This window comes from Xyrauchen texanus, chromosome 34, assembly GCF_025860055.1.
Source record: "Xyrauchen texanus isolate HMW12.3.18 chromosome 34, RBS_HiC_50CHRs, whole genome shotgun sequence".
NCBI lineage: Eukaryota > Metazoa > Chordata > Actinopteri > Cypriniformes > Catostomidae > Xyrauchen > Xyrauchen texanus.
This window is the reverse complement of record NC_068309.1, coordinates 22,358,490-22,502,337: the sequence shown is the minus strand read 5'-3', so window position 1 is coordinate 22,502,337 and position 143,848 is coordinate 22,358,490. Positions and strand designations below refer to the sequence as shown.

The window sequence follows — 143,848 nt, the reverse complement described above, 5'->3', positions numbered from 1 at the left end:
TAGGAGATTCAGCTATAACTCATGAGAGGGTGTTGCTAGATTCAGCACTGGGAGGCTTCGTGGTGTTGTTGTCTTTGAATGGCGAGGTCATCTTCACCAAAAAGTGAAAGTATAGTATAGCGGGGTAAATGTCCATTGGGATTGGAGAATTGGAGAAAGAAAGAAATAAACACTATTACATTTCTATGTCTTTCCAAAAGAGGGGGAAAAATGTAATGATGGATTACGGCAGTCAGATGAGAGAAAGATGCTAAATTTACTGTCACTCCCTCAGCAGCTGTAGTTAAAACTTAATCGCAGCAGTGGAGATTAGTTAATGCTATACATTACTGCTATATTATAAATTGACTCAATAATTAAAAAGTTGAAATTATAAAAAAAGTTTACTATATTTGCGATACTAAATTAGGAGGAAATGTGTCAACAAAGTCTGTAAAAAGGGTCCATTGCATAAAATGTGGCATCACTTTACTGACCTTTAAATTTTTTTTAAATATTTCTCTTATAGATGGATTTGATTTTAAGGACTTTGTTAGAGTTTATTCATCCATGGGATCAGGGAAAGACATCCTCACAAGACTGATAAGTAAACATGACGTTTTATCCATGAAGACAAGTTCACATTGTCCAAATAAACAAATTAATTTCCATTTTCAAGTTTACATTTGATTTGTCACTGATCATTCAGGAAATCAAGGACAGCAGAATTGTGAAGTCTTCCTCAGAATAAAATGTGGAGTAAACCATAAATTGGCTCCTTGGAAAGTAAGAATCTCTTCACTGCAAAAAATAAAATAAATAAAAAATAAAAAATAACAATTTATTTGTCTTGCTTTCCAGTAAAAAATATCTAAACATCCTCAAAATAAGATACATTTACTCATTAATATAAGATGTTAAAGGTGCTGTAAGTGATTTAGTTTTTTCATGAAAAGGTATGTGAAAAATGTTCTTACTCCCATAAAGATATTAATGATATCTCACCGGTCTCTTTGACTGACAGCACTAGACTGTAAACAGTGTAAGATATGCAGAAGAATTCCACCAACATTATTTGAAACGAGGAAAAAAACAGCCTTTCAGTTTGGAATGTTTCAACATCATAAATCAACAGCCTTGACAAAAAACCCCACCCAGTTAAAGAAGACTTTTCTTCTGTGCAAGGTTACCAGATTTGCACAACTCTAAGACATTTCATCTTAACCTTGCTAGATAATGCTGAAAATCACTTTGAACTGTGGTAATGTTTGTACCTGACAAATTAATGATTATAGACTGACAGAACTCTTTAAAATATGTGTAGCTATGTGCAATCACCTATAATTGATAAATATAATCTTTAATTCTGTATGATTTACCTCATTCTACTAAGAATGGTAACTATAAGGTTTAACTTGATAAAATGCAATGTGTAAAACCAATATGATTTTGTAACCAGATATATTCATGTTTTATTACCTACACGTATAACATCCATGAAAAAAATTATTGTTTAGTATGTAAGTGTTTGTTTGTATATGAAGAAAAATCTGAAAATGAATTTCATGTCTCTTGTACCATTTGCAAGATATAAAGTTCATGATTAAATATGCACTATTTTTAAGCAGGAAATGTTTAAGAGTCTGAAACAAAGGACCATAACTCAACTGTCGGAAAAGACAGCCCAGTTGACCATATGACTCGAAAAGTCCTGAGAAGGAGTGAGAAGGCCTCGCTTCACAATTAACCTAATTCATACAGCCAATAAACTTCAATCATACAGTAGTCAAAACATTGACGGAACGAACTTTCGACCAAGAACCAAGGAAACACCACAAAGAATGCATGAACATCTCAAATATTGTACTCAAAGTGCTGGTGTATTAATCAAATAATTTGGGTAATCTGATTGCAAATCAATGTAGACTCAAAGAAGGATAAATGGTTCTTAAGGCATTGTCGATAGACTCCATAGAGTTCATCTTCACTGTACTGATCAGTTATTTCACATTCTGTCACTACTCACCAACCTGTCTCATGTATATATGTGTTAGATTAGATTTGTGTTTAGAATAGTAATAAAGTTTGTCTGTATTCAAAGACGACTTGATTGTGGGATATTTTGATAAATAATCTCATCACTGTTTCTGAAAGATTTCGCTGCAAAGCTGTACCTAAATATGTGTGATATTATTTTCAATAATTTCTAACAGTAGAATTTGTGAGCAGATACAACTAGATGTTGTATTACGATTTCAATGGTGGAGAACCTATTAAAGACAAATAATCTAGATATTTGTCATTTATCTCATTTATAATGGTTGTCAAATGCTACTATTTCCCTTATACATTTCATTACTTAATAAGGTACAACAAGGACAGTTTAATCTAGTCCATAGCTCACATATTTCCAGACAATAAATACCCTCCTAAATTTAGGATGTGTGATGCCCACTAGAGTGTGATCACATTTGTGTTTGATTTTATGTTTTAAGATCATCTAAAAGTGGTATCTGTTTCATTTTCTTTATTTGAAGAGGATTTTATGTACTGTAAAATGGATTGTGTTTGAATGGTTGGCCTGCTGTTGCAGCCTTCCGGCAGTAGGTGGCGGTTTGAGACTGTGGTTTACCCTCAGGGACCATGATCATTAGCGCATGCTCCGCTGTTTTCCCTCAATAACTGCGGAGATTTCAGCGGGAAAATACCACGGCTCTCCGTCTCACCATTTTTCCTGTATTTTATGACACATATAGCTGCCTATGGGTGCCGCTGTCCGATACCCGTAACAGTTCATCTAAAGTGATATCTGTATTTCTGGATGAATTGCTGAAAATTCAGCAGAGTATAGCTGATTTTTCAGACATTTTATTATACATCTTAGTTGGAGGCGTTGCGGTGCTATACAAGCGATCCAAAATATGCACGCGAAGGAAGAGAGCCTGCGCACTTGTGAAGCGTCGTCGATGCGGCTTTATGACTCCACTGCCGAGTATTCATCTGGCCAATGTCATCTCCCTCGCTAAAAAACGGACATACTGCTTCTGCTCACTTAAACAAGGACTTTTCTAACACCGCTGCTCTGTTTCACGGAAACCTGGCTGAATGATTTCATCCAGGACAGCCTGTTTCAAGTAGACTTATGAGTATGACTTAAAGAGATTTTAACCAGTTCCAATGATTCCTTCAAGTCTTCAGCCGTCACTCTCGGGTCCTTTTTTTTTTTTTTTACCTCATTGAGCATTCTGCGTGTGCCCTTACGTTATCTTGGCTGGACAGTCTAGTGAGAGTAGGCACAGTAGTAAATCATCTCCATTTAGACAATTTGTCTGTGGACAGATAAATATCCAAGCTCTTCAAGATAACCTTGTAATCCTTTCCAGCTTTATGCAAAGCAACAAATCTTGATTGTAGGTCTAATGAGATATTTTTTGCAAGGCATTTTCCACATCTTCTTGTGAATAGCAAACTTAAAATGGTTGAATACTTTAGTCAAAGTAGCTCTAACCCACACCTCCAATATAGTTTCATTAATTGGATGTCATTGACAACTCCTGCCTCTAATTAGCATTTGTTGACATCATTAGCCTATGGGGTTCACATACTTTTCCCAACCTACACTGTGAATGTTTGAATGATGTATTCAATATGTACAAAAACAATACAATAATGTTATAAGTTAAAACAGAGTGTTTATTCACAATTGTAACTTACTTGAACCTCAACCAGATTAAGACACATTTTTTGCATAAATGCAGGCAATTGTAAAGGGTTCACATAATTTTTCTTGCCATTGTAGCTCTTGGTTTCAGTAAGCCAAGCTTATTCATAAAATGTGTTACCCATTAGCATTGTATGTATTAAATAATTTAAATATAAAACAAGTTAAAACCAGAGTGAACATGTTTCTGTGTACAGAACATGTCTGGGAACATGTCCAACAGAGATGTCGGCTGAAGAATTGCAGGTGCAAGAAGATGGTTGCAGTCTCTTGGCACAGGGCCAAACTACACAGAGTTGATCTTGAGGTCATTTAAAAAAAAAAAATAAATAAAAACAAAGCTGATGCAGAGACAAGAACATTCAGATGCTGTTAAGTCCAGCACAGTATCTCGGACTTGACGAACTTCCAGCTATGATGCCTTTGAAAAAGACTGATACATTTTTTGTTTTATATATTTTCTTGCCTATACATTTTGATTGCCAAGAAAATCGTAACCAATAAAACGATTTTATAGATTACAAAAAGACTTGCCTAACAAGGCTTTTGTGTTTTAGTGTTTTAAGTGAGCCAGAACAAACTGCAAAGGAGTCTTTCGTTAAGGTTGTAAGAATAATTTACACTTATAATTTAAGCCAGATTTGATTTATTTTACCTAACCTGAGAATAAAAAATAAGGTAAAAGTATGTTAATTTGCTACAATGTTAAACAACTCCAAAGAAAAATCAAAAATTCATTTATTAACCCAGTGTTGTCACAACAGCTTTTAATGAAGGGGGGAAAAGACAAAGATCAAAATGTTCTACAGAAAATTGTCAGAATCAAGAAATTAGGAATATACACTCACACACAAGTCAACGTCTGTAAATACTTGACTAGTCACAACTTAATTTTATTCATTTAAGAGACAGCTAAAATTTTTGCAGTAGAGTAATTTTGTGTAAGATCTTCTGTGAAAGACCAGCTTTAGGTCCTGAGTCCAGATTTATTTTGTAATGGTATTCCTGTGAAGGAGGACGACACCAATTAAAGGAGATAATATATAGAAATCTTATACTCTGTAAGTGTAAAAAAAAATATCCATATTTAATAGATACACTGCTTCGCCAAAAAAAACAAGAGTGGCCGTTTGGATTTAAATAAGAAGATGCTTTAGAGCCTATGATTGGATCATTATTGCTGTGATTTTACGGAGTGGTTCGACTCTCCTGTCGTCAATACAAGATCTCGGCCAAAAATTAATGCAACTCTGGATGGAAATAAATGTTGTGATGTTGCATAAGTTTGTCTAAACTATGCCATGACGAATGTGTGTTGTAAACAAAGCTAAAAGGTGGTTCAATAAAATATTAGAGGTTTCTCCTTTTTTTTTTGGCCAGGCAGTGCAAGCAGCAGTAGCAATTGGGATGCCCTGATAATACTGCTTAATACAATATTCACACTCTTCTTCAAAATGTATAAAATACATTTTTCTTTCTTCTATGTGAAGACTATGATAAATACTATAAAAATACATACGCATTCATGCTCTTCCCGCTGCCGCTCAGCACTATATAAGGAGTTTTCTGAGATTTCTGTTTTTCCTGCAGAAGAGCCACGGTGCCCAGAGGAGTGTCACTGCTGCTCATCTTCTTCAGCAACTGCAGGAATAATGACCACAAGCTTTAACTCAACTGCTTGGCTGACATACCACCAAGCCATTTCCTGTGACATGTAGTATATCTCTGCACACTGGACATAAATATTCACCAACAAGGTCACTTAGATTTTCCACCACAGACGTAAAACATGATTTTATTAAATCATAAATAATGTCTGTAAAGAAAGACATTTAATTGTGCCGCATGTTTATTATAATTGAAGGATGTGAAGAAAACATACCGCTTCTTCATCTTGTTTTTTCATCCGTCGTTCAGTCTTCATCTTGCCCGAGCCCTTGCCATGGAAACGATGGGACAGCTGTCTGAAAGCCTGGAGGATGAAAGACATGACGTTGAACACTTGTATGGACATTTCTGAAGCAGGTGAAATAGTGATGCATTTACATAACAGAGATGATTGGTTGAGAACCACCACACATGCACAGACCTCTTTAGGGCAGAGCTTGCGACCAGATTCATCAACATATTCAATCTTGATGTCTGGCCTGTAGTTATCCTTTTCTTTGAAATCCTGAGTGAAGCCTCTATATTCCTCTCTCCTGCTGTACTTATCATCAATATTCCTGCAGTGGAAAGAAAGGACTTAATATCCACCAACATGTTACTCCAACTTACTCCACTCACGCAAAATAAGAACAACAATGAAGCTTGTGCGGGATTACTTCATGATGATCTTAACTGATTAAATATTGAAGCATCTACTTACATCTTGTCTTCAATACAATAGTTGTCATTTGGTAGAACTGCTTTTGGAGCTTTAACACGAGCCACTTTCTGCATTTGTGTGTCAAGCAGTCCTGTAAGGGTAACATTTCAAAAGCATATACTACTATTTAAAAGTTTGGAAAAACCTATTCATTCTTTAATAGGACTATTTTGGTAACACTTTATAAGGTTACATTTGATAACATTAGTTAGTTATTAACAAAGATTAATAAGTTCTGTAAACAATATTTTGTCAATAGTTTTTCATGATATCCAATGCACTAACTAATGTTCATGAATGGAACCTTATTGTAAAGTGTTACCACTATCCGAGAAACATAAATTCAGACAAGTATTTCCAAAGTTTTGACTGGTAGTTTGTATATTATCCACAACATTACAGATGCCACAACATAAGATATCCACATCCAGATTAATCAAGTTCAAAAGCAATTGATGCGATAACTCACCTTTGTTCTTGCACAAAAGCAAAGCTGCAGCGAGACCAGAGTTCACAATGGGCTCTTCATCCAGAATAGTTGTGGAGGCTGTTGCAAACTATAACAGAATACAACAGGAGAGAATACAGTAAAGACAATTTTTTTAATCTTGAAGAAAATGTTTCCCAGCTCAATCAAACTGAAGTCAAGTTCTAAACTGTTCATGCTGAAAGCAGAAGACTCACGTCGGCTGGTTTCGGCTCTTCATCCAGGTTGACTGTGCTCCAGCCCACATTATCATCCATATCAGAGTCTGATTGTCCGGCTCCCTCTTTTTCATTGTCTTTTTCAAAGTCCTGTGTGACACATAACAGGAAAATTCAAGATAATCAGGTAAAAGAATAGAATACATACAGAGGAGAACGTTGAGACGGTGTGTACCATGATGTCTTCTTGGTCCTCTCGGTTGCCTGACAACCCGTAGGTGGGGATGTCACCAAGAGTGCGGCAAAACTCAGAGGTGGCGTTGAAGACGATGTTGTTCTTTTTGTCCGGGTCGTTGTCATCACCTGCTGGCCCCACTCTATTCATCTGCTCAGCAACCTGGAAGGAGCAAGCAGAAACACAATAGGGTATGAAACATTTGAAATCCTTACGAAATACCTATATCAATAAAACCCACACTTTCAAACGGTCAACAAATGCACTTTAAAAGGAATATTCTGCGTTCAATATAAGTTAAGCTTATTCAACAGCATGTATGGCATAATATTGATTACCTAAAAAATTCATCCCTTTTCTTAAAAAAAAAAAAAAATACAAAAAAGAAACTTACAATGGAAGTGAATGGGGCCAATTCGTAAATGTTAAAATACTCAATATTTAAAACTTATAGCCACAAGACAAACAATATGCATATTAACATATTTTTAGTGTGATAAAATCACTTACTAACCTTTTCAGTGTAAAGTTATAGCCAGTTTTACAACTTTGTTGCCATGATCGTAAAACCCTAAAATGATGATTTAAACAACTTTTCAGCTCAAATACTACATGAGTTTAAACAGAAAATGTATGTTAATGCATTTAGAAAATTATAAGCTTCAGATTTCTACCTTTTAAACACTAAAAATAAATGTGTATGTTGTATGTGCCTCAGTGTAACCAGGATTTTTGCATTTTTTTAAAAAGAAAAATGAGATGAAAATGCCACAAATGCTGTTGATTGAGCTTAACATGTATTGAACCTGGAATATTCCATTAAGGGCATTTTTTGACCTGCAGCTCCTTTGATTTGTTCCAAAAAGGGGTAACAATTTTACAATGTTGAATTATTTCCTTGGTTGCTTTCACAAGGCAACAATTCAAAATGAACCAAAACTGTTAAACTTTCTTTCAGGGAAATGTTTGTGCATTATACCGGGATTTAGAGCATATATCAACATGCTGGTTAAAATGATTTATCATGAGCATTGAATATGCAAAACGTCTCTGCATGGTACAGCATGCACATTCCAGCCAGTGGTTGCGACGCAAATAAACATTATACGACACTTGGATGGATATGAGTTGCAAAATCTGTGGCTTTAGTTGCTTTTGTTTCTGCATTCAAAAGTGCCTGTTCTCTCAATCACACAGCTTTCGGTCTCCCTCCCTCCCTAACACACACACACACACACACACACACAATCATACATACAACAAAGACTTAAGCCACGTAAAGATGGTTTTTATCTGTCAAAAAAATTCCTCGTGTCTCCTACTTGTGTCTGTTTGGAGCTATCCAAAAAGAGAGAAGCAATCGTGTTAATGTTACCTAAGGAATTATTAAACAACTCCTATTTCAAATGTGCAATTATATTAATTATGCAGTCCTGTGAAAAAGTATTTTCAGAAATGAGGAGGAAAAAGGTGATTGAAATACATCAGTCTGGTAAGGGCTACAAAGCTATTTCAAAGGCTCTGGGACTCCAAAGGACCACAGTGAGAGCCATTATCTCCAAATTGAGAAAACTTGGCACAGAAGTGAACCTTCCAGAAGTGGCTGTCCTTCCAAAATTCCTCCAAGACACAGCGACGACTCATCTAGTAAGTCACAAAAAAGCCAATGACAACATCCAAAGAAACTGGAGGCCATCCTCACATCAACAAAAGTCACTGTTCATGACTCCACTATCAGAAAGACACTGGCCAAAAATGGCATCAATGGAAGAGTGGCGAGGCGAAAACCACTGCTAACCCAGAAGAACATTAAGGCTCATCTGAATTGTCAAAACACACCTTGATGATCCTCAAACCTTTTTGGGAGAATATTTAGTGAACTGAGTTGAGTTGAAAGTGGAACTGTTTGGATGACATCTGGTGTAAATCAAACACAAATTTCCACAAAAAGATCATACCTATGGTCAAGCATGGTGATGGTAGCAAGATGGTGTGGGGATGCTTAGCTGCTTCAGGGACAAGACAACTTTCAATAATTGAGGGAAACATGAATTCTGCTTTCTACCAGAAAATCCGGTCATCAGTCCGTGATTTGAAGCTCAAGTGCAACTGGCTTAAGCAGCAATACAATGATCCAAAGCATTGGAGTAAATCCACCTCTGAATGGCTCAAAAGAAGCAAAATTAAAGTGGGTCAAAATTCCACAACAGCATTGTGAAAGACTGATCTCCAGTTATTGGAAGCATTTGGTTGCAGTTGTTGATGCTAAAGGTGGCACAACCAGCTATGAAGTTTAAGGGGGCAGTTAGTTTTTCACATGGGTGATATAGGTGTTGGATTACTTTTTACTGCAATAAAAAAAAAAAATATATATATATATATATATATATATATATATATATATGTATGTAAAACTATATTTTGCGTTTAGTATGAAAAACACACCAAAATAGAAGAAATCAGGAAGGGGCAAATATGTTTTATCACTAGTTGCCAAAAGGATACATCAAAGTTTTGATTATGAATTACAGTGATGTGATGACCTACAGATTTCTTCTCCATAGATCCATCAGGCATGCTCACAGTTTTTATAGGGATATTGTTTGGTTCTTTGTTCTGATGGGACGGACTGCATTATCACTACAAATAGGGCTGTCATGATTATAAAATTTGGCTGACGATTAATTGTCAAACAAATAACTGTGATTATGATGATTAATTGTCTCTCTTAGGGCTTTCACGATTATGACAATTCATTGTCATACAAAATTGTCTTTTGTCATAGTTGTATGTGTGCTTCATAATCCTTAAGTTATTAATTAATAAATCAAAACTTATGAAATTACATTAAAAATACATATTTTTTATATAAAAAAAAGTAAATCAACGTCAACATTAGTCTTGGTCCAATTTGCATTTACGCTGTTGTTGTTGTTGGAACCCAGCCAAACTGAATAGCTATTATATCTTATATTGAAATATGCAATAGTAAAATATTACTATCCAAAATTCATCAGTTTCAAACTTTACTTTAAGGCTCTCTGATTAAACCCACAAGCCCTTATTTCACATTCTGCGTTTATTTATTCTAACATCTCGGACGTTAAACAGGCATCCTCTGTGTCACTGTGTGTCATTAACACTGCATGTATGAACCCACAATGGCAAATAACATTCGCTATTGCACTATATTTATATTAAAGTTAAACTGGACCGCTTTGCATTCACTAAAATCCTCATTTATATTTTCACGGGAGTTAGAAGAAACCCTCCGCTCTTCTTGCGCTGAACGGCTCAGTGAAACTGTTGGGTGATCAGAACATAATTTTGTAATTGTGACAGTCCTAAAACAAGCGAACTTCTCCAATGTTCATTTGAAATAGGATCTTGTCCAGGTGTTTTGAAGAAAACACAAAAACAAAGGTTTCAAAACAAATGCTCAAAACGAGCCAGGTGTGAAACTGCCCTTAATATGAGCTCATTTTACTTACATTGGAGCTTTATGCTTTTAGTCTTCATGTCTATTAGCTTTGATATACACATTTAACATTTTCAGACTCTTCCTTCTGGGAAACATGGACTCTGCCTACATAGATTTTTGTCCAATCAAATGCTTTGTAGCTTCTCTACCAACAAGTGGCAAAATAGCAAAGCATGGTTCATGGAAGTGACATAACTAATGCCTCCTGACTAATATACACACACATATATATATATATATATATATATATATATGAAAAGGGATGACCCCCTTCAATATGTCCCATCAAAAATACCCTTTTCAATAGCAAAATGGAAAGAAAACTGTGCTTGTCAAGTGATTTCACGACATCTTTGTGCTTTGCTCCATTATTAAAGAATTACAGTAGACAGAGTAACTGCTGACCCTCTGTCCTGAGTCCTTGAGCATCTGTTTCTGTCTGAGTTTCCTCTGTTTCTCCAGCTGTTTCTGGAGCTCCTGCTCGGCTTCATCCTCTTCCATCACAGCAGGCTCTGGAGGGGCAAAGTCCTCTGAGAGAGACAGAGAAAAGAATTAAGAAAGAAGAGTGTGGGTATAGAAATAGTGATTCCAAGGTGAATTTTTGCAGAATTCTTTTCAATATAATGAAAGTGAAAATGAGCTGGGACTGTCACCGCTTCATGTATGGGTTTAAAGGATTCAGAATATAGGCCATTTGGATTCTCCCTCACCATCTTCACTAATGTCCATGTCAGCCATTCTCACGTCATCTGACTGTTTAAGCACATCGCTTGCCTTGCTGCTGGTTCCCATGTCAAAATCCTCAGCATCCTCCCCCTCTTCATCTGCTTGCTTTTTGCCTCGACCTCTAGACCTGAGTACCAATACCAGCCGAAAACATACCAGATTAACCAGACACCAGAAAGAGATGTTTAAGTAAAGTTTTACTAGACCTTTATATGTCAAAAGGGTTTACCTGGAGCCGAAATCTGAGATCCGTGTGTCATCTACCAAGAGATCATCTGACTTCAGAGGTTTCTCTTTCTTTCTGATTTTTTTCACTCGCCGCTTGGTCTTCTTGAAACCCACCTGATCACACAAACAAAAAAATAAAACAACTGTCAAAAATGAAATCAAACTCCAAAAGGAGTACACTTGTACAAGTGTTGTGCTCACCATGTCCTGTGGTGAGTAGTATTCAGAGGCGAGGGTAAGTGCAGGCATGTCCAGAGACTGGGCTTGACTTTGCAGGCTCTCTCTGATGGCCTGTAGCTCACGCTCTCTCTCACCCCCCACAAAACCACCGGTATTCAGTCTGAAACTCTTCTTCTTCTCCCCCTCGATCTCTTCATCGTACTTGGACAGCACAGACTTTGGCTTAAACTGGAAAGAATTTGAAGAAACACGGGTTACCAAAGTGGATATTGAAGCTAAAGTGTGCAATTATTTAGATGTTAAAATACCTTTTCCAAACCAAGCTTAAATTCATACTTCACCCAAAAATTTATATAAAACTCCATTTTAACTTCCACATTCTTCTTTTGTTTTTTGGCGATTCGTATTCTTTGTGCATTTTGCCACCTTTTGGGCAAGGAGGAGAATTTAAAGTAAAAAGAACTTAAATATTTATCTGTTTTTCCACCCACACCTATCAAATTGCTTCTGAAGATATAGATTTAACACTGGTGTGTTATGGATTATGCTTCCTCTACCTGCTTTTTGGAGCTTCAAAGTTCTGCCCACCATTGTATGGACCTACAGAGCTGAAATGTTCTTCTTAAAATCTTTGTGTTCTAGAGAATAAAGTCATACACATCTGGAATGGCATATTTCCACAAACAGTTTAAACATTGTGGCACTATAAAAACATTGCTCTATTTTTTTAAAAGCTCAATCAATGACGCAAATTTGAGGTGGGTATCAGTATGAAATCAGACATCATTATTTTTGGAATACCGTTTGGTGTAGCTCGAGACCTAGAAATGACAAACTTTGCCTTTAAACAAATGTAAAAAAAAGAATAATAGGTGAGCTTACAATGATCATGTCATCCACACTCTCCTCTTCGTTGTAAGGTTTATAATCAGGCTTCTTCTTCTTAAGCTCCACATTTTTGTCTGCTTTTTCTTTGTCCACAAGACCCACATTCACAAGCACATCCTCTTCCTCTTCCAAGACACCTGTTAAAATCACCCACACAGTGAATCTTTAAGTATGTCTGTGTGAGAGTTCTTGTGTAGGTGGTGTTTCTTCTCTTACTTTAACAGATGTTTGCTTATATAAGCCAACAGAACATTTGCTAAAGCGACAGCTACCGAGGAACAAACTCGTTGCCACTCGCTTTAGAGCACTATGATTTTGCTAATAAATCATTCAGGACGATTGGTGAACCATTATAAGCAATTAAATGAAAAGAACCTTTTCAAAAGAAGCGGCTCACAAATTTGACTTAATTACAAGCAAGTTCTACTCTATACAAGCTATAATCAAGAGGTTTTCCATGAATGTGAGAACCCCTGTATGGTAATAGGGGATTCCAGAAACCGTGACCATCACCCATTAACCTTCAGATAACTAGACCAGACCTTTAACCACAGAGTCATTCCAGCATCATCCTTTTAGCTCACCTTTGTCTTGAAGAGTTAGGACAATGGTATCTCCCTCTCTGAAAGACTCCACCTTGTGTTGAACCTTGAGACCTTTAAGATCACGTGAGCTATATGATTCCTGGTTAAAAAAAAATAAACCGTTACACATGAAGGCCTACAATAAAATATAGATCATAGTTTAAGTGATTCTACTTTTTATATTCACAAACCACAGGATTTAAAAGGAATGGAGAAACCAGACAACCAACAATTGTTACATGATCAAAGTCAGTTTGTCACAATATGTCTTCCAGTATTGTTGCTGATTAAAGCCTGATTGTGATTGAGAAAGTGATAAGGTTACACACCCTCTTTTCCTGTGCAAACTGCTGCTCCACCAGATTGCTCACACCAAATTCTTCATCCATCTCTTGCAAGAGCTTAGCCTGTTGGAAGACAGAATGCACAAAGGGAAAAATCAAAAGTCTCAAAACCTTATGTGAGTCACAAAGCAAGGCATATAATAATTTGTTACCCTCCATCCTTACCCTCTTCTCTGCCAGTTCCTTCTCCTTGGCTAGTTTGCGACTCTTCTCCACCCAGGCGGCTGTGTCATCCAGCCATGGTTCGTCCTCTCCAAGTGTCTTCACCTTTCTGAGTACATACAAACGACACATAGACAGCTGAAATTAGCCTTGCGGGGAGGCTTTAACCTTCAAGCAGAATTCCAATAGAGTTTAAAGGGATTGTTACTCATGCCATATCAGATCAATTATTTTCTTCTGCGGAACACAAAGATTTTCAGAAGAATAGCTCCGCTCTGTAGGTCAATCCAATACAAGTGAATGGTGACCAGAACTTTGAAGTTCCAAAAGGCACATAAAGAAAGCAAAAAAGTACATTTATAAAACTCCAGTGGTTTAATCCATGTCTTCTGAAACGATCCAATCGGTTTTGGTTCATTAAGAGACCAACATGTAACTTTTTCACACTATATTTTGCAATTGCAGTCTTCAGGCACAAAAAAAGTGCATAAATGGAAGAGCATCAGTAATTTGAGAAAACACGCTTCAACAGACAGCGTAATGTATTATGTTAACACAAATGGCAAACTGTTCTGAAACTACCCACTTACTCATACATCTACATATTGTGTCAAAAACACCAGACGGTCAACTTGATCTGCAGCAAGGGCTGAGCATTTTTGTTGACTATGTTTCCAGCTGATGAAAACACACACTCAGCTCTGACCAATGTGCCAGTAATACCGTGGACTGTTTTAATAATGGCCCCTCGTCATGACATTTTCGAGAAAACTCTTTGGGATGACAAGACTGCATGTGTGTTCTCAAGACAGATGCTGTGAAGTGATAGAGCGGTTTCTTACACAACTTACAAATTACGTTGGTTTTGTCAACAATCTCGCCTTCGATACTCCAGAAACCGAAGCGCCGCCACACAGCACTTTTAATATGTTTTGGTGTAAGGTCCACTCCGACTCCTCAATATCTTTTTCAGACATTTTAAAAAATTTTAACGCAGCCGTGCTGCATCTAATAGGTTAAACTGGATATGCTAACAAAACAAACCACATCAGCTACGTCATCATCATGTATCGCGGGCCTCCTGACACACCTTTAATTTGAATGCACGGTTTTTGCATAAATTCGACGAATATTCGAAATTTTAATTTGACAGCCCTAGAACAATCCAAATTTGGAAGCCATTTTTCTCAGTTTAAGTGTTAGCGTTACTGCTGTGTTTTGGCTTTTGTGATGAGAAGGGTGGCGTGGCTGGGCTAGGAGGATGCACGCCCAGCACTGAATTGTCCTAATCAGCCAGGAGGGGTATAAAGACGAGCCAGAGACACCAGTTCGAGAGAGATGCACATGGCCGCTGTGTGTTTCTGTGTGTTTATGTTTCTTTAAGTCATTCAAGTTATGTTGACTGTTCTGCTGCTTCCTGCCTCCTTGCCCTTCGTGTAAACCCTGTTACAGCACAGAATTATTATCGGTTGCTGATGACAAAGAAGTCCTACCCCAGTTTCTTATTGAGCAGTCGCTTCTCTTTAAGAGCAGCCAGCTTCTCTCTCATTTCAGCCTGCTGTCGGATATGGACAGGATTGATGGTCTCAGCCAGGAGGGGCTCCTCCTTCGTTCCAGTCTCTGATTAAATAATTTAAATAATTGATCAAATAATTAGAAATTTAGAATACATACATCAAATAAGATGCTGTAATAAATAACAAGTTTCAACAAAAAAAAAAACTCTCAAACAATGGATGTTTTATTATGTACAAAACAGCACTTTAATGTGATGTGACCAGCAATATCTCACCTTTCTTGGTTTCATTTAGATCAAGGGGTTTCAAGCCTAGTTTGGCCCTCAGTTTACTGCAAGAAAAAGAGTAAAGGCATTTACCAGGGTGTTTCAGAACTACAGAGACTGTAAAACCAAATTTTCAAATGTGCATACATGCACAAAAAACATACTTGGTCTCTTCAATGCTGAGTGAAGCATCACCACCCGCAGATTTTGGACCAGGTACTGCAACAGAAAACAACGGGAGAGTTAATACCATCCATGGTTACCATACGTTTTTACAATGATGACTTTCCCTTTACTGGATAAACATAAAAAATCAAAAAACACTTAATACAGATTGCACTCACAAAGTACAATTTTTAACCAACAATTAAATAGTTTAGAGCTAACTAGCATAACAATGAACAACGTAGTAAACACAGAACTTGACATGACAATAAGTAATTTCCATTACTTTTCAAGGACTGGAAACTACAATTTAAAATTTCCCTCTTTACCCCATCTGTCAAAGCCTAAGAGGCTACAGTAAAGCATAAATGATGCCCAAAGAATTGTCTATGCTCACTAGGTTTTCATCTTCACTCATGCACACGGACTCACCGCTGCTCTCGTCTGAAGGATCAAGCTTCTCTTTCTTGACTCGTGGTTCTCCACTGCTCTTCTCTGCTTTACTGCGGCTATCTTTCTCTGTTGCCCGGCCGCTCCTGTCTCTGGAGCGGGATCTCTTTCGCTTCTCGCGGTCCTTATCCTTATCCCGGTCCTTGTGACGGTGTTTCTTATGCTCACGGTGTCGTTCCTCTGGATCCCGTTCCTTCTCCTTCTCTTTGTGTTTCTTTGATGAGCCCATGTCGAGTTTGAGGACTTAAGTGTTTTCTTGCTCTCTCTTAAGCACGTATGTTGATTACAACACGGCGAACAAGTGCTTTTCTTTCTAAATACAAACAAGGCTTAAACTACATAGTATTAGGAGTACAGTATATAATCCGCGATATAATCAGTGCAGTTACTTCGTATTAAATTGTACAACAAAATGTATACAGCACACAGCTAAAGCTACCAGCAACAACGCAATCGTATGATAAACGCAATGTTCGGCTGCTCCTGTTGGGGCATACAACTTCCGGTTTAAATGGACAAAAAGAGACTTACAGCGCCACATACTAGTACGGAGGGGAGTTGCTCTTTATCAGACATATCGTTTGGTACGAAAAGTGCCATACTACAAAGTTTCACCATCATCAGAATAGTATACAAAATAGATTTAAGTGCAACAAGAATTGTACATTTATTTATTTATTTATTTATTGTAGTACTTCTCACTCAAAGGAGGACAGAAAACAGGTCTTCACCACAAGGTAAGCTTTTAATTTCCGTTGTTTTCTTACAACACCACTATCACACACACAATACAATACAATACACTATCAGCGCACTGAGCTCGTTTGTCATCTCTCTCTCTCTGGAGGCCCTCTCGCTGCCTTTTTATGCCGCTCTCCCCGTGCCCACTGAAATTAGAGACTGGTGTTAGACATAATTTAGCTCAGGTGTAAGTGCCCTTACCGCTTTCTCTCCGGGACGGCGCTTGACCATGCCCCCGCTGCCACATACCCCCACCGCCTGACTCAGGCCGGGGCGTCATCCGGCCTGCCTACCACTCCCCCCCATTTCTGGAGAGGAAGTCGGCGACAGCCATCTGCACCCCCGGTCTGTGGACCACCTTGAATTTAAAGGGCTGGAGAGCTAGATACCAACGGGTGATCCAGGCGTTAGTATCTTTCATGCGATGGAGCCACTGCAGTGGGGCGTGATCTGAGCAGAGGGTGAAGGCCCACCCCAGCAGGTAGTAATGGAGGGTGAGGACCGCCCACTTGATGGCCAAACACTCCTTCTCCACGGTGCTGTACTTAATCTCCCTTAAGGAGAGCTTACGGCTAATGTATAGCACCGGACGCTCCTCCCCCTCCACCACCTGCGAGAGTACGGCCCCCAGCCCTCTGTCTGAAGCGTCCGTCTGTAATACAAAAGGGAGAGAGAAGTAAGGTGCATGAAGAAGCGGCCCCCCACAAAGTGCGGCTTTAATCTTCATAAACGCCTGTTGGCACTGCTCCGACCACTGGACCGGATATGGAGCCCCCTTTTTAGTGAGGTCAGTCAGCGGGCTGGTGACATCCGAATAATTAGGCACAAACCTCCTATAATAGCTAGCCAGCCCCAGGAACTGCCTCACCCCCTTTTTGGTCTTGGGTCTAGGGCAAGACGCAATCGCCGCGGTTTTGTCAATTTGGGGACGCACCTGGCCATGACCCAAGTGGAACCCCAGATACCGTACCTCCACACGCCCAATCGCGCACTTCTTAGGATTTTCTGTGAGCCCCGCCCGCCGCAGCGATCTCAGGACGGCCCTCAGATGTTGCATGTGCCGCTGCCAGTCATTGCTATAAATGATGATATCATCTAGATAGGCAGCGCCGTACGTGGTGTGAGGTCTGAGGATCCTATCCATAAGACGCTGAAACGTGGCTGGTGCCCCAAACAAACCGGGATCAATGTCCGCTGATGGAGGTGGGGATGGTGGTGCGGGTCTCTGCACCTCCAACAGGCCGGCCCAGGCGTTGCGGCTGCACTTGTGATGGCGGGCGCCCCCACCTGAGGAGGAGAGCGGCTGAATGACGGGGAATGGGAGGGTACATTCTCCCAAGGCCGGGAAGCTGGTCTCTGGAACCCTCCACGCCTGCGCGGGGCAGGAACGGGCCCTGGGGAGAGAACAGAAGGAGAGAACATAGGGGAGGGGGCGAGGGCAGGGGCAGACACAAGGGAAGGGGAGAGAGAGAGAAGAAGAGGGCTCGTCCGCCCTCGGGATCGCCGCCAAGTGGTCCTCCACCAGCCGAACAGCTTCCTCCAACGACACCGGGCGATGGCACTGGACCCACCCCGCCATCTTCCGAGGCAGCCGTTGAACGAACTGTTCCAGTACAACCTGGTCGATTACTCCCGCGACGTTGCGATCCCCCACGAGCAGCCACCTCCGACAGGCGTCCCGGAGTCGTTGAGCAAACGCGAACGGGCGATCGGACATTTCTAGTTTCATGCCCCGGAAGAGCTGGCGATTCTCTTCCGGGCTCCGACCGACCCGCTGCAGAATGGACCTCTTCAGATCGGTGTAGGCCAGGAGGTTCGTCGCCGGCAGCTGCTGTGCCGCAAGTTGAGCTTCCCCGGACAGGAGGGGAATCAGGCGGGCTGCCCACTGTTCGTGGGGCCAGCCCCAAATTTCTGCTGAGCGCTCAAACAAATCGAGGAAGGCCTCAGGATCATCTGCTGCCCCCATCTTCTGTAGCATGGGGGGGGCAGCGTAGCGCGGGTGTCCGGGGTCGCGGTTGTGGCCGACGCGGCCTCCTGGCTGAGGAGGCTCCAGATGGCGAGCCGGTCCTCTGCCTGAGCCCGCATGATTTCGAAAAACCGGCGATCTTGGTCCTGCCAGAGCTCAAGCAGGGATTGCTGGTGGCCTTGATGCAGCGTCGCGAGGGACTGGAGGACTTCTGCCAGCTGGGAGGACTCTATGGGGCGACCACTTTCCATGCTTCCTTTAAAGTCCCGGGTTTCGGCACCAGTGTAGTACTTCTCACTCGAAGGAGGACAGAAAACAGGTCTTCACCACAAGGTAAGCTTTTAATTTCCGTTGTTTTCTTACAACACCACTATCACACACACAATACAATACAATACACTATCAGCGCACTGAGCTCGTTTGTCATCTCTCTCTCTCTCTGGAGGCCCTCTCGCTGCCTTTTTATGCCGCTCTCCGCATGCTCACTGAAATTAGAGACAGGTGTTAGACATAATTTAGCTCAGGTGTAAGCGCCCTTACCACTTTTCTCTCCCGGATGGGCGCTTGACCACACCCCCACTGCCACATTTATATAATATTTTTTAGTGACAGGTTAAGTGCTCTTGGAAAAGATGTATTTTTAGCAATTTGTTTTAGCAAAGATAGAGAGTGAGTCAGCTTCACGGATTGAGTTGTGAAGGTCATTCCATCAATGTGGTATGATGAAACTGAAAGTCCGGGAAAGTGTTTTGGTGCCTCTTTGTTTTGGTACAACATGGCGACGTTCCTTAGCCGACCGCAGGCTTCTGGTGGGAACGTAGCTCTGCATAAATGTTTTTAGGTATGCTGGAGCAGACCCAGTGACTGTTTTGTATGTCAATATGGGTATCCCACCCAGTTCCTGTGAGATGGTAGTGCCCAGGTACCTGAATGACTCCACTGCTGCCACAGTGCTGTATAGAATGGTGAGCGGGGTCAATGTTGGGGTGTTCCTCCCAAAGTCCACAAAGTCTCCACGGTTTTGAGCGTGTTGAGCTGCCAGGTTGTGCAAGCCATTCAACCTCCCTTCTGTTTGCAGACTCTGATGACAGTAGTGTCATCTGCAAACTTCAGGAGCTTGACAGAGGGGTTCTTGGTGGTACAGTCATTGATATACAGGGAGAAGAGTAGTGGGGAGAGCACACATCCCTGGTGGGCACCAGTGATGATCGTACATGTGCTGGAAGTGAATTTCACCAGTCTCACTAGCTGTTGCCCAAATGTCAGAAAGCTGGTGTTCCAGATAGAGGTGGGGACAGAGAGCTGGTGTAGTGGACCCCGTCCAAATGATGGCCAAAATTTACTGATACATTTTTTGAAGTTTATTGTACATAACACAAAAGATGAAGCATCCGTTTTAACTCCAGTAAATCACCGTAAGAGCTGAATAAACAAAGTACAGAAAAAATGTGCATTAATGTCGTATCCATAAACTCTCTTTCTCCATTGCATTATTATCAACATACACAGCGAATTACACAAAATACGCGTTACAACTAACAGTAGACAGATAAATTAAATAAACAGACCTTATGCTTTTTTTAGAGGGGTTGCTTAACGAATTAGTACATTTTATATCTGTGAAACTCACATGAACCGCACTAATGTGCTTGTTCTTCCACACATTACTGCCTTAACCAGTATAGTTCCAGAGACTGTAAGACCCGTCAAAATAAGAGTCCCTCCTTAGCAACAAAGGTAGTGCAAACTTAATACATATTTAAACTTACAAAAATATTAAAATTGTGTACAAAAACAAATGATAAGATTAATTAAAATGATGTCTGTTACAGCTGGGTTTATTTATTCCATAGGAGAGCTTGGATGATGGTTTTGAAAGCTGAACTGAAGTCCACAAAAAGGATCAATACATATGTCAGTGGTCTGTCCAGATGTTGCAGGATATGATGCAATCCCATGTTGTCTGCATCAGGAGTTGTTGGTGTTTGTGTGACGTGAAGGTCAAAGCGGGTGTGGGGTGTGAGATTGGGCTTTTAAAATATACAGTAAAACACATTCAAGTCGTCAGTCAGTTGTTGGTTCCCTATAGTGTTGGTGAATGGTGTCTTGATGTTAGTAATGTCTTTCATGCCTCTCCACACTGAATCAGGGTCATTAGCTGAAAACATGTTTTTCAGCTCTTCAGAGTAGCTTCTTTTGCAACATTAATTTACTTAGTCAGTGTGTTTTTGACCTGATTATACAAGATTTTATCCCTGCTTCTGTAAGCATCCTCTTTGACATGATGAAGCTGTATGAGTTTTCCTGCAAACCATGGTTTGTCATTGTTGAAGGTTAAATTAGTCCTAGTAGGAATGCACATATCCTCACAGACACTGATATATGACAGTATCTGTGAGCTCATCCAGATTGGTGTCTGCAGCTTCAAAAACACTCCTGAAAGTGCAGTCAAAGCATGTTTGTAGTTCCAGTTCTGCTTCATTGGTCCATCTATTTACAGTCTTTACTAAAGGTTTAGCTGATTGAAGTTTCTTTCTTTCTGTAGGAAGAAGATTAACCAGACAGTGATCAGAGTCCCAAAGCTGCTCTAGGGACAGAGCGATATGCATCCTTTAATGTTGTGTTGCAGTGGTCCAGAATATTTCTGTCCCTGGTGGGGCATGTAATGTGCTGTCTGTATTTTGGCAGTTCACGGGTGAGTTTGGCTTTGTTGAAATCACCGAGAATAATAAGTAAGTAAGTCCAGGTGTTGTTGCTGTATGTCTTCGATGTGATCAGCCAGTTGTTGCAACACTGCGTTCACGCATGCTTTTGTTGGGATATAATACTCACCAGAATAAACGAGGGAAAATCCTGCTGCAAGTAGAAAGGCTCACAGTTGATAAAGAGTGCTTCCAAATTAGGAAAGCACATGTTCTTTAACGTTGTTACATCTGTACACCACCAGCGTTCATTGATGTAAAACATGTTCCACCGCCTCTCGTTTTCCCTGTTAATTCCACAATGCGTTCCGCTCTGAACAGCTGAAATGCACTGTCCAGAATAGCTTCACTCAGCCAGGTTTCTGTGAAGCACAAGGCAGCAGAGTTTGAAAAGTCCTTGTTTGTATGGGTGAGAGATGTAGTTCATCTGTTTTGTTTGGGAGAGAGCAAAGATTCGCTTGATGAATACTCGGCATCGCTGTTCAAATACTGGACTGACAGAGCTCAAGCATGCTGGCTCGCTTCCCTCGCCTTCGTCACATAGTGTGCTTAAACAACACAGCTGCACCTCTGACTAAAATGTCCAGCAAAACGTACGAATAGTCAAAAACCGGGAAAAGATTGTTTGGTATGTGCTGCCGAATATTCAACAGTTCGTAGTGGAGCCCCAGACTTGAAACTCATACGTGTTGCCAGAATGTTGACACGCAAAATAGCCAACCCAGCATCCGTTTTAAAGGATTTCTTGGCTTTAAGCTGTCTCCATCTTCCAAAGGCATCTCCAGTATGTATCCTTGTTTTACTATGCCTCTGGTCATGGTGGTTTTTAGATGGATGGCGAGCCTTTTTAGGCTGGGTGGAATCTGTAATCTCTGAACCTGTTTTTTGCCTTGCAAACTTGTTCAAATCTGGCAACCTGGCGGTGTCGAAATACTATTGGTGAGTGGGCAGTGGGCGGGATCACAGGCGAAATCATAAACAGAAATTCCGGCCCGGAATAGAAACTTCAAAGTAGAATATACTGGCTGTAGCATTATTATCGGAGAAGCCAGTATTTCAATGTAGCATGTTTCCTAATATTTTTTCCTAACATATTTTTGGTCATTTTATGATTTAGTACAGTAAAAATATTACATAAAGCACCTTTAAGTCTAGATTAAAGACTCAATTTTTCAGCCCGGATTACAGCTCATTTATCCATCAACTCATAGTTATGCTGCATTAGTCAGGTCTGCCGAAATCGGAAACACTTCTCATATTCTATAATCCAGTTTTAAAGTGAATGGCATCATCGCTAATATTATTCTATTTGTTTCCCTGTCTTAACCTTCGGGATACATATCCTGAGGTTACCAGAGCCTGCAAGATCCAGCCCCAGTCCTGCCTAATGTCTGACTTCCACTAGTATGTGTTGCGTGAGGACGACTAACTGCAGCCGGTGCCAGCCAGATATCACCTCAGTCTACTATGATGGACTTCACAGAGGATGAACTGACAATTTAAAATAATGTCTTTTATCAAACCACACAATTATGACTCTAAGACTATACAGATATTATGACTTTTTTTTGTTAAAACATAATATTCTGTAAAGCTGCTTTGAAAAAGCGCTATGCAAACTAAAATGACTTTATTTTTTTTAATTTTAATTCAGATTAACAAGTGTTTATTCACGTTGATTACTCATGCTATTTTATGAACAGTAAAATGTTTTCATATTTAATATGATACTTGTTGTCAAGAAGGGCAGGGGGATGTTTCATGTTTGAATGTTCATAATTTTATTTGCAGACCACAGCAAAGAGATAACCAAACTACCAATTTAGGTTAGCAGTAATTTGTACAGTACAAGTAAATAAATCATCAAATTAAGGATTACAAAATTCAGACCAAAAAAGTTACAACAAAAAAAGGACACTGAAAAACATTCACAAAATTTCGTCTGTCTGGTCAAGAGAAAATAATCATTACAATTAAATAATAATAAAAAAACAACATACAACAACTATAACGCACAATTAGAAGAGGCAATGTTATGCCTCAGAGGAAAAGCTCTCTTTAGCCTAAAGATGCCGAGCTTTGTTTAGTAATGTTTAAACCAACAAAGTTTCTTAAGAGCTGTCCCACATCACAGAAGAACTATAAAACCATTATCTGGTAAGTAGCCTTAAATCAACATTGTTGACAATGGATGGATTAAATGACTTCAGCATGATAATTTGCATAATTTCCCCATAAAAAATGGTGATGTCCTTAAGATGATGTGACATTTATAGTCATAGACTTGAATGTTGTTGCTCTATAAACCCACCAACAAATACAGCTATGACACCTTAGTTATACTGTTAAGAGATTGGCTATTTGTTAAAAAAAACAACAACAAAAAAAAAACATATTTGATAAGAGGTTACTTGAACAGGTGTTTAAGTGTTGTGATGGAAATCATTAAATGAGAATTCAAACAGTTGGGCAGTTGAAATAGCACAAAAGAACTGGAGTTGGATCAACAACATGCAGTTTAAGAAAGGTGTTTCATTTGTTAATCATTGCTGTTTTGAGCTTGAGCCAGAGTGGGGAGATCCAGATGAGCTTCTGCGACTTTCAGACGAATGTGATTGAGCGTCTTTTTTTTCTTCTTCTGGCCTTTCTCAGGTGATGACAATGGGGAATGAGACTTCTTCTTCGAGGAAGTAGATCCCTTGCCAGATCTGGCGCTGGATCTGGAGTTGGGCCTGGTGCAAGAGCACGATCTGGAACTGGTTGAGCTCCTGGACCAGGATCTGGACCTACAACACAGCTGCTAACTGCTACAGCTCATTCTCCTTGCAAAGTTGACATTTCCATTCTTTATATCGTGATGAATCCACTCTCCGTCACTGATGTGAAAACTCTTTCTAGACATATTCGTCCTCCCTGTTGCCCGCCACAATCCACCGCCAGAGCAAAGAACAAGACCTTGTGAATATTAATATGTTTCTGGCATCAAAACTACTAAGTTTGAATCTAACAATTACTACAAAAATAAAACAATTCAAACTGTGAAACCGTGTAACACATTGGCTAAAAATGACTTGAATTAATACAAATAAATGAAATTTATACTGTATGTCTTAATATAAATTATTTTCAAAATAAATTTATTCCATTACTTGCTTGCTTGGGTAAAAAAAGATCACACAGTTGGACTAAGGGAGGTAAACAAACTTTATGTACAAGCATTATTTGGCATGGTTACAAAGACGAATTTGGAGGTTGAAAATGGATTTTCGTTAAAATATAAAAGTGAAGAGGGCCATATTAACTATTAATATTATACAAAGTTGACAGAGTCATTCAAGGCAGGATTCTTGTAATAACTGAATAACAATATCATAAATATATGCTGTTAATCATTAAATATCATCACACAGATTAATACACAAACACAACACAAACATTTACTGTAAATAAGAGGTTAGTAGACTGAAATAAATTTGATGACCTATCAAATAAATCATATATTGTTAATTATCAATATTCATTATCATCCAGTATTGTGCTTTGTTGTAGTTGTAATTCTGAATATGCAACCAACAACACTAGGCTATAATTAGGCCCACAAACAAACAGTTATCAAATCATAAGTCTATAATGTTTTCACCCATCCACATCATCATAATATGTCAGGATACATTTTCTCCAGGAGCATCTGGACTTCAAAAAATGCTCTCTTGAATTTAACATCTTACCATAATTATAATTTTCATTAACTTACAGTCACCTTTTTACATGTTTTCCCCTAAAAGTCTTGCATGAGAACACACAGGTGAGAATGACATTTCAAATTGAGCATTAAATGACTAAATAATTCCATAAAGTGCCAAAAAAAAAACATGTCGAATCGAATGAGAACATATATCAAACATTCTATATATTCTCATAGAACAATACACCGTTCCATTTAAAAAATAACAGCATTATTATAATTTTAAATAGAAATATGAAGTATGTTCAAATAAAAATTGTCATTCACTCCATCATCAGATAAATCCTCAACCCCAAGTCATTTCTAATTGTATTTTAATCCACAAACCCCACAAAACTTATTTAAATTCGATCAAAACAATATTCTTATGATTAGGATAAAAATTTCCTGAGAGAGTTATCACAATTAAAGACAACTTACAAAGATTTAAAGCACAGATCCTCCACAATTATCTGTAAGCACATAAGTAATGTGCTTATCGTCTTGGTACAAGAATTTTCTCAACACTCTTTCATGAAGTCCCCTATGTTGTTTACATTTTGACAGTTGAAGACAATTAATGCATTTTCATTATTCCCCCTAGTTTAATGACCTTTTGATTACCTTTTTCTTCATATGTTCTCCTGAGTACATAACTGCATAATTGAGGGCCTTTAATGCAAATAAACATGCCCCATTGCCATGGTACGAAAATACATTGCGGTAAATATGAAAATAACTTTGAACTCCAGGCACCTTCATTTGAATCCATGAACAAACTAGTCTCCCTGTATCAGCCATGCTTGATCTATATTAGCACTCTTGAGGTGGAACCTGTAGCTCTTTCCACAGTGTTAGCATTTCTTTCGGGGTGCGTTTATGCACCAGGAGAACATTATGATAGGCGCATGGCTTCTCCCGCAGATCCACTGGAAGATCAAAAGTGAGGAAACCAGAATGATGAGTGGGAGACACTCCGAGCCGGTGAAGGCACATTCCCAAGTAAACATCATCAATGGGAAACAAGCTCACCCAGTGAGAGACTTCCATTAGATGCATGGCCAGAGCACCAGTGTAAACCACCCCTCCACCCCCTGCATATGCTGGGTACGTTCCCTTATAGAAGCTTTCAGGGATGTAATACTTTGTTCCAGGCTGTCGATTCGGCCAGGCATTGGCAATAACATCCCCCACGAGAAAATGGTCCTGTCTCTTCGTTTTATTTTCATAAGTCTTTTGTACTGTAGTTTGATGTTGGTTTAAGTAGTCCAATAGAGCCCTTGTCCTAACAAACACATCATCATCTCCTTTGAAGATGAAGTGGACGTGGGGACAGTGCTTTGAAAACCACTCCCAGAAGAGGAGATCCTTAAGGGTAAGGTTGAAGAAAGTGTCTCTGAAGTCCCATTGTAGAATGTCCTTATGAGTACTGCTCTCCAACTCCAGTAGGGCACCCAGGTCTGGATGAGGACCTGTCTCTTTGTCCTGCCTTGCAAGCAAGAAGACAGTTCGAATTAACCACGCTTTTCCTCCAGTGTCCCCTTGGACCCAACCAATCCTCCCCCATGTTTCCCTGATGGCCTGCCTATTCTCAAAGTTTCCAATTTGAGACTTAATCGCCATCAGAAGAAAGGGGGTCTCTGTTTCAGAGTCCTGGCTAGCACACAAGTTAGGTTGGTTCACAAGGATTGGGTAGTGCCTGCAGTGCATAGATAAGACAAAGTCCTTCATTTGATCAGGAAGGGTATTAAAGTCATGCAGGTGAGATACCCAGGTCTGGTCTCGTCCACAGTCAGCAGTTTTACTAGTCTCGTGGGAAGGTATTGAGTCAAGACTTTGACCTTTATACCCTGTGCCATTGCCTGTCAGTATAGGGTTGTGCTCTCTGTCCCAAATGTGCTGGAGGCTGTTCCACAATGCCCCTTCCTCTAGACGGAGATTCCAGAAGGGGCGAACTGGATGGGATGCAAGTACTCCTGAGTTTTCGGAGGCTCCAGTGGCGATGAAATGAAGGGGCAGCTGTGGTGGAGGGGGGGAGTAGGATACGGCAACAAATATGGACACCATGATGTATACCAACAGTTGACTTACCATCACACATGGTAAGAGACACAGGCACAGGAGCTTTCCTTTGAATCTGGAGCGAGCCATGGGCTAGGAGAGAATGGCAGAGATTGAGGGGTGAATTACATTATTGGGCACTTTAAAACAATATCACGTAAAGTGCACATTTATGAGGACAGTTCACCCCAAAATAAAGTTGTTCCAAAACCCTATACAGTATATAAACCCCATTTTCCTCCATGAATGTTAGGGACTGACAGACCAGTCACCATTCTCTTTTATTGCTTCTTTTTACATATAATGAAAGTGACTGATTGGTCACTGAGTCTCCTTTTGTGTTCCACGACAGGAAGAAAGTAATATGGGGTTGGAAACAACATGAAGATGTGCAAAAGCAACATCATTTTAATCTTTGGGTGAACCATCCCTTTTATATATACTCTCAATTTTCAGTGATTTACGAATAGGGTGTAATAGTAAAAAATCTCAGAAAGGCCAAGCTGTTATAAGTGACACATTTTAGGGCTTCTTTCACTAGGAGAAAGTCTCAGAGGTTTTGTCTCCATGGTTTTGCCTCTTGAGACTCATTATCTATGCCTGACTGGGCACTGTTCACAGCATCATACCACCCATGATATTTACTTCATGTACTTTATGACCACAACATTTATTCTGCATATGGTTTCACTTATTTTCCCTGGGGCTACCAAGTACACTAATCTGAGGGATGGAAAAGAATATTTGCTGAAATTAAGAATTCATTTTTCATAATGATAATTCATTTTTTACAGAAATACCAATTCCCACAACGTCTAAAGATTTAATTAACTTTCAAATATACTCAGTATTTTGCTGTACTCAGAAAGTAATGTGTGGTTAATTTACTAAGAACCGTAGTTACTTAACTATTAAAAAAGTAAAATAGATAACAATACTTCGTTTTTTTAGCCATTCAGGTAAAAGCAATATATGAAAACACAGCATGTTAACTAACATTTATCAATTATCAATAACAATTATCTAATACATCCTATTATGTAAAATGTACAGAAAATATTAGCAATACCTTTAACTTGTGAGGTTTAGTCTCTCTTGTGGTCTCGGAAAACACTCGTCACTTATCTGGAATTTTCTCCCCACGCAGTTCCCGTGACATCCTTGTTTTACAAGTCTTTGGAGGTTCCCGATGTTTTTCCATGCTGACTGTGGTATTCTCCAGCAATGAGTAAATATCAAATAGGTCTTTTTTCTGAGAGCATCATGGTTTTGTTCATGTAGTATGTTCAATTTAAAACTGAAAAGAGTTGCCTCTCAACCTTCTCACAGGTGCAGGTACTAAATAAGAATATTTGCATGCCACAGGTGATTTGAGGAGGCAAATATGCCACTCCTATCTATATTCCATGTAAAGCATTTTGGAATAATCTCTGATACGTGTCCACAAGTTTTTTCTTCATATTTGTAAAATGTTGAGATATTTTGTCCATGTATATATATTACATAATTTGTGTGTGTGTGTGTGTGTGTGTGTGTGTGGGTAGTTGCCAGGCAACATGTTGGATGATTCCAGAGAGGTTTAGGGAAAGTGACTTGAAAGACAAAGCTAGAAATATTCCTTATTCGAAGTACATTGTGAATCAGATACGAATCAAATGGTACAGATATTATCTCTCATATCTCTCATAATTTCTCATTGTGTGTGTGTGTGTGTGTGTGTGTGTGTTTGTATGTGTGTGTGTGTGTGTTCCACTCTAATAGTTCTAAAGGCTTCAGTCTATTTTAACATATGTGTTACAAATAAAAGCAAGACATTTAATTGTCTCTGGCAGTGTTCGAAATAGAACACTAGCTTACTAATTTCCGAATGCTATGCAGTATACACTGTATATTGACTTCTATTCTTTAAAAATAGTAAATTAACTATACATAAAGCAAGCATTATTTCACAAAAAAACATTTCAAACAGTAGTGTGTTATTGTAACGCAGTCAATGGAAAGGAGGAGGGGAGAACCGGGTTGACAATATAAATAATAGTTTTAATGATAAACATAAAAGACAAACACACACATGACAGACATGTCCGTAAACTCTCATCGCACCACCGTCTGTCATCGGCCTTTACTCGTGGGGACACTCCTCCGCCCCTGGCAGCGGCCCTACCACTCCAGGCGGTCGGGGAACACTTCCCTCCTCCCCTCGCAGACGGTGATCTTCCTCTGACCCCTCCGCGTTTCTGGGGGATGGCAGGGCTCTCCTCCACCCCTGGCAGCGGCTCCATCGCTCCAGGCAGTCGGGGGGGTCCAGTTCCCACTCGCCTCGCGTTCACCGCGTCCGGGCGGTCGGTCTACTCCCTTCCCAGGTGGATGGCAGCGGCGCTCCCCTGGGTGGACGGCAGTGTCGAGGACTCCGCGACAGACATCCCTCCTCCTTCCCGGGCTTTGGCACCAGTGTAACGCAGTCAATGGAAAGGAGGAGGCGAGAACCGGCTTGACAATATAAATAATAGTTTTAATGATAAACTTAAAAGACAAACACACACACGTAAAATATCTCTCTCTCGTCGCACCACCGTCTGTCATCGGCCTTTATCCCTCTCGGAGGCTTAATTTGCCTGATAAAGGACCGGGTGTGTATGATCACGACCCGGCCCCGCCACAGTTACACTGTTATCACAATAGTAATAGTAGTATGGTAGTATTTTGAACTCATGAGACTCACATCTCCATTTGTGTTCCATCAAAGAAAAAAATGTGCTATGGGTTTGGAACAGCATTAGGGCGAGTAAATTATGACATCATTTTCATTCTTGGGTGAGCTATTCCTTTGAAATTTGACAGTCCAATCAAATAATGAGTCAAAAAAAGGCATTACAACAGCTGATCTTACTTCCGGGATCATTCATCCTACTGGAAATGAAGGGTCAAATTGAATGCATTGCATTATTGTGGCAGACAATATCTTATGGTGTTTGCTCACCTGGGCATTCTATGCATACAGAAAATTAATATACAACTCACAATACACAGTACGGTTCATAGTGCTGCAGCAATAGTAAGAGTAAGGTAGTATGCTATTCCAAACATAGTCTATTTCTGATGAGAAAAAAGGACCCATTGCTAAATGAGCTGCACTTATCTCATTACAGTCATGCCTTAAGACCAGACTGCAGAATTGACTCATCATGTTTCACCAACATCATGGGAGATGTTTGGGCTATAGATCAGCAATTCTTTGCCTTGAGCATTCTTATGCTGGCACACACAAGCACAATTCCAAGCAAACACACACAATCTCTGATTCTTCCTCTCTTTCACACACACATTCTAAAAGCCTTTGCCCCAGTTTCTCTCTCATCCCTCTCAGGCACACTACCCTTTTAGCTTTGTTCTTTCATTGTGACTTTAATGCTAAAGTGGCCTGTGAGTATGCAGTCACACAGTCAAAGGAGGCATCCATGGGTGGACTGGGAAAAGAAATAAGCCCGGGTCGCTGTCCTTTTCTGCATATCGCTGCCTCCTTCGGCATATCGAGGCACCGTTTTGTGTCCCCCTCCGCATAATGCAGCGGCCCATTTCAGCTTATGTGTTCCATTCGGCCCCGTTTCGTGGCCGGCTCACCGGGAAAAGTTCCGGTTCTCCCAATGGCCAGTCCGCCCCTGGAGGCATCCCTCCCCCAGCTCTCTCTCTCAATTTTGACACTGAGTAGATTAGACTGCAATGAGGGCACTGGTGAAAGCCAATAGAAACACGAGTCCTTGTCACTCCCAGTGACTCTCCCAGCACCTAGGATTCACTTTGATATGATAGGTTTCCTGTATTTAGACATGCTGCCTATTGATCCAAGCCCTCTGGGCACCAAATCACACCACAATCGCCACAGCAACCAGTACTTATGTAACTGCAGGCACTTGCTGTGGTGGGCTACACTGCTGATTTATCAATAGTAATCTGACAAAGATCATTGACTTTAATGCAACGCACCAGTAATATTTCCAAACTGACCTGCGTCTGAATGAGCACAGGGTGGTCTTATGCTAGAAGTAGACTAATGCAGTGTTCTATGTTAAAACCACCCCATATGCTTCTGTTATAATTCAATTTAGGCCCTATTTGTGTATGATTTTCACAATATATGTTGCTATACAGCAGCTTTTAAAAGAATGGTCCCTTACAAATCCCACAGCGAGCAAACTAAATGTGACAGTGGCAAGAAAATACTCTCCAAGATAGATGAGGAAGTACCTCCTGATTGGACTGACATACAGTGTTAAAATGCAAAAAATGCTTTTATGTTTGATTAAATATGATTAGCAAAATTCCGTTCCGGTCCTCGAATTTAATTGGCCAAGCTTCACTCCACTTCTCTGTGCTTTTGAATCCTTTCATTAAAGAGATTTATTCACCAATTCATTCAATGCATCTTTTCACCAGCAGGTAGTATGGCAATCCGAATTGACTTTTAAAAATGTGCAAGAAAGGATTTATAGATATAATTAATTACATTTTCACTAGTTAAAATGCTACTTATTGGTATTGGCTATGAAATTACTACTAGTAATAATTCTAATTTTTTATATCAGTAATTAAAGGTACTGTAAGTGATTTCAGCCATTCTACTTATACAAGACTTAGCCATTGGATTAGCCATGCCCACTCTTTCTAAAACCCTGCACTCCAAAGATACCAAATTAGCTTTATTGAGACCGGCATCATGCAGAAACGGTTGTTTAAAATAACAGCAGTAAAATAGCACCCTCAACAGACAACATATTATGAACAACATGGCTTAAAAATGTCAGTAAGCCTCAATAATTCACTGCAACTACAATACTATGAGAATGAGCAAAATGATTGTCAGGTGAAAAGCGTCAATCTCCTTCAATGACGCACACTCTTAATTTAAAAAATGACATCATTACTTGAAGGAATACCCATTCTTGTTATAAGAAATGGAGTTTCAACAAGTATAAAACATAATTTTGTATGGATGTAACTGCATTTTCAGTAGTAAAATTACACAATTATCTGTCATTCACTAATATTCCAAATTCAATTACAGATTTCTTAGTTGAAATTCCAAATACACATAGGCTATCTTTGGCAAGACCTTTTGACTTTTAATAGTTTGCAAGATATGATTGTTTTATTTTGTATAATTTTATTTGTATTTTCTCCCCTTTTTCTCCCCAATTTGGCATGCCCAATTTCCAATGCGCTCTAAGACCTTGTGGTGGCATAGTGACTCGCCTCAATCAGGGTGGCGGAGGACGAATCTCAGTTTCCTCCTGGTCTGAGACAGTCAATCAGCGCATTTTATCACGTGGCTTATTGAACGTGCTACATGGAGACCTAGTGCCTGTTGAGGTTTCACGATTTTCAATGCGGTATCCGCGCACAAGTCACCACGCACCCCACCAAGAGTGAGAACCACATCATAGAGACCACAAGGAGGTTAAGCCAATGTGACACATCCGCCGTCAGACAAGCATGAGAGCTGCATTTTCTGTCTGGGCCATGCTCACGCAGTGTTAGGTCTCATGGAGACAGAGTGTCCTCACTGTGAGGACATGAGTCTGTTTAGATGCTGAAGCAGTAAGTCTCTGTGTTGGCATAACAGAGCCTCTGATTGTGCTAGTAACAGCCAATCATCGAAGTAGTTCAAGATGTGTACGCCGCTCAGTCTCAGAGGGGCGAGAACCGCATCGATGCATTTAGTAAATTTGCGAGGAGCCAGAGACAGTACGAAGGGCAGGACTCTGAATTGATACACTGTTCCCTTGAACGCAAATCTCAAAAATATCCTGTGGTGTTGTAAAATTGGGATATGTGCTGTATTCTTTATTGCATTTTTTTATTGCATATGACACAGAAACAACATCTTTTAAAACATTGTGAACAACAATATTCCTCTCCCGACGAACAGCAGTGGGGAGGTGGGGAACAGTGTTCTGTGTCTCCAATCGAGCCTTCTTCGGAGCACCGGAGGGTACCACGGGCTCTGTTTTCCGATTCAAAGTGTTGGATCCATCACGAGCTCTTCCAATGCACGGGGGAGTTCCTCCCGTCGGCGTAAGGTGGATGCTTATGCGGCTGCTTCCATCTGGGCCAAGGCTTGCGTGGCCTCACTGGTGGCTGGGTGGGGGCCGGTGCAGGCCCTGAGTTAGCAGGCATGGGGGCATGGGTCTTTTAGGCGGGTACTGGCTTGATACAGAGCGGGGGCGAGCATCTGCGCTATTCTCCATTTGGGCATAAAGTGCCTTATGGCTTGTGACTGCTGCTGAGTCGTGACGTATCGCTCAGCAAACGTAATAACTGCGCCGCCAAAGAGGCCGGCTGGAGACACTGGAACAGCCAATAGAGATAGAGAGTCTTCGCTCTGTCACTCATCTCCATGAGGGTCAGCCATATATGCCTTTCTCGAATGACCAGGTTACCCATGGTCTTTCTGATGGCCTGTGCCGTGACTTTCATAAAGCGCAGCGCCAAGTCTATAGCAGTCCGAAGCTCTTTAAAAGTCTCCGGATCAAAGCCTTGCTCGTCCATTTGTCTGAGGAGCTTCGCTTGGAACACCTGGAGCAGTGCCATTGTATGGAGTGCTGATCCAGCTTGTCCTGCCGCCGAGTAGGCTTTTCCCACTAGTGTGGACATCTGCCTACATGGCTTAGAAGGATGAATGGGGCTTGATTTCCATGCCCTGCTACTCACTGGGCAGAGATGTGCCGCTACCACCTCCTCCACCAGGGGTAGTTGGGCATAGCCATTGTTTTCCCCTGTTTGTGCGTTCTGAGAGGGGCGCGTGCCAGGACTTAGATATTTCGCTGTGCACCTCAGGGAAGAACGAGGTAGATCTAAGGGGCATGGCCACTTGACGGCATCCAGACTGCAAGAACCACTCATCAAGGCGAGACTGTCCAGATACCTCTGGGGGAGACCACTCGAGATTGAGTTCTTCGACCGCACTTGCAAGGACGCGAAGCATCTCCCTGTCAGTGGTGCGACGAGAGAGAGCTCGTCTTGTGCATAGCATATGGGGAAATATGCGCTTCGTGGAGATTGAGGGCTTGTGTGGCGTGTGCCGGCACGAAATCCACCTCAAGTTCGTCCTGCTCTAACTCACAGCCCTGCCAGGCTTCCTAGTGTGAACCCTCGGGTATCACAGAAGAGGCGGGTGGGAGGGCGTGAGAGGCTGAATCGTCCCTCCGAATGAGGGCGATTCATGAGTGAAGCGACTTGAGACTCATGTCCTCACAGTGAGGACAGTCTGTCTCCATGAGAGCTGACTCTGCGTGAGACAGACAGAAAATGCCACTCTCATGCTGATGGCAGATGTGTCTCTCGCACAAGGAACACTTACGGAATGACATCTTGAAAAGGATGCGAACACGTAAGTGGCTTTTCTAGATATATAAATGTAGATTTATATTTATATAAATTATATTTATAACACACAAGTACAATTTAGCTTTAAAAGGATACTCTATACCTGCCAACGCACTGCGGAAAATCAGGATGCTGAGGTCAGTTCACCAGCGAAGCATCAAGCGGCGAGGCGGAGTGATGTTCGCCAGAGTACCGCAGGGGAGCGGAGAGTCTTCTCGCTGCCATGAAGATTCCGTCCGCTGACTTGTGTGTATCGATGCTGAAGGTAGTCGCTGTCTTTAAGGAAGAAATTCTGAGAAAATGGTGTCTGTGCACCTGTTCTATAGCGGTCCGTTCACGCCGAAACGAACGGTCAGTTTCGCGCCAAAACAGGCAGGGCTCAAACACCATAGCCAATATTAGAATATTGGCGTTATTGAAGAGAGGTTTCAAATAGGTCGTGTATGGAGGCACTCCCCATATGCGTTAGTAAATGCAATGTCATAAGGGAACGCAATTTTTTATATCAGTAATTACATTTGAACTAGTAAAATCTTTAATCCTTGATATGAAAAATGTCATCATCACTCGCAGGAGTACACATTCTTGATATCAAAAATTAAATTTTAAGGAGTAAAACATCCCCGATTACACATGTAACCTCGGCTCCCTGAGATGAAGGGAACAAGACATTGCCATAAGCACTATGGGGAGTGTCCTTGTACACAACCTTGCTGAAACCCTTATACAATCATGACAATCCTCTGATTGACAATGGTGTCTGAGCCCCGCCCCTTCAGAGGCGTAGTTGGCTTATATAAGCGGGCGCTCAGTCACCATTTCTTCAGAATTTTCTGACTGAGGGACATGAATGAGTCACTCGTATTATAAAACTCTGAAGTAATATTGCGGACAGCTTTCGCAATGTCTCTGTGAAAAGGTTTATTGTTAGACAAATAAAGGAGGAAGCGGAAGCTGGTTTCCATGTTCTACATGATTCCGATTTTATTCACGCCAGCAGAAAATCTCTTTCCAGCGTAAATCAAACAAAGACTGCGGTTCAAGCATATATTAAATCAGAGTCCAGCTTTTCAGCATGTAAACTAAAATAGTTTTGGTCACAGACATGCAGTCTCAGATGTGTCAATATCTCCTCTCTTTGTACTCGGCCTGTTTTTATCTCCCCTTTATCTGACTGTCAATTCATCTCAGCTGGGTTTCCTTACCGCTTTCTCTCTCTCAAGACGGGCACTCGACTATGCCCTCAACATCCAGCCGCTCTTGATGGAATGTGAAAATATCAGCTATGGGGCAATTCACTGGTTCTTTTCCACATGAAGTGCAACAATTTGCAAATGCGCCATTTAAGTGTATAGAGGCGTCTCGTGGATGGTGCTGTAGCCTGTAAAATAGTGTTCTTTACCGACTGAGCCAATTCTGGCTCGTCTGATGTGCTCCGTTTAAGGGCCACACATGTAGGTTCCACAGCTCTGGCTGGGATGTCAAATTGTGCCTTGTGCTTGAGAGAGATCTCTCCTCAGCGGTATTTCCCATGGAGGGCCATCTAGTATTTCTATCTTTTCCAGAAACCAGTACTGACTGGGCCATTTCGGTGTTGCACGCAATGAGAGGAGATGACGCCCGCTCCATTGGAGGAGGTGTTGTGTCATGCTCATTAATTGTGGCGATTGGAGTCCACCCTTGCAATTCATGTACGCCACTACTGTTGTGTTGTCAGAACTAATCAGAACATGGTGATTCACAATGTCGGTATGAAAAGCTCTCAAAGTAAGAAAGACAGCCAGTAGTTCTAGGTTGATGTGCCATGCCTGTTTCACACCTGTCCAGGTGCCATAAGTCAGGCGTTCATCGCACACCAGGCCCCTACCCGTGTTGGATGCATCTGTGGTCATCACTTTTCTTCTGAAAATTTGACCCAGCATAACACCCTGTTGGTAGAAGTTCGACACTGTCCATGATGCTAGAGCAGCCATGCAGTGGCTACTCACCATGATGCAGATGCGCCTGTGACTCCAGGCATGATGTGGAAAGTGTCACATTTGCCAATACTGGAGAGGTCTCATGTGTAACAGACCTAATAATATGATGGTGGATATTGCCACCATAAAACTCAGCATTATCTGAAAGGTCTTCAGTGGCAATCTTTCCCCAGTTTGAACTGAGACAGACACAGAAGAATTATCTGTATGCACTTGTTTGTGAGGTGTGTGAGTAGAGACAAACTCCTCAAAAGGAGATGTGCTGGCTGGGGAAAAGTGTGCTTTTCGCCCAGTTGATATTTAGACCTAGATTTTTCAGATGGCAAAGCAGCAAGTCTCTGTGTTTGCTCAGTAGTGCCTCTAATTGGGTTAGTAATAACCAATCATCGAGGCAATTTAAATCAAGCACAACATTAATTTTCAATGGGACGAGCTCCACATCGATACATTTCGTGAACGTGCGGGGAGCCAGAGACACACCGAAAGGAAGGACTTTGAATTGAAACACAGTTCCCTCGAAAGCAAATCTCAAAAACCATCTGTGATGCGGTACAATTGGTACATGAAAGTACGTGTCCTTCAGATCTATTGACACAAACCAGTCCTGAGGACGGATGTGTGATAAGATCTGTTTCGGGGATAATATTTGAATGGGCACTTTGCGAGCACGTGATTCAAGAATCTCAGATCTAGAATGGGCCGGAGCCAGCTGTCTTGCTTCGGAATGAGAAAATAACAGCTGTAAACCCTGCTGTTTGTGTCGTAGTCTAGGACAGTTTCTATCACGCTTTTTGCGAGGAGACTGTGAATCTCTGTGTGCAACAATGGGACATTTCTGCTGCCCGGCCAGGGTTTTTCCATATGCACTCTACATTGAAACAGCAGGGGCTTAAACTTGGGCCATGGTTTGCGTGGCTTCATAGACGGCTCAGTAGTAGATTTCGGCTGCGCTTGGGCAGCGAGAAACTGATTCTTTGCTGGGCATTGACCATAATTAGTTCGGGAGTGGTCAGGGAAAGGGGAACTGCTACTTCTCTTTGGCAGAAAGTGTTTAGACTGCTTGAGACTGCTTTTGTGCCGCGATGAAGCCCTCTAAAAAGCCTTTCACGGCATTGTCAAAAAGGGTGTCTGGGTGTCGAGGAGGGTGGCTTGCTCTGCCTCACGCATCTCCTTGAGAGTTAGCCAAATATTCTGGTACAGAACTACCAGGTTGCTCATCGCTTTGCTGATGGACTGAGCAGTAGCTTTCTTGGCTCGCAGCACCAAATCTGTAGCGGTGCAGAGCTCTTTGAAAAGCTATGGCTCGGGGCATTGCTCATCCATTTGTTTGAGGAGCTTAGCTTGAAACACCTGGAGCATCGACATGCTGTGGAGTGCTGAACCAGTTTGGCCCAGTATGGACGTCAGTCGACATGCCTTGGAGGGGTGGGTTGGTGGGGCAGGATTTCCATCCCATGGCAGTATTGTGGCAGAGGTGAACTGCAACCACCTGTTCCATTGGGGGAAGCTTTGAGTAGCCTTTTTCCTCGGTGTGGTCCACTTTAGTGAGGATGGCAGCACCTCAGACCTGAGTGCGTGAAGAATAAGACACACAGCAGGTCTTTGTGAGCTCCATGTGGACTTCTCCGGACCGCAGTCCGTTGATGATGGCCGGTTTGCAAAAACCATTCATCCAGGAGAGATTTTTCCAGCTCTTCAGGAGGGGACAAATCAAGACCAAGCTCTTAAACTGCCCTCGCAAGGACACAAAGAAGTTTCATTTCTGTGACGTGTGCATGTTCTTCACCCTTGCTGGGGGAAGGGGTAGTAACATCCTCTGTGGACCTCTTGACTGAAACTGCAAGTGACACAGCATCACCCCCATCGTCAGAGACGACCAATTGTAATGAGGCTGTGTGCTCCAATAGAGGGCTGGAGCTTATCACTCACATATTGCAGGCGACGACGTTAGATCAGAAGTCTGGGGGACTCAAGGGGATTACGCTGGCACGAGATCCTCCTCTAATTCTTCCAGCTCAACCTCACTGACCTGCCATGCCTCCTCAAGTGGTCCCTTGGGACTTTAAACAGAAGAGGCGGGTGGGAGGGCATGGGAGGCTGGATCTTCCATTAGAACGGGTTCAATCGTAAAGTGCAACGTACGGAGATTCATGCTCTTACTGTGAAGGCAATCTGTCTCCATGAGAGCTGTTTGTGCGAGGCACGACCCAGGCAGTGAACACAGCTCTTGTGCTCAGCAGGATATGCCAATTGCATAGGGAACACTTGCGGAACGACATCTTTAAAAAGACGCATATCAAGCAAGCGGCTCTTTAGTTAATATATACAATAGGAATACAATAAAGGGGGCCTGAGTAGCTTAGCAAATATTGATGCTGACTACCACCCCTGGAGTCATGAGTTTAAATCCAGGGTGTGCTGAGTGAATCCAGCCAGGTCTCCTAAGCAACCAAATTGGCCCAGTTGCTTGGGAGGGTAGAGTCACACGGGGTAACCTCCTTTTGGTTGAGATTAGTGGTTCTCAATGGGGCGCATGGTAAGTTTTGCGTGGATAGCGGAGAGTAGCATGAGCCTCCACATGGTGGGAGTCTCTACAGTATCGTGCACAGCGAGCCACATGATAGAATGCGTGGATTCTCAGAAGCGGAGGCATTTGAGATTTGTCTTCCACCACCCGGATTGAGGTGAGTTACCGCGCCACCACGAGGACCTACTAAGTAGTGGGAATTGGGCATTCCAAATAGGGAGAGTAAGGGGGATTCTTGTTAGTTCATGATACCTAATACTTGAACGAATTTTAACAAATTTTAAATTTTAACAAATTAAACCTTATTGTAAAGTCTTACCCAAAAAATTGGATTATTAAAGAATTACTAGCTACAATTAGATTACCGATATCAGAATTTTTTTCTATTTCCACTATTGAAAAGAAAATTATTGACATAAAAAATGTACATTAACAATACCATTCCTGATATCAAGAGTTAGCATTTTAACTAGTGAAAATTGTATTGTTGATATCAACAGTTCTTATCCTGCAAATTATTAAAAGTCAAGTCCGCATAGAAGGTAACCATGAAACACGAAACGTTAACGCACGACAACGGTAAGGGAAAACAGCGGGGTTTAAATAAAGAGACACGGTAATGACAAAATGACAGACAGGTGCGGACAATAACACGCAGACAGGGCCGGAAACAACAGGAAGAAGCAAGTGTAGTTTTCACAGAGACAGTGAAACATGGGTGGACAACAAGGAAGACATGACAGGGAGCGTGAACGGTAAAACAGAAAACACGGGCAGACAACAAGGGAGCGTGACACGGAACGTGATAAGTGAAAACTGAAAACACGGGACGGACAACACGGGATCGTAACAGACCCGGCGCCAGACACAAATTCACGGACGGGCATTACATTTTTTTCAGGGGGGCACAACTGAGATAAACCTAATTCCCTAATTGCATAATAACATTAAATGATATGACCGATTATGAATTTAATATGTATGATAAAATGACAATGATCGATAATAGCCTGTTACATAATGTACTGACGCTATTCAAATTCATAACTGACGCTAAAGATTTGTGCTGTTTAGGCTCGCGCAGCCTCTCGATGAAACAAATAGGCTTAACTGCAGCTCACACAAAGAAACTCAGTTAGCATACTGCAGTAAAAAATTCAAAATGTGTAAGTTAGTTTTTATATTTATAACATGAAGCAACACGTACCATACAACCAAGTGCTGAATACCATCACGATTGAAAATGTAACACTGAATTCGACAGTTCAATAAACAAGTAATTCATATTAAGTCACTTACATTTTAGATGCAATATTGACTTTTTGTTCTATTTTAAAACAAAGATCCCAGCAGAAACGGAACGCATCTCACAGTCAACCGTGTTTTCATTACTAAATGATTCAGTGTTTTAAACGAATCGGTTGAGTCAAAGATTCAATGACCCATTCATGAACGACTACTTTATTCTTGATGAATCAGCTGTTTGAACGAATCGTTTGAACAAATGACTCGTTTAACACCGCAGCTGCTTATCCCTTACCCACCTGTGGCCGTGACGTCCCTTGCTTGAGGCTATGGCTTTGGCAAGTAACGTTAGACCAGTATCGCTGGAATGGCTAGCCTCTGCAGTGTTGGGAGTTGGATCGACCTCTTGTGAACTGCTACACCCTGGGTCTTCTCCCCTTACCTCGCTGCTCTCTTCTGCCAACTTTGGTGGTCTTTGATTAAAGAAACGCCGTATATCCATGGTAACTGTCACACGAAATAGCTCAGCATAGTTGTTTAAAAAATAAAAAACAGCTATCGTTATTAAGCGCTACTATGCTTAGGACACAAACAAACATTCCCGCGCTCACTATCGACAAACCAATCAAATCCATTTAAAAATATATTTTTTTAAATCAGACCAAACACATTTTTATTTTTATTCAGGAGTTTATTCATCATGTATATACAAAACGACAACTTACCAACTTGTAACGAAAGTTACAGTAGCCTATTGATAAAAAAAATATAAATAAAAGTGCAAACAAGCAAGGACTGGTGTTTGGTCGACTCCCTCGGGACTACTAACATTCACGACAAGATTTGATGGTCGAGTGCGGGCGCGGGCGGTAATGGGTTGCGGGAGAATAAAACGATTCGTGGGACTCCCTATCTAAATAAAACATCCAAAAACAAATACATTGTTATTCATCTATTGCACAAAAGCAATAAGAACATCTAAACAAAATAACGATTTACAGTCGCAAGCATAAGTAGATGTTCTCGTTATAACGTGTTTTTGCAGCATTGTGCAATGTAGCCAATCACAGACATATGTGTGATTTCTAAAACGCAATGGCCAATCAGATGGATTTCAGATAAAATCCACTCAGCGCTCAAAATGGTGGAGTTTTTGTTCAGTGCTGAATTCCTCATGCTGCATAATAAAAGAGCTTTGTGAGATCGTGATGAAATGAGATGTGAGACGTGACGTAGAGTCGATGAAGGGAGACAGGATCGTCCAGGGCGGGCACTAGTGACTCACAGGGTGGGCCAGGCCCCCCAATGCCCGCCCATGGCGCCGGGACTGGATCGTAACACTAGTTTAAATTCTATTTTTGATATCAGGATTGGATATTCCTGTGAGAACTGACATCATTTTTTATATCAAGATTAATATTTTTACTAGTGCTAATGTAACTACTGATATCAAAAATGAGCACTTTCACTAGTAGTAATTCCTTACCTGATAGTCCTCACAAATAAATTACATGGTATTGTCAATTTTTTGTAAAGAAAACAAGCAAACAAATTAACAAAAATTCAACAAACCATTTTGTCTTTGCAGATCTGCCATAACAATGTACTGATGCACAATTTTATTATAAGCCAACTGTTCCATTTCTTTGCAAATCTTTTTTTAAAGAGGTAAGATCCATTATTATCATAGTCATTAACGGCAAGAATGAGCCTCACAATTTTAATTGTTTTTGTCAAACACTAAAGGATATGTTGAGCAGAATGACAGCCTCAGTCACTATTTGCTTTCAAATATGCAATGAAAGTGAATTTTGACTGTGACTAATATACTGTACTACCTACCTTTGTGTTCCATGAAAGAAAAAAATAACATATGGGTTTGAGTAAACAATGTCAGATTTTTTATTTTTGGGTGAACTACTGTATCCCTTTAAATCAGAAGGACTAACATTATGTCGTCCAAAGAGCCGGAAGAAGACAAGACACTGATAATCAAGCAATTCTCATCGTATTTTCTTTTTCTTTTTCTAGAGGGCACTTCTTTTCCATTGCATTACAATGCAGTTTATACAAATATAATCAGATCTTTAAACCAACCTTCATGTCTATATTTGGCACAAAAATGAGATAATAATAATAATAATAATTACAAAAATAACAGAAATTGCATACATGAATAAAGTCACAAAGTATTGATTCCAAATTTACAACATGTTCAAACATATTTTACACATAACTTCACATTTAGTTAATTTCTATGTGCAAACTATTTACTGTATTTGAGAGATTTTTCAACACATGAAATATCTATTTTGTCCATATACAGTATAATATCCAGATTTAACATTTGTACACATTATAAACAAATTGTGCACATATTATTCATCAACATGTCTTGAGCTTACTGAAATTCTCAAGCTGTGGACACCCAACAAAATTTCACCCAGTCTATGAGGTTGTACGTTCATTTTTGCCATTCTGGTAGGCCTAAACAGTTTGTAGTTTTCTAAAGTGAAAGGTATGATTGAATGTACAGAGAGGTAAACTTTTCCCCAATATCTGGAAGAGCAAAATCCTGGAAAAAGAAGGCATACAGTAGTGGCTTATGGCATTGACAGATGCAAGCTCACAGCAAAGCTCGGGTTGTGCCAATGGAAATTTAACAGGCCTGAGGTTAGGATTCTTGATAGAAATGGAAGGAAAGTATATCCCACATCATCCCTCTTTTCTCCACATGTCTAGCACATAGCAAACACATGCATGCATGTGCCTCTCACACACAGATTGATGCATACGCACACCCTCAACTGTGTCCACACACAAACACACACATTTTGCCCAAACAGATATTACACAGAGTGAAACACATCCAAACAATTACAGGACTTCCAAGTGCTAAAGTTTATTTTCGTTGATAGGTGCTACATTGACTCGGAAGACGGTAATTGTATATTCAGCATTACAAAAAGGCATCCCTGGCGTTTCTTTTCCCTTAAAAAATACTGGCAGTTTCAATGGTAAATGATGAACAGAAGAAGACATAAAGAAATCATACTGCAAAAACACAATTTGGAAATAAATAATTGTGTCTGGTTTTCTAGTACATACCTAAAAAACATACTTAAAACAAGAAACTTTTACTTGTAGAGCAAAATTGCACAAGATAAGAAGAATTTAGAGAATATATCTTGAATTAAAATTACATTTCTTACTTGACAGGCAAGTAGTTTTTTTAAGCATAAATGTACTGTAACAAAATGCCATGCTTAAAATAATATACAATTTACCAATGGAGAAAAAAAACTAAATTCAAGATATATTAGATTAAAATTAGTCTTATTATCTTACACAATCTAGCTTCTCAAGTAAACCAAATAAAATAGCTTTTTAAGGTTTTTTTTTTACTGGAAAACCAAAATACTGATTCTAAAAATATTTTTTTTGAGTAGAATTTGTAAAAGAGGACAACACTGACACAGCTATAAGATGCCAGATACCAAAGACAATATGTCACATGATCTGTGTAGCAATACTCTAAAGCACAAATAATACAAGTTTTAATAAACACTTATTGATAGGCCAATTCAGCAGCATTCATATATAGACAAACGTTTGTCTGGTTTCTCAGAGCACTGTCTCCTCACTGAGACCTATTTAGTTACTATAGTTTGTGTATTTAGTGTGTTGCTTTTTTAATCTTTTCCTCTGGGCATAATCAAACAACAATGTCAGCAAAGTGGGAGAGAAAGAAACATGTTACTACATGATAAATACAAGCAGGACTTTACCCTAAAGGAACACAAGAGCAGTAACACTGGAGTGATCATCTGCAGAGTGTATAGGTTGACTGATATTTTTAAACAGTATTTTAACTTTTCTTTAATAAGTTATCAGCCCTTTAACAATAACGTTATTATTAGCCCAAAACAAATAGTGTAAGACAAATTGTGCAAAGTCTTAAATTTGTTATATTTGTTTTGACCGCTAATGGCCATTTCATTCAAGGGTGAACTGCCACTTTAATTATAAAAATAATCAATATCGGTCATAAAAAATAAAAACAAAGAAAAAACTGTACCAGTGATCTTAAATGGATCAGATATATGTTACAATTTTGGGGCATTAGTATGGACCTACAATGAGACACCTTCACATGTTTTCACCTTCACTGTAGGTAAGGGGTTTTGAACTCGAGCTTATTTGAAATGAAATGCAAAATAGTGCACTTTGTCATGTGCTGCTAGGCAGTGTAGATTAATGGAGATGCAGCAGTGGTGTGTGAAATGAAGGCCCAATGGCTCAGTGAGGCAGATAAGAGCTCAGAGACGACAGACAAACTCCCCGCTTGTCAAGACTGATGAGGGGAGCCTTCAAGGACCAAGGCTGAGAACTTGACAATATGCAGAAGAAGAATGTGTTTCACAGTGAACTGAACCAGGCCTTTTTTCCCCCTCAATAAAAAAAATAAATACAATAAAAAATGGTGCATAGTCTCAAAGAGGATGTCCAGGACAGTTTAAAAAGAAAAATAAATGGAAAACATGGACCAACTGGAAAGAAAATGAAGAATTAAAATGGCAGGATGAAGGGGCTCTGGTTTCATTTGTGGAATGTAATACAAAACGAGATTGTTTGTAAGGAAACATTGGAAATGTGTTAATTAAAGGGATAGTTCACCCCAAAATGAAAATTCTCTCATCATTTACTCACCCCCATGCTATCCAAGATGTGTATGATTTTCTTTATTCTGCAAAACACAAAAGAAGATTTTCAGAAGAATATTTCAGCTCTGTAGGTCCAAACAATGCAAGTGAATGGTGACCAAAACACTGAAGCTCCAAAAAGCACACAAAGGCAGCATAAAATTAATCCATAAAACTCCAGTAGTTTAATCTATGTCTTCTGAATCAATTCAATCAGTTCATGATTTCAGCAAGACCATGATTACACTTTCTAGTGCATGACGCATACGCAGAGTGCATGATCACCAAGGAGACCGTAGATGTCAGGATTTATAGTGAAAACTTGGTTACATTTTGGACTCACCCAAAACTGATTGGATTGCTTCAGAAGACATGGATTTAACCACTGGAGTCTTCTGGATTACTTTAATGCTGCTTTTATGTTCTTTTCAGAGCTTCAAAGTTTTGGCCACCATTTACTTGCATTGTTTAGACCTACAGAGCCCAGATCTTCTTCTGAAAGTCTTAATTTGTGTTCTGCAAAAAAAAAGAAAGTCATACACATCTGGGGTGGCATGAGGGTGAGTAAATGATGAGAGAATTTTCATTTTGAGGAGAACTATTCCTGGTAAAATTTACCCAAATAATACAATTCTGTCATTATTAACTCAGCCTTATTTCCAAACATGTATGAATTTCTTTCTTCCATGCAACACAAATGTAGATGTTAGGAACTGACAGCTTCAGTCATCCTTCAATTTTATTGTATCGAAAAATATGCAATGAAAGTGATCTGTGGCTGAGGGTTTATTAAAACAGGGTGAGAATCTGATGACAGAATTTTCATTTTTGGGCGAACTGTCCCTTTAAAATAAAGGCAGTAGCTTGATTTAAATGGTTTAAGCCAAATGGTATTAAAGCTGACAAGAGTATACATTTTTCTTACATAATTACTGGAATATCAAATCACAGAATATTTTAGAGACACTTGCATCTAGTTCATTGGAAGCTTTATGCTGAATGTGCATAAACTGAAAAAAAAAAATTATATCTACTTTAGGCTGATGTGCATCGCTGGAAGGCAAATTTTAAAACCATGAAGAGAGAGATGCATGGTGATAACTTGGCCAAATCACAGTAAATCAGCACAGTAATAAACTACTATTTAGTGTAGCTATTCCTTATTATAAAATTTGAAATGTGTTTCAGTTTAGCCTCCAAGAGATCTTTCTTCTTACAACGTCTTCATACCATTTGCAGCACAAAGACAAAGATAGCAATAAAACATAGAAAGCACAAAAATAAAACTAAAGCTGTGCACTGCCTGCACAAAGAAAACATTTTGACAATGTCTAAAAAAGACAGAATAAAAAAAAACCTGTCCTATATCTCTTTACTTTTCACACACATCCACACTGCTTTATATAATTTGTCCAGTAATGGAACAGTGTCCAAGAGTAAATAGGTTAAATCAGTTCCACGTCCACATCAACATCAGGCTCTATAATGGCACACCTTCCACACAAAGACACTCAGATAAAAGATTAAAAATGTAAAATCGAGTAACAAAAATAGCGGTATCTAAAAAAATTTCAAAGGCAAAGTATATCTTCATGTAAGTGGAGAAATATATAAATAGCTGGCAGCTAAAGGTAACTCATAAATAGATGCCTTAAAATAATAAATAATCTGACTAGAAAAGTGCTTTTCACAGTGGAAAATGAGTTTGAAGTTTGCTACAGTTCTTGGGCCTCGAATGTGATGCATGTCACAGTTCTAAGAGTTTCAACACAAGTTTTATCTTTTCCTGTACTTGACAGCCAGTCTCAGATTTGTTTTTTCCTGCAATATATATATATATATATATATATATATATATATATATATATTTTTTTTTTTTTTTACAAAGATTGATATTATAATATATAACAATTGAAGTAAATTGAGCAGTAAATGATTCATTACCAGGACACTATTTTTTAATAATAAAACTTGGCACATCATTCACAGGGTATCAGGGTAAGGGTGGGAAGCACAAACGTCCATTTGCCAAGCCAGCTGTCATGTAAGCGCTAGTTTTATGGAAAGCCCTCCCTTTAAAATCCTTCAGTCTCAAGCCCAAAGTATACTTCGGTCAGACGCAGATTTCATCATCAGCAGAGTGCGCGAGCACTGAACGCAAGAAGCCCGATTTTTCTAACCGCGCGTCTTTGAACGCTCCGTCTGCGCCTAGAATTATTTGCACAAATGAGTGAATCCACAAGGTGGCAATACTCACATTTGAGCCGTTGTTTTCACGAAGAAACGCTAGAAGTAGACATAATCGCCGGTAAAAACAGGAGACGCAGGCAAAAACAACAACAGTAGATACAGTATATGCACGTCAAGAGCGCGTGTGTGATGAGGTCAGTAGATACCTGCAATTGAAAAAAAAAAACCTCGAGTTAGAAGGAATATTACATTTTTTATGGGTCTAAACTCCTGAAGAAAAATTGTCCTGAGTCTCATTGCAGTCGTGGCACGCATGTGCCAAACGCCAAATGGAGTATACATTCATGTATGCAGACGCTGAGCGTTCGCGTCAAAATCGAAGTATACTTTGGGCTGAACTCTGTGATGCCCTTGTTACACATCTTAAATCTTAACTTTATGTTCTAAACATCCTTTTCTTTTTGGACAGAATGTTGTCATTATTTACTGCCCCTCATGTTGTTCCAAACCCATATGACTTTATGCCTTACATCTGTTGTGTTTCACGAGAAAAATAAAGTCATACAAGTCCAAAAACAACATAAGTGAATAAATTATGACATAATTTTCAATATTGGTTGAACTATCCCTTTAATTTCATCTTCTATCTATGTCACTGTTTTCTTCTCCACTTTTCAGCCTGAATCTTTTAAACTTGTGTTTCTAGGCCACTCAGTTTGGGCGTGAGTATACGAGGTGTTACCCCAGAGTTGAGGTCTCTCTCAAACTCTAGCAGCTGGCCCATGAAGTTGAGGTTGGGGGAAACTACTGGCCGTCGACCCCGCACATATTTATAAGCATCGGTCATGGTCATGAGGGTGTGCTTCATCAGGTAAGCAATAACAATAGTCACTGAGCGGGACACTCCTGCTTGGCAGTGAACAAGAACACCCCGTCCACACTGGTGAGCCTCCTCTGAAACAAACAAACAAAAACATCAGAGATGAGTAACATTCACTTTTTATATTCATTGCTTTGTTCTATTTAAATCTCTCGCACTGCTTCAAATAGATAGAAAGAGATAAGAACAGAGAGCATTTAACAATTTCTCGCCCTATTGAGAAGCTTTTTAGCATAAACCTGATACCAGCTTTGAGACAGAATGATGTAAGCACAAAGAGGGTGGTTAACATGAAATGTCAAGCACTTACAGAAGTATCCTTCTGTGTGACTACATTTTTATAATTCTTTTATAATTAATATAATTAAAACTTTTATGAACTCCTCTTAGCGATTACATGGAATCTTGGCTTTTAAACTTTGGTCATCATTGGTCACCACAGACTGGCTGTATGCTTATTAAAAAAAAAAAAATTATTTGCAGAAATTTAGTATGGTCAAAATTGTTGTATTGTTTAAAATGTATTACTATTTGTATTATTTACTGCAAAAATGTACTTCAATTACTACAAGTACTACTACATTTTGGATACAATTATCATATTATAAACACTTATTTGATACAATTATAATTATTTATTACTGGTAATATTCATCACAAGGTGCTGTAACACCCTCGCAATATCCTGGTCTGGCCATTTGCCTCCACACCACATAATATGTATATAATTATTTCCTACTATATGATACTTTGATTTTTAATCATTGTTCTTAACATGTTGATTTGAATGGTTTAAGCATAGACCACTGAAAAAACATAACATTGACCACTAATCTAAAGAGGCTATTTGAACCCCATTATGGTGTTTCTCTGAATCTCAGAAACATCGCAGATTTTGAAAGTGCTCGAATTTGACACTATATATATATTTTTCCTGTCAAAATGCATTTATTTCCAGCTTAGGAAAGAAAACAAAACAAAATATTACAATATAATGCTTTATTAACATTTTCCAAACAAAGACTTCCACAGTATAAAGATAGAAAGGCACTAAAATAGCACCAATTCAAGTAATATTAAACATTTACCAAAGTCTAAGTGGGAGTTTGACTAATAGAAAGAACTAGTCTCCCCACATAGGTTTAATTTTCATTGCAATGGGCATTAAATCTCTTAAACTAAAATCCTCCACAATCTACCAATCTAATGTAACGTGAAGCCGCATTCATGAATCACGTCAGAGCGTCAATGCCCTCTTACTGAAAGTTTTCATCTTACCATTTCTATTAAAATAGTCTATAATTTAAACTGTATATCACAGAATGTTCAGATTCACAAACAAATATCACATACAACAAAAAGGCTTAATTAACTTGAGCATTAAATGTAATTACAGTATTTATACTTTGAATATTTTTTTATGTTATCAGACTAATTAAAATATATTTTACATGTGTTTGCACTACCCACAAAGAGGTCACTACCAAACTAAGCAACTTCCTCTGTTTAATACTGCAAATTTTTGTGTCCATTTCACCAAACTTGAAATTCTTTGCCACCAGAAATCTGATTGCACGGATTCTCATTGAGATGACTGTATTTCACCGGCGGAGGTAAATATGACCACTACTTAATTCGTGACCAGCACGCAGTAGGGATTCGCATTGTTGCATCGGCATAAAAGTTAACGATGCGATGCATCGATTTCAAAATGTGCATCAGATACAAGTTGGCATTTGTATCGCGATGCATCCTTTCTAACATATTTGCATCGGTAAAAAACGATTTATTTATATATAATTTTTAGTTGGTAGATCTTATTGAGATCATCACGCAAAAAGTGAGGGCACCCCTGACATAGAATATAGATTAACATGGCAGAGGCAGAGCTGCATCTTCCACCAAATAATTACAAATCCAATGTTTGGAAACACTTTGGGTTTTATCAGAGAGTTTTTAATATATGTCATGCCCCTATAAAATATACAGGCAGTACTACTAATTTAACAACACACTTGAAGCGCCGACACGAAAGCACATTCGTCTGCTGGCAAGTTATGGAACATTTTTTCATTGTTTATCCCTGAGCATCCTTAAATGGTTTCACTGTTAAATGTGTGAACTGTTCAAAGTGTAACTGGAGACAGAACAGGAAAAGAACATCTGGTCAGAAGGCACTTAAGTTAATTTATGATTTGCTGTCTATCTGAACCAAAGAAATAAAAGCGAACTATCTGTAACCTACCATATTGAATTGCATAGCATATTTTTCCCATAGCATCGTATTGTGTTGAATCGCATTGTGTTGAATCGAATCGCAATCGGATCACACTGCATCGTAATAATGGTGAATCGCATCGGTAGCTGTTTCATATGTATCTTTAATGTATCATATCATGGGCTATGCATCGAGATGCGTATCGCATCTGCCTCAATTATGGAGATGCACATCCCTAGCACGCAGAAAAAAATTTAACATTACAGCAACACCGACAATGCGTCCACAGCAACCCACTAAATTCTGAGCACTTGAGATTTGGCAATAGCAAAGCAAACATCAGACTACTGTACGTGTTCTTTTTTCGAACTGTCCTCCTAGGTGGAAATGTCACTTTTCGCACACGTGCGAGTGGGTTAATATTTATTGTCGCATATTATAATTTTTAATCACAAATGCGAACAACTGTCATACTGTACAGCAAAAAAGATACACATGGGATTTAAAAATTATGAAATACCTAAAAGATATGATAATTAGTTAAATCACCTAAAATATATACTTTCCCTAAAATTTGTATGTTGAATAAATACAATTTAATGAACATGTTATTTGTCAACTACCCAAAAACGGATTTAATGATTTTAAAACTGAAGTGAAGTGATATAAAAAGGTATACCCTGCATCCAAAATCATGTACTGTCCGAGCACTTTATTCGAAACAGTAAGTTCTTTAGGTATGCATGCATCGATTCCAGACACATATATATATATATATATGCCCCGAATATATGAAGTAATAACAACCGCGATAAATACTAATACCAGAGTAGAAAAAAAATCTACTCTGGTATTGTTAAACAAGTACCATTTAAGCACAAGGGACAACTTTCTTGGTATCTATAGCACTTAAAAAGAGCAGTCCCACTCACGGTTCAACTGCGTTCTTTAAATCCAGCATTTTGAACGTGATGTCTCCTCAACTCTGGAAGGATAGTGGGATCGTAGTGTCCAGTCGATCCGTACCTTAGAATCTAAGATTTCATCTTGAATACTGTTTTATGAATACTGAGGGTTTGGACGTACTACATTGGCATACCGTTTTTAGCCCTACTATATAGTAGTGAAGTATTGATATTTGGACGCAGTGTTAGTGTCACAAAAATGATATAATGGGATTAAAATGTATACACCCTGCTAAAAAAACAGCTTAACCAGCATACAATTCCCATGCTGGTCTAGGCTGGTTCTGCTGGTTAGTGATGGTTTGGTGATGGTTTAGCTGGTGGATAAGCATAGTCATGCTTTCCACCAGCAAAACCTAGTTGGTGAAGCTAGTTGACCAGCATGATCTTTCTTATAAAGCTGGTTAAGCTAGTTTAAAAGCCAAGTGGGGACACTAGCATCCCATGCTGGGGGACCAGCACCAAAACACAACATAAGCTGGTGACCAGCAATGATGGTCTTTTCAGAATGGCACTATAAAGATTACCATTTCTCTCACCGATAAACTCAAAAACCTCCTCAAAGTACTGCCGCAGGTTCTGTTTGCTGTTGTCAGTAGCAGGGAGCCTTTTGTAACGCACCAAGCCGGTGTCCAGGTGGTAGAGGGGAAGATGGGAGGTGACATTGACCACATAGCCAATGTTGAGCCGAAGAAGTAGGTCTAAATCCTGTGCATCTCTTTCATTGCCCAGAAAAAGGAAAGGAAGAATGGCGCTGATCACAGCATTCTCCACATCCGGGGTCATCACACTCTCATCAGACAGTGACGCTGGGAGGGAGGAGGAGAGGGGGAGGTGCACTGGCAAAAATAAAGATAATTTATGTGATCAAAATACACTCTTAAAGAATAGTTCACCCAATAATTATAATTCTCTCATCATTAACCCTTATGCCATGTCAAACTCTTTTTTTTTTTTTTTTTTTTTTGTTGAACACAAACACATATATTTTGATGGAGATATAAGACATGCTTCACAATTTGAAACTTAATTAGACTTCCTCCCAGTTACATGTATCCACAGAGCATAGTACACACACTCTGCACATGTACACGCGATGCACATGCGCTCTGTGCATACGTTACATGCGATGATGTTTAATCAAGCTTCAAATCTTGATCGCCAAGGAGACTGCAGATGTCAAAATCTATAAAAAAGGTTATTTTGGTAAATTTCTCACCCAAAACTGATTGTATATCTTCAGAAGACATGGATTAAACCATTCAAATTGTATGGATTACGTTTTTGCTGCCTTTTTGGAGCTTGAACATGTTGGACCCCATTGATTTGTTTTGAATGGACAAAAAAACCTAATATCTTCATCAAAATATCTTTGTTCGTGTTCTGCAGAAGAAACAAAGTTATATGTGTTTGAGATGGAATAAAGTTGAGTAAATTAGGAGAGAATTATTGTTATTGGGTGAACTATGCCTCTAATATTAAGGTTCTTCAATGGCTATTTGGGTTTAGCAGAGAACCCTCTTCTTTATCAATAACTATTTCTGGCTATACAGGGTTCTTTAGTCACATTATTGGTTCTTCAGATCAACATGTTTGTTTCTGGGTCCTGGCATCATCACATAGATGGTTTTCCATTGAACTAGAAAATAAAAATTTATTTGTGGAACTTGAAAAGGATCTTCTAATTTGTCATACAATTCTTAGATTTTTAGAGTTTGATACCATCGACCCCTTATGTAAGGAAATTGAATAATTTTAATTACTATTTTAATCCATTCTCCTTATCCTTGTTTGAAGTTTCAATGCTGTTCTTACTTTCCCTTTTCTCCCCATAGCATGGCTAAAATTAAGAGTCATTATCCTTCAGTTCTTTCACAAAAGTTAACGAGTTTCAGTAAAACATAAAGGAGAGGATGGGACACAGCAGTCAGAATTTTAAGTGAGAGTTAAAGGTAGAAAGGCTTTAGAGCAGAAAAACTTTCTGATTGAACTTGGAGAGAAGTTAACCTCTATTTTAAAGCAGCATTGGTAATGCAATCTTTTGAAGCTGCCAAGGATTATGCACCCTGCAGATTAGTTGAACCATCATTTCAATTTAAATATTGTCAGTGCACAAAGGCCTACAGTGTAATGGAAGTTATGAATGTCAGTACATTTATGTGGCATTGGGAACATGGGGACATTGTGTTCATCTTTCTGAGAGGTCAGTCATCAACACCACATTGCAAAGACATTACGATCTTTACCTCGTCCATTTTGCACATCTTGTTCTCGGTTGAGCGAGTTGAGGACCAAGTGGAGTGATTGTGCAGAAGGTAAGGTGTGTCCACACTCTCTCTCTCTCTGTTTTGGCTTAATGAGTGTACTGGGAGTAGAGGGTGGAGGTGAGAAAGAGGGAGGGGAATCTGGTGAGGGAGAGCGCAGGGACGGGGACTGTGGAGGCATTTCATCATCAAACCCATTGCCATCCCCCATGCAAGCATCTCCCCCTTTGTTCCAAAGCCTCTTTAGGGAATCTCTTCCCTGGTCCCCACTGTTCCCTGATCCAGTGAAGTCCAACACTGCCATCTTGCCTTGCTGGAGCCTCCGTCGTCCTGCCTGATCTGTCAGGTGAGAACAAGTGAATTCCATGAGGTTCCGGCAGTCAAGGATAACAGGGTTGGTGCCATTGCCAATAATCTGATTTTGGCCCATGCAGGCCCTTCCTGAGCCCATCCCAATCCCTGCCCTGTTGTGGTTAGGTTGGGTTTTAGAGCGAGTCATCTTCTTTGCTAGCTCCTCCGGCCAGATTGTGCATACACTGAAGTCATCATCATCAGGCTGGTGGTATCCTCCCATGGTACGTCCACCAGTATTACAACCTATGTTGGGAGGATTAATTCTGTGCGGGTTAAAAGTCACTACAATGGGGTCACTACTGCAGTAGCTGCATGTGGAGCTGCCAGTTTGACTTGCTTTGGGATTACAGCCACTGACACAACTCTGAAGTGCTCTGAGAGGGGCAGATGAGGAAAGTGGTGTACAAGGTAGACACCCACCAACCAGTTTCTTATGAAAAGCAGCAGGGCTCTCGAAACCTCCAGCTTCTCCAGAACAGGATGCACATCCCAAAGGTCTGAGCAGCCCTGTGCGACAGTCTGAGACAGTGCTGTTGGAAGAGGAGGTGTTAGTGGTGGATGCAGTAGACAGACACCCTCCTAGAGTCTTCAGTCCCATGGTTCCACCACCTCTGTTGACAGCACTTATTCCTTGCCTGTGGGAAAATGATGAGGATGGGCTAGTGCTACGTCTGTGGTGACCTCTCCCTCTTCTACAGCGCACCAGTTTCCAACAGCCACAAGGGTGGGAAAAGTCAATAGTACATGTGTGGTCTGGACTAGGGAAGCCTCCTCTGGAGGAAGTGGGCGAGAGGGGCAAAGCGTGAAGAATTTGGGGCCTATGTTCTTTAGTGCGAGAGTGCCGGGGCTGACTGATGTGCTGGTAGGAGGCTGGTGGCCGGGAAGGGTCTGAGTGTGAAACGGCAGGGTAGTGAGGGTTTAGGATGGCAGCATGGGGTAATGGGGCTGAACTGTGGTGTCTGGATAGGCTGTGGGGCAGTTGGTGGCCGGGTCCCAGTTTGGAGATTTCTTTGTTTCCTACAGCTGATACGTCCCTTTCACAGTGGGAGGGGTAGCTGTCATTTGTAGAGCAAGATTTTGACTTGGGTTTTGACTGCTGTCTTTGGGCAGGTACAAATTCCAAGATCCCACCAGGAGATACTGTAAGTTGATTCTGATGATGGCTACTGTGTTGAGTCCTGTTTTGATTCTGATGATGGCTATGGTGTTTCTCCACTAACTCAGAAGTCTTTCCTTTGCATTTCCTGTCACCTTGCCCTGGATCCAAGTTCAGGGATACCTTTTTAGTTCTGTTACCCTTAATGCTTCCACTTCGGGTGAGACTGCTACTGTGGCCCTTGTCTAAGTACAATCCTCCTCTTCCACTTTTATCCACAGACACTTTAATGTCAATGGTATGGTTATGCTTGTGAAGTCTGGGACCCAAAGTTACAGTCCCATTGCTGTGACAATGGCTAGCATTGTGGTCACTGCCCTCAAAAGGGGTACCTTGCTCTCCTTTGTCTCTTTGAACATGGGACGATTGCCTGCGCTTGCATTCCAAAGATAGGAAGTTGGAACCTGGATGGGGACTGGGTGGAGGTTGTTGGGGTTGTAGTGAGCGGGGTGGGGGCTTATTGTGAGTGGCCAGGAGGTGTGAGGAATGCAGGGAAGTGGTCGGAGGGGAGGACACGTGCAAGGCCAAACTTTTGGGCCGCTGAATAACCACTATGCGCTCGTCAAGAGGGAGAGGAGGCATCTGGGGCAGAGAAAAGCTGTGTATTTATGAAAAGAAAAAAAAGAAACAAATTAATCCAACATTGTCCCATTCATTTTGGTACTAGATTAATTTGAGAAAAGGGCACATAGAAGACACAAATACTATGCGAGTATTGCACACAGTTCATATTAGTCACAGAACAAATTTTACATAAACAATTGTGATGAGTAACAGAAGACAGTCTTCTGTTAATCATTCACAACCTTCCTGGTAATTTAAACACAGTGAAACAATAACAATCAACACACAGGGTAAGTCACAGTCATTTGCCTGTTAAAAGACAAACCCTAATATAACAGAAAGGCTTTTCTGACCCATTACCCTTGTTATGCTAAGGGTTCACATCTGCCAAAGATATATAATAATCATCATTACAAATACACAAGCAAGGCATGTAAAGAATTGTGTGTGTATCTATATATATATATATATATATATAAGGAAATGATGTCACCTATTGTAAGACATTAGGGAAATATGGCAATAATTTGATTATTGGTTATAAACTTGTATTGTTGGTTATCACAATCGTGTTGCAACACACCGACCTAGTCTGCTTGACTGTTTGAGAGGTCTTTTGTTTGACATTATTAATGGAATAGCATGAAGGTGAGTAAATGATGTCAAAATTTGAATTTTTGGTTGAACTATGCCTTCAAGAGACACATTGACAAAGTTTATCATGAAAACATGTCACAATATGTAATTGAATGTAAATGGAACAATTGTGTAATTTGCAAAATAATAGTGATACAATATGTTGGCTGCACTAATCGCCCCTCAAAAGAGCAGAGCAGATCAAATCAGCTCATTATTCTAAAGTGTCAGACATTAGTAGTAGACATTATGGAATGTTAATGGAAAGACTATGCGAAGGTTAAGAAGGAGCACCGAAGGGTATAAACAGAAAGAGCGAATGAGAGAAAGAGAAAAGTGTGTATGTCACAGAGTAAAAGAACAGATAAAGCAGGACAGAGGGAACGGTTATGGGATGTGACATGGCTGGATCATCATTGACCTCATCTGGGTGGGGGGTGAGGGGCAGGGGTGTCATGCAAAATAGAACTTCAGACATATTATACACCCACACACACAAATCCCAGGACAGAGCCAGCACTCCATGCTCTTATTTCCACATGCATTCATTCACGCACAGGGCTTGGTGATGGTATCCTCATCCTCTTTGCTTTTTTCTGTCTTGCCTTTTTTAGCCTGTGGTAGTGAAGGGGGTGGGTGGTTACTTTGACCCAGATTTGTCATATTGCAAGTCAACATCACTCCAATCACTTAAACTCACAAAACACCTTATCAGCAGCATTTCACACATAAACTACATGTGATTTTTTTTCTTTCAATGCATCACATTTTGAGCCAGAACAGCAGCACACACTTGGGCATCAGCATGTGCTTGTGTCAGAGATGATCAGCATCAGTGAGCTCATGTACCAGCTGACCACCAAGACAGCTATAAACAGTGATCAGGTTTCACTGATATCACTAAAAAGAATGACATTGGGTTGTATAAATACAGTAAGGTAGCAGTAAAATAATAACTGAAGCATGGAAACAAACACTACTTTTGTTGCTCAGATATTAAAAACGGATATGGAGGAACTGTTTCTTGTTGTAATCCAGAGAAAGACCTCATCCATGTTATCCAAGCTTATTCACACCATATATTAAACCAATTCTAATAAGAAAGAAAGACCTCATCCATGTCATAAGCATTACTCTCACCACATATTCAAGTGATTAATGGAATTACTATCCAACTCTAATAATTTCCAGGCATGTTTTTCATTCAATTCAACAGTCTACAACAATGGAAGCTGCAGACTGCCAATAATAATAAAAATAATAAATAAATGATAAATCTATTAATTTGAAAATAAAAACGTTGATAAACTAATTCTTTCTTTTTTTTCTCCCCTTTTCTCCCCATTTTGGAATGCCCAATTCCCAATACACACTAATTCCTTGTGGTGGCGTAGTGACTCGCCTCAATCCGGGTGGCAGAGGATGAATCTCAGTTGCCTCTGCATCTGAGACCGTTAATCCGCGCATTTTAGCACGTGGCTTGTTGAGCGTGTTACCGCGGAGACATGGCACGTGTGGAGGCATCCATGCACAACTCGCCATATGCCCCATCGAGAGCGAGAACAATAATATAGCGACCGTGAGGAGCATGTGACTCTACCCTCCTAGTAACGGGCCAATTTTGTTTCTTAGGACACTTGGCTGGAGTCACTCAGCACGCCATGTATTAGAACTTGCGACTCCAGTGGTGGTAGTCAACGTCTTTAATCGCTAAGCTACCCAGGCTTCCTGATAAATAAATAAATTATTAAATGAACAAATAATTACATTGAAATGTGTTTATTTAATTCACATTTAAAAATGTAATTATATTTAACAATTAAATTGTGCATTAAAATGCAGTTAAATGTAACAATAAAATGTTATGTAACAATAAAATAGCACATTAATAAGTCATTTGTAAATGCACCTTTTAATTTGCGTTTTTAAAAACGCATTTGGCAATTGCTTTTCTTTATTCATTTGCCAGTTGCTTTTCTTTATTTGCCAATTACTTTTCTTTTTTGTTTTATTTTGGCTTTTCTTTATCCATTTGACAATCGAGTTTAGAAATGTCATTGGATAGTTGACACGTGGGAGCAACCAATGAACTTTCGACTCGGTTTTAGGACACACACCCTCTCCTACGTCCCACTCGAAGGAGATATAAGACGCTCTGTCATTGGATGGTTATTGATAGAGGTATACGTGTTCTATGAAGCCCGTGCAAAACAAACGGTCATGAGGTGTATCAGACGTTAATGGCTACTTGTCGCTGCTGCAGTTAAATGCCGAGTGCAGCCCTCACCGAACGTGCACAGTGGTGCGTGTCTAGGAAGGGAGCCAGTAACCGCGATGCCTTCAACAGAATCGATCCGTGCCACTGACTGAAAGCACGCAGCCGCCATGCTCGCGCTCCACTGGTGTGAGGAACCAAACCATTGGTGAAAGACGCTGGACGTTCGGGCTTTAGCAGCCACCAGATAGTAAACGTACCTGAAGCGAATGCTTCTCTGTGCTGCCTGACCTTCCACTTATTCATCTGTTTCATATGACTTTACTGTATGACTGCTCTCTCTACCATATTTGTGAACAAAAACCCCCATATACTGTACCTGCACTGTAAATGATTTCTGTTGTTTTCACAGTAATATTGCTGTATTTTCAGTGAAAGTTTACTGTAGAAACAGTTTACAGTATGTTGCTGTCAATTTCATAGCTTTTACAGTATTATTGCTGTATTTCCAGCTTTGTCTACTGTAGAAACTATTTACAGGAAAGTTGCTGTCAATTTATGCTATTCTTTGAAAAAAAAAAACAGAGTTGGACAATAATAACAGTAATCCTTATATTACTGTTAAATTGATGACAGTATTATTTCAGACAAGCCCCGACAGAGGACGTTTTTTGGTTTATTGAGGTAATTTCAGCTTAGGAATTTTACAATACATTGTTTCATAAGGGAACCCATAAATGAAGGCATTTAGTATATAGTTAAAAAAAAGTTAAACATTTATGTGGGTGTTTTTTAATTGCGTGTCTTTATGGTTGCCAGATTTTGTCACAGACCCAACTAATCTAATAGGTTTAGCCTACACTTTTTTGGGTGGGAGATGTGATTCCCATCCAATGATCAATAACATAGGTTATGCAAAATAGATAAAATCAATTCCCATGATTTTTTTATTATTAGTATTTTGCTTTCTAATTGCACACTTGATTACACAAAGAGCGAAATCGCAATGGGTATACCTGGCAACCAATCATCTAAACCGTCAGCCAGGTGAGATGTAAAATTCTATTTGTATTCAATATTTTAAAGATGTGTATTTCTAAACGTTTCACCCCAAATGTGAAGATATTCGTTTTACCATTAAATAATCGGTGGTGATTTTGATATAAAGATAACGTTAGCTTTGTAACGCAAATATTCTTGCCAGTTAAACAAATACTAGTTATCACAAGGTTTGCTGTTAATGTTAGTTAATAATTTCAAGTTTAGAACAAAGTAAATCGAAATGTTATTTTTTCTGAACATTTGTGTGTAACGTTAACTTACACCGTGTGCGTGCGTGTGGCCTGTCACAATCAAGGCCTCATATGCGCCCGTTAACGTTACGTTGCCCCTACAAGGCTATGTTCGAAATCGACCTATGTTATCCACGACTTGAAGGGACAACCACAGTGTTTTCAATCATATTATACATTTATAACGTGAGTACAACCGATGTACACTTAAAGTGAATTACACAGTCGGTGAAAGTCGCGCCGAATGAATTCCTGCGTCTCGACATCCTTCAGACCAGACGTTCACAGGGTTCGATTTTGCTCACTCGTTTTCATTCACTTCAAGTACACTACCGTATATTAGTTTATTAATGTCTGGAAACAGCCACTGCCAACGGACTGAGGTTAATTTAGTTGTATATTTGATATTCGTTTGATTTTCACGACAATGGTCATTATAATCTCCGTTTTTGTCACCTTGGGTGCTTCTCATTTCTTATTTGTGACAAATCAGGTTCTCCTCGAAATCGGGTCTCTGTCAGGACCCCAAGCGATCTCAAATTAGTTTTAATTGGTAGGCCTACTCTCTTTAGTGTGTAATTACAATTCCTACAAAATCATGTTATGATAAATCCTTTTTGAACCACTTTAAAATGACCATTAATATCTGTAACTTATTATTTAGCATACTAGCACAGATACCGATTGGCCTGATAGCATACACGCATTTACACCTACTGTACATGTATTCAGTCATCTTTAATGCAATTATGTGTTAAAAAAGATCAGGGTCATTAAGAAAGAGGATTCATTGTGAAACGAAGATCTCCGTAGGTTTATGCAGTGTTGAATATGTTTTTCATCTCTTTCAGCATGTATGTAGTTGTTCGACATTGCAGCGCGCTGATGAGTATTGCTCTTACGGTTAATACAGAGGTAAGTAATTTTCAGCTATTGAAGAACACATTCAAATACATCAAATTAGAGCGGTTTTAGCTTTTAACATGGATCGAGGAGATCAGGATCTTAGAATTTAGTTTAAAGGGATAGTACACCCAAAAATGTACTCACACTCACATAGTTTCATTCTCATTTAAAGGTATTAAGTTTTGGCTTATCTCCTGGTTCAATGTATTGTGGTTCCATATACTGTAAATTAAATGAAAGCTGTTTATCACATTGATGTCTGCCAAGCTGTAGTGCAACTAAATTTTTGTTTTGTTCTCTATAGGCAGCAAAAATCTGGGATCTGCATTGGCCCTTCGAAGTCTGGACTGGAGAATGTTTTTACAGTTTAATGAATTAAATTTTAATAAAAGTTTTTAAATGGACTTCTGAGTGTTGTCATAATTGATGTGACATCTTATAATTAGTAATATAACTGTGAAATATTTGTGCATACAAGTCTTTATATTTCATTCTTTTTAAGCGTGTAACAGATTGTATTTAGTCATAATATGTATATATGTGAATATAAAAACTATAATATGTGAATATAAAAACTACCGTAATCAATTATACTGCATAGTAACTTTACAGTGTTTTAAAATACAGTGCAAAAACAAGAACTGTAATTAATTTTACAGTATAAATATACTGTAAGTTATTATACAGTATGCTGTGAACTACTGTAGTCAGATTTACAGTAATATTACCGTGGAATAAAATACTGAAGCTTGCTGGATATTTGTTGCCAGTAAGTTACTGTTGATTTTACGTTAAATTTTTTACAGTGTGGATCATCCACAAACATTGGGATTTGATAAAACTTTGCAAAACTGTATCTATTTCTATAGCTCAATAAAGTGATACTACTTATTTTTTTCTTCTTTTAATTAAAATTATACCTTTTAAGTGATGTGGCTTTATTTCACACAATTCAAGCAGTTAATGGGGAGAACAGGGTGAAACTCTTGTTGATTTTTTATCATTTTTATTCTGAAAATGTTTAGCAAAAGCTGTAACATTTGACCTCAAATGTTACAAATATCTATAACATGTTAGTTGCCATTATCTGAGTCAATTAAATGTAAAACTACATCAAGTCTGATACAATTAAACTGTAAATTAATTAATGTTAAATCCATAACACCCGGACTACAATTGCAAGAGAGGTATGTACCAATACTTCACAAAGCACTTTAATGCCAATATACAGTTTAGTGTTTAATAAGTGTATAGCTACTGTTATAGTCAAAAAACAAAGATGTGCAAAACATATGATTAAGAAGCATAGACTTTATTTGCAACATTATGTACACAGCAGATAGATGTGGAAAGAATAATATTGTACAGTATTTTTAAATTAGCATTCCATACAGACTGGCTCCCTTCCTGAACACGTACCACTGTGCACGATCTGAGAGGGCTCGGCATTTAACTGCAGCAGCGACAAGTGACCATTTACTTCTGATATGCCTAGCGTCCATTTCTTTTGCTCTGGCTTCACAGAGTAGGGGTGTGTCTTAAAACTGAGTTGAAAGTTAATTGGTTGTTTTCACATCAACTGTCCAATGGCATTTTTAAACTCGATTGTCAAATAGATGAAGAAACGTAATTGGCAAATAGACCATGAAAAGCAATTGCCAAATGCTTTTTTAAAACACGATTTAAAACGTGCATTTGACTTATTGAACAAAATGACTTATTAATGAACCATTTTATTTTTACATTTAATAGCATTTTAAAAATAAATTAAATACACGTAGCCTATTAATGCTCAATTTAATTGTTAAATATAATTAAAATGTTTACGTGTGAATTAAATAAACACATTTAAATGTGTATATTTATTTGTCCATTTATAAACGGGCTTATTTATCCACGTTTTTATTTTCAAATTAATAGATTGATCATTTAGTTCTTCATTCTTTTTAATTGGCTTTCCGCGGCTTCCATATACAACAGACGCATGGGCCTGTTCAACAACTAGCACCAGTGCCAAGATAATGTATATGTAGACTTCGCTTCTGGCTGTATTATTTTAAGCCATACGACTTAAATCAAAAGAAGCGGAAGCAGGTGAATAGGTTAAAAAAAAGGTGAAATGAGGAGTCAGTGAAATTATTTCCCGCATCGTCATACTCGTTGCACCTCAATCTCTTTTATCACTGGAAAGCAGAATCACAGCAGAGAGCCTTTGTTTCTGCTGCTGACAGAACCGTCCTCGCAAAACTGTGCTTGAAGCAACGTGTGAAGAACAACCGTTTAAGCAGATGTTTAGCCAATCCTGTAGTGACATGTGCATAAGCTGGACACTGGAAGAGATAACAAGAACGTCCGCCACAGATTGGCTGGCAACTATATTGACCGTCACTTTTTAGGCTATGCTGATGCTGTCACGCATTTTCAGATGCGCTTCCAATGTAGTCAATTTGAGTCATTTGAAAAAATAATTTTCACAAACTCATTTGAGCTTAGGGGAAAATACACTTATCATATATTAAATATAAATGTACGCTATTTAAATTTCACCATTACGTGTATGCGCTTTAAAGCAATTTCTGCTGCAGATCTCAGACGTTACAGATGAAGACGTTAACTATGGAAGAATTTATATCCTAATATTTTTTGTAAACAATCGATTGTTGCAGTAAAGGTCGCAAATTCTCATTACTGAGCGACATTTTATTGAAAACAAAATATTAAGTGCTTATAACCGGAAACGGGAATTGCATATGAAAGCCTCTACAATAAAACGAGAATATGACTTACGTTATAAGCTGTATGTCCGGTGTATCGTCATCGTTCGTAATTAGATTCCTGTGTTTCTCCACGCGACAATTCCGCTCCAATGCCGCCAGACATTTACATAGCTGCAGTTATCTATGGTGTTTGCCTTAATATGTGTGTTAAACTTAAAACTAAATGCACATATGTCCATCAGTATATCAAGTTAAGGCAGTTTCCCCTCGTATTGTAAAAACATTTAATAAAATAAATAATATCCTGATTAGTATGCACAGTTAATACCAATGTATACGGCAGATGTGTATGTGCAATGAGACAGCGCGCGATGTGGAGGGGGGGGGTTGAAATCAAGGCGGGGTTTCTGTGTGCATGACATCATCCTAGACCAATGACAAACAACATGTGAAATGTGTGGGCATATAAAACGTGCAAGGTTTTTAAACGCAATCAGTTTATGATGGGGAAGATTGGTTCACCCCAGTTGATTTATTAACAAATTGCAGACTTAAGTCTGTCACGTTGTAACATTCCGTTCTGAAATAGATTATACACGTCTAGAACACAATAACTCTATCTGACGTGACAACACCTGTTTGAATCGAACTTAAAGGAATATTCAGGTTTCAATACAAGTTTAGCGCAATTGACAGCATTTAAATCATAATTTAAACGGTTGTAAATGGTGGCCAATCCGTAAACATTAAAATACTCACTGTTTCAAAAGTATAGCCACAAGACATAAACAATATGCATGCTTTAACATGATTTCAGTGTGATAAAATCACGTACTATTTTTTTGTGTTTGTGTAAAGATATAACCAATTTTACAAATTTGTTGCCATGACGATCTACATGTCAACCAGGGGTTATTCTGGGATTTCAATCATATGGGCTCAGTCCCTAATAACACTATTAGATGTGCAAAATTAATGTATTTAACGCTTTAGCATAGATAGTGTTTAGATTTAGTTTTTACTGTTTAAACTATTCAATTTAGCCAGCTAATATTCATTCAGAAAATGGTAACGTCCCATTATAAGCACAACTTTAAAAATGTGTGTGTATATATATATATATATATATATATATATATATATATATATATATATATATATATATATATATATATATATATATATATAACAAAAACTGAAACCGTTTAAAGAACAATTAAAATAATATTCTTTTTATTATTTTCCATTTATTAAAGGAATAGTTCAACCAAAACTGAAAATTCTCTCATTATTCACTTATCCTAATGCCTTCCCAGATTTGTATGACTGTCTTTCTTCAGCAGAACACAAATAAAGATTTTTAGAAGATAGAGCTATGTTAGGTCCTTATAATGAAAGTACACTGGTGCCGGCACTTTGGAGGTCCAAATGTCATATTAAGGAAACAATAAAGTAATCCACGTGACTCCAGTCGATCAATGAATGTCTTCTCAAGCAAATCGATACGTTTGTTTAAAAATAAATAGATAATTAAAACAGTAACTTTTAAAACGTGTAATGTAAGTGCATTGGCGAGTTCACACGAGAATTCGGAAGTGGCACTTATTTATAACAGAAGAACGAACATCATGCAAGTGTTCGGCCATTTCAAACCACATCAGAGTCCTGGATGGAAGCGCTGATTTAAAGATAAAAACATTTTAATTATCAACTTTTTTTTTATTACATAAACCTATCAATTTGCTATCGAGTCATTGAGATTACTTTATTGCTGCCTAAATATGACTTTTGGACCGCCAAAGTGCTGGCACCCGTGTACTTTCATTATAAGGACCTGACAGAGCTCTATCTTCTTTTAAAAGTCTTAATTTGTGTTCTGCTGAAGAAAGACAGTCAAATAAATCTGGGATGGCATCAGGGTAAGTGAATAATGAGAGAATTTTCATTTTTGGTTGAACTATTCCTTTAACAAATTTGTTTAAGAAATTGTGTTTATTATAGAAAATCATTCATTTCGGGGAGTCATGTGAAGCTTTGCTAATTTTATTACTATGTGTTTCATAAACCGGTGAGATTCGATACACCCTAATTCTTAACTGTTTTAGGAAGCCAATATGTAAAAAATTCTAAATCCTCGGGCTCAGGAGATATTAAGACACTTACGTGCTCGGGCTGATTCCCTGGAGCAACAGACCAAAAGCCCCGGAATCAATTCAGATGGTGAACTGAAAGACATCTGGTGTGAATTGATGAATGGGTCACAATACTGATGAAAGTCATTGCAGATTTGGAGGATCTTGCTGTAATACGTTGATCGATTACTTTCATGGAGACGAAATTCATTGAGTAGGTTACAAGATGCTCTTGTAACCAACACTGCTCTCTCCCCACTGGGAAAAAGGAACACATATGTGAGAATGCTGTTTGTAGACTACAGCTCAGCATTCAGCACCATAGTGCCCTCCAAGCTTGATGTGAAACTCCAGGCTCTGGGCTTAAACAGCTCGCTGTGCAGCTGGATCCTGAACTTCCTATCAGGCAGACGTCAGGTGATTAGAATGGATAGCAACATCTCCTCATCACTGACCCTCAACACTGGAGCCCCGCAGGGCTGTGTTATCAGCCCACTACTGTATTCACTGTACACACATGAATGTGTGGCAACACATAGCTCCAATGCCATCATTAAGTTTGCTGATGATACGACAGTGGTAGGTCTGATTACTGACAATGATGAAACAGAGAGGAGGTGCACACTCTGACATGCTGGTGTCAGGAGCACAACCTCTCCTTCAATGTCAGTAAGACCAAGGAGCTGGTAGTGGACTTCAGGAGGAAAGACAGAGAACACAGCCCCATCACCATTAATGGAGCACCTGTGGAGAGAGTCAGCAGCTTCAAGTTCTTCGGTGTCCATATCACTGAGGAACTCACAGCTCACCAGCGCCTCTTCTTCCTTAGACGGCTGAGGAAGTTTGGAATGAACCAACTCATCCTCATCCTCATACGGTTCTACACCAGCACTGTTGAGAGCATCCTGATTGGCTGCATTTCTGCCTGGTATGGCAATAGCACCACCACAAACGCAAAGCCCTGCAAAGGGTGGTGCGAACTGCCAGACACATCATCGGAGGTGAGCTTCCTTCCCTCCAGGACATATATACCAGGCGGTGTGTGAAAAAGCTCGGAGGATCATCAGAGACTCCAGCCACCCGAGCCATGGCCTGCTCTCACTGCTACCATCAGCCAGGCAGTATCGCAGCATCAGGACCCGCACCAGCCGACTACATGACAGCTTCATCCCCCAAGCAATCAGACTATTGAACACTTGATCTCACTATCAATTTACATCAGCACTGCACTTTATTAATCTTATTATCTCACACTGGACTGTCATAAATTATGTTCTCTTTACAATACAACCTACTATATACTTTTTTTAATATTTATTTCTTTATCGTATGTGTATTCTATATTATGTGTATGTGTATTCTATAGTGCGTGTATTGTTTACTGTACATTGTATATTATTATTGTGTTGTGTAATTATTTGTACATTAGATATGTAAATTGTGTTGTGTAAATATGTTGTTTATTGTAAATTGGTATATGTCTCATCACTGTCATGACTGATATGTTGCTCAGAACGGCACACAAGACTTTCTCCCACTGTTGCACTTGTGCATATGGTCGTGTGACAATAAAGTGATTTGATTTTTATTTTATTTGAAGATTGTTGGACGTCGAGAGACAGATCGATTATCTGGAGTCATCGTAGAGGGAATTAGCTGCTTATCTGCTAGCAACCAAGGTGGATTTGAAGTGCCTTTGGGAAAAACTGGAGGATTTGAATCCTGAGCATGTGGAAGGCCGAGATATGGTGAAATTCCTAGCTCTTCCCGAGTCTGCTCGACATAACAGGCCATAAGCTGGAAATTGAGCAAGATCACAGAGTCCCAGGTTGGTGATCCATGGAGGGAGACAGGGCCAATCAATACTGGTCTAATTTCTGAGATCATCCGATAAAGGTCTTGTGTTGCGCGAGGCGAGGAGTAAAGGAAAGCTTTCTCGGAAGAATCACAACATTTTCTTGTTCACAGACTTTGCAAATTAGACAAGAGAGAAACGTGATTGATTCAAGGAATGCAAGAATCTAATTAAATCAATGGAAGATCACTTTTGCACTGATGTTTCCGGCCAAACTTAGAATTGATCCTAAGGATGGCCACAAAGAATTTACATGTACAAAGCAAGCGATGTCCTTCATAAAATCATTGGAGTGAGTAAGCCATATGGTGTTTCTTATGTGGCCCCAAGTGAACTTGACTCGTTAAATATACACTTGACTGTCTGAGGTAGCTGGGGGCCTTTTTGTTTCTTTTTGTGTAGGTTCCGCCTAGCGGCTGGAATTTGTTTTGTGTAGTAACACGCCTTCAAGAAACTCTTGCATCGACGGAGGATCGCTTTTGCACTGATGTTTCTGGCCAAATTGAGAATAGATGCTAAGAATGGCCGCAAAATATTTACATGCTCACAGCTAATATTGTCTTTCATAGAAACAGTAATTCTGCTGTAAAGTCTGTGAGGTGAGTGGGGACTGGACTGCCTGGAGCGATGAAACCGCTGCCAGGGGCGAAGGAGAGCCCTGCCATCCCCCAGAAACACGGAGGGGTCAAAAGAAGACTGGCGTCCGTGAGGGGAGGAGGGAAGTGACTCCCCGACCGCCTGGAGCGGTAGGGCCGCTGTCAGGGGCGGAGGAGTGTCCCCACGTTCTGTCCACCGGGGTTCGTGGGTCTGACTCTGGTCCGCCCGGGGAGGAGCGGCTGTCGTCCGCCTGAGAGGGTGTAGGAGTGATCAAGGAATATGCGACGGTGTATCAGAGAACTGGCGAGTAAGTTTTTTTTTCATCTCTCTCTCTCTCTCTCTCTCACTGCTGCTCCACGTTGGCCTTTTCCCTCTCTTTTAAATTTTACAGTGGTTGTTTGGGTGTACTACACTGTTACAGGTGGTACCCACCCTATTTTAATTATTTGTGGTTCCCTCCCCTTGTCCCCTCCCTCATCCAGGTAGACGGGGATGACCTGCCGGCAGACGGGGCGGAAGGCAAGCCCCTCCCCAGGGAAAGGGGGGTTTACGTCATGCTGGGGGCTCCCTAGCCTGAGAGAACGAGGGAGGAATGTGGCAGGGTGGAGAGCTGGGCCAGGTGGTGATTCTACACACCTGGTCCCTTATCAGGCTAATCAAGCCTCCGAGAGGGATAAAGGCCGACTGCGGAAGATGGTGCGGGAGAGAGAGTTCGTTTACGGGCATGTCCGTCATGTGTGTTTGTGTCTTTTGTTTAAGTTTCTCATTAAAACTGTTATTTATATCGTCAAGCCGGTCCTTGCCTCCTCCTTGCCTGTCTAAACCCCTTTACACTCCTATTGTCTGGAGAATGTTTTATAGATTATTTTCTGTTATGTAATTCTGTCTCACAAAATTTGTATAGAAACACCGGACTTGAGCAATCCGACAGAAATTTGTTGTGGGGACTCTCGTAAGCATACATGGACTGTTTGAGTTTAGAGGGATGGATAACTGTTGGCACTGTCGTGTGCGGGGTTAATGCACAAATTTTTTCTGTTTGTGTGCTCAGGGTTTGATTGTTGCACTAATGGGGAATGTGGTCTTTATCATTTTTATTTTTGACACACAATCTATTATTGTGCTTACTATATTTTATATAGTGGTTCTCTCCACATGGAATGTGAATGGGTTGGGACACCCCATAATAAGAAGGAAGGTTATTTATTTTCTTAAGGGTAAGAAATATGATATAGTGTTTCTTCATTTAATGCATCTTTCCAAGCAGGAAGCTGAAAAATTGGGAAGATATGGGGTTGACATGTTTTCTTTAGTGCTGGCTCAAGTAAGAGCAGGGGAGTCATTACATTGATAAATAAACATCTACAATTCAAACGTCTCAAACAGGTTTAAAATAAATTAGGAAGAGTCATTATTGTTTTAGCTGAAATTCAGGGGCAAAGGTTGATTTTGGCTAATATTTATGCACCTAACACTGATGATCAGGGCTTTTTTATAGATCTTGAAGGGATGTAGCAAGCCGCTGGCACCCCTCATGATATAATATTGGGAGGAGACTTTAATCTTTTGATTGATCATAGTGAAGCAAATGTGTGTAAGCCCCCTAGAGCAACATTGACGCTTCACTGGATGTGTAAATATCTTGGTCTTACAGATATTTGGAGACTTTTGAACCCACCTGGTATGGACTATACGTTTTTTTTCCATTAGATTTATTCTAGAATAGATTTTTTTATATATATCTAGGTCGTTCATTTTAACTGTTTTTGATTGTTCAATTGGAAACATCTTAGTCTCAGATCATGCCTTGATGAGTTTTGAGGTGCTGCCACACATGTGGATTGTGAGGGGGGTTACTACTACACTCGTTTACCTATATGAGAATGGAGTGTTTTGATCTTTTGGAAATTTGGTTCAACACATTAAGATTCCCAGATCTCAGTTCTTAAGGTATTTACAGCTGCGCCACCTGACCTGTAATATTTTTGGGAGTAGCTCACAGCCCCCTAAAGTGACAGATACTCTGGAAGAGGTGATTACTGCTTTTGGAAAAGGTCATGATGCATCAGTGTAGTACTCCCTGTTAATTCAGAGTCCAGGGGATGGAGCTTTAACTTCTATCAAGAGATTATGGGAGATTTAACTCTGTATTGGAGGAGGGAGTGTGGGCTAGGATTAAAAAAATGCATCTAGAGATGCAAGGGTTCACCTTATGCAATATAAGATTCTTTATAGATTCTGTTGGACCCCCTCTAGATTATATAGGCTTGGTCTTAAAGACAAACCCACCTGCCTGTGATGCCATTCAGAAGATGGAGACACATTCCATGTTTTTTGAGGGTGTGCTAAGATTCAAGAATTTTGGTTGAAAGTTCAGAGTTGTATGCGTGACTTTTTCGGAGTAGTGTGTGGAAATGGGGAGGGTGGCTGCTTTCGAGGAAGTAGTAAGTAGAAGGCTAGGGTTTTGGGACTTATTTGTAAAAAAAATGGGGGTATTATTTAGTTTTTGGGGGTATTCTGTGGGAGGGGATGTAGAAAGTGTAGTTTAGTTTAATTATGTATTTTTATTATATTATCTTTTATGTTTTTTGGTTGTGTGTGTTATGTGGGACCACAGGGTTGTTCGTTGGGGGTCAGGGTGGGGATGGTGAATGGGGAGGGATATTAGTGGAGTTTGAATGTGAAATGTTGTTGTTGTGTATGTGTTGGGTTTTTCTTTGTGGTGTCTATATGAATCAATAAAACATTTTAATTACAAAAAGAAAATCAATAATTTTGCAACTTATATAGATTAAAGTTATATAAAACACTACAAAAACCTATTATTACAATAAATCTCACATTTAGCTTGTTTTCTCTTTAGTGGAGTGAATTTTCTCCAGATGATGTTTCTCTGTATTCAAAAGACATGAGTCATGAGTTAATGACATACATGCCATTAACTCGTGACTCGAGTCTTTTGAATTTGTTCAAATAGAAAATCATTCAGAAAAGAGATTTTAATTTCAATAGAATAACACTGGTAAAATAGAGGTATAAAATAATTCTAAAACTTATTAGTTCATATTTGTTCACATATTCATACACTTTTACACCAGTAGGTGGCAACAAATTAATGTCTTCTGTAATTTGAGTGAGTCATTAAAACATTGATAAAGAACCTTTTGCACAGACCTGCACAGTGTCCTGCACAGACCTTAGCATGGACAGGGGCGGAAGGATAAAAAGGGCACTTAATTTTTATTTATGTTTTTATTATGATTAGTAATTATAAATACTTAACTAATTCTTTGCTTCTTGAGTATTTAAAGCATTTTATTGTATATACTGTATATAATTTGTTCTATTTTTCCTTTATCACAACAGCCTATACTGTTATATTACTCACAAAAGCACCATGGTAATTCACTTGTTTATTTATATATTTTCAGACATGGTCTGTGACAACCCCATGTTAATGACATGTCATTGTTAAACCATTCATACAGTAATGCCATGTTACCTTCAGAGTACCCACTTCAAGGGCTCTGCAGTTCGGAGTGAGTATAGGGTAAAGTGAAGATCACTAAAGATTGGAATCAGCACCCGATCTGCTGTAGCATGCGCTCTTAAAGGCACCTTTAGGGGCTTGTGCCCCTGCTGCCCCTGTTCTGTGCACCTCAGTGCCACCAAGTCTAATTATACTTTATTAAAATAAGTATGTCTACTAAGAATTTAACTGTGTTTAAATATCATAAGCGTTTTCCCCACTAATGACAACAAAGCATATCATTTTGTGAACTGTTGTGCATGACCATCAAAGTATCCAAAAAAGACAAGAGTATTAGCATAAAAGTAATTACACATTTGAATTACATCCTGATATCATTGTTATGTCATTAGTTACTTCTAAATTCAATCAGCCCCTTACTCTCCTTTCAAAACATTCTTCTGAATACTTCCCGATCTGCAGCTGATCAAACAAATAGATAGTCCCATCCCCAACCCATGCTATTGGCGGTTTCTTTTCAGACGGGTCACTCAAAACAAACAGAGGAATATTCGTAGAGCCACAGAGACACAGTGTTTACAGTTTTCAAGATAATTAATATATGAATGGCTTACTTTTAGTTGTCTTTGCATATTAAGCTGAGATAGGAAAAAGTAGCTTTTTTAACACAGAAAAGTTACACACTTCAGCTTTAACCCTTAAATGCATACCTCGGGCCTTTAGTGACCCGGGACTTCATTACACCCCCTGTACTTCATAAATTTTAGACTTGTGCCCACACCTCTTTGGTATTCCTCAGTCTTTCTTTTATAAGTAGTGTAACACAAAAAAGGTAAAAATTTTAAAAAAGTATAATAATTTTATAATGGCTTTATAAAGTACCAAACGTGTATAGGTTCATAAGAGACCCTAGGTGTCATTGGTGTTGTGTTTTTTTTTAATAAATTATATTTTTATGTTTAATTCATATCCATAAGTTTACTATCACAGGATATCTATTTCTTTGTTTATTACAAGACAGATTAGTAATATATTCATACAACTACTATATCATGTTGATGTCCTGTGCGACAACTGTGAATTATCAGTATCCCATATGCATGTATACACATAAATATTATACATGCTGTTTGTAATCTAGGTGGCACTGTTGTTTCAGTGACTGACTTGATTTACATTTGACATTGCTTTTTGATGAAGAAATAACTATAGCAAGTACAACACATGAACAGTATAATATGATGTGGCAGGGCGGAGGGCGGGGCCGGGTCGTGATCCTACACACCCGGTCCGGTATTAGGCTAATTATGCCTATGTGAGGAATAAAGGCTGACTGCAGAGGATCGTGCGAGAGAGAGATCGTTAGCGGACATGTCCGTCGTGTGTGTTTGTGTCTTCTTTTAAGTGTATCATTAAACTATTATTTATATTGAAAAGCCGGTTCTCGCCTCCTCCTTTCCATTGATCCCTTTACATATGACTATTGCCATTTGGGTGAAGAACTGAAATAATGTAAGTTGTGTATCTATTTAGACTCAATAAGTGCCTGAGTAAACACTTGTGTGCAGCTTATGTGTAGCTCAATCAGTGTTTGAAAGCCAGTTGCGTCTCATTAAATTTCAGTGTGAAAGTAATGAATCCTGTTGTTGATTTGTCCTAATTTGTTGCATTATCTCTTTGATATATGAAAAATAAACATCAAAATATATAAAAATATATTTTATTATATTATTTTCTAATTGTCTTACACAATCTGAGCATTTTGTAGATTCATTTGTGATAGATATACGTACCGGATCTGATAAGACCTGAATATGTACGAGTGTTTGGTGAAATTCCCATACATGAATGGGTTAAACTGAAATGAGCTACCCCCACCCCCTTTTTCAGTTATTCCACCAAACTCCTATAGATGGCAAATCATTAATTGATGCATGCATGCATGCATTCATTCATTCTTACATATTTTAGCAAGCAGGAATGGCCATATACATTGTGATTAAGCAATAAGGCATGAGAGTCTGTGCTATATTGTGAATATAGTCATGACTGAATGGTGTTGTTACACCACAAAATATAGCACAGCCTTGAGTGCCTTATTGCTTTTATAAAACTGTCACCACATAATAAAAATATTAAGGACACAAATGTTCATTAAAATGTTAAATTTTGTAAGTAAATCATAAAATTCCATCTATCCACCAAAAATTATAGTCCCTGATAGTCAGGGCACAAGAATAACTGTCAGAAGTTCAAATAGAGGTTCTGTGAAGAGGTCAGAGATGTGCTTTATCATGAATAAAGCACATCTGTTGACCAATCGACACCCAGGGCTGAAACTATCAGTTTTAAAATAGGCTATATGGGATAGAGCTGAGCAAAGAAAGATGCATTACCCCTGATAGCATGTATACTTCACCCAGAGGTCTATTTTATGTGTTCTGGAAGATGTTTTTATTTTCTTTCTTAGCTCTTCTGCAATATGTTTCCTCTCAGATTTCAATAAGACATTCATCAGTCGTTTATGTTTTAGACTATTTAGACTAAATATCATCTTTTTAAGATGTTTAGCAGATGTTAATTTGAATGTGATGCTTTCCAGATTAAATGCTCTTAAAAAGACATATCAGAGATGTACATGTGCTAAATATAGAAACAATAGGACTGGATAACATGTGAAATTGGGGTTAACATAGCATATTCTCCTATTTCCTTAATGCCGAGTTTAGGCAAATCGGAGCTTACATCCAAGTGATGTTAAAAAAAAAAAAAAAAAATATGTATAGAAGAGCCGCTTGTGTGTAGGTGTCTTTTTAAAGATGTTATATCACAAGTGTTCCTGTGAGCGACAGACAATTTAGGGTCACGCTCATTCAGAGGGATGATTCCACCTCACACGCCCTCCCAACCGCTTCGTCTATGTTAAGTCTCGAGGGACCACATGAGGAAGCATGGCGGGCCACGAGGTTGACCTGGAAGATACTGAGGAGGATATTGCGCCCATGCAAGTGCAGTATGCATGTGATGAAATCCGTCCCTCTCTGGATGAGCATGGTGTTGTCATATTCGGCAGGTCTGACGATGATAATGATGCGTGTCACTCGTAGCATTGGAAGAATGGTGCTGCAGTCCCTCCCCCAGCGAGTTACTCCATGTCATTGCTTGGGCGGTCGAGGAGCTCGGCCTTGAGTGGTCGCCTACTGTCGAGTCAGAACATTTTTGTCTTAATGAATGATTCCTGCACACCTTCTGCTGTCAAAAGACCATGGGTTGGAAAGCAGTGTTGTTCTTTCCTGAGGTTCACATTGAGCTTACTGAGACCTGTCACGCGCCCTAATCTGTGTGCGCCCAGATTGGAGTGGCTGACATCCTTGGGCATATTTCAGCATCTTTGTACTGTGACGCAAATAGTGTTGTCAGTCCCCAGCAGGAAGAATCCTCCTGGAAGTATAGCATTTATAGCAATCTAGAGCTCATGCTTTTCTATTCGGTTTCAACTCGCCCTTCCCAGCTAACGAGTCAGTTTTTATTGCAACGCTTCCTATGCATTGCTTGAATAGTGTGCGTACATTTGTAGTGGCTGCTTGACACGTGCTGAAGGCTGAAAAAGCTCTTTCTTCCTCTCCAATCAAACTTACTCGCCGGGATAACTGCAGGTGATTAGTGTCTAATCGCATTACACGGTTGCTTGATGTGCATAACTGAGCATTTCTCAGTGTGTTAATAAAAAACGGTAGTGTGCGGATATACATTCTGGTTCGTGACGTGGCTGCCTCGCTTCAACAGTGTTCTATCCTCCATGTTACAGTGCAGGACACACCCATTCTGCGCTCCGAGGTAGTAAATCTCCTTGTGAAAGAGGCAGTCGTTCCCCATACCTTGCACAGAGAGAATGTTACAGCCGTTATTTTCTCATCAGCAAGCATAAAGACAGTGGCCTCTGGCCTATCTGCACCTGTGACCTTTTAATTGAATTCTGATCATACTGATCACTTACAAAAATTCTCTCTCTTATGTTTAAAAGTCCTTTCCTTCGTATTCTAGAACTGCGCACGTTCATGAAATGTGTCAATGCAGCACTCACCCCTTTGAATACGAATGGGATGTGAATTCTAAATTACCCGATCAAAGGTTCTGCTATGAGACCACAGGGACATTATACTTCACCATTTGAACAGCCTGGGAATCAGTGTAAACTGGGTGAAAAGGATACTTTCTGGAGGTTCGACTTAACTCCATGAGCATACCTGCGCACCTCAAGAGCGAGCACGTCCAGACTATTCACCAGTGTCTGTCTGACCTAATTTCACTTCCATCATACATTAGAGTTGCGTGGGGTTGGGGTTGATAAAGTGCAATATGCTGTCACGTCACAATCAAATTGCATTGTGGGATATGGAGCTGCCTGAAGCATACATCAGAGTAGACTCTCTCCCTCTGTCAAAATCAAGGGGTTGAGGGTCTGTCAACAAAAAGTTCCCTCGCTCACTTAACAGTAGAGATGCACCGCTCGACCGGCCAGGGACCGGAATTAGCTGATTTTCCACATGCTCGGACCGGATCGGTGACCGGCCGGTCAGCCTCATGTCTTACCGATCCCAAGCCGGTCCGTTATGTTGCCAGCGGCGCAGGCAATAAGTCACAGCCGCACGTAAACATGTAATTGGCATGGAAGATCTTCACTGTGAGTGAAGAATACATAAAGTTCGCAATTTGTAATAATTGTAAGGCCAAAGTAAACCGTGGGGGAACCACCACAATAACTTTCGGAACAACAAACCTAATTAGACATTTAAAACACCATCACCCAGCTGAAAATGCCCATTTTAAAAAAGAAGCTAAAAAGGGAAAGTGGCTAAAGCTAGCCAGAGCTCAGAGCCAGTCACAAGTCAGCAGCCTCTCCTATCAACCCTTGGAATGAACAGCGAAAAGACCAAAGCAATTACGAGGAAAATTATGGAATTCATGGCCCTGGATGACCAGCTGTTCTCCATAGTTGAGGACAGATTGTTCAGAAATATGACAAATTTTCTCGATACAGAGTAGGTGATACTTTTCCGACGTCGCGTTGCCCGAGTTGTTTAAACTCGTGTCATGTAGCACACGCAGCCTGTTATCTGTCAACATTTGGGTACACAAATCCGGGAGGGGGAAGGGGGGTGCTGGATGGCAGAGGCAGGCTAAATACATACAAATTGTGCCGTTGTGAGTAACGTAATTCTTCCCACCGTGTCCAATATTAAAATCAGTGCGACACACTTTGCAAAAGGCGTGGGCATTGTCGATATGGCTTCAGGATATTAAATTAAATTCTTCCGTCCAGCTGTTGTTAAATTTACATGTATATTTTGTTTTTTTCACCGGCTCACCAGCTGAGTCTTCTTCTCCCATCTACCAGTGATACTTGATTTAACATCCCGCGTCTACTGCCTGTGCAGATATCAACAGTGCAGCTGGGTTGTAGGTTGCCAGGTTGAGGTCATAAATGACTTGTAATGTGTATGATGTGTCGATTGTGTGAGTAGGATGCGTTTCATTCAAGATCTGGCAACTGGACCATCTTGGAATAATATATTGATGTGATTATTCATATAACGTGGTTTGGGCCATACAAATTACGGGAGTTTTTTTTGGACACAACGGGAGACTCCCGGGAAAAACGGGAGTGTTGACAGGTATGGTTTTCAGATCTTTGGAATGGTTTTGTTAGACGAGTAATAAAGAGAAAAAGGTCCATTTATAATAGTGGAAAATGACATCTGTTATATAAAGCAATTCATTTGCAGTTAATTGTTATTTCTAAAATCCTGTAACTTAGTGCAGTTTGGGGGAAATTGTAATGTTTAATAATTTATTTTATTATGAAAATACAATTTTGCATTGAAGAAAGGTAGATTTTGTTTGTATATGTGGTCAATAATAGTTCTTAGAAAGAAAATCGAAACCGGAAAAATCGGTATCGGCAGGTCACACTTGTAAAAAATCGGAAATCGGAATCGGCCAAGAAAATTGCAATTGGTGCATCTCTACTTACTTCCAAAATGGTTCCAGGGATTCCCCCGAGGGGATGTGCTTAGGGGAGTTAGCCAGTGGATGTTAAATGTGAAGGGGAACACAATCCAAGTAGAAAGAGTATTCCCCAAAGTGTTTAGCAATGTCTCGTTCCCTTCATCTCAGGGAATAGAAGTTACAAGAGTAACCGGAGACATTTTTAGATGCCATGTCAGTTGGACATTAAAGAACTTCAACTTTTGAAAACACATCTCGAAACTGCGTATAGCTTTTTGCATCTAACTTTAGATATGAACGGCACATCTAACTTTAGATATGAACGGCACATCTAACTTTAGATATGAACTTTAGATAAAAATTTTTTTAAATAATAAAGATGCATACATATTTGATATCGCTACACAGTCAACAAATAACGATGAATAAATGCATATACATTACAAAATCCATACATGCAGTTGATTTAAAAAATGTACCTTTATTTTTAAGACTATAGATGAAGTTACTGTTTACAAAGAAACGCTCCACCCCGCTCCTTCCGGGTTCTTTTGGTTGCCAAAAGATACAAGAACTGCTGTCTATGGGTTCTTTTCTGAAATTGCACTGAAACTGCCCAAAAAGTGCTGTTTTGGGATTGAAACACCCCGTTTCTCACAGATTATTGGAGATGTGGGCTTCTCTAAAATTCCACCAGATCGTTGCATCAGGATTTTACATAAACGATGATAATTCACTTCCCACCGTCATTGTTATCGCATCTACTCTATTAGACACAATTGACCCGCAGCAGCTGTTGGTTGATATTAACTTTTTACGAAGAAGTTAATGTCGGAATGTTACATGTCCGACATGATCATACAGGCTAATGGAACCAAGTTTAAACTTGTTATGCTGACATTTCAGAAAATAACCCACTTCATTTCTTAACTGTAAACCATAGATAAACCATTTATAATAACTTTTATTAACATTACAATACATTATGACATTATATATTAAAAACTACAGCGCTGCCTATTTCCACCGTTGAAATCTGCTGCTCGACAGAACCCGGAAGCGCTGTTGCTGCGATGTGACGTCAGAGCAATTTCATCTGTATGTGAATGAAAGACTTTTATTTTAAAACTGCTGATGAGAGAGGAAGTCGATCCGCAGACTGGTTTCACATTTCTCGCTTCAACGCAAACAACACTGGCGTCCGGGCGCTGCTACGGTACCAGTCGTGACTGCCCGACTGCTCGCCTTTCTACGGCTCACAGATGTAATTCGTCGCGTACCACCGACTGGAACCGTACAATTCATTGTCATTTACTACCGGGTAACGGTTCGGACTCATTCTTACTACCATACTGTCAAAATATCAGCGACTTTCTTCGAAGTCACACGGCCAGCTAACGCGCGTTAGCAGGTTAGATGTGCTTTTCAGTATATCATCACCTCCATTTTGTGATTTATATCATTAGTTTTCGAGCTCTATACCTTAACAGGTATTTGACTTGGCCTTGGAGGAATCTAAAACATTGACATGTAGACACCTGTTTGACGGATCATTTCTCGGAGGATCGCCGAAGTGAGTGCTGCTGAGTTGGCTAACTGAAAGGAGCAGCTCCTTAACTTAACCTAAAGTTTTTCTGGACTAAAAAGGACTCCCATCTTTTTTTCTTAAATACTGTCGGGGGCAAATAGGACTCGAAGTTTTTCATTACCTATGCACAACGATATACAGACTTTCATTTATAGTTACGGACAAATTAAGGACCCTCCTGATTTTTGCCACCGGCCTAATAAAGAAAAATAAGTCATCGGACTCGATTTTGCACATCTATGCTGGGAACATTTTTTTTTTCATCAGCTAACGACTTCCGTTTAAGATATCTATTTACGATGCTGGTATTCTGTCTGTAATTCCCCAGAAAGAAACACCAGTTTAACTACAGAAAGTAAAATAGGAAGTTGGGATTCAATGTCTAGATCCAAACGGTCGTCGACTATTTGAGAGCGAATTTACAAACATATTTCAAGACGGTTAGTGTTTTTTTGACTCGTAAAGTAAGCAAACTATGACTTAATTTTCAAGACTCTAAACTGGTTTGTTATCCTAAAGAGAGCTTGTGTAGGCTCTTTAAAAGTTGGACTTCTGACACTTTTCGTCGTGCTGTGCCGATGTCCTCTTTGGTTGTCTCTTGAGCGCTGTGAACAAATTCGTTTCAGAAAATAAACTGTCAAATCCAGTTTAGAAGATGTCGACCAGGACACCGCTGTTACAAATTGATCAGGTGAGTCTTCCAAGAATTGTGAAAATTATCTTTTATGTTTTGTTTTTATGTCATGTTTTAATATGGTTCTGCTTTGTATAATATGTCAAATCTAGGTGATCGTTTCAGTTCCTGGCCTAGAATAAAATATAGGGAAGCGTGTGATGCTTTTCCTGTGTTGAGCTTTGTAATACGTCTGTGCATGTTTACTATAATCACTGAGGAAAGCCTCTTTGGCTGTTGAACTGGTTATTTTTCAATGCAGTAAACCATGTAATAAGAAAAGAATGGCTTTTTACTGAGACTGTTAACGCATCACACTTAATTATTGCTTTCCCTATTTACATCATAAAAGCACACATGCTTTTGGTTGTAATATGGTTGTTTTGTGCTCATCTTCAAAATGGATAAATGGGTTCATTCCAGGAGTGAAATCCCCCATGCTTTGCCTTTATTTCCCAGGTTGACTTGATGCTGTCACTGATTTCTTTTGTACACTCGAAAATAAAAACTTTCCAGCGAATTTTAGTTACATTTTTCTGTACCTTTTTAAGTGGTTGGAAAGACCCAAATGCAGGCTAGATGTTTTGTTGCCTTACAGTGTTCTGCTTTTAAAAAATGGTCTCTGTGGGTGAAGTCGGGTCAGTAGGTTTTTTTACTTCAGCTTCTCAATTAGTTTCCATCAATTTTAATTTTGACAAACATTGTGCCTTTCAGATGCAAGTGGACGATTTGAACTGAGGTCCATGAAATCTTGAAATCACTATCTTTTAGTTCCTTTTTTTATTTCTTAGAAATACTATTAAAGAAAAATTTCCAGGTTGAATACATGTTAAGTTCAATCAAGCGTTTTTGGTATAATTTTGAATACCACAAAAATCAATTTCGACTCGTCCCTCCTTTTCTTAAAATAAAAAAGCAAAAATCGAGGTTATAGTGAGACACTTATATTGGAGGTGAATGGGGCCAATATTTGGAGGTTTTGAAGGCAGACATATGAAGCTTATAATTTTATAAAAGCACTTCCAGTAATTCTTATAATTAATTCTTAAAATAATTGTATTATTTGAGCTGAAGAGTTGTTTAAATTGTAATTTTTACAGTGATTTTAGGATATGCCATGACATTACATCATGGCATCGAAATTGTAAAATCAGTTATAACTTCACACAGAAAAGGTTTGTAAGTGATTTTATTACACTAAAATCATGTTAACACTCATTGTTTATTTCTTGTGGCTTTCTTTTGAAATGGTGAGTAATTTAACATTCAAAAGTTGCTCCATTCACATCCATTGTAAATGCCTCTGTAACCTCAAATTTAGATTTTTTAAAACTAAAGGAGGGGCGAGTCGTTTTTTTTTTTGTGGTAATAAATGCCACAAATACTGTCGATTAAGCTAATCTTGAATTTATCCTGGAATATTCCTTTAACTCTATAATTAGGATGAGGATTGTGGGGATTGCAGGTCTCGTTCTGGTGTAAAAAAACCTAAAAAAAATTCTGATCCTTTTTCAGTGTCTTTCTTGTAAAATTGTACTAACAGTAAGCAGCTTGCACGTTAAATTTCCTAAGATTGATCTGAGTCCTATATGTAGGACATGTTTATAATAGAGATGAAATATTTGCTGAAATGTTTCATGCCAAAGCCATACCCCCAGTCTTCATGGGATTTGCTGTGTGAAAAGGTTGGCTGGCAGTTTCCCTCAACGTTTCCTGTAGATTGGGGAATCAAATAATATTCTGTTTGGCCTGATGTAGTGTAATGATTTGTAATATTCTCAGTCTGTTCTTCCATGTAAATCTGTTTTTAGATCAGATCAAGATGCTTTTATTAATTTTAAAGCAATTCTAGCATTTTAGTTGTAACTGGGTGTTTCTGGGCAAAGATTTGTAACCCTCAACTTTCAGTCTGGACTAGCATTTCCAGTTGAGCTAGGCATGGTTTGGGGAGTGTCATTGGAGGTGTTTTTGTTTTGTTTTGAATATTTACAATGTCATAGGCCTAATGATTTTTGTTTTGTTAAGATAGATCTTCATACACAAAGTGTGTTTTCAAGCTTTACCTACTCCGATACAGACAGGGTCTGTAAGGTCATGGATGAAAACGGCAACATTGTGTGATATTAACTGTTAAAGCTTTTTTTTTCTTTCATCTTGATTTTTAATTCTGCAGTCCTTTGGTGTGAGTCTTTGTCTTATCAGCCCTTTTTTCCATAAAAAAACAACATATTTTTCCATTTGACTTTATGTAAAAATGTCTCGAGTCCCAAGCGTAGTACCGGTCGTGTTTCAGCTGGTGTCTATTTGTGTACTGGCTGCTACCTCCCTGCTCTTGAAATAGTCATGATGTGGTAAAAAATAATGATAAATGACAAGCTGGCTAGCACACCCTCTTTATTTACCCCTCCCACTCATATATGCTAGTCTACTCCACTGTCTTCCCAGTTTCATACAGTTGCCCCTTTCACTGAGCCTCTGCTTTGTGACCTTCCAGCACATGGACCACTGATTTTGAACATGGTTGTGAGCAGTCGCTCAGCAACATTCCTACAGCCAGTATCCTCTTTCAGGTGTGTGTTGCGTCTTCAGGTGACTTTTGTAGCTTTGTCAGATTTTAGTCATTTACACAGACCTGAATGTCTGCTTTCGAGCCCCTGTAATGAAATACCCGCAATTCAATAGGATGTGTGCACCATGTGTAGTTGCTCTCAACAAATGGCACCTCCCCAATACCACTGTGACAAAGTTGTCACCCAGCCAACTTGTTTGTTTCTGTTTGTGTGTGCGTGCGCGCAAAGTCAGATGTATTTTCGAACCACATAGCTCTATTTGGAGTGAGAGAAGTAAGGCTGGGGTGAGAAGATGAGAGATTGCAGCAAGCATGTAAGTTTTTACATATTGATAGGTTTATATACAGATATAGGTAGGTAGATATTTTTTTATATAAATGGATAGTTAGATGAATATAGAGTGAGACTGATGGATTTAAATGGATACAAGACATTTATTTATAATATTATATGCCGTTGTTTTCTCTATATGTATATAGAAAAGTACTTTATGTAGAGTGTTATGTGCAGTTGTTTAATCTATACTGTGTGTGTGTGTGTGTGTGTGTATATATATATATATGCGTGCACCATAAATAGTTTTCATTTATCAATTAACATCATTAAAATTCCAGCTAAAGCTAAATCAATATATGGTGTGGCCACCTTTGCCTTCAAAACAGCACCAATTTTCCTAGGTACCACCTGGACACAGTTTTTCTTGGTTGTTGGCAGATAGGATGTTTCAAGCTTCTTGGAGAATTCACCACAGTTCTTCTATCTATTTAGGCTGTCTCAATTGCTTCTGTCCATTTGGGGCACTTTGGGGGCCATGACATCTCAGATCACCCTATTCTTCTATTCTAATTTATTTTATTTGCAAAAGTAATATTTGGGAGTCTAAAATACCAAACTACGTCCTATTGACACTCTAAAGCTAAATATATAAATAACATCTTAAGACAAATGTTTTTGTGAAACCTCTTAAGTGCTTAACGCTTTTGCACAGTACTGTATGTATGTGTGTATGCAATATCTCACAAGCAAGAGTGCGATATGGCCCTACATCAGCACTGGTGTGCGGCCTCGTGCTGTAGGTAATTACTGCAGTGCTGATGTAGGGCCATATAGCACGATTGCGAGTGTGAAATTGCTTATACACACACACACACACACACACACACATATATCTGATGCCTGTGCAAAAGCGTTAGGCACTTAAGATGTTTCACAAAAAAAAACATCTCAATTTTCTTTATGGAAAACAAGACAAAAACACTTGATGACTATATATTTTTTTTGCAGTGAATTTCTTTGAATTAAACTTAATAAAATGTATTTTCCCCCTTTAATTCAGTGAATGCCATTTTAGAGTTTTTTTTAAAAGATGCTTATGTCCTCTTTATTTTTAGTAAGCGCATTTACTAATGCAACCTCTTAAGTCTAGGCACAAGCTGAATAGTCGTTTAAGAGCTAATGAGTAATCATTGCAATAATTGCTGAATAATCGTTAGATTAATTGATTATCAAAATAATCGTTAGTTGCAGCCCTAATATATATATATAATATATGCACCGATCCGATACTGACGTTTTTATATGAAATGGGTACGACAAGTCCGAATCCGATACTGTGCGGTAATTTTCGTTACTGTTAAGCTCCAGAAATGCCATAAAGAACCATTATAACACAAAGTAGTTCATATGACACTGACTGTATTTTATCGAAAGCCACTTGTAGATGTGCGATAGCTCTGTGAATCACAAAAGGCTGTGTTTTATAAGTAAATATATAAAATGCACGTGCAGCTCCAGCGCGTTATTGAACACGCACGTGCACCTATTTTTAGCCTTCACTTGGTGTGCAATATTTGAACGCTACTCGCGAACAACATCTCAGATGTAGATCCTCAATAGTTTAGTTCACTTATTATATGCATTTAGAATGGCACAGGAGTGCATTTTTACCAGAATTTGAATAAGAAGCTAATTAAACTACTGTGAACTTGCTTACAAAAAGACACATACAGGACTTCCCGGAGAGTTCAGAATGTCAGAATGGAAAAGTGTGATGGTTTAAATGTTAGTTGTCATGAAAGCAGAGATATGAAATCAGTAGCTGTGTTTATTGAAAGGATGACTGAAACAGTGATGTAAACAATGCAAGAAAATCCAGTTGAGTGGCAAACAGCAGGTGAGTAATATCCAGAGAAGGTATAAACATGATGAATGGATAACTCACAACAGAGATATATATATATATATACCTACCTACCTCTCTGTTGTGAGTTATCCATTCATCATGTTTATACCTTCTCTGGATATTACTCACCTGCTGTTTATAAATTATATAGTAATATATATATATATATATATATATATACATATATATATACATTATATAGTTATATATATATACATTATATAGTTATATATATATACATTATATAGTTATATATATATACATTATATAGTTATATATATATATACATTATATAGTTATATATATATATACATTATATAGTTATATATATATACATTATATAGTAATATATCTCATGGGCTAAGGACCGTCCTTAGCCCATGAGATATATTACTATGTAATTTATTATTATCATAATTTGTTTACAAATGATATTTAAATTTAATGGTTTCTATTAAATTTCCATTCTATTTTTGTTATTCCAAAAATAACAGTGTGAATGAAAAGTGAGCTGATATCATTCAACTAAACTGAACACTAAAAGAGATCTGAATCCTTTAAAGTCCAGATACAAATTGAGAGGGGGAAAAAATGTAGTCTTTTCTACTGTTGACTTATTCTGGAATTACTGTTAATTTTGCGGCTACATTATCCAGTATACTAGTTAACAATAACATTTTTCTTAAGCTATATGTTTATTGAAATAATGAGTAGTTAGAGGTTTGCGTTTCTTTACATATTAAAGAGCACACCCAATTAGTTCCACACAATAATGTAAAGATTTTCTAAACTGATTATGCAAAAAACAACTGGAATCGGATTGGAAGAGATCCCTAATTGGTGCATCCCTAATATGTTTAATATGTATTTTCTTAATGGTTAAATAATAATAAAAAGCTGCCAACAAGAATAAAAACATTTAAACATGCATCCATTATTGTATTTTTATTTTTTTTATTTTAGCATCTTAACACTCTCCCATCTAATATGTGCAGCATTTCTAAGTGCAGACAACAGATGAACATGTGACTTATAGTTATAACTTATGCATTAGTTATGCATTGCCTGGTCAAAAAAAAAAAGTTGCCATTTGAATTTAAATAAGCAGGTACTTATGATTGTATCATTATTGCAGTGAATTATATGTTTCAGCTGGCAACAATTATTTTAAACCTATCTGATGCAGTGTGTAGCTTCTCATTTATTAAACAACCATGTCGGAAGATGTATCTCGTAGTCGTTGAAAACATGTTACTGTGTTTCAGAAGGTGCAAATTATTGGCCTCATCAAGCAAAGAAAACAACTAAGGAGATTGCTGAAATCACTGGAATTAGGTTAAGAACTGTCGAACGCATTATTGGAAGGATAGTGGTGAACCATCAGCTTCTAGGAAGAAATATGATCGGACAAAAATCTTTAATGATCATGATCAGAGATCACTAAAATGCTTGAAGTCACATTGTAAAAAATCGTAAGTAGAACACATGGCTATGTTTAATAGTGAAAGTAAGAGCATTTCCACACTCCCAATCCAACGACAACAGAACAGCGGTGTGGCCACAAGAAAGCCACTTGTTAGCGAGTCTGATAGGTAAAAAACAACTTCAGTTTTCCCTATTGCAAACCAATGGACATGTCAGGGTAAGAAGGGAAGCATTTGAAGCAATGCACCCGTCAAGCATAGTGCCCACTGTAGAAGCCTCTGGAGGTAGTGTTATGATCTGGGGTTGCTTCAATTGGTCAGGTTTAGGCTCTGTAGGGATGTTAATGATTAATCGAAAATCGATTAATTGTCGCCAAAAATGTATCAAGCGTATCGATCGTCGATTGCAGGACAAATGCATTCAGTGATCATGACAGCAGATGTTGATAAGGCTGTCTATACAGTCACCCACCGCTAGAGGCGCTTGTGCTCTGCATGTCATTATCCAGTTCACAGAAGATGATGCATTGATGCCAGGTGAAGCGGGCTTAGTGTAAACTGTTGGAGCATTTCTCTTTAAATGAACATTAATGTTTTCTGCACAAACCATGATGGTGTGTTAAAGAATAACATGACAACAAGTACTGTTTATCTCCTAGTTTCATCCCAACCTACAATTACATCAGCGATCGCCGGGAAAACACGAAGGTACATTCAGCTGACATCTCACCATCACCACAGAAGCGGTAGCCTTTGTTATGTACTGTTTATGCAGCGTATTACAATTCAAGTTCATTTCTAATAAAAAAAATATGCCTAAATGTCTGAAATATCCTCCGATCCACAACGTGAAGTTTTAATGAACTCAAATATGTATTCAAATTATATATCTTAAGTTACTACTAACATTATTTCATTAACAGTAATTAAAGGATTACCAAATTCAATCTAAACAGTCTAAATGTGTTTAAATACACTTAACTAAGCATAAAATAATCACATATCTTAAGTCTATTCATTTAAATTATATCTAAACAGTTGGCTATTTGCACATATTACTTTGAGTCCTCCATGTGCGTTTTGCGATATTAACGCTAACGATTAATTGATTGTTAATTTTCTCAACGATCGATTATGAATATGTCTGAAAATTGACATCCCTAAGGCTCAGCAGTTTTATGTGGCAATAAAATGAAATCAGCTGACTACTAGCTGAATGTGTACTGATTGACCAGGTTATCCCATCAATGGATTTTTTTCTTCCATGATGGCACAGGCATATTCCAGGAGAACAATGCCAAGATTCATTGGGCTCAATTTGTGAAAGAGTGGTTCAGAGAACCTGAGAACTCATTTTCACACATGAATTGGCCACCACAGAGTCCTGATTTTAACCCCATTGAAAGTCTTTGGGATGTGCTGGAGAAGACATTACGGAGTGTTTCAATTCTCCCGTCATCAATTCAAGATCTTGGGCAAAAATGAATGCCACTCTGGACGGAAATAAATGTTGTGATGTTGCATACGTTTTTCTAAACAATGCCACGGCTAATGTCGCTAATCAAAGCGAAAAGGTGGTCCAACGAAATAGAGTATGCAATTTTTTTTTGGCCAGTCAGTGTAAATAACATGGCATCCATTGATTATTTGACGAATATGTTACCTACAGGTGATAACTGAATATTTTAATTAGGGCTGCCCCCGACCAAAGATTTTCCTAGTCGACTAGTAGTCATTAGTTTAAGCCATTAGTTGACAAGTTGTCACACGTTTATGATATTAATTTAATTACTTATTTTTGGGGGGGCATCAGCAAATGGTCTCAGGGCTGAGAAAGAATGTCAAGTAAAATTGCTAACACTGTTCTACATTACAGATAAATACTAAACTGTAATAATGAGCCTTTTAAAATATACATTTTACAAGCGCACGCGAGCAGCAGCGACACCAGCAAAAGCGGTAATGATTCTGAATGTGTCGGAAACACCAGCTAGGAGACTGTCTGGACATTTTGTTAATTTATTGAGCGGAATGCACATTAGGGTTGTGCCGACAGACGATGATCTCGGGGATCGATGATGGTCAGAGTGATCGCCAATATCTGATGCCTTTGGCGATGTCAAGACGATAATCATCATTATTATTATCAAATTAATATTACAAATTTGCCCCATGGCACACAGACACGCGCTTGAAGAAACACTATTATTTAAGAACAGTTGACAGAAAAGCGCCTATGTGCATATGACACCCTGTTTTATATAAGCGTGCAGTCTCGTGGAACATGCGCATGTAAAAGTTTCACACTCTTTATTTCTATCTTCTGAAAAAAAATTTTCCCAAGAACATATTGTGTATTAGTGCTGTAAATGACCTCAGACATCTCAGCTCGGGAGGTGTTTTGAGTTCAGTTCACTTTATTTCCACAGAGCAGTTCATTGTGACTAAAACTCTGCACCCTATATATCTGTCATTAAAACATAAAATAATGGAAAAAACATGTTCATCTCGAATCCTGATTTTTATATCAGTGAGTATTATCATCATTATTATTTTTACATTTATAATTGCTTTTATGTCTTACTCTTTGCAAGAAAGTTTCTGCTTGATTGGACAGATACTTGCCTGATGACATGGAAAGGTGGTTACTTAATATATACACTGGCGGCCAAACGCTTGGAATAATGTACAGATTTAGCTTTTTCAGAAGGAAATTAGTACTTTAATTCACCAAAGAATACTCAGGGGTGCAGGCCTTATGGGAAGAATTGCAAAGAAAAAGCCACTTTTGAAACAGAAAAGTAAAGGTTAGAGTGGGCAAAGCAACCCAGACATTGGATAACAGATAAATGGAAAAGAGTGTTATGGTTCTTAACCCCATTGAGCATTTGTGGGATCAGCTAGACTGCAAGACAGCCACATCTATAACAAGTGCTACTGGAAGTGTGGGGTGAAATGTCACCTGAGGATCTGGACAAACTGAAAACTAGAATACCAAGGATCTGCAAAGCTGTTATTGCTGCACATGGAGGATTATTTGATAAACTCATTGTAGTTTAAAAAAATCTAATTGTAATTAATTCATTGTTATTAATGTCCTGACTGTACATTGTGATCATTTGAATGCCACTTTGGTGAATAAAAGTTAAAAAAAAATTCCATAAGAGCAAAAACTTACCTGATTCCAAAGTTTTGGCCGCCAGTGTATATATTATTATTTGATCACTTATTTTAATAGCTTTTTTGTTTAGTTTGGAGTGCAATTTCAATAAAGAAATGTATTTGTAGTTTTTCGTTTTTTAAATGTAATTTTCATTGCAAAATAACTAAAGCAATTGTATTTACAGATCCCTCAGCCAGTGTAACTGGATATAGATTTTTATATACATATATATATATATATATATATATATTAGAGCTGTCGATTTAAAAAAATTAACACATTTAATCGCATGCCCCCGGACCATAAAAAGGAAGATTCCTGAGGAATGCATGCTTGTAGTACCACCTGTTTACTCCAGAGGGCAGTAACTGAAACTTCAGCTGTATGAGCAACGCACAGTTTATACAGTGAAGAAAACGCTTCAGTAGGCAGAACAACACGTTCTTGCGTTCAAAACACATGGAGGGCAAATGCGAACTAAGGGATCTCAAGATGTTTATAGATTATTAAACTATATTTAACTTGACACAGTGACCTAAACATTTTAAGTTTATGATGCAACGAACACGAGACACTACACAAGCATGTCTGACGCAGGGTGTGGCTGGATTGAGATGGTGGAAAAATTTGAAAATTACCCTATAAATATTTAATCACAAATAAAATCAAAGAAATTTCCTTCAAACTTATTTATAAGTACTACCTCACTAATTATTTTCTTGTAGAGAGATTTAATTGTGATGTCGATATATTCTGTACATTTTGTGGTCTGCAGGTGGAAATTGTTTTTAAAATTTATTTGGGAGTTGTCCCTACTCGACTTGTTTTTGGTCTGATTTCTGCAAGATTGTTAGAGATCTTATTATTCCCAGCTTTCAACATTGTTTTGAAAATGTTTTATTCTGAAAATAAATTTATTTATAAAGCAATACCTAAGAACAATTTCCAATTTGAGTAACAAGAAAGCTGTAAAGTGTATTGAAATATGTAAACAATTTGATATTTTTATTTAAACGGTTTATTTACCTTTTTGTTGTTGTTTGTTTTAATATACCTCTTGGCTCTAGAGGTAAAAGTTTTGTAGGCATTAGTAAATAAAAATGTCTGACGCAAGTGTAATTGATGGGTCCTTAAACAAGCCCTCATAATAAATCTCCAACTGATTTACAAATTAAATTGTGAAATGGATTGCTGTGAACTGTATGCCAATGATTGACTTATGATCAATAATATGGTAGTAAACAATATATTGTATTCTAAAGCCGCTTTTTGTATTGCCTTATCATTGATTAACTCTTCTGCCAAAGAATGTGATGCATTTTAATTATCTCAATATTTTTTAAATATTTAAAGATAACTATGTATAATTATATATTGATATAAATATGCATAATCATTATATATTGAATTATTGTTATATTAGGGGCTTTCTCAGCAAATATTTATATTTGCGATTTAATCGCGATTAATTAATCGCGTGAACTTTATTTTCAGAATAAAACATTTTCAAAACAAAGTTGAAAGCTGGGAATAATATGATCTCTAACAATCTTGCAGAAATCAGACCAAAAGTCGAGTAGGGACAACTCCAAAATAAATTAAAAAATAAATTCACATATAGTGAAGGAGGGAACAAAACTAATTTATTCACACACATGATGTATTTTCCCGGACAATGAAATGCATGACCAGTAGAGAATGCACAAATGAAGTAGGTTCTTTGCCAGAAGATTTTGCCCTTCACAGCAGTTGAAAAGCCATCTTTCAAAAAGTTGAACACCACACATTTATTGCACTTAATTTTTTTCCAGTTTCATTTGAATTTGTTAAATAATTTTAAAGTTCAAAGTTTTAAATCTAGGTGTCTTGCTTTATTGTTTAGGCTTAACCCTAACCTCTGCTTACGAAAATGACCCCTAAGTACCACTTAGCGTCCAACCAGCAGTAATATTGTTGATTTGAACTTGAATAATTAATTACTGCGTGGACCAGTCGTGTAAACGATCATGTCTGTCTGTCACTGACTGCGTGACTTCACCATTTCCCGTGGAGTTTACTTTTTCTGCGACATTCTGACCAGTCAAAACTTGGTTGACCAAGACACTTCTCATTGATTAATGTTTGGTCAAATATTAAGGGGCAGCCCTAATTTGAATAATTTCCACTGCACAGTCTTTTTGCGCAGTTTACATTACAACCTTATTCAAAAATTAAACCACTGCAGCGAGCATGAAATAAAGCATTGCAGGAATGAAGGAAGCTGTAAACTGGCATCTCTCGTGCTCTCTCTTGCTTGCCTGCTTGCACTCTCTCTCCTAGCTCATCAGTTTTCCCCACGGTGGATTATGGGCAGGAGAGTGGTACATCGGCTCTACACTCGAAATCATTGCATTGTGGGTAAGGATGAGTGAACAAATGTAGGGAACGAGATTTTCACTTAGAATTCGGACCCCAATACAAAATGGCCAACACCCCAAAAAAGCACTTTATTGTGCGTAGGGGGTGATTTCGGACAGCATGTGAAGGTGAAATGCAGGCTTTTAGGTTATAGCAATGCTAATAAGTCATTTATGGAATAATATACTTGCAGCAGACCCCAAACAGTGATTTTCAGTTGGTTTGTTCGTGTTAGACATTGTCCCATTAAAAAAAAAAAGAACCCCTCTTGGATGTTTGTCAGCTTTGACATCAGTGTAATTGTTGGCTGTGACAAATTATGGAACTGATCTTGCACTCAAAGCGGCTTCTGAGTTCTCATTGAACAATCTGAGAACTCACTATAACCGGTTCCAGTGATGACGTTATGAGACGTCCAGATGAATTATTAGCCTAGTAGCAGAATGTCCTAAATTAAAGGTTGTGTTCTGTTTATGGGAAGCTGGATCATCTGGTTGGTTTTCCTACTGGTGCTAGATTTAAGAAAGTAAAGGTGCTAGGCAAAATAGATTTTTCTAAGAGACTGGTAGTGCTAGTTCACCTTTAGCTCATTAAAGCACAGTGTGTTTGTGTTCGCCCTTATTCTAAAGAATTTCCTGTAGTTCTACAGAGGGATTTGAATAGATGAGCTTATGTCCACTTTATGCTGTTTTATTTGTGATTTGAAAGAGCAGGATTAACCCTAGTAAGGCCATATCATCGGCAGAAGTAGTGGGTTTTATGGTGGATATTTACTGAATCAGTGTGCCATTGAACTTCAATGCATTGATTTATGCAGATGTTGTGAAATCATGACAGATCTCCTTGCTTTTATCCTGCCTTAACTAATCGGGGCTACTGTTTGGGGCTATCCTCCTGAAATCCAAAAAAGGAAGGGATTTCTAGAAGGAAATTTAAGGATTGTGCCCACACACATTACAGATCATTATAGATGCTATGGATGCATGTAGTAGAAAGTGAAACTGTTGCTCTGTAATCATATCAAAGACTGTAAATCTTTTAAAAAAACATCATCAGATTTACATTTGAACAATCTAATGCTTAATCGATCTCTGAAAGGATTTATAGAATTACAGAATCTTCAAGTAGCTTAGGCCTACTCGTAATAGTGAAATGAAAAATGTAGGTGGAGGGTCCTGGCAATAAACTTCTAAAAGTTTCAAATTACAGAAAAGTATGCCTTTAACACAAACATATCATGACAGCACTTTAATGCTGAGTATACAAATCACAAAAACAAATATTTAGTCTAGGGATTCACCAATACAAATATATGGACCCTTTTCACAGACCTGTTCTGACGCGTTTCCGCCTTCAACAACGTAAATGTTGCAAACTTTATATTTCCAATTTTATAAATATTTAGTGTAAATTTATAACATTGTACTTTGGAATAAGTTTTAAAAAAAGGTGTCTTGCTTTATTGTTTAGGCTTAAGCAAATGGTAAAGCAAAAATTTTAATTGCTGTGGTCCCCCATTCACCGGCATTCAAGTTAATCCAACTAAGACGACAGACGTGTTAAAAGGGTCCATTAGTTAATTAGAATAAGATTTGCCGATACTGATCTGTTTGGTGGTTCTGTTTTTGTATTCTACCTTGTTTCAAATGTGAGAAAAATAGTCAGTAATGGATTTTATTATTATTATATACTCCAAATCGCGATGTCACTACCCGATCCAGTTATCAAAACTGCTCAATTAATTGAGCAGCTTGAGTGCAGAACTGGTGCGTTTATACGTGCAACGTTCTCAAACATGCAGCACAGATAATTTTCACAATCGCCACTACCCAGATCAATTATTAGCACAACGCGTAGACCATTATAAACAACATTTGTGAGAAGCTTGGGATTTTTTTTTTACATAATTAATCGTAACAATCATGAAAGCCCTTAAACAGACAGTTAATCGTCATTATTGTGAGAGCCCCAAAACTGTCAATTAATCATCATAATCACAATTTATAGTTTCAAGGGCACACTTAACACTGATATGGCTGGGGTTGAAATTGGGTTTGACACCCTTGCTCTAAACATTCTATACAAACATTTTAAAAGAACACATGTGAAAATAATCGGGTCTTATCTGCTTAAAAGGCTACAACTTTAGGATTTGTTTATTCAAATGTTTTTATATTCTGTATATACTTTTAGCGTTGTATCATTATCTGCAGACTCAAGAGTAGAGCAGTATTGAAGTTGCCATTTGTTGCAGACATGTATAATCATCCAGCAGTAACTACCATTGTGATAATGACGTTTATTTAACAATCTGATCAAAATACCAGCCAACACCTATCTTTTGTCTGAGGTAGAGATGAGCACACTAACAATCAGCTTTTAATTATTGTATCTTTTAATGATTGTACTCTTTAATCTTCCCTTTAAAGTTTTCCTGTGATGACATCATTCTTTTAACCTTGAAAGTTTGACTAATTGTACTTGTAGATGAGTTGAAGTGGAGAAACCTTCAGAGTTGCACAGTCTGTAGTTGTTCTTTCCGCTCCCACTCTGTTCCATTGTCTTGGATCCCAGCTGTCCGGGCATGTCAGTTCTCGTTTCCAGAGAGCCTCTTGAAGGCCTCCTCTCACTCCGGCAGCCACTCCTCCTGACAAACCCAGACACGTTGCTTCCTGTATGTGTCCTGAACTTTGCAATAAACCCAAATCATTTTGGGGATTTTCTCCTCTGTCTCTCTCTCTCTCCTATATCACTGTACTTCCGGGAATTTGCTCAACTTCCTGTTGTGCAGCAGGCTTTGAGGAAGCTGCTTTTCTCAGCTTGAACCCCTGGAGAGATCTGCATGTGGGTCTTATTTTTAGGCCAATACCTCCTGGCCTCTGAAATCCTCCTCGGGGTTATTCATCGTCGGCTATCAACACCGTGCTTTGACTTTGAAACCAGCATGGAATATCTGTCTTCACCTTCGTCATGAGCCTTTGACTGGATTAAACTCCTCACAGTGGAAAAAGGAGTCATTATTCTAATCAACCACATTTTGCAGTTGTTATGCTTCTCAAAATAAGGCAGGTCTCCCTCTGTTTTTATCTGTTAAGTCTAATCTTTTCTCTGTTAGGAGTTAATTATGCAAGATTTTTTTCTCCCTTGCTTTATATGTGTTCAAGGTCATCTCTGAGGTGTGACTGATATTGATGCTTAGTTTTAGTGTCATCACGTATCAGGTTTTTCAGTGGGGTTTGTAAGGGAAGGGGTAACCTGGTCAGTTACCATATATGTAAAGGTAATGACAGGACTTTTTATTTTTTTTACTTGTGATTCCAAATGATAATTTAACAAAGAGGTCTTTCAAATCTTGGACCATTTAAAGGTCTGAATCCCCCAGTCAAAAGGGGCCAAATAAAGTCCCAGTCTGCAGATATAGTGGGACTTCAACTGTGTGATGGATCCTTCTCTGGATAGATCCCCATCATGTAAAGGCTTAAATATACTATACATAAGAAATCGAAGAACAAACTGGTGACGTCATTTAGAACTAAATCTGTCCAAAAAGACGGTTTTTGCATTAATTTCGGTGGTTCAGCTCATTCTGTTTGTTCAGTCAGTCAAAATCAGTCAACGAGAACACACCAATGAGTAGAGTTATCAGGAAGGTGGTGCAAATTTACTTACATCTGTATGATTGTTCACGTGGAGAAATTTTCCAAGACCATGTCATGTGAGTTTTGTTTTGTTTAATTTGTGTACAAAAGAAATAAAATCTACTCAAATACTCAAGTGCCCATTCAATAATGTGCCATCTGCAGTGAAAGCCATTTACACATCTGCCCAAAGTAAGCCTACCATCATTCTTTTGACTTTATTCTGCACAATAACTCTTTTATACACTGTCCTTTAGTGGTGCACCGATCAGAAAAATTGAGGCTGATACCGATATTATTATTATTATTATTATTATTATTTTGTATTTTTATTATTATTTTTTTTTTAACACTAAGCTCGGCCAAGACAGATTTTTTTTGGTGACTGACTCTTCAAAGTGTCCTTTGCCACACTTTTACAAGTTATATTGTGCAGTTTATTTATGCCCACTCACAAAAGTTACATGTGTTAACATTATTTAACAACATTTCTGTAGTTAACATGAACTAATGAACTTAATGTTAATTACAACATATACATTTTTAAAATCAAAAATGTTATTAGTTAACATTAATGCACTATGAACTAACAATGAACGATTGTAATTTTAATAACTATTACAATTGATAAAGGCTGTAAAAATATATTAATTGTTTGTTCATGATACCTAATGCATTAACTAATGTTGAATAAATGAAACCCTTTTTATTGTGTTACCAAAATTACATTAAAATTACATTAATTGTGAATTGCTAACATTTATTTGTTTTGAAACATTTATGAATAGTTCTGTTGTAAAAAGTCATTGTGATAGCTTGTAAGTGGTAAAAACCATGAGAGCATCACATAAATCAGAAAATATGAAACGTATATAAATTACAAGCTAAAACTGCTCCAGTGAGAAATCATTAATATATATGATTTGATTACTGTCTTTGGCATTTTGCTACAACAAAAGTCACTAATTATTAAGCAAATGTGTGAAGACCCGGTGCCGTTATGGTTAAAATGTCATTTCTGTGATTAGTGGTAATGTGACCAACATTAATCTTGTTTAAATTGGGATCCTCATAGAATAGCACTGAGATGAGTGATCAATGAGATACTAAGAGCACCTGGAGAGTAGTGCCCGACTGATATATTGGTGTATGTATAATATATGCCAACCGATATATCAGTATCGGTGTATGTTTACCGAAATCCGCAGATATGAAAACTTTTTTCTCATAACATATAATGCAGAAAACAATGCTTTAGAATTGGTGTCATAACGTAGTTTGTCCAGCAGAACGCACTCAATTTACAGAACTGACTCTGGGTGGCTCTGCAGACAGGGCGTAGTTAAGCGGTGTCTTCTTGGTAAGATACTAGTTCATGAAATACATACTGGAAAGTTAATAAACAATGACCCCATAATTTTCCAACATTAACCCTGTCCCTTACAACCATGTCACTCATGTTTATCACATCTGTTTGCTGTTGGCCAGCTATAGTTTTTCAGGGCAGTCAGTAATGTAGCAGATTAAAAGGTAAGAATCATAGCATCTTTTGCAGCTCGGCAGACAATGGTGCGGTCATGTATTGTGTCTGTCGAGTGTTGATTTCATGCTATGTTGTTACCTAGTTGGTGAGACGCAATACTGGAAAGTAAATAAAGTCCATCTTTTACTCTCCGAGATAGAGCCTATAGCTAACTTGCTAACCACGTAGCTACTTTCATTGCTTGTAAGTTGAGTGGAAGCCAATGTGTAAACGTGTATTCACCCCACTGTTCTGTTCAGGATTTGCAGTTTGGTATCCTGTCAACCGAACAATTCCGTTCGTTGCGTTTATAAAATGTAATATTTAAAAGTCTAGTTTTCCACCGTTGAAAGTTTCCCCTGAACTTGTTTAGCAGAATACGGTGTAACACTGCTGCCACTGTTTTCTCGGCTGGTGTAAATGCTTCTTGTTTTACAATCTGCCCCTTATTGACTGGCAGTATTACAATAGTCAGCATTTGACTGATACTAAACATACAGTATTGATGTTTATTTAGCTATTTATTGTATTTTTATTTCTTTTCTCAGTTATTTTCTAGAATTGTTGACAATGGACAATTATTATAGTCCAATATTCTTTGATATAACCATTTGAGAAAGCAGCCTTCTGAGTACCTTTGTATATTCATATTCATATCAGTGCACAATCCACATAGAAAAGGTCTATTTTCATTCCAGCTCAAAAACGAACTATCGGCCACCATATCGTAATCGATTAATTAATTTTCCCTCTCTAAAATCGGTATATATATCGGTCTCAAAAATCCCATATCAGTCGGGCTCTACTGGAGAGTGTGCATGTTTGATTGACACCGAGTAAGCATATTGAAGGGAGTTAAGCTGAAAGTGCTCAAACAGTCTATCACTCTACAGAAAGTCTGATTATCACAACTCAAGTTACATCACGTATACTAAGATTTGTATGTTTAATTTGTTTTTATACCCGTTTGCAGTCTCTTAATCATCTCCTGGTCACAGTGCAGCAAGTCAGATTTACTACCGTAATGTCTCTAAAAATGGGCAACTTAATATTCATACACGTGTAATTCTTATATATCTTTTTTTAAAACAAACCTGCATATTCAACTGAAATAGAATGTCTCAAAGTTGAAATTCGTGAATACTTAGAATTGCCAACAATTCACCCTCCAGAGGCCACACTGTCTTTATTCAAGGACTGAGAATGTGCTCATTCATTAGAGTAGCAGTGTATGTTTGATTCCCTGCATGCTGCAATAAAGATCAGCCCTGATTCTAGGCAAGATCGTCCGATCGCAGACTTAAGATGGTGTTGATCGATCGGCATACATACATGATCTTTGCAGCAGTATTTGTGTCATCATAAATTACAATAACAGAGTGTAATCTGCGCATAGCGGTTAATATAGCGTTTAATAGACTTTTTTTTTTTATGTATATGTGTGTATACATGCATGCATGCATACATACAGTGGATATAAAAAGTCTACACACCCCTCTTAAAATGTTCTAGTGATGTAAAAGAATGAGACAAAGATAAATCATGTCAGAACTTTTTCCACATTCCAAATCCACAATGTGACCTATAACGTGAACAATTCAATTAAAAAACAAAAAAAAAACACAATAACCTGGTTGCATAAGTGTGCACACCCTTAAACTAATACTTTGTTGAAGCACCTTTTGATTTTATTACAGCACTGTCTTTTTGGGTAGGAGTCTATTAGCATGGCACATCTTGACGTGGCAATATTTGCCCACTCTTCTTTGCAAAAGCGCTCCAAATCTGTCAGATTGCGAGGACATCTCCTGTGCACAGCCCTCTTCAGATCACCCCACAAATTGTTCAATTGGATTCAGGTCTGGGCTCTGGCTGGGCCATTCCATAATGTTAATCATCTTCTGGTGAAGCCATGCTTTTGTGGATTTGGATGTGTGCTTTGGGTTGTTGTCGTGCTGAAGGGTGAAATTCCTCTTCATCTTTCTAACAGACGCCTGAAGGTTTTGTGCCAAAATTGCCTGGTATTTGGAACTGTACATAATTCCCTCCACCCTGACTAAGGCCCCGGTTCCAGCTGAAGAAACAGCCCCAAAGCATGATGCTGTCACCACCATGCTTCACTGTGGGTATGGTGTTCTTTGGGTGATGTGCAGGGTTGTTTTTGCGCCAGACATACCTTTTTGGAATGGCCAAAAAGTTCAACCTTGGTTTCATCAGACCATAACACATTTTCCCACATGCTTTTGGGAGACTTGATGTTTGTTTTTTGAAAACTTCAGCCGGGCTTGGATGTTTTTCTTTGTAAGAAAAGGCTTCCGTCTTGCCACCCCACCCCACCCCATAGCCCATTCATGTAGATTGTTGTCACACGTTCAAAGCCACAGATTTCATTGCAAAATTGAGCAATAAGCCTGACTATACTGTTTTAAATGTAGTAAATCACTTAATGTTACCCTTTTGTTTTGGTTTTTAACTGTTGTATAAAATCAGTGTCACATTTGAAATCGTGTGGATAGTCGGGAAACATTGCGTCAACATTAAAAACACCGCTGGGATATCAGCCTGCATTTTGTTCGCACAAACAGCGCAAGCGGCTCGTGACAGAACACAGGCCGACTGAATGACACTTCAATTTAAGTTGACAATCTCAAATGAAGATTGCTGAACTCCAGCTCGTCTGTTTTCAGATCATCCGCGCTTCTTGCGTTAGAAAGCGCGCGAGCATGATTGCCAGATACTATTGAAAAGACCGGGTAGAAAACATGTTCTTTTAACAGAAAAGCTCTGATTTGGGGTTTAAATTATTGAATTCTGGCATTAAACTGAAACGTTCCCACTTCAGACGACAAACTACGCTTGGCTACTATCTTGTTCTGCAATTCACTTGCCTAGTAACCATAGTAACGGTGCGCATGCTTTCGCGCTTTCTGCTATGACGTGGAGTGCGGGATGCACTCAACGTTGCATGAATTTTTAATTAGCCTGCATTAGTAACAGTTAATTTTGTTATGGTATGAACTTAATTCTAGTAAAGGCAAAAAATATATAATACCCTTGTAACGAAATCCAAGACTTTGTATACCAAATCCAAAGCTTTTAAGGCCTTAATTTGAGATTATTTTTCAATGCTTTTAAGATCCTGCGGGTACCCTGGTTAATGTGTCTTGTCCCCTCACAATGACAGTAAATTAATTATTAGGCTACATTACATCAGTCACGTCACATAGTGGTCTATTTTCAGTTAAAAATGGCGAAAATAGACAAAAGTTTATTAATTTGCCTGATTATTTTTGTGATTCGTTTAACATTTATGACCTAAAAAAACTGTTAAATAGCAAATGTTTAGTTTAGCAACTTACATCTTATCTCGCACTTGACCGACCGTAAACTGAAGCGCGTCGATTCGCTCCTTTACTGTCGAGTCGCTCTGCTAAAATTCGCGCTGTGAACATAAAGCCTGCCTACTTTGATTTGATTGGTCATCTCAAATATTCTGACATTGACGAGCAGTGACAGACCAATGAGGCTCAGATGAACACACACACACACACACACGCTCGGTGCCGCTGCGGAAGAACACGCTGATAACAAGACTGAAGCGAACACGAAGGCTTATCACATATTTAAAGATGGAAAGGGAGAAAACAGGACACAGTAACACGGCGAATATCGCTCATATATTTTTTTGACGACGTAGTTAAGGCGGCAGGCGTGTGTTGCTTAGGCGGCCGCCTTAGTTTCAAAGTGCTGCGGGAAACCCTGCAGAAGTATATTGAGGCCTTAACTCGAGAATTATTTAATGCACACCTTAATAACTCTAATTTAGTGGCCGATAGAGATTCATATTTTCATTTGACACATGGGGGTAAAACACCTATTCACCCACTGTCTCTCAGGCTGTGACACGTTAAAACGTATCTTGCGGCCAGTGCTGCTGTGTGTCCCTCTCCAAGAATTATATTGATTTGTTCTTGTTCTGTCATGGTTATAAATGTGTCTGTTGTTTGTTAATTTATCTATATAAATGTCCCTTGTAGTTAGAAATTTTGGGCAGTGAAGCAGAAAGTGCACCTCTGTCACAACCTCACCTGTCGTACATTGAGCACACACACTTTCTTCTCTGGGTAACCATGTTTTTCTGTGTCTGCCTCTCTCGATGGCGAGACTGTGCTCACTGAGCCTGTACTTGCTCAGGATCTGTCTCTGCTTTGTATCTCTGACAGTCAGGAGATACTCTTCCAATTCATACTTTGATTTTAGAGTCTGATAGAATTGTAATTTGCTTTGTGTTTTAGTTTCTTGATCACAATGTTCCAGATAGGTGATTTTGAGATAGTCTGATGGTTGTAAAGCAGTGCTGGTCTGAGGCTGGTTAGTGGTTAATGAGTCTCCGAAACAGCTGACTGAGGGGACTTTTTTCAGGGTTCAGTTCTTGGGTTTATACCACTTTATAATGTAGCGACTATGTGGGACTTTATTTTAAATGCATCCAAAAATTTAGAGATCTTTTTTGTATGTTAATAATCAATGGGAATCGTCTTAATTCTGCCCTACATGCATTATTGGGTGTTTCCCTTTGTAATTTAAAAATTAATTTGCAGAATTCTGTGTGTAGGATTTCTGTTGGATGTTTGTCCCATCTAGTGTAGTTCTGACTCTCTCACTGCCATCAATGCTCAGTCTCCCCTGAGTTCTGATTATATGCACCTGCATATCATTAGTGGCTAATCAAGGACTGTATATATATATACACCCTGTTTTCACACACACTCTTTGTCTGTTCTCATCAATAGTATCTCTGAGACTCCACACCTTTCTACCATGTCAAACATAACTTTTTCTTCAATATTGCCAGCAAATATCATAAGACTGTTGTGAGTTATCCGTTCATCATGTCAGTACCTTCTCTGTATATTACTCACCTGCTGTTTGCCACGCTACTCAACTGGATTTTCTTGCAATGTTTACGTCACTGTTTCAGTCATCTGTTCAATAAACACAGCTACTGAGTTCATATCTCTGCCTCTGTGACACCTTTAACTTTTAAACCCTCACACTTCTATTTTAACATTCGGAACTCTCCGGGAAGTCCTGTATGTGTCTTTTTGTAAGCAAGTTCACAGTAGTTTAATTAGCTGCTTATTCAAATTCTGGTAAAAAATGCACCTCCGGTGCCATTCTAAATGCATATTATAAGTGAACTGAACTATTGAGGATCTACATCTACTATCGTTCGTGAGTAGCTCTCAAATATTGCGCACCACGTGAAGGTTAAAAATAGCTGCGAGTGTGTGTAAACAGAGCAGCACCATTCAATAACGGACTGGAAATGCGCATGCATGCAAGTGGCTTTCAATAAAATGCATTAGTCATATGAACTCTTGTGTTGTAATGGTTGTTTTATGCCATTTTTGAACGAACTGAGCTTCGTTCAGTTTTGAGGATCAAAACCAACCCTCAATTAGCGTTCTTATTGGACAGGTAAGCTTATAAGAAATATAGTGCCATGATGATCGATCAGTGTAATTCTAGCTAAACTACAATAACACATGAAATGTATGCTAGTCAATGTTCAAGATAATGCAAAAAGACCCATTCATTAGTGTAACTTGGTTATACAGAAAACTCTTTTATTATAAAATGATAGCGCATCGATATATCAGAATGATAGTTGTGATAGAATCACATCATTACTGAATTGTTAACATATTTATAATGTACAGTCTATTTTATAAACCGCTACTGTCATTATCCACCAAATTTATCTAACAGCTATTGATAAAGCTGGCTAGCTATTAGTGTTGTCAAAAATATCGATATTTCAATAAATATCGATACTGAAATATCTGAACGGTACCAATACTAATTTCCCTAAGTATCGATACTAGCCGAGCTGTCACTTTCACTTCTCTCCAAAGGCGCGTTGACAAACACCACACACACTCGCACTCCTCTCATTCGCTCTGGTTAAATAGCAAAAGTGAAGTGAATGTAAAGATGGCGAGTGCATGCGGCGCTCACGACCAGTTTTGTTTGATAAAGAACACAGCAGGAGTGCTATCTGGAAATATTTTTGATATGAAGCCAGACATCCCAAGTCTCCCGGAAGTTCCGGAGTCTCCCGCGATATTGATAGCTTCTCCCTGATGCCCGCAATTTAGTTCAAATCTCCCGAATCTATAGCGCACATGCGAGACAGAACATACTGCACGCATAACATAGATAGCGCACACAACATACATAAGCGTGCACGGCAGAGAGGGAGAGAGCGAGAGACCTTATGAAAGCTAGTCAACCCCAACCCCCCTTGACGTTTAAGTATCTTTTGTTGACATTGAGATTTGATTTGACTTGGAAATACAAAAGATTGCACTTTTTATTTACTTGCACTTTATTGGTTTTTGAATGTATGGCAATCTGAGAGGCTTTTGAACAAGTGCAATACCTCAGGACATTTTGTTCATGTAAAATATACCTCATTGTCATGTTCTAGACAGTTCTACCCTCTTAATATTGTGGCAGTTTTTTTCTCTGTGGTATCGAAAATGGTATCGAATATCGATATTTTTCAAGGTATCGTATCGAAGTTAGAAATTCTAGTATCGTGACAACACTACTAGCTATAATGCCGACATGGGCTATCATAAAAATTCAGTCAATGTATTATGCAAAGAAAAGTGATTACTTCAGTCTTGCATAGTCAGACCTATATCCACACTTCTGTTTCAGCACTGGAGAGTCAAATATAATATACAGTCTCAAAGTTTGTTGCAAAACAATCATAACTTATGTTTAAATTGTTACCTCATCTGTCTGCATGTTGGTGAATCACGTTGTCTTCTGTACATTACGTCATTGTTTTTGGCCGATGCTCGCATCACTATGGAGTGTGTGCACGAGCAACATGTAGCTGGCTGCAGTTTCATTAATGGCCACAGGTGTCATTAATAACAAGGGTTTCTGAATCTTGTATACTGCACCTTTAATAGAGCATTAACCTTAACCTTATTTGTTCAGGAGAACATTACACTCGCTTTTTTGTGGGGTTTTCCACTGTGGGTAGAACCTGGTACCTGATACTTTTTTAGTACCACCTCGGTCGAGGTTCCAAGCAAGCTGAGCCGATACTAAATGTGATGTCAAAATTCTGCAGATCACTGATTGGTCAGGGAGAATAGTCACTACCAGCGTCACTGGATATCCGACACGAGACTTCAACCCACTAGTTTTAAAGTTAGTAACAGTGATAGCAGTAGCATTTGTTCACGCAACTTTCGAATTGTGAAAAAGAAATGGCTGTGCGCAACATCACGCCGTGGTCAATAAATGAGGTGCAGATGGTCCACACGTTAGCGACGAGCGAAACGTAAAAGGCTCTGAGGAAGTGTCTCAGCTGTTGGCTGCACACGGCTACCACCAGTCTCGCAATGTTTGTTGCATGCTCTCACAAATTGCGATGTCAGAGCACCCAGCCCATTAAGACATAGAGAAAGATTCAAATGAAGCTTTAATTAAAGTTAGTAATGTTGGTTTTGCGAATTGTTTTCACCAAAACTTGCTGTTAAGCAAGATGGATGAATTCATAATATTTACTCAGATTCCATTATTTTTATTATTTGTATAATTATAATTTCTGGTTTTATAGTTATTAGTGTAATTTAATAGTTGCTTAAAAATAACAATTATAATTCTTCAAATAGGGATTATAAATTCATTGATATTAGTTAAATGTGAAGGCAAGTGTTAAAATAAATGACATGTACACATAATTTTATATATATATATATATATATATATATATATATATATATATATATATATATATATATATATATATATATACACACAGTGCCTTACATAAGTGTTCAGACCCCTGACCAATTCTCTCATATTACCGAATTACAAATGGTACACCTGAAATTTCATTCTGATTCATATTTTTATTTTAGAAGGGGGGATATTTTCATGATAAATAAAAAAACTGAAATATCTTGAATAAATATTCAATCCTTACACATTAATATTTGGTTAAGCCACCTTTTGCTGCAATAACTGCTTTTAAGTGTGTTTTGCCCATCATCCTTGGCAGATTTGCTCCAGGTTGTTCAGGTTCGTTTGGCGATGCTTGTGGACTGCAATTTTCAAATAGTGCCACTAATTCTCAATAGGATTGAGATCAGGACTTTGACTGGGCCACTGTAGTATATTTATTTTTTTGTTCTTGAGCCACTCCAATGTTGCTTTGGCCTTGTACTTATTATCATTGTCATGCTGAGAGGTGAATATCCTCCCAAGCTTCAGTTTTTTTTAGTGGACTGAAGCAGGTTCTCTTGCAGTAGTTCCCTATATTTTGCTCCATCCGTTCTTCTTTCAGTTCTAACAAGATGCCTAGTCCCTGTTGATGAGAAGCATCCCCACAGCATGATACTGCCACCACCATACTTCACTGTAGGGATGGTGTGTCTTGAGGCATAGGAAGTGTTGTGTTTGCGCCACACATGGCACTTTGAGTTTTGTCCAAATAGGTCTATCTTGGTCTCATCTGACCACAAAATCTTCTCCCATATTGCAGCTGGGTCACTCGTGCTTTCTGGCAAACTCCAGACGTGCTTTCAGATGGTACTTTTTGAGTAATGGCTTCTTTCTTGCCACACTTCCATACAGGCCAGCGTTATGCAGTCCTCTTGATATGGTTGACTGGTGCACCATACTCCACTCCCAGCCACTGAACTCTGTAGCTCCTTTAAAGTGATTGTTGACCTCTCTGTGGCTTCTCTGAAAAGTTTTTTGTTAGAGTGCTGAGTTGAGGGATGGCCTTTTCTTGGCAGTGCCCGGGTGGTGTGGTGCAAGTTCCTTTTCCTGATTATTGATCCAACTGTGCTCACTGGGATATCCAAACATTTGGATATTATTTTGTACCTTTTCCCTAATCTATGCATTTTTATTACTTTATCTCTAACTTCTGTGGAATGCTCTTTGGTCTTCATTTTCCTTCAGATTCACATCATGACCAATGATCCTTCAACAATTTTTTTTTATTTATTTTTTTTATCCAGAAAATGTGATTGCAACTTTAATTATTCATTCATTGGATGCTAATCGCAAAGTAATTGTGTATAATAAAATATTATTATAGTAATTAGGGCTGTCAATTTAACTTGTTAATTCAGTGTGATACATTTTCAAAAAAATAACGCGTTTTTACGCATTTTCTACAAATGATCGCAATGCCCAGACCGTAATAAAGAAGATTCCTGAGAAATGCAAGCTTGTAGTACCACATGTTTACTCCAGAGGGCAGTAAGTGAAACTTCAGCTGTATGAGAAACACACAGTTTATGCATTGAATAAAACAACCCTTCAGATTGCAGCACAACACAAATATGAATTATGTTCTTGTTTTCAAAACACTTGGAGTGCAAATTCGAACTAAGGGATCTCCAAGATGTGTTCCAAGTATTAAACTATATTTATCTTGACACAGTGACCTAAACATTTTATGTTTATGACGCAACGCACCCGAGACGCTACACAAGCATGTCTGATGCAGCTGTTCATTGACGGGACCTTAAACAAGCCCTCATAATAAATCTCAAACTGATTGACAAATTCACTTGCAAAATGGATTGCTGTAAACTGTATGCGAATGATTGGCTTACGATCAATAATATGGTAGTAAACAATACATTGTATTCTAAAGCCACTTTTTGTATTGTCTTATTGATTAACTGTTCTGCCTCAAGAATGTAATGCCTTTTAAGTATCTGAATATTTTATTTATATATATATGTGTGTGTGTGTGTGTATTTTATATATATATATATATATAAATTTTAAATATTTAAAGATAACTGTATAATTATTTAATCAATAATTATTGTTGGGGCTTTCTCAGCAAATATTTGTATATGCGATTATTTGCAATTAATTAATCGGGACACCATGTAATTAATTTTATAAAAAATTTGAATCAATTGACAGCCCTAATAGTAATATCTATTGCTGGGAATCCATCATTTCCACCTTCACGGCTGGATAGGCGTTTTCTACAGTGGATGGAGCTTAGTATAAGTGCTATTGTTGATCTTTACATTTTTAATTTTTTTGTTTCCTCACATTTTCTGCTTTATTTTAAAGAACATTTGAAGAGTTGTAACTCATTTGTGAATGTTTTTTATTATTATTATTTTTTTCTCAGTGCATTTTTGTATTCTCTGAATTGACAGAAAATGAGACTATTGAATTGCATTGTTGCAATCCTACTTTTCCAATAAAAATCTTATTTGACAAAAGAAAGGTCAAATTTTGTCATGCAAAAGTGGTGTAATTCCATAAACGTACTGTGGTAAACCCTTTGGTTTTATGAAAAATTATGTAATTAACCATTTACCAGCATTATAAAAGGTTTTCACTCCTATTGAAAGAGACATTGTTTTAGTTTCTTGAACCGTTTCAAGTCCCTAGAATAAATAACACCTTGAGAGCTGCTATGCAAATTCATCTTTCTCCACAAGTGTGTCAGAGTTGGTAGGATATGTGTCAACTATACCACAAACTTATCGATCACTTAGAGTCTTGAAATTCTGAGTTTCTGTAGACTATTGCCATCAGTTGACTAAGGGCACCCTCAGCACACTGACATACAGATACAATCCAGACTGCAGGGACAGACCAATCACATGGACAAATGTGAATGTGGTGGCATTAATGCTGTCATTAAACTGCGATGCTCCAGACAATAGATAGCCTGTTCATGTTGATGTGCTCACCTCGTTGACTAACAGGCTGTCCTCAGACTGTGAGCTCACAGGGAAGGACAGGCAACAATCGATGCACTGTTCTTCAATCAACACAGAGAGAGCTGAATGTATCTCGGACCAGTCAAGAGAAATCCCCGTTTTCAAACACGCTTCGTTTTCTCACTGTGACCTGATCTCCATCAATTTCCTCTTTTTCTTTTTTTTTTTTTTTTCCTGCCTGCAGTGTTTCCTGTGACCAAATCTGCAGCATTACACATCTTCCCTTCCTAACCCATACATCTTTTCTCTTTTCAGATCATCTCTACTCTTTTTCACTGTCTACCTTTTTTCTACATCTGTTCATTTATTGACACACTGCATGTCTGCTTGGTGTGAGAATCAGATGGCGACAGTCCAATCATAATCACTCGTGCTCTGATAAGGATTTTATTAAAGCAGTACTCTGCAAACCTTCCATCTGTGCATTTTAGGCTCAACCTTCATAACCATTCCCATGTGAAGAATGGGGTTCTGGAAAAGTTTAGGTAAATACCTCAGCCTAAACAATATAATTTTTTTTTGCTTTCTCTTTGCAGTCTCACTCCGAGTCTAAGCCCACGGTGCGCTCTAACATGCCCCACTCCACGGCGGATGAGCAGCCACACATCGGCTGCTACAGGCTTCTGAAAACCATCGGCAAAGGCAACTTTGCCAAGGTCAAACTAGCAAAGCACATCCTCACTGGAAAAGAGGTGAGGAGTGTGTGTGTCCATCGAAGCTTTTGACAAAATTGTCAGACAATGTTATGTGACAAAAGGTAAAATGTAGGCTGCTTAAGTGGACCACGATTTTTATGATGATAGAATTGTCTGTTTTAGGGATTTAACGATTATGACAATTAATTGTCATACTAAAGGTTTATGTGTGCTTACACCTTAAGTAATTTATTCATATTTAACTTGGAATCATATAATCAAATAGGGGATTTGTGATTTTCTTTAAGGCTTTAAAAACAAATTATCTCAGAAAATTAATTGGACCATTTTACATTTAAAATCTTTTTGGAACCCAGCCAACCTGAATAGCTTATTATATTATACAATAGTAAATTATTTGTCCTAAGTCACTTTTTAAAGGGTTAGTTCACCCAAAAATGTAAATCCTCTCATACTTACATTTAAGCCATCCCAGATGTGTTTGACTTTACTTCTTCAGCAAACCCGAAGTGAAGATTTTTATAAGCACATTTCAGATCTTTTTGTCCTTACAATGGAAGTATACAGTTGCCATCAGTCTGCTGGCTATTTGACGGTCCATAAGGCATATTTAGGCAGCAAAGAAGTAATCCACACAACTCTAGTTGATCAATTAATGTCTTCTGAAGCAAATCGATTGGTTTGTTTAAAAAAAATAAATAGATAATTAAACAGTATTCACTTTAAAATATCCCTTCCAGCAAGCAACCAACGCATCAGATGTGAGCACAATCACACATTCATGCGAGAAGTCAGAAGCACGCACTTTGGATACAACAGAGGAACGAGAGTTAGGTCATTTCAAACAGCAACTAGAAGCAGCAATTTTAAGTTAAAACGTTGTAGTTATCAATTTGTTTCTTACACCATCCTATCAATTTGTTTCAGAAGACATTAATTGATCAACTGGAGACATGTGGATTACTTTTATGCTGCCTAAATATAAATTTTGGACCATCAAATAGCCAGCAGACTGATGGCACCTGTATACTTCCATTGTATGGACAAAAAGATCTGAAATGTGCTTTTAAAAATCTTCACTTGAGTTCTGCTGTTGGAAAGTCATCACATCAGGGATGGCTTAAAGGTAAGTAAATCATAAGAAGATTTTCATTTTTGGGTGATCTTACACTTTAAGGCTCTTTAATTAAAACCACAAGCCCTTATTTGGTGCAAAAGAAGACCTTTGTGATTCTGTGTTTATTGGAATAAAGAAACATTTACAGTCATCTCCACAAAATTAGAGCAAGCGGCCCTTTCCTACTCCGTTATTGTGCATAATTTGGAATTCCCAATGTGCTCCCAAGTCCTCGTGGTGGCGTAGTGACTCGCCTCAATCCGTGTGGAGGAGGACGAATCTTAGTTGCCTACGCATCTGAGACAGTCAATCCGTGTATCTTATCACGAGGCTTGTTGAGACGTAGCATGTGTGGAGGCTCATGCTATTTTACGCGGCATCCATGCACAACACACCATGCTCCCCACCTCACTAACCCAACGTGACTCTACCCACCCTAGCAACTGGGCCAACTGGTTGCTTAGGAAGCCTGACTGGAGTTACACAGCATGCCCTGTATTTGAACTTGCGACTCAAAGTGTGGTAGGCAGCGTCTTCACTTGCTGAGCTACTCAGGCCCCATTAATGACCAATAATATTTGCCATTAAGCAAACTTTAAATTCAAGTGAAACCTGTACACTTTGTTTACAATCAAAATCCTCGTGGGAGTTTGCCATGAACCTCCGCAGACATCACGCATTTCAGAGCACTTCAGAAGTGGTTAAACTTCACATGCTCTTAAGGAGCTGATCTGAGTTTGGTGCAGGTCAGAGAGACGAGTTCATTTGGAGAGCTTGCTTAATATTATAATTCTGGGAAATTCGACAAAAGCATGCCATTCCTGGCATTTCTATATTCACTTAAAATTCCCTTATTTGGGTAGTAAAATGTGATTTTAAATTTTAAGTGCAATATAATAAAACATTTCTGATATAATCACAAGACAATTATTTAATTGCGACAGGCCTAGCCGGCATGTCAATTTGCGTACATACCATGCACTGAAAGTAAGTACCTCACTGGTGATTGGAATGTACATACCATGTTATCCACATACGGAGGTGGTCGAAAACACGTGACCACATCAGGCTTATAGTTTTCATCTGATTGAATGCATTCAAACACACCTTTCATTCACTTACAAACCTGTCAATCAACCGCTGTGACAAAACAAGAGTTTTAAACTTTGAGGGTAACTTGCTGTTTTAAAAGGAAATAACCATCCGACAGGAAAATTTGAGAATGCATCACCCAATGTAGTGGCCATACAATGAGTTGGCAGCTGAATCAAATGCGTCTTTTACTCTAGACAAGAGCACTATTGCAGTTTGACATATGCTTGGGAGACAATGGTCATCTGGAGAAGAGATCCGAAATAGGGTGCTTGAAAGACTCTGAAAGCTGCTCAGGAAATGTTTCAGCAAGTTATGGAAGGAACCGTGGGAGTGGACTCGAGTGGGTGCGATCCTGTGAAAGGCTATAGAAGAGTGCAGCACACATCTGTTAGGACGCACGCTCCAGAATGCGCTAGCCGAGAATGAAAATGCGCATGTCATTTAAATCGGACATGCAACTCATTAAATATTTTTATATTCAAAAATATTATATACCAATTTTCTGAATCACTATTTATTTGATTTTTAACCGTTTTTAAATTGATTATTGACCAACACAAACAATTATCAGTTCAAAAATTATGTCATGATCGATGCATGTGAATTGGCAGGATCATTAATCGAAGCATCGAGAAAATTAGGGAATTGTTACTCCCCTAATCAATGCAATATTGTGACAAAAAAGAATCCCGATCGCCATAGCCCTCATATCGCCATAGCCCTAGTGTGCACTTCCTGCTAAATGAGCTGATCATGTGGCCTTATACAGTCCAGTTTTCATTGACAAACTCATTGACATATACTGTATAAATGTTGCTGTGGTCATCTCTGATTTCTGCACTGGCCACTCAGTACCTGCTACAGTACACTTAACATTCCGAGCGGCTTGTTTTGAATACCCCCTGCCTGCTAAAATGAGACTGCGTGAATGTGACACACCAATAATGCACCACATGTCTCCCGGACACAGTGAGGGGCTTTAGAATTATAGATCAATGGGGAAGAGGTGAAAAAAACTCTGCTGGAGCACAGCGCTGTAATCTCCATGCTGCATGGTGAATTGTTTCCTGATGATGTGAGATTGTGATCCTTATGAAGGCAGACCGAGGCTGATGTCTGTCTGCAGCCTCAGGCCTTTTCTAAGTCTTTGCCTTAACCAAACTCTACACTCTCTGTCAGGTGGCAGTGAAAATCATAGACAAGACTCAGCTCAACTCCTCAAGTCTTCAAAAGGTGAGTCTGCATTCACCCTCAGCATTGATTGGGTCAGAAATGAATTTTTCCATCAAGGGGTAATATTTGCCACCTGTATTGTTTTGAGACATTTTTACTTTTATGTTGGTACATTTTTCTAATTATAAAAAAATCGACTGTGTAAAATTCTAATTAGAATCGAGTATCTATTACCTCTTCATAAAATGAAATCAGAATCATAACTCATAATGTAATAATAAGAGTAGCTATGCCTACAATAAAATATAACTAAAATAGAAAGGGGCGTTTGCCCTGAACTCATCTTAATTTCTGAGAGTAAACTTTTAGGGTTTTACTGGTAATTTGTTTTCTTTTTAACCCTTCCACCCTTATGTTGCTTCTCTTCCTGTTGCCTCATGGCTTTCAAGTTGCAAAGCTTTTACTCCACAGGGTCTATGTCAGGGCAGGCAACTAATTATAGAAAATAAGACCCAAATACTTCCTGAAGTAAAGGGTTGGGTGGAGGTTTTAAACCAGATCTACTTGCACAAACACGAGATATTTATGCACTGTTAGGGAAAAACACATCATCTGTTTGCTGCACTATTGATATCATTTGTCTCTTGTTTCCAGCTATTTCGGGAAGTGATGATCATGAAGCTGTTGAATCACCCAAATATTGGTGAGCTTAAATGAAAGCCAAATCATCCTTAAGTCTCTCAGCTCGAATCTCCACTTTTCCGGTTTTAGCTTTTTTTTTTCTTCATGTTTTCAGTTAATTAAGCCTTGTCCAAATGTCAGTGTAGTACTGTGCAGCTTGATTTGATGGCAGTAAAACCTCCTGTGAATAACCCAAATAAAAATTATTCTGGGTACTCATCACGCATGCTGTATGTAACATTGCCACCCAACATATATTGTTTTTAAATAATGCAAAATGTGTTTAAAGGGATAGTTAAAAAAATATTTTTTGCTCACTCTATTGCTGTTCAAAACCCATATGACTTTCTTCACTGAAAATTATTTTTTTTCCATAAAAGTAAAGTGAATGGTGACTGAGTTAGGTTCTGCGTAATCTCAAATTTCAAGCAAGAAAGGCATCTAGGTTTGGACAAAATAAATGACAACATTTTCACAATGTACTGTCCCTTTAAGTTGAACCTTCCTTACACTCCTCCTTTTTTCCTTCCCCCCTCTTGTAGTGAAGTTATTTGAAGTGATTGAGACAGAGAAGACCCTCTACTTGGTGATGGAATATGCCAGTGGAGGTTAGAGCTCTCCTGACCCACTTTTACCTAATTTGTCTATTTAATTACAATTGACCTGGCTCTTTCTGCTATCAAAAGAGATGCGTCCCTATCTGTCAAAAGCTCCGTCAGAGCTTTCTCTTGTGTGTAAGCATCATATCGGTCTCTCTTGTGAGCGTGACTGTTGTTCCTCTTGCTTTACAGGTGAGGTGTTTGATTACCTCGTAGCCCATGGTAGAATGAAAGAGAAAGAGGCCAGAGCCAAATTTAGACAGGTGAGATGCAGTGAATTTAGTTTTTTCACTTGTACTTTGTTTGGGGTATGATGTGGTATTGCAACATTGAAGGACCGTCTACTCGCATAACGTGCAGTCATTGCAGCAAGATAAGGTTTTAACCTTTTCTAGGCATGTTTTTAAATGATCAATCTAAAAAGTTTTGGAGAAACATACATTTACTTGCAGAACACTTCAGAACACCATTGATATCCATGAAATCAACATGCTGTGACAGACTTTCATAGTAATTCACTAAATCGAGACCCTTCCCATAACGATATTCCAACCACAAGTATTCACTAGAGACACATTTGAGATTTGTTAATATCAGGTGTTAACACTTATGGTTGGATCACATTAGACCAGATGCAAATTCCAGGTTTAAATAGGGCCTAACAGTGGCTCAAGTTTGCCCAAAACAAAGCTATTCACTCAAGCTAATGTTGAAGACGGAGGTACCGAATCTTTGTTTTTCTGTGCAGATTGTTTCGGCGGTGCAGTACTGTCATCAAAAGTGCATCGTCCACAGAGACCTTAAGGTCAACATTTACATATCCTCACACTATGTATTCTTCAATATTGAAGCCAGTTGCTTTTGTTCTTCATTACAAAATTTCTTAAAACGCTCTGTTGTGTACAGGCGGAGAACCTACTCCTGGATGCAGACATGAACATAAAAATAGCTGATTTTGGCTTTAGTAATGAGTTCACACTGGGCAACAAACTAGATACATTTTGTGGCAGCCCTCCCTATGCTGCCCCCGAGCTCTTTCAGGGCAAAAAGTATGATGGGCCGGAGGTGGACGTCTGGAGCCTGGGGGTTATACTGTACACACTGGTCAGTGGTTCTTTGCCATTTGATGGACAGAACCTAAAGGTGAGCAGAGAAGATTGAAGGCAGATCTACAGCAACTTTTAATTATATGCTAAATGGTGGTTTGTGTTTTATCAGGAGCTGCGAGAACGGGTTTTGAGGGGCAAGTACAGAATTCCCTTCTACATGTCCACAGATTGTGAGAATTTACTGAAGAAATTCCTTATACTCAACCCAACCAAGAGAGGGAGCCTTGAGGTTTGTACACGCATATTCACTTGAATTTCAAATCGGCATTAAGCTTGGTCTACACTGCAGCTGGTTCTGGCCCAAAACTGCCCACCTAGACAAGAAAGGGGTGTTTAATTTATGTTTAAAGTAGGGCTGTCGATTTAACGCGTTAATTCGGTGCAATTAATTTGACAAAAAATAACGTGTTAAAAAAATGTACGCATTTAATCATAATGCCCCCCCGGACCATAATAAGGAAGAGTCCTGAGAAATGCAAGCTTGTAGTACCACCTGTTTACTCCAGAGGACAGTAAGTGAAATTTCAGCTGTATGAGCAACACGCAGTTTATACAGTGAAGAAAACGCTTCAGTAGGCAGAACAACACGTTCTTGCGTTCAAAACACTTGAAGGAGCACAAGTGCGAACTAGGGGATCTCAAGATGTGTTTAAAGATTGAGTATTAAACTATATTTAACTTGAAACAGTGAACTAAACATTTTATGTTTATAATGCAACACACCAGAGACGCTACACAAGCATGTTTGACGCTGGATTGAGATCCAAAATTTGGAAATTACCCATACATTTTTAATCACGAATAAAATTAAAGATATTTCCTTACAAACTTATTTATAAGTACTACCTCACAAATTATTTTCTTGTAGAGAGATTTAATTGTGATGTCGATATATTCTGTACATTTTAGAGATCATATTATTCCCAGCTTTCAACTTTGTTTTGAAAATGTTTTATTCTTTTTTTTTTTTTTTAGCTATGACATGTCTCTTCATAAGGAATATTATTTGATTAATGTTCTGCTTTTGTTGGCAAAGTTTAGTATTCATAAATGTAAGTATGGTGGTTATAAACCATTAGTTTTCATTTTTAATTCAGAGGTTCAGCAATACCTAAGAACAATTTCCAATCTGAATAACAAGAAAGCTGTAAAGTGTATTGAAATATGTAAAAAATTTGATATTTTTATTAAACTTTATTTATTTTCCTTTTAGTTGTTGTTTGTTTTAATATACCTCTTGGCTCTAGATGTAAAAGTTTTATAAGCATTAATAAAAAATATATTAAAGAAAATGTCTGACGCAGGTGTAAATTTGACGGGTCCTTAAACAAGACCTCATAATAAATCTCGAACCGACTGACAAATTCACTTGTGAAATGGATTGCTGTGAACTGTATGCCAATGATTGTCTTATGATCAATAATATGGTGGTAAACAATACATTGTATTCTAAAGCCGCTTTTTGTATTGTCTTATCAATGATTAAGAATGTAATGCATTTTAATTATCAGAATTATTTTATTTTTATATATATATATGTATGTATGTGTGTGTGTGTATGTGTGTGTGTGTATATGTATCTCTCATTGTTAAATATTTAAAGATAATTATATATTGATATAAATATGTATAATCATTATATATTGAATTATTGTTATATGAGGGGCTTTCTCAGCAAATATTTGTATATGCGTTTACTTAATCGGGACACCATGTAATTCATTCGATTAAAAATTTTAATCGATTGACAGTCCTAGTTTAAAGTGACCAACCACAATTTGGGTTGACATTTAGGGTAATCATTTATGTTCCACATTTCGGTCACTGCGCACCCACTTTATAAAAGCAAAGACCCTTTTGCATCATGCTACCATAGACCAGCAATCAACAGTTTAGCTACTCTAACATTCTCCTGCTCTTTTCTTCTGCTTACACCCAGCAGCAGATCATGAAGGACAGGTGGATGAATGTGGGCCATGAGGATGATGAGCTGAAGCCCTACATCGAACCCCAACCTGACTACAAGGACCCTAAGAGGACAGGTCAGCACCCCAGCAGTGCGGGGGGTTGGAAGAGAGGTGGGGCAGATGTGGCCCGGGGCTGTGGTGGTGGTGGTGGGTGGGATTTGAGACACACATGGGTTATATTTGGGTGATAAATCTTGGTGATGGGACTGGATCTGAATTCCTTGCTGAGCGTCTTTATTTGTGAGTTACAGCAACGATTGATGTTTTTCCTGCTTCTGTTTTCTTGTCTCTCTTCTGTGTGTGGATTGTGCATTAGTAATATTTCTGTTCGTTATAATACTATTTTAGTTAAGGTTTGAGAATGTTGGAAACTACTTCATGTCATCAAGCTTTTTTTTTATCTACTACATTTACATTAATTCATTTAGCAGATGCTTTTCTCCAAAGTGAGGAACATGGCAAGCAATAGCAATACAATTCTTTCTTTCATCTATCTCTTCAGATATAATGCTACGTATGGGATATTCTCTAGATGAGATACAGGACTCCCTTATCAACCAAAGATACAATGATGTCATGGCAACTTACTTATTACTGGACTATAGAAACTCTGAGGTATGTTACTCGAAAGACAATGTAAATTTATGTGTGTTTGTGAAGTGTAGTGTGATAACTTATGTTTGGATCCATATACTGATGCTTGTTACATTTACATTATGGTCAAACATTTAGCAGACACTTACCCAAAGCAAGGAGACAAGAAAATCATCACACTTGTAGAACCACAATACAGAGTTTCGAGAGTAAATCAGAGTTCTGCAGAATTGTGCTGGTATGGAAGAAAAGTTGATGATGCTTTTTTTAAAACATTTTTTATTCATTTCTCTTAGCTGGATGAGCTCTCAATAAAGCCCCGCCTAGGCACTGACCTCACAAACAATGCCCAATCACCTTCTCACAAGGGACAACGTAGTTCCTCCAATCTGAAGTCCCGCAGATCAACAGACCAAAGTAAGCCATTATTCTGCTACTCATCAGCCACCATTTCCCTTAGGTTTGTTTGACTTTTAAACACTCAAACTTTAAACTTTTCAGTTATGTGTCATTTTGTCCCTCTCCACTGCAGGTTCCTCCAAGCGTCCTCAGGGTGACAGTAAGCACATTGCTGGTTCAGGCAGCTCCACTAAAGTCCCTCCCAGCCCACTGATCTCCGGAGACCATAAGAAGACTCCTACCCCTTCCACCGTGAGTACAGAACCACTGTGGAACTGAAGACTGATAAACCGCATGCTTCTGATCTCAAATCACTGATCTCTCTGTGCTTTATCTCTGTATGCCATATAGAACAGCATCCTCTCCTCAGGCACCAGCCGCAGCAGGAACTCTCCAATCACCGAGAGAGCCACTCTGGGAGTACAGAATGGCAAGGACAGGTACTGCCACATTTCAGTTTATAAACAGACTTTATGATGAATCAGATGGGATCAAACTCATGTTCTACAAACTGGACCTGAATTAAATGTGTGGTAATTAAAGGAATAGTTCACTCAAAAATGAAAATTCTCTCATGACTTACTACCTTTTAAGCCATCCCAGATGTTTATGACTTTCCTTCTTCAGCAGATCCGAAGTTAACATTTTTACAAGCACATTACAGCTCTGTTTGTTCATACAATGCAAGTAAATGGGTGCCATCAGGCTGCTGGCTATTTGATGGTCCAAAAGTTATATTTAGGCAGCTTATAAATAATCCACACAACTCCTGTCGATCAATTCATGTCTTCTGAAGCAAACCGATAAGTTGGTGTAATTTTTTTTTTTTTTACTTTAAATCATTGCTTCCAGCCAGTGCTGGATTGTTGTTTGAAATTACCTAACGATACAGTGACGTTCGTTCCTCTATTGTATAGAAAGCATGCGTTTCTGACCTCACGTGTGAATGCTCCATTGTTAATAAACATAATTATCTTTTAATTATCATGTATATTTTACACAAACCGATCGATTTGTTTCAGAAGACATTAATTGATCAACTGGAGTCACGTCGATTACTTTTATATTGCCTATATAATATGCCTCTTGGGCCAAAAACAGCATCAAACATTCACTTGCATTGTATGGACAAACTGAGCTGAAATGGCTTATCAAAATCTTCACTTCAGTTTTGCTGAAGAAGGAAAGTCAAACTAATCTAGGATGGTTTAAAGATAATTAAATCATGAGAGGATTTTCATTTTTGGGTGCCCTAACCCTTTCATAATTTAGCTTTTGTTTCAATATTAATTTCAGTTTGTCCTTTTAATTTAGGATCGACATTAAGTGTCTCAAACTTGCCTAGTGGCATTTTTATTTTAATTAAAGGCAGGTTGTAAAGGTTTTTTATAAATATATCCTGTATCTACAATTAATTTGTGAACCTTTTATTTAAATTAGTTTTGTTTTTTAGTTTGTTTTTTATCAGTTAACGAAAAAAAAAAAATTTTCATTTTAGATTTCGTTAACAATAACACTGATTAGAAGTAGTGTATGCATGTATGTTTATATTTACAATGTTTGGAAAGCTTCTCTGCTCTCGACTCATTCTGTCATTCTGCTGCCCTGCCAGCATGGGAAACATAATCCTGTTATATGCACACACACATACATTCTCACATTGAAAATTGCGCACATTCAAGCATACAGTGCGAAGCTGAAGTCTTTTCAGATAGATTTGCACCACCTTTGGGATTTCAGATTTAGTGCAAGTATTAAAGAAAAGATGAATCATGCACAAATTAATGCACAGCTGCAGTGAAATGCTAAAGCCTCTATTCAAGAGCTTGACAGCTTAGGTTTGAAATCGTATTCATTCAATACAACGTGTATATGTGGTATGCTGTCGATAACCACAGACAACACTTGACTGGTCTCTCAGTTTATACACATAAATGGGAAATGCATTTTCAGCTATAGGCTTTCATCACGAATAGATTTTTTTTTACATATAGGGTTGTTTCACTCTTTAAAAATAAGATAGTCATTACACGTTAGCATGAGACTTGTTATAGAATATAACCAACCCTGTCTTTCTAAAGTTTTGTCCAGTCTTTCCACTCATGTCATGACCACCTAAAAAGTAATCATGTGTAATCTTTTGTTTAGAATACATGCAATGATAGCAGGAATGGACATTAAGTGAAGAATTCATCAGACTGATTTAAACCAATTACTGATCAGTGTATGAGTCCATACACTCCTACTACTACTAATAATAATTAATAAATATATATATATAATTTTTTTCTTTTTTTTTCTTGCTGCACACTAATCTGTCTCAGATAATATTTTTCTGATGCAGTTGAAACTTTGTGATGCAGCACTTTTCGTACTACGGTCTCCTGAATCTCTTAATGTTGTATTCCCTTTTTATAATTCGCTTTGGATCAAATCATCTGCCAAATGAATAAATGTAAATGTATGAGTCCTTTTGAGAATTTCAATAGAGCTCAAAGCAATTTGTTTGTGAATTGGGCTACAGTAGTCGCATTGTAAGTTTGTTTTTAAGTGCCACCAGTGAAGGCAGCTCAATAGAATGAAGTGTTTTGGTAGTCAAAAAAGCATTTGGCCACATAGCATTTGAGGTGTAAAGGTTCATCTGTCCTGAATGCATTCTGAACAGCAGTGAAGCAGTACCCCTCAACTGTCAATCAACTGCAGCACTAGAACAAGAGTTTAAACTATACTGGTTACGTGCGGCTTTTAAAGGAAATACCCGTCCAGTCCAAAACATTTAAAAAGCGAATACATATACAAGCATGAGAATTTCACACTGATATTCAGTGTATCACATATCAACATGTAGAGACACAGATAACAAGCACACACATCTTAAGCTTAGGTTAATAAAGGTAACTCCACTAAAAATATGGATAATTCGGCAAGAAATGTTGCAGTTGTTTAGATTGAATTTCAAATACTTCTAGGAGATCTAGTGCACCGGTTTTATTTGCGTTAGCATCTTTTGTCTTTTGACAAAAAGTCTTTGAATTACTTTTTTGCGTTTTATTATCATGCAGTAGCACACTGACATAGTGATTGATGTATGTGGTCATAAAACAGAGACCCTCCCCTACAAATCCAAACACAAGTGATCACAGGAGACTCATTTAAGGGACCACATGTTTGCAGTTATATCTATCGTCTCGGATCACTCGAAGCATCTTAATACCAGGTGTAAACGGGGGTCTAACAAAAAATACAAACTTCACACTGCTATTAAACTTAATGGCCTGCTTGTCTGCTATGCTTCTGGGACAACTGCTTTATAGTAAACATGTTTTTGTTCATTTTTACAAACACAGAGGTGAGTCAAAATGTTCTATGGTAAAGGACAGCATGCCTCAGGTGCTGTTGATTGGGCCCACGATGTAAATAACCTGGAAAATGTCTTTAATGTTTTCCAGTAAGGTGTGCTGTGTTGAACTCATGCAGTTGCAGTTAGAGTACTGCTGATGTTCTGATACATTACCACTGATTGAAACTCATGCAGTAAATCCCATCCCTTAATCTGGAATTAGTTAATCTGGCAGACCCCCCTTTACCAGGTTACACACACCGAGAAAGAGAGCGGGAGAAAGAAAGAGGGAGAAATGGGAACTGAAGAGCAGCAGTGTAATAAGGATGCTTAAGTTTGCTTGAGGTGACAAGCAGTGACGCATTCAGAATGCTGACACGGAAAGAACGCTGAGTTTTATGTATGTGTGCAAGGTCAAATTGCAGAGTAGCAATAAACACAGACATTATGGCACTGACGGAACACCTGTCACAAGATCACACACACAAACAGACGAATACACGCATGCATCTACAGTCTGTCATCTGCTTTTATACTGCTATCTATTCTGCAAGTATTATCATAAGTTTGATGCAGTTTACCTATTTAATAATTTAGGTGATTATTCAGAAGCTTTTAAATGCACGTCATGCCTTTAAGGCTTATACTGTCAGTCCGTTTCACGCTTTTAATCATCACTGCAGCTCAATACAGATTCTCACTGAATGAGAGAGAGCGAGCTTTCCAGTGATAATGCCAGTTTAATTTGAGTTTGACAGGCTGTGTGATCTTCAGTGATAAAAATGCCTAAAAATAGACATTTTATGACCAAAATATCCCCCGAAGATCAAATCTGCATTATCAAAATGAGTGTTGTATTTTTATTTCCTTGTGTGTTCTTTTGTCTGATATAACCCTATTATTTCTCCAATTTTCCAACCATACTTTCACCCTTGCTGAATCTAACGTGTCTGCTTTACAACCTCACCCATACCTCCCTCCACTCTGTATGTGGGGGTGTCTGTACATGGGGGCTGTTGTGATTCGTCCCCCCCAGCCTGAACACTCCAGGGTCCCGCTCATCCACCGCCTCAGCAGCCACGGTCCTCGCCACCTCATCCCGCACCCGCCACCACAAGTCCATGTCCACCTCCTCCCATCCAAGCCCCCCAGACATCCACATACATCGCCCCAGGCAAGTGGCAGTTATTGCCAGACTCGAAGAGTGGGGGATTCAACTTCAAGAACTAGGGACCAAGAGAGAATTGAAGTTTTGTTGTCTGAGATTTTTCAGATTTCTAATGTGGGACTCACTTTATATTAGGTGTCTTTAACTGCTGTGTGCCAGGGTGAGAGATTAACGGATGTTAAAAGTGACAAATGTCCCCAAAATTCAATATGTGGAGTCAAATTTTTTTTTACATCTGATATATTTTGTATTTTATTTCATTTTCTATTCTAGGCCTAGGTATACATAATATTACATAAAACATAAGCTATAATTACTTGGTTAGGGAATTTATGGAAATACATTATAGTGTTTGACAGCTTTTTTTATGATTGGAAAAAATAAATGCCCCTGCAAATCAAATCCAGGGGGCAAATATCGGCCCTTAGTAGGAAAGGTAATTTCTGACTTAGCTGTGAGCTTTCATAACAAAAATTAAAAAAAAAATACTAAGATGATGATGCAACATACTTATTTTACACATCGTTACATTGTACTTAAATGTGAAGTACCTGCATGTAGTTACACTGTTGATGCGAACCATTACCCTAAACGTCCATATCCCTACCTCAAATGTGAATATCATGACAGTTTTGCTAAACAACACGTATGTACCTAGCGCACACTACATGACTCAAGAAGTGCTTTCACTCTAGAACTTTTGGTTCACACCCGGGTTCAAATGACGTCAAAGTTTGGTTCGTTTGGATGATGTGAACACTTTCCCTCAACTCGGGTGCGCACCCGCAAACTGCACCCAAGTCCACTTGAAAAGGTGGTCTGGGGTACGGTTTATGTGAGCTCCAGTATGGTTCGTCGCTAATGTGAACGCAATTGTACCAAATTGCGGAAGTGAACCGCTATTGATGTATAATTTGCATCTTTACTGGCAAATTATATTTACTGATCGGAATTATAATGGTATATTGCATTTCTCATACATGCTTGTCTACAAATAAATCTCCAGAGAGTAGCTCACATTCTTCACATCTCTTGCAACGCATCCGCAGGCTCACAGCAGACAAACGCTAACATTAATCACATCATTGCACATTCAACTCATCAGTGGCAAACATACACGTGTGTCTTTCTTTGCAGTTAATGTTTGGGTGGTAAATCTAAAGAGAGGAATACTTTGACAGCACAGTGAAGCTGACTTCTTGAGTAGTTACCTTGTTACAGCTGCTGCTTGTACTCGCGTTGATGATGCAATCAAACCGCAGTTCGGACTAAAATAATATGACGCGAATATAGACCAGCAGAGGCACAGAACCTAACTATGGTTCGGTCCAAACAATCGAACTGTGTGAAAGCACCCTAGCTCATTTCCTTAAATGCTTTGAGTCGGCAACTGGTCTGTGACTTGATGTCTCTCATTGCATGACCATCGTTTCTGTGATTCGCCCAACTCATCGCAAAAGCTATACGACAGATTTCAAGCCTGTTTCAAATCTGGCCATTGAGTCGTCAGGTGTCCACACTGTCAGGGATGAATCGTTGTGTAGTTGATATACACAATCAGTCATGTAGTGTGCACATCGACACGAGAGAAAACAAATCCTGTGCATTGCAGGGCACCGACTGCATGTCGTGTAGTGTGCGCTTAGCTTAAGTACATTATATCAAATGTTTAAAAGAATAGTTCACCCAAAAATCTAAATTTGGTCTATTATAATTCTGCTCCCCTTCATGTCATTCCAGACCCGTGACTTTCTTTTCTTATGCGGAACACACAACTTACATTAACAATTTTTAAATTCTGATACGCAATGACAAATATTAACCCATTCGCATATTTGCACCACCTACAAGGACCGTTGCAACATGTTACCTGCTCAAGGAATATGATGTGAGATTTACTACTGTCAAATCTTGAGTGCTCAAACTTTTATGACTTGTCAGGGAGGGTCACGGTTATGTTCCTTCTATGCTGCTCACTGGTCACACAACCGTGCTGAAGAGTCTAACATTACAACCTGTGGGCAAAATTGAGACCGGTACCAGAGTTAGTTGTCCTTTGTACTAATTCATTTTTTTACTTCACTGGCACCAGTGCTAACAATTAAAAGTAAGCATACCGCCATGTTTTATGATAACTAAATTATGACACAATCTTCATTTTTGGGTAAACTAAACTTAATGGAAGTACATATTAGTTAAAGACACCTAACATATAAATGGGACCCGAATATGTGACATCCATGGACAAGAACCATTGACATCTAGTAAAAAAATGGAATGACAGTTAAAAGGCCCGTGATCATCTCCTAACCCCACCTACATTTCCCTCACCAGTTCTTTGTCACAATAACACCACTTTCTCACTCGCCGTCCCTCTTCCCCTTACATGAAACAAATTTGTTTACGTCACACATCTGACAGCCCATTGTTTTCTAACCCGTAACCCACCCATCGTCTCTAACTCAATTGTCTCCATCGCTTTGGATAAAAGATTAATAAATGTCACTTTTCTTCCCACAAAACCCTCCGTCTTTGATGCATGTGATGTGTAAATGTTGCTTGTCATCATACTGCGGGTCTGTAAGTCTGCTGCTCCATCCTCCTCCACCATTATAAATCTACACTCCTGCTGAAGTCTCAACAGCACTCTTTGCACCACTGCTGTCTTCTGCAAACAAACCAGACAGCGCTTTAATATCCTCAACTAAAAGCTGTTTGAAAACTTGTCTTTCTGCTTGCGTAATGCCTTTTAATCAACCTAGCTAAATTTCTAAAGACTTTTGTGCAATCCTTTAACTTTAAATACTTGCTTCACAGTTGTATGCATGCTATCAAACAAAGGTTTTTTGTCTTCCTCCGTGAAGTATTTCTTCATTTAAGTTTCAGTGTGTTTGTTAGAGTTTTAGTGTTGGTAATAGTTGCATGATATTGACCCTTACTGTTAAAGACCCCATGGAATTAATATATATATATATATAAAATTTAAGGTAATCTGTGTGATGGTGTACTCAAAGTTAGCTAAATTAACCTTTAGCAGATATACATGTTTAAAATGTACAGTTTTTCTCTTCCAGAAAAACGGACCAAAACAAAGACTCACCGTTCAGTCAAATGCTCCATAGAATGAGAATGGTCCTCCTCCTAAAACCATCTAAAACTGTCAAGTATTTGTAAATAGTAAACTATGGTTCATGGCAGTGTTTTAACTATAGCCTATTTGCTTTTTTTCCATTATGGGACAGGCCCTTTGATATGTCCCACCCAAACTTCTTGTTTCAATAGGAAAACCGGAAACTGCTGTGCTCAAAGTGATTTAATTGGGTCTTTAACATCTTAACTACATAATATTTTATTTGTATGTATATGTGTGTGTCTATATGTATGTGTGTGTGTGTATGTGTGTGTGTGTGTGTGTGTGTATATATATATATGTATATGTGTGTGTGTATGTGTGTGTGTGTCAATAGCAAGTGTCGATAACAATGTTTTAACCTATTCTCATTTTGTATGCATCTCTGAAAAAACAGCACAGCCCAGCAGAGAGTGCCATTGGTGTCTCCCTCAGCACAGAACATAAACATTTCCTCAATGGCAGACCGTACCAACTTCTCCAGAGGGGTGATTAGCAGAAGCACTTTCCACGCAGGCCAACAGAGAGCCACACGAGACCAACAAGCCTCAGCATACAATGACCCCTCTGCCTCTCCTTCTCTTTCCCATGGCAACAGCCATGTGCGCCGTCCCGGAACAGGCATCTTTAGCAAGTTTACTTCCAAATTTGTACGCAGGTGAGTTTATGATGGATCAATGTGGGTTGAAACTGTATATGATTAAAAATCAACCAAAAAGTTTCAACATTAACTGTCATACTTTTACAGAATTCCCACAGTAAAATTGTGATTTCAAGGCCTGAAAGTCATGGAAGTTTCAATTGTCATTCCTTATTTCTTCAGCTAATATGTAATCTGTTAGTGCAATCTCGATAAAATTATTTTTAAATAAAATCCTTTGACCTTTGGTGAAAATGTGTGGGAACACTGGTTATAGGCTTCTATCAATACTGCATAAAAATGAAACGTTTTAAATTGTGGCACATTTAAAAATGTGTTTTTATGTGTCCGTGCACATATCTCATGACTCTCACTAGTACTCCTTTCAAGACAAAATTGTTTGGAATGACAGTAATTTATGGCTAAAATAAAAAAACTCTGAAAGAAAGGGCTGCTGGAGCAGAAATGGTTTTAAGTGTGCGAGATGGCAGCAAGGATAACTAACCTATTATATCAGACCCTGATCTAACGTCCATCATCCATAAAAACGCATTCACACTATATCAGTGATCCTAAATGGCTGTGTGTAACCATTAAGTATAATTCCATTCTTTAATCTGACTACACACCCTCCAGCTAACACTAATGGTCAGTACAAACCATAGTCAGAAGCTTTGCTTAAATACTGATCCGTCCTACTTTAAAGGGATAGGACACCCAAAAATGAAAATTCTAATTTATTCACTCATGTTGTTCGAAATTCACACGACGACTTCTGTGGAACACGAAAGGAGATGCTGGGCAGAGTTTTAGTCTCTGTCATCATTCACCATGTGACTAAGACTGTCATAATATCTCCAATTGTGTTCCACAAAAGAAAGTCATATGGGTTTGTAAATGAGAGAATTTTCATTTTGGGGTTTACTATCTCTTTAAATGTCTCACCTGACAGGCAAACAGGAAGTATTGAATCTTTTTATTTTTTTACATTTTCAATTGTTCGTGCACATTTGAGAAACATTTTCCCCCTTTTTTTTTTCTTTTTTTTCCTTAATTCTTCTTGTAGAAATCTCTCATTCAGATTTCCCAGAAGGTAGGCAATAACACTACCCTTGAGTTTTCCAAAGACAATATCATTTTTTTCTGTGCTCTATATTCCTTCTGTGGTGTCTTGTGTCTTGACCAAAGGTTTTTTTCCTTTTTGTTCCATATATAAGTATCTCTTCATGGTTATATCCTTTATACTAATGCTCTGCATCCATTGCCTGACTCACCTCTGCCAGCCCTATCTTCCTCCGCCTCCTCTCTCAATGAATAACACATCCCTCTTTCACTCACATCACATCCCCTTCTTCCCTCGTCTGAACCCGTGGAGTCCGGTCATGTACATTGTGCCTCAGATCTTGTGTATGGTCTCCCAGAGCCTTCTTCTGTGATGCCATCACTACACTCCTACAATGCAGTTAAATTCTGTGTCATACTCCACAGGTTGGCCAGATCTTCATTAAGTGTTTCAAATTACTGTTAGAGCAGACAGGCCTAATAAACTCTTAACCCTATCCTTGACAGTTTTTGTGAGACTTGCATCTCTGCAGTATAAAAATTGGCATTTCCCAATCATGGGCTTTTTCAAACCGGGATGGGCATTTTTCAACTGCTTTACAGGATTTGCCTACTATGTTGAGATTCCCTACTTGCATTGGATTGTTGAGAAATGCACATCCTGGTTTGTAAATGGCCACAGATTGGGAAAAGCCCATTATTGTTCTGCAGAGATGTATATTAGTTTTGATACATAGGTTTGGAAAACTTTAACTGGAGCCAAGTGTTTGTGACATTTGGTCTGTGTTATTGGTTCTTTAATGACTGCATGCCTCCATAGATCTGGACAGAACCACCATAGTAAAATACTCTTAACAGTGTCCATTACACTGGTATTTAATCATCAGTGCCAGGGCTAAATATTTTTTTTTTTTTATCTGAGTTTTGAGTTTGCAGTCTGAATTGAATGTGAAAAGAGAGACAGACAATGCACTGCTAAATAATACAAAGAAAATAAATGGACAAGACATGCTATTGCAATGTCCATTATGGCTGCATGCATCAAACCTAAAACACAACCTTTGTAGTCTGATTTGTGAACTGAAAACTCTTATGAACTTTTAGTGAATTGGTAAAAGATTCACACATTGTCAGTGTAAGTTGATCAAATGAGTCTCTTAATCTAAACAGCCAGAGCTGTATTAGAGATTTTAACTTTTGTTTAAAAGAAAAGTTATAAAGAAACAGTGTTTAGGTATATATTTATGACCATTATATACGGTTGCTTTTAGGGTTCCTCAAAAATAATTGAAAATAAACAATTGTTAATGGAAACCTTAAGGGACCAGATCTAGAATTCTTTGATTCTCATCCCTAGTTGGAGACCATGTTAGATCACGGAGTAGATGTGTCCACATTTGATTGTAGAATTAATGGAGAATAATTCTATGTGGATACATTCTGTGGATGGTGTCCTAAAAGCTGACATGAAGCTTGAAATTTGATGCTTAATAGGCCAAGTAAGTTCATAGTGGGAGTCGTGTTTTCATGGTGAGGGTTTTAAAGGATGACTCCTGCTTCTCTACTCTTACGGTCTACTGCTTATGATTCTTATATGGCTGTGCTAAAACAAACATGCTGCTTTGTCCATTCGTTCTCATTCTGGGCTGTTGGAGATGGCTTGTACAATGGTTTTCCTGCCTGTTTGAATTTCTGAATGTGCCAACACACACCTCGCTAAAGTCACTTGTTCAGCAACTGTACAAAATACATGTGAGCAGACAAAGTTGCTTGGCTATGATCCACATTAAAAAATAAGCCTAGAAGACAAATACACACCAGCTAATATTTTTTTTCCAGATAATCACTCACTGGCAAGCTTAAGTTTAGGATTTGGGTGTAGAAGGACCCCGAGTGGTCCAGTTTTACTCCAGGTACTACAGCAATTAGATTTATTCTTAAAGATTATTTGTAACTTTCAGTGCCTTTTGGGGTTATCTTAAAATTGCTAGGCTCTTACATTTCCAGACTGCACCACATGCAGATCATCACAAACTCTCACTTGAATACAAGTAGTTTGCCACATCAGATTTACATCAGTGCTGTCCATTTTTTTAGTATCTAAATCACTTTAAATTTTTTGTTGTTATAAATAGTCCCACCACATAAGACCCTTATGAAAAAATATCGTCCGCTTATTTGTACAGGTGCTAAATACATTGTGGCATATATGGCAGTGTGTTGATCCCAACCAAGGTTGAGGGTTAGGAAATGTTTGTCAAGAAGTTGGTGTAGGGATTTTGAACATTTATGTTTTGCTTCCAATGTTCTAAATAATGATAAAATGTAAATGGTTTATGAATTATTGTTCTAATGCAACTGGATTTAAATCCTTAAGTTGGTAAACATATTTAGTAATGTGTATGGTCTACGTAACTTATGGACATGTCAGAATCTTTGGCATAAAATGACCATGTCCGGATATATATTTATTATTGCAGAGGATGCAAAGAGCAATTTGTGAAAATTGATATGGTCCACATGGACAGGACTAGGTAGCACCAATAAGATAAGTTAACTTAATTGAGAGACTAAATTTGTTGGTTTTCTTCGAGGAGTCCGTATGAGGGAGAGGGTCGAGATGAGGCCAGCAGGTGAGGACATATACTAATAAAAATCATTGATCATTAAATGCGTACTGCTGAAATCATAAAATCATTGCACTGATATATAGATGTCATGAATTCAGGATTTTAATAGTAATTTTAAGTAGATATTTTGCTTTGAATCATTGGATAACTTGCCAAATTAGAACCCTAATCAGATGGGGTTTTTTTTTTTACATTTCAATCCCATAATTCCTCAGTGTCTTTACATCTGTTTTTAATAAATGTTATTAATTGTATTTTTAAAATATATTTATCCAGACCCAAACACCTAATTTGTTAACAGATGCCTTTATTTTGACTGCATTGTAGTCTTCCATTGCACCATGTTGGTGTGTTTGTGTTGATGATAAAAACATCCAATCCCCGAATGTGCTGCAGTAAAACAAATTGTACATGTCAGGCTTGGATCACCTGCCATTTTTTATATGTTAGATTGATTATTGATTGTTTTCTTGTATTCCTCTTGTTTACCTGTATTTTTTTGTTTGTACCGCTCTCATCGTTTTCACCAAAGACCCATGTTGAGCACAGCAGACAAGATGGAGAAAGGTACCCAGGGGCTGCCAGTAGATGAAAACAAGGACTCCTTTTCTTCCTCATCTCCAGCGTCCAGCACTCCTTCGTCCACCCTGGCCTCCAAGGACACCAAGCCACGCTCCCTACGCTTCACCTGGAGCATGAAGACCACATCCTCCATGGAGCCCAACGAAATGATGAAGGAGATCCGGAAAGTTCTGGACTCCAACAGCTGCGAGTACGAATTGCGCGAGCGCTTCATGCTCCTATGTGTTTCGGGCAACCCCACGCACGATGACTTTGTCCAATGGGAGATGGAGGTGTGCAAGCTACCTCGCCTCTCGCTCAACGGGGTGCGCTTTAAAAGGATCTCCGGCACCTCCATTGCCTTCAAGAACATTGCCTCTAAGATCGCCAATGAACTAAAACTGTGAGAACGAGGATATCAGTGGAAAAGGTGAGATCTTAAGGAATGTTTGCAGCCCATAAATTAGGAATGAGGAGACACTGTGAAAAAAATGATTAGAGTTATAAGCTCTATGGCAGCAATGAATAGTCTAGAGGCTGTAAAGGGGGGAAAGTTAAGACAGGTTTATGGGGGACATTTGTGCATATAGACATTTTCAGGGGGATTATTTTTGGGGGTGTTCTGTCTTGGTTTGGGTTTTCTGTTCCTTTATCACCCCCTCCTCCCTACTTTGTGTTGTCATCCTTTATTTGTGGCAATTTTGTTCAAGTTTTGTGGTTTTCCTTGGACCCCACAATTGTCCTCAATACTGAAAGAGTTAAAAGAGACAGTGACAAGATGTTGATGTTAATAAACTGGAACCAATTTCTAGTGGTTTTCTCTTCAAACCCCCCCACCCCATCCATCCCTTGTACAAACAATGGTAAACCACCATATTACTTGATCTTACTTTCAATTCCAGGTAACCTGTGATGAGCAGAGAGAGAGAGAGATTGGCGGTGTGACACTGAATGTACAACACAAAATCGTGAAATATTCAAGTGGTTAAGCACATTCAGTAGAGTCGTAATTAATATTTTTAGTTTTTTGACGTTTCATGCTCTGATTGGTTCTGATTCAGAAAATATGGTGTCTTATTCTTAACCTCTGTCCCATGTCTACATCACAGTAGACAATTACAGTGTGGTATTTGAGCTGAAATGGAAGTGTTGACTTGATCCATCAGTGCACTGGAGGTGAATCACCTCTTGGCACTATGCCCAGACAATTAGTTTTTTGTTGTTGTTTGTTTTTTCCTCTGCTGCAGGGGTTATATATCTGAAACTAATTAAGGGCCAATTAAGTAATTATTGGTGGATTGTAGTGTAATTAAGATTTGCTGGTTGGATCCAATCTGCTGCACTGCTGGAGTCTGTTTTTTGTTGTCTTTCTCTGGAGAAGATAATTATTAATATTATAATATGAATAAACCAGAAGTTGAAAGATTTCTGTTGAAGTTTATGAAAAAATTTTTTTATCATTGCTGTTTTATTCCCTTTTTGTTTAATCTTTAATTGATTTAAAGAGCATGCAATACATATTAAACATTTCCAAGCACACAGACTTGGGCAAATCTGTATAGTTATTTAGCTGGCAACAAGAGATAGCCAGGAGAATTTACTGTTTTCACACAAATGTTTTGTTTACATGATCAGATACCATTTTTGTATACACTTTATAATATTATTAGGCCTATCATTAGGAACATAGCTCATGATCTGAATAAACAAAAGGTTTAATCATAAAGTGGTACACATTTTAGTTGTAATATGTAATGTACTAACATGTCCGAATGTTATTGTAAATAATTTTTTTCTTGAGTATCTTGCCAGGCTAAACGTGTTATATATGTGTGTGTATGCATGTATATGTGTTTGTGTGTGTGTGTGTGTGTGTGTATGTTTGTGTGATTCAGAACCGGAACATTTGCACTTTCCACTTTTTTCCACCCAGAAATTGCATGTAAAACACATCAAGGGTTTTCTACATGGTAGGAAAAACCACGACGCAGGTTTACCAGGCAACTGTATTTCTAATTTTAGCCTTTCTTAAAGGGATGGTTCACCCCAAAAAATTTTTATTCTATCATAATTTACTCACCCTCATTCCATCCCAGATGTGTATGACTGACTTCTGCTGAACACAAAAAAATATAAAAGAATATCTCTGCTCTGTAGGTACTTACGATGCAAGTAAATGGTGACCAGAACTCCTAAAGCTCAAAAAAGGGATACATTCAGCATAAAAGTAATACACAAGACTCCAGTGGTTTAATCATTGTCTTCTGAAGTGATCCAGTTGGTTTTGGGTAAGAACAGACCAAAATATAACTCCTTTTCATTGTACACCTTCGCGATCACTTTTTGAGCTGGATTACACATAGTGCCATCTATGCGTAAACGTGCTTGAAATCATGATCATGCCTAGAGGCTAATCACAATATGTAATTCAATTATCCTTTTAATGGCAGGTAGAGTGTAGTTGATGTGCAGTAATCCCCAAAAAGTGATAGAATGAAAGAACATTAAAAACCGAATATGTGAAGTGCTTCATGAGGGGTTGAAATCGCCAAAAGGAGTATTATATGTTTTTGGTGTGCAATCAGTTTACGATAGAGGTTTTTATCAACAAACATGATATGGACACTTTTCATCTGCGGTTAAGTTGGTTTCATATTCACATATTCCGATTTCTTCTCTGTGGGTGCAATAAGGATGTTATCAGTAAATTATTAATACTGGCAAGTTTGGCAATGAGCTTCAATGATTTCTTTGGGGGCAATGATCTCTAAAGGACCATCTACAAATTACAGATTATATTTTCTCTCAGCTTGAACATCTCTGCTCGGTCTGTTAAGGTTTCAAAACAAGTTGTAGATCATCTTTAAACAAACAAATACATTAAAAAAAAACATATCTCTTGATTACTTTTGCTCTGCGTATGTGTGTCCATGTCAATCATTACATATCAAATCACATCTAAATGATCGTCCAAATTCATGTGATGCACACTAGAAAATACTGAGGATATACAAGTGGCCTTCTACAGCTTTGAATTTGGTAATTAAAATATATTTGATTTAAGTCCAAACTTTACCTCTCAGTTTGTGTAGTTGTACAGCCTGCTGAGTTCTGTTGCCTTTTTAAGAAGACAGGTTTAAAAGTTTTGTTATATTGTGGACTACAGCTATTTTATGGTTGAGAAGATTACTCTTAAACAAGTTGGAAAACCTAATCTGTCATGTCACAGGACATTTTAAAGCTTTTGAGCTTTCCAACCTTGATGGGTTTTTGTTTTCCACCTTGGTTAAATTTGAGTCATGTATGTTTTCCATTAAAAACATAAGTAACTTACCACATTTTGAACTTATTGGTCAAACATTGGTAAGTGTTGGTAAATGTTACGTCCCCTCTTGCACCAACTTTTTGTATGGCAACTTTCACCTAAAAATGTCAATCCCTTTTCTGTGCTTGCACAGATTACCCCAAAACAAGGTTGAACAAATTGTTCTAAAGCAATCTGTAAATCCATACGTGAACCCTACTGAATAGACTACAACTAAACATATTAAAGTTTCACCAGAGCCTCATAGCAATGTTTGTTAATCAAAACATGCATTCACTGTACATGTGCATGGTGCTGAATGCACACATTTCTGCCATGTGCATGAGAAAAACACAAATACACATCGAATTAACATTTAACCCCCACTAATATCGCCCCCAATCAACAAGCCCACCCTGACCCCCAGTGAACACCCCTGTGGTCACATTGTAATACACACACAAAAAGAAAATATAATTAACATACATAATTGAACTATAAAATTATTTTGGAGAGTCCCCCAATATGCTAAATAATTACCCCATTTCCTAACAAACAAGTCCCCAAACCTCAGCCTTCTACTTACCACCTCCTTGAAAGCTGCCACCCTTCCCATCTCCGCACACCACTCTGGAAATAATGCCGCTGCGTCTGACTTCCAAACCCTTAAAATAATTTGTCAGCTAATCATGATACTGGTAAGAACCCAATTTTTTTATATATTTATCCCCCAAATTTATGACCTCACCATCACGTGCTTTCTTTTTTATTATTATTTATATTTATTAGATCTAATTCATGCAGCCAAAATAGCTCTGACCCATCGAGGCATGGACTCCACAAGACCTCTGAAGGTGTCCTGTGGTATCTGGCAAAAGACATTAGCAGCAGATCCTTTAACTCCTGTATGTTGCGAGGTGGGGGTTCCATGGGTCGGACTTGTTGGTCCAGCTCATCCCATAAATGCTCGATCGGATTAAGATCCGAGAGCCAATTCAACACCTTGAACTCTTTGTCATGTTCCTCAAACTGTTCCTGAACAATTTGTGCAGTGTGGTAGGGTGGTCACAGTATCTCTTCTGTGGGATCGGACCAGACGGGACCAGCCTTCGCTCCCCACACATCAGATCTGGATCAGATCTGTCATGGTGGAACAGATCAATATCTGGAATTTATTACTCAACTGCATATTCACCATAGCTAAATGTTAGAGATGTTCATTTTTATAAAGACATGTGCATGTTGCTGAAAGTGCATGACTCAGCCGCATGCCTGCGCATTGTAATAATGAAAGTATTTTGATTTGTAATGTGACATGTAGGGTTCAGTCATTTTTGAATGTAGACTTAAATGACTGAGAAAGCCTTTTTTTTTTTTTTACAGGACATGTAACATCTAGTTGCATCACTCTCACCTACAAATTTCAATACCTTGTTAAGTGGTGGCAAAGATTGCTCAACAGCATTAACATTACTAAGAACCCTCTTAAAGTCATAATACACCTTACAGTTTGTTCATTGTCAACTATACTAATTTCTATTGACTTCCTGTTGCGGAATAATTAAAAGGTCAATGAATTCTACATGGTGGCACAGATTACTCAAACAAACTGGAAACCTAGAACCCTACTGAATATACTAGACTTTAAAAACTTCAAGGTTTCACATGAGCTTAAAATAGTGATGTTCATATTAATCTAGACATGTATACTCTTGTGTGTGGTGCTGAATGTGCACATTTCTACCATGTGCCAATGCATGGTAATTCTGCTCAATTGTTTTGACTTTTGGATGAAATAATTCAAGATCCAATAGGTTTAAGTCAATGAACAAATTTGAAACACATATATGTGCAAACTACAGAGGATTCTGAGGGTGGCTCAATGGGAGTAGCACTGTCACCTCACAGCAAGAAGGTTCTGGGTTCAAGTTCCTGCTCAACTGGGCCATTCTCTGGCCCCCGTATTCATGTGGGTTTCCTCCCGGGAAGTGAATTGGAGACTCTAAATTGCCTGAGTGTAAATAGTGTATGTTTGTCTGTTGCTGTTGGCCCTGTGATGGACTGGCCATCTGTCCAGGGTGTTTCCCTGTCTTTGGCCCAAGACAGCTGGTAAAGGCTCCAGCAATCCTGCATAGGACAAGCAGCTATTAAAAAAAAAAAAAAAATGGATGGCATTCTACAGTTTCACTTTACAATTTCAATAACTTTTTAGTAGTTGCACAGATTGCCCCAAAACATCTGAGACATTATCATACACTTTCTAAAGGACATACTACACATCATAGTTGAGCCATTGTAATATCTGCTGAAGTCTTTTGACATTTTATTAAGGTAAGATCCAGATCTCAATAGTTTTTGAAAGAATTGTCAGATTGTTCCAAAACACATGCCTTTTTGGCAAACTGCAACACATGCTACATCTCTTTATTTCACAATTTCTGCATCAGATTTTCAATGTCTATAAGCATTGTGTAGTGTTGACTCCCTTAATGATATAAGATAAACCGTTCAATAGATTTTGAAAAGACGGGACCGATTGCTCCAAAACAAGAAGTTTTCAGTTTTCTTTTTCATTCAAGTGCTAGTAAAATGTGAATAACCCTGATCTTTATTTCACTTGGGGTAAATATTTAGGGTTCCAACTTGTTTTGGAGCAATCTGTCCCTCCTTTCAACAGCTATTTAACTGAATATTGTCATTATACAAGTCAACCTTACACAGTGCTTCTAAACATTGAACATTTTAAGCAAAACTTTTAAAAATGAAGTGATGTAGTGACTCGTATACAATGATTTCTTTTGAAGAAATGTGTCCAACCATTAAAAGGGTATTGACAATTTTGGGTTGACAGGTGCAAAATAAAAGTTCTATTAACCTATGCTCTGAAAGAAACATTGATCATTTGTGTATTGACCATTCTCTAGTACAATTTTAAAATGTCGTCATATCAGACATAGTTGACAAAAGGTGTAGTGTCCTTTAAATGGTGTTTCATAACGTATTCAGTCTTTTTTAACACTGTCCAACAACTTAAAATGTATTGAAATGTAATTATACAAAAGTTTGTTTAAACATTTTGAGTATGAGATTTTTTTTTTTTTAATATTAGTATATGTAGCTATTAAAAACTTGTACAACAATGGAGAAGCTACTCACATTTTATTTATTAAAATAAAATATCAATAAAAGATTTATATTTCTAAAGCAGACCAATATGTCTGAGGTATTCAACCTTCAACATCCACATATTCAATATTCAACATCCACTCAACTAGGCCTAATACCATGGTTGAAATGATCGAAAAGTTCATTAAGGTTGCATAAAAAAACTTCAACATAAACGGTATGTGTTACAAGAAAAGAAATGTACCGATCGTCAGTTCAGGAATGGCATATGATTAAGAAATAACGCACGCTGGTCAGCGTCAGTAATCAAACGAAGGTGGTTTCAACACATGCTGGTCGCAAACAAATTAAAAATGTGCACACTTTATAGAGGATCCCTAACTTCTCCAACACAAGTTCAGTGGAGATTCTGAGAACATTTAAAAAAAAAGCGATGATCGCCTATTTTGTTTGATTAAATTAGTTGTAGCTAGTACATGCCAGTCATTAAAATTTGTAAACACTGATTGTATTACATCCATTATTACAAAACTATTGACAAAAGTCAGAATGTGTGAATATGAAACGTATCGGTTACCTAACGTAACCTCGGTTCTCTCTAGATGAGGGAACAGTATTGCGTAAGCTAGCTTACGCTACGGGAAAGATTCATCTTTTCTGAGATATTGAAGCCAAAAAATTATCCTTAATTTTTGTATCCATTGTCAACGCAGTGCGGCAGCTGCAGACCTTGAGCGGGCTATCTAGCGAGCTCATAGGTTGCTCTGCGGCAACTGCTGCAGCCTATAGACGAGCTTGGGCGAACTCGCATCCAATGAGAGGCGTCCAGCGCTCACTGCATCAAAGCCCGCCAAAATGGGCGTGACTAGAGTGCATATAAGTGTAGTTCAGTAGGCTGGAACCCTGGTTTTCATTGACTGAAGCGAAAAGTCGCCGTGGCGCGAAGCACGGCCGGCTACGCAATACTCGTTCCCTCATCTAGAGAGAACCGAGGTTACGTTAGGTAACCGATACGTTTTCTTACGAGAGGTTCTCTCAGTATGCGTAAGCTAGCTTACGCTATGGGAACCCATTGTCAACACCGTCGCGCCAAGCATCCACTGTATGAGCCCCAGGGAATTAAGGGGGACCCGGGAGCCCTTATGAGTGGGGAAATAATATTTGGCCGGCAAGAATGCGGGTCATTGATTGTGTAATACATAAGCACATAGTGGGAAGGGAACGACAGAGCGGCGGTGCCGGTCTGTGTGGAATGTGACCCATTAGTGCAGCTCACCAGGGGAGCTGTAGCGTATTAAACCGCTAGTAGTTTTGCCTGCAGAGCGGGCACTTCCATATTGTAAAATCTGACAAAGGTGGAGGGGGAAGTCCATCCCGCTGCCACACATATGTCGTGAATGGAAATCCCGCTGGACCATGCCCACGAGGATGCCATGCCTTTGGTGGAGTGATCCCTAATGCCCAACGGGCATGGCAGGTCTTTTGACGCGTATGCAGCAGCAATAGCGTCCACTATCCATCTAGATAGTGTCTGTTTCAAGGCGGCGAGACCTTTGGTGCGCCCTCCGAACGAAACAAAAAGCTGCTCAGAGCGCCTGAAAGCGGCGGAGGCGCAGTATACAATCTCAGTGCTCTGACCGGGCAAAGGAGATTGGCGCTAGCGCTCGCTATCGGGTGTTGGCAGCGCCGATAGGGAAATGACCTGTGCTCTGAAAGGAGTACCGATCACCTTGGGAACATAGCCGTGTCTAGGCTTTAAAATGACCTTGGAGTCACTTGGTCCAAACTCAAGACACGCAGCGCTGACAGACAGCTCGTGAAGGTCTCCCACACGCTTGACTGATGACAGGGCAGTCAGAAAAACGGTTTTGAGTGAAAGGTATTTCAAATCCACGGACTGAAGTGGTTCGAAAGGGGGCTTTCATAGTTTCGAGAACTATAGAAAGATCCCAGATAGGAACCGATGGGGCGCTGGGGTTCATCCTTCTAGCTCCCCTGAGGAAGCGGATGACCAGCTTGTTTTTACCCCATGACTGACCGTGCAGGGGTTCAGCTGAACGCCGCAACGGCCGCCACGCATACACTTTGAGCGTGGATGGGGATCTGCCCTTATCCAGCAGCTCTTGTAGGAATACGAGCAGCGACGACACCCCGCATGTCCGCGGGTCCAGGTCTCTGTCGGTGCACCATTTTGAGAACACAGACCATTTTGACGCATAGAGTCTTCTCGTGGAAGGGGCTCTAGCATGTATGATGGTGTTTATTACTCCTCCTGGCAGAGCGACGGGTAGTCGCTGATCACCCACGCATGCAGCCCAGCTCTGGGTGGGGATGCCAGATTATGCCGCGAGCTTGAGAGAGGAGATCTGCTCTCACTGGGATGGGCCACGGCGCTGTCAGTGACAGCTGCGTAAGCTCCGGGAACCATGTCTGATTCTCCCAACGCGGGCTATGAGGAGCACCGAGTGACGCGCTTCCCTGATCCTCTGCATTACCTGTGGCAATAGCGAGACGGGAGGGAAGGCGTAAGCGGGCGCCTGGTCCAGTCCTGGGCCAGCCGTCCTCGCTCGAGAAAAATATTGGGCAGTGAGAGTTCTCTTTGGACGCAAAGAGGTCTATCTCTGCTCTGCCGAATAGGTGCCATAACGTCTGGACTGTTTGAGCGTGCAGGGACCATTCCCCTGGGGAATATTGTCTCTGGACAGTCTGTCCGGGCCGTCGTTCAGGTGGCCTGGCACGTGCGTCGCCCTCAGCGAGCGCAGGTGGCACTGGGACCAACTCAGTATGTGTTTCGTCAGATGGAAGAGGTTCCTGGATCTGACACCGCCCTGACGGTTTAGGTAGGATACCACAGATCTGTTGTCCGAACGGACCAGGACGTGGTGACCCTGAATGACCGGGAGAAAGCGCACGAGCGCGTACTCGACTGCTATCATTTCCAGACAATTTATGTGAAGGAGCTTTTCCTGAACTGACCATAGGCCGAAAACCGGAGAGTTCTATTCCAAGGAAGGAAATTGTCTGACTGGGCTGTAGTGAGCTCTTGGTCCAATTGACTGCAAGACCCAAACTGTTCAGATGGCTGAGGAGAACTGCTCTGTGAGACAGAAGCTCCATATGTGACTGTGCCATAATCAGCCAGTCGTCCAAATAGTTCAAAATTCGCAAACCCTGACTCCACAGGGTGCGAAGCGCCGCGATCCATGCACTTCGTGAAAGTACGGGTGCTAAGGACAGGCTGAACGGGAGGACGGTGTATTGATAAACCTGGCCGTCGAGGCTGAATCTCAAGAATGGCCTGTGACGGGATTTATCTGAATCTGAATGTATGCATCTTTCAGATCGAGAGAAATAAACCAGTCCCTCTGGCGCACATGCGTGAGGAGTTTCCTGATTGTAAGCATTTTGAACGGGCTTTTGCAATCACCTTGTTCAAAACCCTGAGATCTAATATGGGTCTGAGGCCGCCGTCTTTCTTGGGAACAAGAAAATAACGGCTGTAAAGCCCGACTCAGCTCAGAGAGGGTGGCACTTCTCTATGGCCCTTTTGCACAGAAGGCTTGCTATTTCTGAACGAAGCATGCACGCTGCTTCCGTGTTCACAGTGGTTTTGAGCCAGCTCTGAAGCGAGGAGGGCGGCGATCGAACTGTAGCAAATAGCCCTGTTGTATTGTGCTTAACACCCACTTGGATATCCCTGGAATAGCTTCCCATGCTTTGAAGCGTAACGCTAGAGGGTGAATGGCCAATTCGCTCTGATTGCCGCACACAGAGCTGAACAAAATGTGTGAGCTGCGTTTAGTGTGTTCATGCATGATTGCTCGCAGACAGCATGAACAGGCTGTTTTGTGAGTGACTTCCGATTGGAATGAATGGGGAAAGAGTCACATCTGTTACGTGATGCTAAGCATAGTCATGGGCACGGGACTTACACACAGAGGAATGTTTGCTGGCCGTAACAGAGCGGTAGACGCATGAGGCATTTATTGACTTAGCCAGCAGAACGTATGTGGCGCTCGTGGGGACACGACATGCAGTGCTTGTGCAGAAGCGCTGATTGTGCACATTTTCGCACATGGGCTGGTCGTGACAGAGCGCCAGAGAATGGCGCATGCATTTGTGGGCTTCATTGACTTGACGCCGAGCGTTCGAACGCTTTATGAGAGCGTGCTCTGATAGGGGCACGGGATGTGTTATGCTTGTGTGTAGGGGCTGAACACTGGGTTGTGGGCACATTTTCTACACATAAGACATGTTTGCTCTTTACAAGATTTATTTGGGTCACCGTGAAAACGGCGTTTGAGTGCAGGCAAGCGGGCAGTGTCACCGGCTTGTTGGCTACTAAATTCACCACTGTAGTAGCCTGAGAGAAGGGGACTGACAGGGGCAAAGCTTTGACGGTGGTCCGCCGCGGCGGACTGAGCCGTCGCTTGTTCAACAAAGTTAGGAAGACTTCGGTTGCTCTGGTTTCAGCGTTACCTGAAATCGAGGCCCGCTGGGGCGGCGGTCTCGCGGCGGCTGTCTGAGCGCTGACGAGGGCGGCCGCCCTGTCGACGCTAAGAAGTCTGAGATTGTTGAGCTGGGCGCTGTGAAGAGGCTCGTGCAGGAGGCTGATCACGTGAGCGGCCTGCAGAGGAGCTAAGCGCAACGAGGCAGAAAGAGATTCATGGCTTGTGTGGCTTTTGGACCTCTGAAAACCGGTCAATGATACCACTCACCGCGGAGCCGAAGAGACCGGATGGAGAGAGCGGTGCGTTGAGGAACGTAGAGCTCTGCTTCTCCCATGTCGGCTAGCGTTAACCACAGATGTCTCTCGGTCACAGCGGCCATGCACTTCCCTATAGGTTGGGCTGCAGCTTTGGTAGCGTGGAGGGCGAGGTCCGTAGCACTCCGTATGTCTGCAACCGCCTCTGGATGCCTACTTTCCTCATCCCACTCCCGCAGAAGGTCCGCTTGGAGGATCTGTAGGACGGCCATAGAGTGCAGAGCAGATGCAGCTTGGCCGGGCGGCGGAATAGGCGCGCCAACACAGGCGGAAGTTGTTCTGCAGGCCTTAGACGGGAGCACTGGTTTAGACCGCCATCTCGCGGAGGGCGGGCAAAGGTGTGCTGCTACCGCATCCTCGACCGGAAGGATGGAAGCGTAGCTCTTCTCAGTGGCGCCGCCCACTGAGCAAGAGAGGTGGAGACGTTGTATCGGACCCTGGCCGAGAAAGCGCTGCTCCATAATTTGGAAAGCTCGGCGTGGAGTTCCGCAGGAAGGAGCTGCCCGGTAGCGGTGCTGCTGGCGGCGGCTCTGTAGAAAGCAGCCGTCAAGTCTGTTGGGTGCCTGCTCAAGGGGCGGTGACCACTGAGCCCGAGGCGGTCGACGGCCTGTGTGAGGAGGCGTGTTAGTTCCCCTTCGACTCGGCGCTGGTCCTGCTGGATTCCTGGGCCGAGGAGGAGGTGTGTGAGCCTGACCACTCCTCGCTGTCCGAGCCATGATGGAACAGCCCTTATCCTCCGCTTCTTCGTCCGAGATGGCAGCAGAGCAACTGCACGCCCCGGTGGGCGGGGAGGGTGAGGGCGATGCTCGAGGGATGGGCTCCGGCGAGGCAATCGCTTCTACCATTGTTTCCGCAGCCTTTGAGAGCGGCGCTTTTACTGCGCGGCTGAACGGAAGGCGCGGGCGGCTTCGGTCCTGAGCGCTGAAGTCGAGCCCGAAGGGTCGACATCGGCAGCTCCTCGCAGAGATCGTGATCCGCCGGGCGAGGGCGAGCTCTGCATGCCCCAGTCCCAGGCAGAGAGCGCAGATGATGTGGCGGTCTCCGGTGCTGAGAGGAGCGCGGCATGAGGCGCAAGTGGAGCGAGGCATCTTAAAAAGACGCCAGTACTCTTTTGTTAAGTTCTTAAGAACTAGATTGCTTTTAAAAGGATACGTCGCCGGATGGCGTAGCTCGCAGGACGGCTGAAGGTGGCGAAGACGGCCGGCTTCTTCGAGCACTGTCCACGCTTGCTTGATGCCCCTCGAACGGCGACGCCGCTTCCAGTTCAGTGATGCGAAGAGCTTCGCTGAAGAGATGAAAATCAGGGTTCCAGCCTACGAACTACGCTTATATGCACTCTAGTCACGCCCATTTTGGCGGGCTTTGATGCAGTGAGCGCGCGGACGCCTCTCATTGGATGCGAGTTCGCCCAAGCTCGTCTATAGGCTGCAGCAGTTGCCGCAGAGCAACCTATGAGCTCGCTAGATAGCCCGCTCAAGGTCTGCAGCTGCCGCACTGCGTTGACAATGGATACAAAAATTAAGGATAATTTTTTGGCTTCAATATCTCAGAAAAGATTAATCTTTCCCGTAGCGTAAGCTAGCTTACGCAATACGAGAGAACCTCTCGTAAGAGAACCAACCGCAGTCCATTTTCACAGACCTGTTATGACGCGTTTCCTCCTCCTTTAACAACGTAAATGTAGCAAATTTCAACATTTTATATGTGTAAATTTATAACATTGTATCATATTACTCTGGAATAAGTTTAAAAAACACAGCTACGATTACACTTCTAACACAGCTGTTAAGGGAGTGACAGAAAATTTACTTAATTCTCTCTTCATACTGCTGTTTTAATTATATCTTCTTTTGCAAAGCTATGAAAGAGTAATGGTTTATATTTTATTTTGCTGTTGGAGCAAACAGGTATACAAAAATGCAATTTGCTATGTCCCCCTTTCACTGCTATTCAAGTTTAGCCAACTATGACAACTTCCGTTTCATGAATGTAAGAAAACCCTGGAGTTTACTTAGTAAGGATTGGTTTTCTTTGGTCCCTCCATCAATAGTTTGTCTCAGTCTGCATTCGTGAGTTTGCGCCTCCGAACCTCACGAGGGAAGACAAACAAATGACAACAACACAGAGTGTATCAGTTCCTTCTCTTCTCGTTTATTGTTCAAGCACATCTTTATATATCATTCAGTAAAGCAGTATAAGCCAATATAATTTAGCAGAATAGTTTCTTCCCCTTACATGTGTTGACCTTGTTTAACATAGTGGGCTACACAATAACAACATAGTTCTTCCACGAAAGAGAAACAAGTGAGAAAAAGAAAAACAAGTTGTTCAGCGGAACAAACATTTTGTTTAGCAGTTAGCCTTGACAAAAGTACAATATCTCATAATCTTATCTCTCACAGTGAACATGCTAAAAAATTGTGCTCGTTTAAATTAATTTGGCCATTTTTTTCTAAATCAGGGTCTCCAACACATCACAAATGAAATACTAGTAGCTCATGATCTGATTGTAGGTAGCTCGCCAAGGGATTCTGAAAACTTTCTCATTTACAAGTACATTTACAGTACAATACAATATACAGCTGTCCTGCCCCTTCCAATGAAAATGCAGTATTTGCCATATCAACCATCAAAATATAGCACGTCATCTCCCTTATGACTATGAGACTCATTACCGTTGATTTCAGATAATTTTAGTTTGCTTCAAGATGAATAAACACTGTTCAACCAAAGAAAAGGCAAAAAACATACTATTTCCACGAAGAATGGGAGCTTTTCTTCATAAATCTAAGTGAAAGATGTGTGCGCCTCATCTGCGGTGCCAGAGCTGCTGTCTGGAAAAAAATGCAATGATGTCAGAGATTAAGTCAGCAATCGCCAATGTCCAGCTTCTAAATTCGGAACAAGACTGGCAGATGAACAAGGGCATCGATTTGGTTTGAACATTGAGGGGTGGTTGCAGCATGAAGAATTTACATGTTCCATTGATCATTGTATACTAGCTTGTTTTAACATTAACGAGTCACATGACACCGGGGAGGGAAAATGGCTAATTGGGCCCAATTTGGACATTTTCACTTAGGGGTGTACTTACTTTTGTTGCCAGCGGTTTAGACATTAATGGCTGTGTGTTGTTATTTTTAGAGAACAGCAAATTTACACTGTTATACAAGCTGTACACTACTTTACATTGTGGCAAAGTGTCATTTCTTCAGGGTTGTCACATGAAAAGATATAATCAAATATTTACAAAAATGTGAGGGGTGTACTCACTTTTGTGAGATACTGTACATATACTGGCAGCCAAAATTTTGAATAATGTACAGATTTTGCTATTTCGGAAGGAAATTGGTACTTTAGTTCACC

General features: G+C 39.1%; 3 protein-coding genes across 13 annotated transcripts; 1 reads left to right on the top strand and 2 right to left on the bottom strand.

The window, feature by feature from the left end:
* Positions 1 to 3,676: 3,676 nt before the first annotated feature.
* Positions 3,677 to 16,426, bottom strand: LOC127627933 (U4/U6.U5 tri-snRNP-associated protein 1-like). Its single transcript, XM_052104554.1, has 20 exons — positions 15,922 to 16,426; positions 15,489 to 15,543; positions 15,334 to 15,389; positions 15,035 to 15,161; positions 13,545 to 13,650; positions 13,365 to 13,442; positions 13,036 to 13,135; positions 12,446 to 12,588; positions 11,585 to 11,791; positions 11,385 to 11,497; positions 11,140 to 11,282; positions 10,835 to 10,959; positions 6,949 to 7,110; positions 6,753 to 6,863; positions 6,538 to 6,625; positions 6,069 to 6,159; positions 5,790 to 5,925; positions 5,583 to 5,672; positions 5,220 to 5,341; positions 3,677 to 4,705 (listed from the first exon to the last, which is right to left on the bottom strand). The coding sequence occupies exons 1-20, from the start codon at positions 16,166 to 16,168 to the stop codon at positions 4,687 to 4,689; spliced, it is 2,319 nt and encodes a 772-aa protein (XP_051960514.1). The 5' UTR covers positions 16,169 to 16,426; the 3' UTR covers positions 3,677 to 4,686.
* An 8,466-nt stretch (positions 16,427 to 24,892) lies between these two features.
* LOC127627936 (N-acetyllactosaminide beta-1,3-N-acetylglucosaminyltransferase 2-like) lies at positions 24,893 to 28,380 on the bottom strand. The gene is made up of 2 exons (XM_052104559.1): positions 28,203 to 28,380; positions 24,893 to 27,226 (listed from the first exon to the last, which is right to left on the bottom strand). The coding sequence occupies exon 2, from the start codon at positions 27,221 to 27,223 to the stop codon at positions 25,886 to 25,888; it is 1,338 nt and encodes a 445-aa protein (XP_051960519.1). The 5' UTR covers positions 27,224 to 27,226; positions 28,203 to 28,380; the 3' UTR covers positions 24,893 to 25,885.
* Positions 28,381 to 78,599: 50,219 nt separating this feature from the next.
* On the top strand, positions 78,600 to 131,566 carry LOC127627418 (serine/threonine-protein kinase MARK2-like). Of its 11 annotated transcripts, none has more exons than XM_052103759.1 (19): positions 78,600 to 79,689; positions 107,903 to 108,058; positions 111,414 to 111,467; positions 112,062 to 112,110; positions 112,631 to 112,696; positions 112,880 to 112,950; positions 113,436 to 113,492; positions 113,594 to 113,830; positions 113,906 to 114,025; positions 115,736 to 115,874; positions 116,266 to 116,378; positions 116,654 to 116,774; positions 116,890 to 117,008; positions 117,108 to 117,196; positions 121,133 to 121,270; positions 124,792 to 125,052; positions 126,101 to 126,127; positions 128,694 to 128,729; positions 129,259 to 131,566. In XM_052103759.1, the coding sequence occupies exons 1-19, from the start codon at positions 79,654 to 79,656 to the stop codon at positions 129,692 to 129,694; spliced, it is 2,325 nt and encodes a 774-aa protein (XP_051959719.1). In that variant the 5' UTR covers positions 78,600 to 79,653; the 3' UTR covers positions 129,695 to 131,566. The 11 variants fall into 11 exon arrangements, with proteins under 11 accessions (XP_051959719.1, XP_051959717.1, XP_051959718.1 ...); XM_052103757.1 differs by having other exon boundaries at positions 128,691 to 128,729; XM_052103758.1 differs by having other exon boundaries at positions 115,739 to 115,874; positions 128,691 to 128,729; positions 129,259 to 131,563.
* The last annotated feature ends 12,282 nt before the right edge of the window (positions 131,567 to 143,848 follow it).

What these genes read in the sequence shown, in the direction of transcription:
- LOC127627933 (XM_052104554.1), bottom strand. Translation starts at nt 16,168, where the DNA reads ATGGGCTCATCAAAGAAACACAAAGAGAAGGAGAAGGAACGGGATCCA. An exon ending in CATGGACATTAGTGAAGATG is followed by an intron (nt 10,960 to 11,139) that starts GTGAGGGAGAAT and finishes TGTCTCTCTCAG; the next exon opens with AGGACTTTGCCCCTCCAGAG. An exon ending in AAAAACAAGATGAAGAAGCG is followed by an intron (nt 5,342 to 5,582) that starts GTATGTTTTCTT and finishes TTATTCCTGCAG; the next exon opens with TTGCTGAAGAAGATGAGCAG.
- LOC127627418 (XM_052103757.1), top strand. Translation starts at nt 79,654, where the DNA reads ATGTCGACCAGGACACCGCTGTTACAAATTGATCAG. An exon ending in CGCTGTTACAAATTGATCAG is followed by an intron (nt 79,690 to 107,902) that starts GTGAGTCTTCCA and finishes TTCTCTTTGCAG; the next exon opens with TCTCACTCCGAGTCTAAGCC. An exon ending in ATCCACATACATCGCCCCAG is followed by an intron (nt 121,271 to 124,791) that starts GCAAGTGGCAGT and finishes CTGAAAAAACAG; the next exon opens with CACAGCCCAGCAGAGAGTGC.
- LOC127627936 (XM_052104559.1), bottom strand. Translation starts at nt 27,223, where the DNA reads ATGGCTCGCTCCAGATTCAAAGGAAAGCTCCTGTGCCTGTGTCTCTTA.